The following is a 125,030-nucleotide window of genomic DNA, read 5'->3' as shown; positions in this document are numbered from 1 at the left end:
TTTTGTGGTTCGGGTTGAGGGGACCGACACCAGTTCCTGCCTCACACTCCATAGAAATAATCTAGTCTGCATTCCCATGCCTAATTTTTACACGCCAGTACAATGTATTCCTGTATTCCTCTATGTTCAGATAACAGCATGCAAACAAACCACTTTAAGACGTAGTGGCATAAAACAGCATTTTACTATCATCTCTCTCAGTTCTGGAGGGTGGTGAGTTCAGCTGAGTTGTCAGTGCTGTGGATCTTATAGGGTTGCAATCAGGTCGTGGCTGTTGCTGAAGTCACTGGCTTTATTCATAATGTCTGGCATCCAGGCTAGGAGGTCTGGAACATTTGGGAGCTGGTTGGGCATCTGTCTCTCCACGTGGCTTCTCCACATGGCTAGCTTGGGCTTTCTTAGGCTACAGTGGTCTTAAGGTGATTGGACTTCCTCTGAGGGAGCTGGCTTCATCCAGAGCAAGCTTCCCAAACACCGGCGGCGGAAACTGTAAAACTCCTTATGACAGTCTCCGAAGTCCTTCAGTGCACTTACACTGTCTCCATTGGTTAAAGCAGTCACAAATCAGCTCTGATTCGAGGAGGGGGAAGGACAGCCCCCACCCCGCGATGTGCCCTGCATGTGCACAGAGGGAAGAGTCGATGGCTTCACGAAGCAGGTTTCTACCATGTGAATTAGTTCACATGCGATTAAAAATGATGTCCGTGTAACCTAGAACTCAAGTTCGATCATACCAGATTTTTTTTCTGTGCAAGGGGAGCTGGCAGAGCAAGAGTAGAATTAGAACCTTCAGCAAGAAAGAAAAAAAAAAATCCCACAAACTAAGCAAAGCAGGATTTCTTTAGTTGTGTTTTATGAAAATTAAAAATGAGCACGTGCACCAGGCTCCCCGGGGATGCCCAGATTGGTGCATCCCGGTCTTGAGTCACTCTTGGCCGCTCTGCCTGGGAAGCCCCTGGCTCAGATTTCGTTCAGCCGGCATTGTCCCAGCACCCCCCAGCTCTAACTAAACTGTGGCCAGCATTTCCACTCAAGAGGCCCTGTGAATTTTTCACAACCACCATTGTTAGCCTCTAGCTGTGCCTCCCTGCCTGCCTGGGAAGTCCAAGGTGACTATCAGGTACCAATGACTGTTTTCCTTAGCACCCTAGTTACAAGGTTGCCTGACTTTTGAGTGGTCTCCCGAGTTTGATGTCTCAAAGTCCCATGGTTTTTAATGTGACTCTACAGAATGTGAGGTTTTTCAGATACACAAATTTCATATCATAGCAGAAAAACCTGAACTATTTATCCTCTGCTGAGAGAAAGCAGGAATCTTTGGAGAGAAGCTGATTCCATTCTTGGGGTAACGTTGTAGCCTGGTGTGGAACATTTATTGCCAGAAAGCAATGATGCTTTAGGAATTCTGGAGAAAGACACAGAAACCAGGTTAAGGGTGGAGCCATTGGCCAGGTTACCACAAATTGAGTATCAAAACAAAAAAAATTATGGTTGATTAAATATGTTGAGTCATGGGGCATCTGGGTGGCTTAGTTGGTTAAGTGTCTGACTCTTTTTTTTTTTTTTATTTAATTATTCCAAGAGAAAGAGAGAGAGAGAGGGAAAACAGAGGGTGGGTAGAGAGGGAGGGGGAGAGAGAATTGCAAGCAGGTTCCGTGCTGTCAGTGGAGAGCCTGATGTGGGGCTTGAACCCATGAACTGCAAGATCATGACCTGAGCTGAAACTAAGAGTCGGATGCTTAACCGACTGAGCCCCATGGGTGCCCTCGACTCTCGATTTAGGCTCGGTTCATCATCTCACAGTTCGTGAGATTGAGCCCCAAGCCTGCACATCAGTGTGGAGCCTGCTTGGGGTGCTCTCCCTCTCCCTCCGCCTCTCCCCTGCTCATTCTCTCTCTCCCTCCTTCTTTCCCTCTCTCTCTCAAGAATAAATAAATTTTCTTTAAAAAAGCAATTCACTTATGGCACTGGTTGCTCTTCAAGAAGAATAAGATATTTCCCCCCAATTGTATTGGGATTTAATTGATGTATAGCACTATGTAAGTTTAAGGTCTGTAACATAGTGATTTAAGAAGACTAAGATTTTAATGTTTCATGTTTTGGGTTTACAGTCACTGGTCCGAGTTTTATGTAATAGGTTTAGAAGCATGTAAAAGTAAATTATACAAGGGATTTTTCAAATGTTTCTTAGATGAAAACGTGCTATTATGGAATTGTTAGGCTGATAAAAATTTGAGCTACTCTGCTAGAAAAATGCAAAAACGTTTATGCTAATGAAAAGTAAGACAAGTTTTAAAGACCATTTATGTAATCATAGAACTGGAGACATCATAAAAATAAGTGAAACTAAAACAGAAGGAAAATGGAGGTAGGAAGACCTATGGGGGGTGCCTGGCTGGCTCATTTGTTGGAGCATGTGACTCTTGATCTCAGGCTTGTGAGTTCGAGGTGTAGAGATTGCTTAAAAATCAAATCTTAAAAAAAAAAAAAAAAAGATCTATGGAACTTAGGTGGTTTCAAGTTTGAGGCAGTTTGTGGGCAGAGCCCAAAGGTGAGCCATTTTGGAAATCTGGAATTCACAGGCCTCAGATCTCACTCACATCAAGTAATGTTAACCACGCTTACAGCAGGCACGTTGAGAGGGGTTTTAAAAATTTGTTTGTATAAGCACTTGCTGAGAAACAGAGCTACTTACATAGAATGCCTGTGATGTTAATGCCACATTACCAGAAGCCTTTTCTTTTTTTTTGGAAGCATGAAGAAAAACAAACAAAAAGAGTCAAAACCATGTCTACCTTTGCTCTATGCTGCTGGAATACAAAGTAATTTTTCACTTCATAAAAGAACTGTCCACCCTGAGATGATTTGCAGCTTCATAGACTTGAGTCAGAACTGAATGTCACCTAACAATTGGAAGTTGGCCCACAGATGTCTAGAACTCAATCACACCATGTGAAGCTTTGTTTCTTCCACAATACACAACCGTGCCGTGGGGGCCCCAGGGAAGAAGGCAGTGGTCCACTCTACTTGGGTGGAATTGGGTGAGACAGACTCATGGAGGAGGTGATCCTTAAACTGTATCATGAAAGAAGGGTAGATGAGGCTGAGTTTAGTGGAAAGCTCATAGGTGCAGCCTGGAAAGGGGGAACAGTGTGGACTAAGGTGTGGTGGGGCGATATAGCCCAGTGTGTTTGTAACTTTGAGGTCAGGAATGAGGTAGAGCACAATGAAATAAATACGGGATGGAAAACTGCCTGGAAAGCAGGGCCAGATCATGGACATCCCTGTACATTGTACTAAAGGGTTTGTTTCCACTCATTTATTTAATACATTGTTGTATGGAAAACCTAAATGACAGACCTGGGGAGGCAAGACACATTTTGTTATTGTTGTTCTCCTGGAGGTTATAATATACAAGGGGCAGACAGACGTTAAATCAATAATCACAGATATACCTATTTAATTTTGCTTGCAATAAGCTCTTGTCTGTGAAGGACGATGCTTATGTAATGAGAGTTTGTAATGGAAAAATCTAACCTGCTCAGGGGGTCCAAGAAGCCTTCCCTGAGGAAGTGAACATGAATGTGAGAACAGAATAGGGGTTACTGAGCCAGAGGAGGGCTGGTTTGGGTGTGGTTGTTGGGTGGGGTTGGGAAGTACATTGAGGACAGTTGTGACAGGGGCAAAGACCTGGGGACAGGGAGTTATCTGGGGCTGAAGTGAAGCAGAAAAGCCTATCGATGGACTCCAATCAGGGGAGCCTCATGCTCATATTTGCATTTTAGGGACTGCCCCCTGGCTGTACTGTGGGAAATAATAACAGCATATAGGACTGGAGGTAAAGAAACCTGTTGGTGTGCTATTATCTTAGATCCAGTGGGAAGGTCAATGTGAGAGCAAAAGCTGGCAGTGTGGACAGAGAGGAGGGGCTAGATTTGGTAGATGTTTAGGGGCTAGACTTGGCTGTTCCTGCTGACTAATGAATTAGATGTGGGAAGTGAGGAGGAAGTCAAAAGAATGACTCCTGGGTTTCTGGATGGAGCGACCGAGTAGATGGCGAAAAGGGGCACAGAGGATCAGATACGGTGGGTGGAGAGGATTAGGCGGAGCTAATGAGCTTCATTTTGGACACACTTGGTTGGAGGTGCCTATGGAAATATCCAAATGGCAGCTGGATGCAAGTGTGAAGTTCCAGGAAGATTTCAGAGCTGGAGTTACAGAAACAAAAAACATCAGCAGTTAAGGTGGTGGTGGAATGGACAGTTCACACAGGGAAAGTGGATTGAGTGAGAAGACAGAAGACAGGTCCTGGAAAGGACCACACCCTAGGAAACATAGGTATTTAACAGGAGAGTGTAGAAAGAAGAAGTAGAAAGGAGCCCAAGGAAGAATGACCAGAGAGGTAGAAGAACCAGAGGTAAGGACATGCTGGATATTCTCCATTTGCCCCTCCAGATCTACTTTCTTCTCTTCTTTATCCTGCTTTGTGGCCTGGAAGGCTGACCTCTGTGGACTGCAGCTACCAGCTCTCTTGCTCTCTGGCTTCCAGAGGTCAGCTGCTGGGAGGCACTGACAGGAGAAGGGAAGGCCAGAAGACAGGGAAGCTGGGTGATCTTTCCCGCCACATTGTGGATTGTCAGCGGGTGTGCTCCTCAACCAAAGTCCACACTCCCGTTGTGCACACACAGCTACAGTTCTTTCGCCTCAGCAGGCCTCGGGGTGGGAAAGGCGCCCTCTGTTGCTTGTCTGTAGGACCCTCACCTTCCTTTGCTAGTCGCTCTTAATCCCGTCTAGATCTTTTCAAGTGGTTCCTTCATTGGACTGTCTCCAGTCTCCCTGTTTCTTGCCATCTGTGTCTTGCTGGGATCCTTGCCCTTGAAGAGAGCTAGCACAGACCACAGGATGAGTTTCAAGGTGGGGGTGGTCTACAGTGTCCAATGCTGCAGAGACCTTGTTTGAGGAAGACTGAGGAGTCTCTGGTATGTAGCAGCTGGAGGTTGTCGTGACCTATACTGGCACAGGTCAAGAGCATGGTGAGCTGAAGCCTGATGGCAGTGCACTGAGGAGTCAATGGAGAGCCACTGAAAACTCCTCTGAGGAATCTAGCTATGGAAAGAGAAGAAGGTGGTATTTTGAGGGAGCCATAGGTAGGGTTTTTTTTTTTTGTTTTTTTTTTTTTTACTTTTACTTTACTTGGGCATGCTTTAGCCAATGGGAAGAAGCCATTAGATAAGGAAAGCTTGGAAGTGAAAGAATGGGAAGTATGAATGGATCCATGCCCAGGACTGTAGCAAGAGCTAAACCTTGACCACAGAATGCTCACTTCTTCGACGGGCCAAGGAGTGAGTGTGAATGTGGATAGTAAATGTGTACTGCTATGGGGTAAGGAATGAGGAAGTTTCTTCCTGACAGCCTAAATTTTCTCAGTGAAAGTTCAAGGACAGGGAAATTTCAAAATAGCAATTGTGAACAACAGGGGATAAATTGATCCAGGACCAATGAAGACCTCAAAAGTTTGCTAAGATAAATGAGTAAATGATTGGTCTAAATGATGTAAACCTGAATGCAGGATGAAGTTATAATGTCATCAGATAAAGTTGGAAAGTTAGGAGGTGTCTATGGAATTTGGTGTTTATATAGGCAGAAGGGAGCATGAGAAGTTCTTTGTTTTGTTTTAGTAATCTCTACACCTAACGTGGGGCTTGAACTCACAGCTCTGAGATCAAGAGTCTCATGCTGTACTGACTGAGCCAGCTAGGTGCCTTCATCAAAGATTTTTGAGTAATGGAGAGATGAAGAGAACATAAGACTTTTGGGGGAGTAAGTGGGGGCATGGAGAAGTACCAATGGTCACAAAAAGGCCTTAAAATAATCTACGTGATAGATAGGGATGTGCCTTATTTTGAGGGTAGAGATTACAAAATTAAGAGTCGCTGAGGAGCTAGATCCTCTAAGACTAGTGGTGATGCCAACAGGTGAATTAAGGGATGGTTAGTTCCTTTCCCCAAACTCACTCACTTCCCATCCTAATCACCCTAAATATACACTCTAAGTTAAAACAGGGTGCTTTCTATGCAAATACTGGTTTGACATAAACTGCCTTGCCCTATCCGGACTTAAAACGCCACACTTAAACGTCTCCTTGTATAGACATACGCTGCATACACTCCCACTGCATAGAGCTTAGAGGCTACTCAGATCTAGGAAATAAAAGACAGAGAGTCTGAGATAAGTCAGAAATTTTAACTGGCTCTACTGGGTGGATGTCGTGATGCTATTGAACAAGAAAGAGAATGTGAGAGACCATGTTTGTGAAGGAAAATGATGAATTTTAGGTCCCAGGATGATCTATGTGGATTTGGGCCATTGGGGTTGAGAATGTGAGTCTGAAGCTTGGGAGGTGGGGCTGGGCCTCATTGTACAGATGCAGGCGCCATCTGTATGGATCTGTTGTGAAACAGCGGGGTCCCAGGAGAGTGGTGTGTAAGAAAAACTGGGAAGAGATCCTTGAGGAACGCTCTTTGAGAGGGCATGCAGAGGTGGGAAGGAGTGTCGGAAAGGAAAAGGAGAAAATGCCAGAGAAGTGGAGAATGAACAGAAGACCACAGCTCCTGACAGCCCAGATTGGACAGTCACACTAAGGAAGAAATAGTTGAAGATAATGGCAGAGGATCTTTTCCTTGTGCAAAACATATCACGTCTCTTCTTGAAGACTGATTTTTAATTTACTGTTTAGTCTTCAAAATGGTCCCTCTTTTAACATAACTTATGGGAAAAAAAAACCAATTTAGAGTTACTCTGAATCCCCCCCAACTTTGTAGTTTCATGATCGACCTCTCAAAAGCTGTGATGTCTTTTGTGCAGAATTTGTTAAAATGGGTTCAGCCGTTCTGTCCGGTGCTTCGGTCTATACTAAAATGCTATTTGAGTTCCGTTTGACTTTCAAATGTCCTGGTCTCTGTCGTAGTAGAGCTGGTCCTCACACAGGGAGCCAACTCCCAACAGGTTGTTCTGGGTCTGCATTTGAGTAGAGACGTTACAGTGCTCCTTTTCTGACTGCGACACATTCTCCTGTGAATATGTACCCCAGTCTCTATCACCAAAGGGCTCCTGTGCTCCTACTGAACTGGTTTCATTTGGAGGCTCTTGTAACAACGGCCCCTGGCTCCTGGAAATGTTTTCAGTATAATCCCTCTCTTCTCTTTCACACTGAAGAGCTGGCTCGTCACCACAGGATTGTAACAATCGAGTTTGGCTTATAACCTTCCTGGAATCATAGTCCTCAAGAGGACGTATCAACCCCTCATTTGCATCAGTGTCTATCGAGTGGGAATTCATGTTGACCCCTTCAGGATTTTGTGGTGAGGGTCTTAAGTTTTCACCTGTAGTGACCTTGAGAGGAGTATCATTTTGAGCTGTGTTTCTCCCCTGAATGCAAGGTTCGTATTTGTAAATATCTGAGTCTCTTTCATGACAGTCACTCTTATCAGAATCTGAGGGAGCTTCAGGAGAACATGATGGTCTTTGTGGTAAGACATCTACACTGAAAAATTCTAAGTCTCTAAGTGAGCACTGCCACTCTACTGCCTCAGATTGGAGAGCTGTGGCATAATCATAAGTGACCTTGCCTGCGATCTCGTCCCTGAGGGGACTATTGCCTGGTGATCCAGGCAAGGTCAAGGCATCCTCAACTGTACGAGTGTTAGAGGCACTTTCCAGATGAGTCTCATATAAACCAGAGTCTGGTCCAAAAATGAGAGGTTTTTTAAAACGATCCTCCTGATTCTCACATTTCCCCAGAATCTTCTGGAAAGTGCTGTAGGCCTCAGGATCCTCTAATGATGTAACATTGTCCTTCCTCACCCCTGAGTCCTTGTCCTCTGGGGGCCCGCTGGCCCTGTGGCTCTCTTCGCCATGTGCCTCTTCTTCGGTCACATTTCTTTCATCATCTGAACTTGAACTGAGGGTAAATAAAGACCCTTCATCAGAATCGCAGTTGCTGTCCAGCTCGCACTGAGGGTCACAAGGAGCATGTTTCTGCTCTGGTTCCGTGTTAGTGGGCGTGACACGCAGGTCACGGCCCCATCCCGGAGGAAGGACTGGTGGGGATGGGTTCATCTCTCCTGGGTCACTGAGTGTGACCTCGCTGGAGCAGGCAGGAAGCCCCTCCTCAGCACTGGCCCTCGTGAGCCTCTGCTGCTGTGTGTCCAGCAGATTCGTGTAAATGCTCACTTGCATTTCCTCCGAAAACTCCGAAGGTAACCATTCGGTGTCCCCTCTTTTCTCGTTCTCTGCAGTCCTCTGTGCTTTCGTACATGCTTGCATTTTAGAGAGAGAAGCTGTCATTCCTTGTGAGAGTGGTGCGTTGAATTCATCCGAATCACTATGAATTGATCCAGAGACAGTTAGCAATCTGCCAGCTGCCGCAGGGACACCCACTGAGTGCTCGCTGAGAGAATCTTCCTGGGCCACCGTCGCATAATTTATTTCTCCAGAAACATCTTTCTGGTAGATGTGATCCTGTCCTGCAGGAGTTGGTTCCTTATGATCGGCATTTGTCTGTCCTCGGAGAGTGGAGCAGGCCTCGCTGTCACTCAGAAGTACGTCATCCTTTCCACTCCCAGGGCCACTGTGGTACCTGCACGGTCCCCTGCTCTGCCGGCTGCCAGAAAGAATTCCGTCGGGGAGGGCAGCAGCATCGGGGCCTGCAGGGGTCTGCTTCTCACGGAGGGGCAGGTCTGTCCTCAGGCCCTGGGTGTTGCCTGCAGCTTCGATGTCCATACAGAAGCTTTCGTTGGAGTACGCGTTATCCGAACTGGGCCTTTTGTGTCCGCACCTCTGTTGCCACAGTCTGTCCAGGAAAGGCCTGGCAAAAGCCCCCAGGCAGAAAGCCACGAAGAACGTGATGAACACCGCCAGGCACACCGCCAGGGTGAGGTCCTGGGAAGCCTCCTCCTTTACGGGGCTCCTGACCCATCTCGGCAGCCGGCTCCGCTTCTCACTGGGGTGGGTGCCGGCAGGGTCCTTGCTCCCCGGGGTGGAAAAGTGCTCGGATGGTTCCTCCTGGGGCCGCTCGGCTCTGCCTGCTATGAGGCTTTTCATATGATTCATAGTAACGAGAGGAAGGCGGGTGTCCCTGGAAATTCTTTGGGGAGTCCACCGGTAGGCCTCCTCGTTCCCTGCAAGTGGGGTGGGGGAAACGCACAGTGAGTGGACACTGAAGGAGGGCTCTGGTGGCTTCAGAAGCTTGCGTGAGTCCTCCTCAGTGCCCTAACTACATCTGAAGCGTATAAGCAGCCTTACTGATGGATCAGGCAACTGTCTAATGCCAATAGGATGTCTGCGGCTCCCTGCGCTTGTGCACGTGGCTGTCTGGCTTAGGTCTGCTACTCGTAGGCCCAGGAGGCTGGGTGTTTCTTAGACTTCTTGCCCGACTGCTGCCCAGGGGAGGAAAGAAGCCAGACTGGAGGGGACAGCTGCGTCGCTCCTCCTTCCTCCGCATCCTCCCCTGCCGCACATTTCCGAGAACGTTCCATCAGGGCCCTGCAAGGCCTGCCCTGGCTCTGCCCACGTGCACCATTATCTTTCCCACGGCTAACGTTAAGACTTCTCTGTGGTCTTCGTGGATTTCTTCTAAACCTGGTAAGCACGGCCTTGCTTGTCCTTTAGTGCAGCCGTGAACAGAACAGAGCCCAGGGCTCACTGAAAAACACTTCCCATCCCACAACCAGGAGGGGTTTGGGATCTTTAGCCAAGATAGTTAATGGCAAAAAAAGGTTTTCAGAATGCTCAACTCTAGTAATGTGGTCTAGCATTTGGGGAAAGTGTCAGGGAACAAATCAAAGAAAAGTATATTTTTGAAATAGGTATGTTTTGTTTATCTATAGGAATATCTTTTCAGAGGGTTAGGAAGTATTTTATTTTATTTTATTTTATTTTATTTTATTTTATTTTATTTTAATTCCGGTATAGTTAACATACAGTGTTATTTTCAGGGGCAAGCACTTTAAATAATCATGTTTCACATTTTAAAAGTTCGTTCTTTGATCAAATATTTGTTAAGAATTGGGATAAAAATGCGACATTTTGGGGCTTTCTCTTCTGGTGAAATTTCTGTTTTTGACCAAATCTAATTGTTTCTGAGCTATTTAAACTAGGTTTCTTTGACCCTGTGAAGAAAATTATTCATGAAGTGAGAGAAATAGGTAGCAGTGATGATTCTGTGACACAGTGTGTGGCTGACTTAATGCCATAATCAACATTTTTGCTTTAGGGAGACTGTCACCATTTCAAATGAGACTAAATTTTTCATGGACTTTTTTTTTTTTTTTTTTCAGTTCGGCTGGAACATTTCAGGAAAAAGAGGCACTACTGACTTACCTACAGACTGGCTGCAAATTATATTCCATGTTTTCCTCCAGGATTCAGAAATGAAATTTTGGAAGGCTGCCACACTATGGTCACACTGCCATCGATTATCAGCCAAGTCCACCTCCAGATGGGGAAATTCTAGAGCAATGAGCATCATTGGCAGGATGGTGGTGAGAACATTGTTGCTGAGGTCTACAACCTGCTTGAGAAGGAACAAATTTAGGACAGTCTGTGAATAAAAGACATTTGGAGACAAAATAAACAATACAGATATTGCGTACATTGGTATGGAGGCAATATGAATTTTGCACTGATGTGAGAGTTAGAGAATACTGGGTTTAAATTTCTGTTCTGCCCCTAGCAACTCTATCAGCCTCAGCAAACTGTTCACTTTTTAGGAACCTACCCCCTAGGGTTGTTGTCAGGATTAAATGAATGTGAAAGCTTTAAGTATTGTGCCTACCTATATTAGATGCCTAATCATATTCCCTTTCTTCTCTCCTATGATATGAACTATTAGATAAAACTTAGACTTCCTGTTGTTATCAAGGTCTAGAATTAGATACTAGGTCTAGAATTTCTAGAAGCACTGTGATCTTGAAAGTGACAGAAGATGCTGGATGATGAGTGCATAGAACATAGAACTGTGGTTGACCAGAAGTAGCAGAGAGATCTTTTGCATCAACTATTATCTCAAGGGTAGTAGTACATTTCCCTGCATCCATGGATACCTAGTATACACAAGATGACTAATTTTTCTAGTTTGATCAGAAATGAAGGGGAGAGACGCCGGGGTGGCTCAGTTGGTTAAGCGTCTGACTCTTGATTTTGGCTCAGGCCGTGATGTCACAGTTTGTGAGACGGAGCCCCACGTCGGGCTCTGCGCTGTGAGCACAGAGCCTGCTTGGGATCCTCTCTCCCAATCTCTCTGCCCCTCCCCTGCTCCCACGTGTTCTCTCTCCAAATAAATAAACATTAAAAAAAAAAAAAAAAAAAGAAAAGAAATGAAGGGGAACCTGGGAAACAAAAAGGATTCGGTGGCTCTAGAAACACAGAGCCAGATCTGCTGAAGTTGGATATGGCCGTGACACGATATGGCAGGAAGAGCAGTTGGGTGTAGCTCTAGCTACTATTGGCCGAGTGCTGCTGGGTACCAGGCCTTCCATCAGGCGCTTCACATGCATTATCTCCAATCCTCCCCAAAGCTTCCTCAGAGGAGGAAACTGGGCTAGGTCACACAGTACTTACCACCTAGCCCCTGCTACTAGGGCCTGGTACATGGCAGGTACTCAGTAATGGAGAAAGCAATGAATGAATGAAATGGCAGAGTTGAGAGCTGATCTAGCCCCACAGCCGTGCGCCTTCCACTCTGGAACATGCTCTCTCAGAGCCTGATCTCCCACTGCACTGGAGTGCAGGGCTGGGTGGGTGGGGGGAGGCAGCGGGAGGCAGAGGTGGGGCTTGAGGAGGGGCAGGTAGTCATTAGAAGAACAGAAAATCGTAAAAGAGAAAATGCAAACCTTGCTGGAAGGAAAAAAAAAAAAAAAAAGGAAAGTGGGCCATGGATGAAAGCCAGAGAGACTGAATGTTATCCAGGTCAATTGTTTTCTAAACATCAGGGGAAAAAAACAGCACTGATATCTTGGGCTATATAAATTCCTAAGACCACTACAGGTAGAATCGGAATTCTCCCTGAACTTAGGTAGTGAGGGCAACCTTTCCAGTGTTGAGTAACCAAGCAGTCTTGACTCCCAAGGGAAGGTTGCCAAGAATAGGAAGTAGGAGACCAGGAGGGGGATAGGGAGAAAATTAAACCACTTTGCTTGGCCCGGCCTGGCCTGGGACCAATAGCTTTCTTCTGTACCCCTCCTCAGCAACAGAGTGAAATCCTCTGATGGTTTTCAGCTGGTTACTTTCTTTTTAGTGCATTATCTACATTTTTGTCACCCTAGCATCTTATTATATTACAAATCATGGGACTGAAAACAAAACTGAAGCAAGGACAGAAAACGAATCAAACGATTCAGGAGGAGTAATTTCTGAGAAAAGATGAAAGCAGAACAGTCCAATTTGGCTAAAGAAAGAAGCCATCCACCAACATCTGAAAGGGGTGTACGTTACAGAAAGATTGGGAGGCACCTAATATAGCTCCACAAATCACTGCATCTAGGAAGAACGGGAAAGATACAGAATGCTAATCTGAAATGTCAGTTTACATAGATCTCATTCTATCTAAACACGATGATGACTGTATGCTTTGAAAAATCTAACTGGCTTCTGGAAAGATGCCCTCACGGGAAAACACATAGCATAGTGCAAGTATTAAATACATCTCCTGAAAAAGAAGAAAACATCTATTTTAATATTCAGCTTTCTGGTACCAAATATATCCATCGAGTTCCAAAACCAGTTTTTAGAGTTCTTGCCAAACACGGAGAAGGGATAATGGAGAAGGAGAAATTGTATGATTCTGGGCAGGTCAGGTGAAGCAAGAATTACAGAGGATTGAAAACATTCCTGGGGCTGGTTTTTAGTTGGCCTGTAGCATCTGTTGCATGCGAGCTACGGAACACTAATGAAGCACAGCAAAAATGCACAGGAGATAAAAACAGACATAGGGCAATTACATACACAAATACACTTATAATCAGTATCCAGTGTGTTAAACGAGGTTCCCAGGCAATCTGGCAACCTATTTGTGGTGAATCGGGGAGCACTTTCTCATCTGCTCTGATCAATACTGTGGCAAAGATGGTCCCCAGCGATCCTGCCTCCTGGTATTCACACCCTTGAGTGGTCTCCTCCCCTAGAGCGTGGGCAGGGCCTGTAACTTGGTTCTAAGCAACAGAATATGGCAAAAGCAATGTGATGTCACTCCCATAATCACATTGTATTAGATTGTAATGTTTTTCTTGCTGGCAGGCTCTGTCCTTCAGGCTCTAAAGCAAGTTGTCATGCTGTGAACTGCTCTATGGAGAGGCCCCCATGGCATGGAACTGAGGGCAGGCTTCGGCTGATAGCCGGTAAGGAATTGTTCAACAGCTCACAGGAACTGAGTCTTGTCGACAACCACATGAGCTTGGAAGTGAATTCATCTCCAGCTGGACCTTCAGGTGAGCTTCCAACCCTGGCCAACACCTTGACTGCAGCCTCTTGAAGTAGCCTTAGCAAAGGACAAGGGACCCTGCCTGGCTTCCTGACCCCGCAAGTTATGAGATAATGTGGGGTTTGGGACTGCTAAATTGGTAGTAATTGTTACACAGCAATAGGTAACTAATACACCTGTTCATGATCATCTACTTATTCATTGCTTTGCTCGACAAGTGTTTTAAAATATGTGTTGTGAATTAGACATATGCAAAGCACTAGAAAACAAAATAGATTATGGCATATGTCCTCAAGGAGCATAAGGATTATGGGGAGGTAGGCATTAACAACTAACCATCCCTAAAACTAAATGATGATTTCTGTTGTGATGAATGCAATAAGGAAAAAGCATAGCATATTATAAGTGTATATAAATGGGCAACTAATTCAATCTGGAGGCCCCGGGAAGGCTTCCTTGAGGAAGTGACATTGGAGGGATTCATAAGAGTTAGCTCTTCCAAAGGATCAGCAAGTGGGGAGGCCTTAGTGTGAAGACAGAAGGAGTGCAGTGAGCAAGGGGAGAGTGGTTTGCAATGAGGCTGGAGAGGCAGGCGGGGGCCAAGCTCTTGTTGCGAAAGCTTAGGAGGGGTTCTAACAAGAAGTGGCACAAGCAGATTTGTATGTTAAACTAGTGGGATACCGTGGCCACTTTAGAATTTCTATATGTAGTCTACGATTATAAAGAGCTTGGGGCGCCTGGATGGCTCAGTCGGCCAAGCATCTGACTCTTGATTTTGGCTCAGGTCGCTATCTCGTGGTTCGTGAGATCAAGCCCCGCATCAGGCTCTGCACTGACAGTGCAGAGCCTGCTTGGGGTTTTCCCTCTCTCTCTCTCAAAATAAATAAATAAACATTAAAAAAAAGAGCTTGCTATATTCCAAATACTGTTCAAAGCACTTTATGTGCATTCAAACATTTAATTCTCACAACATTCTATGAGAAAGGAATGAAGTCATCTCTGTTTTTTCAAATGAGAAAACTGAGGCACGGAGACATTGGGTCACTTGCCCAAGATTGTGGGGCTGCAAAGTGGCAGAGCTTCGGTTTCAACTCAGGCAGCTGACCCCAGGGTCCCCTCACCTCACCACCACTTTACTGGTCTCCCTTCAATAGCGGAGGGACTTGGGGGACCCTGGTTGAAAGGGGGCAGTTGGAAATTTGTCTTGCAGCAATATTTGAATAACACTTCTCATAAAATTGGGAAAAATCAGCTATGGTGCTGCTGTCTAATCTGACGGCCACTAACCATCCATGTGGCTTTAGAGCACTGACCTGTGACTAGTTAAATTGGGATATGGGTGTGAATAATATACACCAGGGTTTAACAATGTGAAATAGCTCATTAATAATTTTTATATTGATTACATAACTTTATATTTGTAAAAAATAATATTTGGGTATACCAGGTTAAAAAATATTTTACCAGGGGCACCTGGGTGGCTCAGTTGGTTGAGCATCCGGCTTCGGCTCAGGTCATGATCTCGCGGTTCGGGGGTTCAAGCCCCGTGTCGGGTGCTGTGCTGACAGCTCAGAGCCTGGAGCCTGTTTTGGATTTTGTGTCTCCCTCTCTCTGCTCCTCCCCCACTCACGCTCTGTCTCTCTCTCAAAAATAAACATTAAAAAATTTTTTTTAAATAATAAAAATATGTATTACTAAATGAAATTCACCTACTTATTTTTACTTTCTGAATCTAGTGACTAGAGCCCCTAAAACTGCATACCTGGCTCACAGTGTGTTTCTCTCGAACGATGCTGGCCTACATGAAGAGTGAGGGTGACAGAGGATACGGGGCACTAAGTCTCTTCCTGAGACATCGCTAGATGTCACACTGGAGGCCCCTCGGCCTCTCTAAAGGAGTACTGTGGGAGGATTTTACAATATCCCTCAGAGAAGAGGGAGGTGGAGGACAGTGCTTGGGGAAGGGATGGAAGCTGCCGGGCCCAGAGCAGGGCTTTGGGATGCTTCCCCCTCCCAGCTGTCAGTTCTTCAGTGAGATTCATTGCAAAGTGCCTGAGAGACAGGTGTTCTGGCTCCAAAATGTGACGTAGAGACTCCAGGATGGATGGGTCTAACGTGCAGAACAGTATGTGGCATGTGGTAAGTAATGTACAAGCATGAGCTGTTGTTACTATCATTTTTGTATTTAGTGCCCAGCTTGGGTTTGGAAGCAACAGTGTCACAGGCCTTCAGGGCCCCATGTCATCCTGGGTTGCTGACATCTCAGCATTGACCAGCGTGGCTCAGGGGAACCTCCCCAAGTGCTCCAGATTGCACAAGACCCCAGTGACCTTTGACCCACCTTGCAGCTCAGGGAGGGGGCCTCGATTATAACTCCAATTTAATTTCTTGCCAGCTGGTAAGTGGTAACTTGGAACTGGGTTTAGTTTGATTTAGAAAAATAATGTGCCAATTCTTGGTGCTGGGTAATATGTTTGAATAACACTCATGTCCATGACTGAGGCATTTGATTTTTAAAAAAAAATTTTTTTAATTATTTTTTTAATCTTTATTTTTGAGAGAGAGAGAGACAGAGTGAGAGCAGAGGAGGAACAGAGAGAGGGAGATGCAGAATCCGAAACAGGCTCCAGGCTCCGAGCTGTCAGCACAGAGCCCAACGTGGGGTTCGAACTCACAAACCGTGAGATCATGATCTGAGCCGAAGTCAGATGCTTAAATAGACTTATCCTTTTTGACTAACAGCCAGTACTCCTGGGTATGGGGAATATTTCAATAGAAATATTCTTCTAATGTAATTGCCCATATGGCTACATATTAGAATACTCTAAAAGTCATTTTATAACCTGTAACTTCTTGAGGTCCTTGAAGGCTCCTGGATGAATTCTGAATATTTTGTTGCTCTTTAAGTTGAGGTTCTCCAGCCGTAGGCAGTTACGAAAGTCAGACAAACCTATCTGTGATATCCCATTGAACGACAGGTCCAAACTCTGTAATGACTTCAGTTTCCACAGTCCTGTTAAAAATAAAAAGCAAATTAAAATATAAATGGGTGATATTTACTGTCGCATTGTTTATCATGGTGAAAAAGTGGAGTCACCCTACGTGGTTCTCAGTGGAGAGGTGGCTGGACAAAGCACGGTACAGCTGTACCCCAACATACTGTTCCGTCTGAAAGAGAAGGGGGGACCGAGGGAGCAGGAGGGGAAAGGTCAAGTTGCAGAGCAACAGAGAGTAGGATTCCAACGTTCTTGGGGAAAAAGCCACATGCAAACCAGATACATATGTTCTGAGCAAGCAGAGAAAAAGCCCAGGAAGGAGATGAACCAAACGATCAGTACTAGGAACACTCCAGAGGTATTGTTGATACTATGAACATTACTAGGCATTCATGTATGTTTCATAGGTAGTAAGTTGTAGCTAGATTTTGTTTTCTGACAAAATAATCTAACTGGGTTTTGGTCTCTGTCTTTGTATTTCACTTGACTCCAGAGAGTAACCAGGAGGCCCATTTGGTCCAGAAAATAAAGGCGGAGAAGGAGGTGCCTGTCCTCGCAGACTTCCAAATTCGATTACTCGTCTGAGTCTCATAAGGCAGCCCTTCATTTTCACGTTTCCTTCCACTCTGTTCTCACATGTACTTTGAGTCTTTAACCAACTACTACCTAATAGAGCAGGTTGGTTCAATTCCAGAAGGGTTTGTTCCTCTGTACTGTCTGCAAGGACCTCGTAATCAGACTGACCATGCAGAGAGAGGATGACTTACTTCAAATAGCTGTCCATCCATGTTATCGTATGTTCACATCAGCCATACAGGTGAAATAAGAGATCAGGAGGACAGCTCAATCAAAACATTAACAGCAAGGCACATAGTGCTGAGGACAAATAGAGCATAGAGCCCTTGTGTCTGACTGAGTGATAAGACATACAAGAAAAAGTTACCAGTTATACAGGCAGCTACATCCTCACCATCCTACTATAAAAGTAACTGTTATTTGTCCGTCAGCCTCTCCATTAGGTGACCAGTCCCTTCAGGGCAGAATTCACATCTTTGTGAACTCCTGCCATGCCTGGAATATAATATGTATTCAATAAGCCAGAGATTACGGTGTTTGACCTTCTCAGAGATTTAAAAATTATTGAACTAACAATAAAGATGCAATACAAAAATTTGCATTTCTAGCTTCTCTTGAAAAAGCTGAAGTTCCAACCGGCACAAGACAGTGTTTGGTGAGAGCCAAATGAGGGCTGCCTGCTTTAGATGGGGCAGACACTTACAGAAGATGATTTCTTTGTACTCACGCCTCTATTAAAACCGGGAAAACAAAGGATAGGCCAAGAAGCTGCCTGTTTAAAAAAAAAAAAACAAATGGGAGAGAACCAAGGCTGATATTCAGCTGGCAGATGCTACTAAGAAGTGCTTCCATATTGGTTTGTAAATAATGATTGCGGAGCTCTCCTGTGATGCCACATGACCCTAGGCACCTCAGTGAGTCCCCTCCCCCGCAATGTCCACCCCCCACCAAAGCAGGACTCTGCTCCATCACGATGGCCAGGAGGCATGCAACTGGAAAGCCCAGGCTACAGTCCAGTTGTTAAGTATTTTGAATATAACCCCTGGAAAAAAATATGTTTCTTCGTGAAGAATATTCCTACACATTTTCATTTACAAACATATGGGTCTGCGAGAAAAAAAAATGCAGCATAAGACACCAATATGAAAGCAACTATAGTTTCCTTAACATTGTCATGACGCCTACCTGGCCTATATATGGATGTGAGCCCATAGTTCCCTATAGTAACTCACTGCTTAACTGAATTGAACGTGTACCCTAGGAGTCCAGTGGAGGGAAGAAATCATTGTAAAACTCCTATGTAATTGTACACTCTCTTTATGCCCTAAGCATGTCACAAACATGTCCTTTTGAGCCTCATAAAGCCCTGGGAGCTGTTACCATCTTGTAAATGACAAAACCTAGGCACAGTGAAGTTAGGAACTTGCCTAATGTCATAGTAGGTGGAGCTGTGGAGCTCGGATTGAAACTCAGATCTCGTAACCATTACTGTTTAACCATGGACACTTCATAAAAAAAAAAAAAAAAAAAAAAAAAAAAAGACACGGGCAGGCCCATGTTTAAAGAAAAAATAGTATAACATATGTAGTGGCAAAATGAATGGCAATACTAGCACAAAGATCAGGGAAAATTAAATGAAAGAATACTGTTGTAAGTTTCTTGTGTTACAGGCAAGTGGTATAATACCACATAAAAAACAGACCGTGATGTTAGGATGTATATCAAAAGCCCCAAAGCAACCCCTAAAACAGCACAGCAACAGCAAAGAATTATGGCTAGAAAGCAGATAAAGAGGATTAATTTCAAAAATACACCATTAATGCAAAATAGGCAAAGGGAAAAGGGGGAACTAAGAATAGAAGGAACAAATGGAAAAAAATATAAATATGATAGGCATAAATAATAGTCTAAAAACACCAATTAAAAGGCGGAGATACTCCTTTTGGATAAAAATTCAAGGGTCAACTGTATGATTCCTACAAGAAACCCACTTTAACTATGAAAACATGAATAGGATACATGTTAAAGGATGGAAAAAATAGTCTTTCCTGCAAATGGCACTGGAATAATTGCATATCTTTAAAACTTCTATATGCTATTCATACTATGTACAAAAATTAACCCAGACTATTTTAAAACTATCATAAACCTAGCTGTGAAACCTATATTTAAACCTACATGTAAATAGATCATAAACTTAAAATGTAAAAAAGTAAAGTTATAAAACTTCTAGAAGAAAATATAGGGGAAATATCTTTGTGACTTTGGATTAGGCAAAGATATCTTAGATATGACACCAAAACACAATTTATATGCTAACAGATGAACTGTACTTCCCCCAAATTAAAAATTCTGCTCTTTGAAAGACATTGTTAAAATAATAAATACTCAAGCCACAGACTGGGAGAAAATATTTGCAAATCACGTATCTGTGAAAAGTCTTATATCCAGTATATATAAAGAACACTAAAAGCTTAATAGTTAATTAGTATGGCTTAATTAAAAAGATTGACCATACTTCGTGTGGGTAAGGATGTAGGACAACTGAAATTCTTACATAATGCTAGTGGGAATTTAAAATGACACTGTGACTTCATACAACACTGGCAATTTCTTCAAAAGTTAAACATCTACTTAACATACAAATCAGCCATTCTATGCCTAGGTTATTTTCCCAAGAGAAATGAAAGCATATATTGGCCACAAAGACTTTGTTTCATTATTCTTTTAACATCAATAGAAACAGTAGTGATGATCCCTCTTTTACGTCTGAGACTGGCCATTTGTGTCTTATTTTTTTTCTTGGTTAGCTTGGCTAGAGGATTATCAATTTTATTTATCTTTTCAAAGAAACACATTTTGGTTTTGTGGATTTTAACTGTTTTAAATTTCATTGATTTCTGCTGCAATTTCTATTATTTCTTTTCTTCTGCTTGCTTTAGGTTTACATTGATCTCATTTCTTTAATTTCCCTAGGTGGAAAGTTACATTATTGATTTTAGACTTTTCTTCCAATGGGTGGTTTTAATGCTATAAATTTCCCTCTAGCCACTGCTTTTGCCACATCCCACATATTTTGATAAGTGCATTTTCATTTCACTTAGCTTAAAATATTTTCAAATCCTTCTTGAGACTTCTTCTGTGATACATGTCTTATCTAGAAATGTGTTGTTTAGTTTCCAGAGATTTGAGGGTTTTGCAGCTTTCTGTTACTGATTTCTAGTTTAATTCCATTGTAATCTGAGAGTATATTTTGCAAAGTATACACATACACAAACACACTCTATATAGAGTAACACTATACACACACACACACACACACACACATACACAATGGACAATTATTCAGACATCAAAAAGAATGAAATCTTGCCATTTTCAATGACATGGATGGAACTAGAGTGTATTATGCTAAGCAAAATAAGTCAGTCAGAGAAAGACAAATACCATATGATTTCACTTATATGTGGAGTTTAGGAAGCATGATTTCTGTTTATTCAAGTTTGTTACGATGGGTTTTATGGACCAGAATATGGTCTGTCTTGGTAAATGTTTCGTAGAAGCTTGAAAAAAATGTGTATTCTACTGTTGTTGGAGGGAGTATTGTATACATGTCAATTAGATCAAGTTGATTGGTGGTGATATTCAAGTCAACTGCATCCTCATTGATTACTTGCCTGCTTAATCTATCAATTGACAGGCGAGTGTTGGAAGTCTCCAGCTACAGCAGATTTGTCTATTTTTCTTTTCAGTTGTCAGTTTTTTCCTCACATATTTGATTCTCTGTTAGGTGCATTCATGTTTAAAGTTATTATGTCTTCTTCAAAAATTGGCCCCTTTATCCCCTTTATGTAGTGCTTGATCCCTGATAATTTTCCTTATGCTCAAGTCTCCTTTGTCTAAAATTAATGTACCTCCTCTACTTTTCTTTTGACTAGTGTTTATCTAATGCTTTATCTTTCTCCAACCCTTTAGCTAGCATCTTTATTTATAATAGCTAACAAAGATAGCCTAACTGTCCACTGACCGGTAAACGCATATCCACACAATGGAATTCTGTCACTGAAAAGGAATGGACTTTTAATACATACAACACCATGGATGAATCTCAAAATAATTATGCTGAATGCAAGAAGCCATACCCAAAATAAAAGTACATATCATAGGATTGCATTAATATAAAATTCTAGAAAATGTAAACAAATCTATAGTGTGAGAAAGGGGATCAGTGGCTACTTGGGCAGAGGAGAGAGGATGAGTAGGAAAGATAGATTATGAAGAGACACGAGGAAACTTTTGGGTGTGATGGATAATTCCTTATCTTGATAGTGGTGATGGTCTCGCAGATCAGGGTGGTTCAGAAAGTCAGAGGACGGATCAAAAGAGTGCTCAGAACATGGAGAAGCAGGAGGCTCCAACAATGTCTAGACTTACAGAAGCCTGAGCAGCGGGGACAAGATTGTTGATGAGTGCTCTGAACTTCACATAAACTCTGAACTTTTGCAGAAAGAGAAGGGAAATCACCCTCAGTTACCCATTGTGCCTCAAATCACAGAAGTGACCATCATAGCAAAGACTGGGATGGGAAATAGAATTAGAGCCTCAAGGTGATCAAAAGGCACTAGAGGGGTACTGCCATTTTTGAGCACCTATTGTGTCCCAGGGACTGAGAAATATTTTACATACACCATCACTCTGTGTGTTCAAGTATTTACAAACACCATCTCTAACCCTCGCATCCTCCCTGTATATGCCATTATCTTCAGTTAAAAATAAGAACCAAGCAGTTTTTCATAGCTTAAGTGACTTGTTTAAGGTCAATTAACAGAAGTCTAATACTTATGTTAATTAATACAAGAAGTATAGAAGCATAGAAGAGTATAAGAGTAAATAAGAAGGGTGGGACCAGAACATCCTAAGCATAAGGGGGGGGGTGTGTGGGGATTTTGAAGGCAGAGAGTTACGAGGATACCCCCTTATTTGATTCCCTTCATAATATCAAGCTAAGATCCCCAAGAGGAAGGAAAACTTCTGTAGATGGGAATTAAGACTGTTGAGTTCAGTTATGCCTCCTACGTGGAGAATTTCCACCTACTTCCAATTTTAGAGAATTAAGGTTTAATTTTATGGAAAGAACTAGTGCGGGTCCTATAAATGACTTTGTTTGTTTAGGGTCTCCCAAGACAGAGTTGGGAAATTTGAGTAAACTCCAAGATACTTGGCTGTGAAATTATGGAAAGAGCCTAAAATGTCCATCAACTGATGAATGGATAAAGGTGTGGCTTATATATACAATGAAATACTACTTGGCAACAAGAAAGAATGAAATCATGCCATTTGCAGCAACATGGATGGAACTGGAGGGTATTATGCTGAGTGAAATAAGTCAGTCAGCAAAAGATAGATATCATATGTTTTCACTCATATATGGATCTTGAGAAACTTGACAAAAGACCATGGGGGAAGGGAAGGGGGAAAAATAGTTACAAACAGAGAGGGAGGCAAACCATAAGAGACTCTTAAATACAGAAAGCAAACTGAGGGTTGATGGGGGGTGGGGAAGAGGGGAAAGTAGGTGATGGGCATTGAGGAGGGCATTTGTTGGGATGAGCACTAGGTGTTGTATGTAAGCCAATTTGACAATAAATTATATTAAAAAAATAAGATACTTGTCTGTGTTTCTTGATGGGGGAAAATATGTTCTTTTAAAAATTTAGCATGTGAATCAATGTTGAGGGGATGCTCAGGTGAATGAAAGAGGCTGAGAAGTACATTCATGGCTGGGGCTTGGACATCAGAGGGTAGATTCCATGTTTCAGGAGGCTAGAGTCAAACACTGGGAAGAAAATATGGAGGCACTTTTGTGGGGATGGAATTATTTATTGAACTGCTTTCTGATGATCACATAAGCCATGGGAGCCAGGAATCTGATTAGCCTTTGCATTTTTTTTTTTTTCAACGTTTTTTATTTATTTTTGGGACAGAGAGAGACAGAGCATGAACGGGGGAGGGGCAGAGAGAGAGGGAGACACAGAATCGGAAACAGGCTCCAGGCTCCGAGCCATCAGCCCAGAGCCTGACGCGGGGCTCGAACTCACGGACCGCGAGATCGTGACCTGGCTGAAGTCGGACGCTTAACCGACTGCGCCACCCAGGCGCCCCAGCCTTTGCATTTAAGAAGCCAGAGGTGTTTTATTATTTCCAAGAAATTATTTCAGTGTCTATTAGAAGCAAGACCACAGAAGGTATGCCCAGACATTAAATTGCCTTAGAAACATTCCTTTGGACTATCAACTTCTTAAATGCTCTCCTAAGAGTGATAACTTGATAATGTAAAACAATGATATTCAGGGGTTATTGCTTTGAGTTCAAAGAGTATTAAGAATTGGAAGAGTCTGGAATGGTCCTAGACAGGTATTGATTTATAAGGTCAGCCCTCAATGTGGTCTATTTTATATACATGAGCCAAAGACCTTGCCCTCTTAGCTTAATGAGATACATTTCATTTTGTTATTTTAGAACCCGACTTGGTTTTGAGAATACAGCTTGTTGGTATTTCCATAATCCAATAACAATCAGCAGGCAATATTCAATTCCCTAAAAATTAAAAGAGTACTAGGGTTGCTTGGGTGGCTCAGTAGGTTAAGCATCTGACTTCAGCTCAGGTTACAATCTCACGATTCATGAGTTCGAGCCCCTTGTCAGGATCTGTGCTGACAGCTCAGAGTCTGGAGCCTGCTTCGGATTCTGTGTCTTCCTCTCTCTCTGCCCTTCTCCCAGTCAGGCTCTCTCTGTCTCTCAAAACTAAACAAACATTTAAAAAAATTTAAAAGAATACAACATACTTTTGTTTTTACCAAACAAAGTTTTAGTGTGTTAATGTCAGGCTGTCAAATCTGGTCAACCTAATTGGAATCCCAGTAAAATGTTGGCCCTTAGACATTTCCAGGCACTCCAGTCACGTGATGAAGGTGGGATAGTATAACTGGAGATTGATTCCACTGTTGTAAATGTTTTAAAACTGATTTTTCTGTTATTAATGCTGCATTCCAAAAATATAGGAGGAAGGCTGGCATCATTAGTAAGGTTAAAGTCACGGCTAGCTACCGTTTTGTAAATTGCATTGGCTGGCACCTCCTCTGGGTGTTTTTCCCAACATGAAGCTTGTGGGTGACATCACATGTGATTCTGAAGATAGGCGATCAGTTGACACTGGGTTAGTCAGTGTCCAAAGGTGGGCTTTCCTGAAAGCAACTTTTCATTGGTTCTATAAACTGTCACCATTTTAAGTCGTGAGGCATGATTTATAAAAGTACGCATGTGTTACAGGCCAGTTGCTTGATTGCTACTTTCTGAGAACCTCTAATTTATTATTCTTTTAGATGAGTGCAAGCACTTATATAAATAGTTAAACACAAATGATTCTCTGCTTGTGAATTATAGTGGGCTAGGGGTTCCATCTACTACAATAGTTATTTAACATTTCAAAAGATAGCTTGAGATTTAGACAAAACGGAATTTATAATTACAATTTGTTTCTAAATAGACTGCTATTCTCAACTTGTGCCAAGAGAGTAAAAATAACTAATATTTGCAAAGCACTTTACAAGTATACAAAGGACTTTTCACACACTTTAATAGCTACCATTTATTATGCCAAATACCATGTTAAGTTAGGTTCTGGAAATACATTTTTTCCTTTACTAATCCTCACAACAATTCTATGAGTAAATTACATTATCCAGATGTTACCTTTAAAAAAAATTTTTTTTTGTTTTTTTTTTTTAACGTAGGGCTCAAACTTACAACCCCAGGATCAAGAGCAGCATGCTCTACTGAGTCAGCCAGGCACCCCCAAATGTTACCTTTAAATAGGGTTAAACAAAGGAATAAAAAAAAGGGGAGGTCAGAAATAGAATGGTACTCTAGGAAGCACCTCTCATTTACCAGCTTTTTCTCCCCAAGATAGGATTTCAAAATCAGAGTCAGTAAACCACAGTTACAGAATCCCAGAACAGCAAAAGGATGTTACAGGGGACTCAACTGAAATGTATGATGATTATGGGAAAATAATTCAAATCACACAATGCTATGGATAAAAGAACTCTGAATTATATCCAGTTAGATTCAGGGCTTACATTGGTCTTCCATCATCTATTGGTTTCATTAATCTCTCTATGGTTGCATTTGCTAGACTTCTAATAGAAACTCAGACACAGGATTTGCTCATTTCACATTTTTCCCTCCTTTGCAAGTTTAATATTTTTCCTGGTATTTTGGGAGGCAGAAATTGAACTTGGAAAACAAAGATGGGCTGTATGTGCATCTTACAGGGGTGTTGGGTCCTAAATGGAATTGTATTCCCTCCAACCTCTAATTAGCTCTGGGGAATTTGTCCGCCTTAAGGAGATATGTTCAGTGGTGGGGTAATATTTTGAGATATTAATCTTTTATCTCTATTTCTCTCTTTCCATTTCTCCCCATTCAAGCAGAAGGTAGGTTCTGACCCCAGGGAGTCACAGTGGGGGGCAGAAAGTAGAGGAGTCTACAAGTCTTTCTGGTTTTTGTTTTCTAAAGGCCTAAACCTTTAGAGGAAAAGAATTTCTAGATCTAGATAGAGGTTGTTGAGTGTGTGTGTTTTTTTAAGTCTATTTATTTATTTATTTTGAGAGAGAGTGAGAGCGGGGGAGGGGCAGAGAGAGGGACAGAGAATCCCAAGCAGGCTCCGTGCTGTCAGTACAGAGCCTGATGCAGGGCTTGAACTCACAAACTGTGAGGTCATGACCTGAACTGAAATCAAGAGTTGGACGTTCAACCGACTGAGCCACCCAGGTGCCCCTAGACAGAGGGTTTAAAAAAAATAAAAAGTGGGAAGAATCTTCTCCAAACTGAAAAATTTTAATGTTCTCTGCCTGACAGGAGTAAGGGATACACACATACACACACACACACATACACACTCATGTACACACACACACACACATATGCACAAACACACACACAGATACTTTGATGCCTTGTCTGAGTAGAAGATTCTAGATAGAGCTGTGGTACAAATTTGGAGAAAGGCAGAGGAAAGCCCATGAAAGACTGATGTCAAGTGCAAGTATCTCTATATCCCACCCTCAACTGAATGGGGGCTCAGAATCAGAAATTATGTTGACTTATAGACAATAGAAGGTTAGTACAATTGAATTTGTGGGGTTGAAATTCACATATACCATACTAGCTAAAAAATATGCTATATCATATGGATATATGTAGCTATAATGATGATCAAAGAGTTATAGCAAGCAAAATGGAAATAGTCTAAATATTGTTTGATCGATCCAATTATAACATATGTACATATAAAAGCTATTCAGTTATTTAAAATATTATTTTTGAGATTCCTTAATTATATAAAGATGTTCAAAATATACTGTGATATGAAAATATGAATTATTAAATATTATGCAAAGTATGATCCAACTTTGAAAGCAAAATATCTATATACACATAAAGAAAGACCTTAATATATACAGTTGGCCCTTGAACTATACAGGATTTAGGGGTATTGACCCCCAGCACAGTAAAAAGTTTATATATAACTTTGACTCCCCCCAAACTACTAAAAGCCTGTCATTGACTGGAAGCCTTACCCATAAAAGAAAGTCAAATAGGGGTGCCTGGGTGGCTCGTCGGTTAAGCATCAGACTTCAGCTCAGGTCATGATCTCACAGTTCGTGGGTTCAAGCACCGCGTCGGGCTCTGTGTTGACAGCTCAGAGCCTGGAGCCTGCTTTGGATTCTGTGTCTCCCTCTCTCTCTGCCCCTCCCCACTCACACTCTGTCTCTCTCTCGGTCTCAAAAATAAAACATTAAAAAAATTTTTTTTTAAAGTCAAATAATATTTTGTATGTTATATGTATTATATACTATATTCCTACAATAAAGTAATATTGAGAAAACGTTATTAAGAAAGCCATAAAAAAGAAAAGATATACAGTACTCTACTGTATTTATATATTTAAAAAATCCATGTATAGGTGGGCCTGCATACTTCAAACTGCATTGTTCAAGGATCAACTGTGTTACACGAGGGTCTTCAGTTTAAAAAATTTTTAATTCCTAATGCTCTACAAATAATAGGTTTTTTAAAAATAATAATACAAAAAATTATAAAATAAGTTGCAATTAGTTTATACTTTACACTGAAAATCCTGCAAATTGCTTTTATGGAAAAGCTTAGGGAAAGGAGACTCCTCCCCCTTCTTACACAATTCTGTTGATATGGTGCCTGGGATAATCATTCCTTCACTTGCCAGGCTATTATTTTCAAAATGATGCTTAAAACAGACCAGAAGCTGGAGAAAGAGCAAATCAATGAAAATATGAAAGAATTGAAAATAAGAAAAATTAAATATGCATAATTTGGGATGGAGGAAAAAAATGACAATATCCTTACACTTTCTTTTTTAGTATAGTGTCTCATATAAAGTAAGTACTTAGCAAACAGTGACCAAGCCTAAAAACAAACAAGGAAAGGAAATTGTTTTAGCACTCTTGAATATAAAAAATGGCAAAGGAAGCTAGGGATTATGAATCTGACACATTTTCTTATTAAAACATTGGTGATTCCTTAAAGAGCTCCAACGTGTAGACTACTGAATGTCAGAATGGATGAAAATTTATTATAACAGCAGGATATGTGGAGTATCCTGTTAGAAACCAGGATGAAGAATTCTGATTTTGATCTGAATCAGAAACTGTACATATTGATTATATAACATCAGCATATTTCTAGTCTACATTTGGAGGGCAACTAGACAAGCAGAAAATGTATTCTAAGAAAAGAAAAATTATAAATATGGCAACATACTTAATTTGAATTGTGCTAAATATTGAAAGTATATGAACTAGTTATTCCTTAGTGCTTTTCTATATTAAGTAACATGTATATGATAAAGTAATTTAAAAACCTGATTATTTAGCACTTAAATAGTTCCTAGTATCTCTCGACAAATCTACATCACATTAATGTAAGTTATAATAATGGGAGATTAAATTGCATTGACTATGAATTCCACATATTATAACTTGAAATTCCACTAAGGAACTCATTTATTTGTTCTGATAAAATTGGTTTACTGTCAGCTATTTCCTCAAATCTGAAAACCACCATGGAATTCCAATGGGCATAAAACATGAACTCTCCACATACTCATTGTTTCTTGGGCTAGTCCATCTTTTAAAATTGTACTTACCCTTGGGAATGTCACGGAGTTTGTTTCTTCGAAGAATTAACAGCTGTAGAAATGCAAGCCCACGTCTCAAGCTGCGTCTGCAGCGTTTCTGCCGTGGTGACTTAGGACTGGGTAGATCCAACCAGACGGAGCAGAGGGAACTGTTGCTGAGGTTTAGTATTTCCAAAGCATGGAAGTGTGCAAGGGGGCTTACGGTTATTTTTGAAAAGAGATTGTTACTGAGGTCCAGATGTTTTATATTGCAGTCTCCTTTTTTCATGGGGGACTGTAAGAGAGCCCTAAAGAAATGGGCACTTGTATCCCCTGTGGCTGCTGTCTGTGGTCTGTCCACAGGTGTATCATGCACTCCAGTAAAAGAACAATTTGTCAGAATATATCCCTTCCGTTGGCACTCAGAATTGAATGAAATACTGCTTTTCCTTGATGGGTTTGCCATTGTTCCAGTAAAATAAAGACCTATTAGCATTGTTATGGCTCTGAAATGCAGGTTTTTCATAATGCCTAGAGAAGGGAAAATGAATTGACTTATTCAAAATAACGTATGTAAAAATTAACAGTGAATAAACAGAAAATTCAATTTTCAATTTAAGATTTAGGAAAATTATCTTGCCTTGATTGCCAATTTAAGTGAAGGATTTCTTAGAAATTGGGGCATTAAAAAGACAGCTAAAAACATGTTATAGTTATAGTCTACAATTACATTTATGTGACATCTTAAAGAACTCCCCTGATTTTTCAGAAAATACATATTCACTTGGGCCTCACCTCTGTGTCTGCTTTTCCAGGAACATTCAGCCTGTGGTTTTCTTCGGAGTGAGGGAAACCTACCAAGATTAAAGACTTCTGTTTTCTTGTTGGTCATTAGTACTGAGCAAAGTCTATTACGCTTATCTACAACCTGTAATCAGCTATGTGGTTTATTATGTGAGTAACAAGCCATCCGGTTACACTAAACTGTGAACTGTATGGATGGAAAGTTCAACTCACAAAGGAGACTCTTGATTTTTTATTTTTTTGATATGAAATTTATTGTCAAGCTGGTTTCCATACAACACCCAGTGTTCATCCCAACAGGTGCCTTCCTCAATACCCATCACCCACTTTCCCCTCCCTCCCATCAACCCTCAGTTTATTCTCAGTTTTTAAGAGTCTCTTATGGTTTGCTTCCCTCCCTTTTTTTCCCCCTTCCCCTCCCCATGGTCTTCTGTTAAGTTTCTCAGGATCCACATAGACTCTTGATTTTTTAGCATTAAATTTTTTATAACTTTTCAAATTCTTTTGAAATTATTTAGATGCAACATAAACAAAATGGGTTATAAAAAGGATGTTCTGCATCAGAACCACGAAGATGTAATAAGATATAGAAACATACGTATCTTTTTCACCAAAGATTGAGAAGAAACTGAAAATTTCAAAATAAGCCTCTACAAATTACAATGGCCAAATGTATGCACAAAAATATTTTAAAGAAAATGGGATAGTAAACTCCTCAAAAGACTGTATGCTCCCAGAAGGGCCATGTTTCTTTCTCTCTCTCTCCCTCTCTCAATTCACAAAAGAAACTCTTGATTTTTTTTAAGGACGAGAAGAACTACATATATAAATCTCTCCCTGCTGTCCCCCAAGTTTTATATTTTCAATAGTCTGTCATCTGTCACTATGTTGTTTGGATGAGTAAGTGCATGGAGTGAAATTTAACATGTAACTTTTAAACTTTAGTTTTATACAAGGTCAATTCTCCTACTTTTGAAGGGCACCTATATCCAGGTACACATGGCCACGAAGCGTAAAGGTGCCCTACAGCATGGAGGAGTGATTTATTTTTATAACGTGCCTCTCAGACAATACCAGAACTTGAATTAATCTGTACAGCCAGAAAGATATTTGTTTCTGTATTCAAAGCTGCAGTCATTGTAAATACAATTGTATACCAAGTTAATGTAACAATATGAACAATAAAAAAAATTTAGTCATTATTCACAGGCACATTACTTGAGAAACATGTGATTGAAAAATACTTATGGGGGCGTAAGTTAGATTTTCATTGACCTGGTTCCTTCAAAGTTGAAGAGATTTATATACTAATAGATTTGAATTCAAAAAAAAGATAAGGATAATTTTAGGTCTTAAAGTGAAAGATGCTAATTTATAAAGAAAAATTATATATACTACAAACTTCTGTGTATTAGGTAAGGAACCACAGTGAACTCCAGAAAAACTTTCCGACGAAACTGGACACAATTAGGTAAAATGTCAGTCTTTAAATGGACACATTCAAGGCTAAGTATGAGGAAGCAGTTAGAGATACTGGGTGTGTCAGAGGGTGAGAGAGGGAGAAGACAGTAGAAGAAACAAAGTACAACAGAAACCAAAGAGGCAATTCTTAAAGAAAGAAGTGAAAACAATTAAAAGACAAAAGCAGAAGGTAGTTGTAGGAGGAAGGTGTAGGAGGAAGGCAACAACGGTAACAGTTTCTAAGGCATACCTTGTGGTTCTTAGGTAGTGTGCCAACAGTCTTCTATCTGGATCTAGCCAGGTGGGGATTTAGACCTGAGCCTTTGAGGCTCCACCCATCTGCCTTTGGAGCCTGTCTGCCCACCCCGTGGCAAACCTTCGCCCTTTCATCCTTCAGGCTCTGGCCTCTTGCCACAGTGACAGGGCACATATTCCCCTGGAACACTGAGGGAGGAGCCACTCGAGAGACATTCTGCAATGCACAGAGGGTAGGACTGTCCAGACAGGAACTGGACAGCTTCGAACTGTAAGCTCCGGGATTCCAGAGAGATTATACAAATACCAATGTATTTAAGTATTATCAAGCTATAATTAAATCCATCATGTTTGAACGATTAAGTAGGAACCTTAATTTAAACCATTAAAAAAATCAACAGCAAACAATTTAGAGTCTTTATTGTAAACAGAGATCATTAATAGTTATTACAAACTGAATTGACTGAAACTCAGGTTAGCAATCCAAAACAGAGTTACAGGGTTATCTTTGTATGGCATAATTTGTAGTCTTTGCCCCCTCAACACTTCTTAAAAGACTACTAAAATTATCAGCATTTCAATGGTTTCTTTTCTGTCAAGTTTAGCACTGTAACATTCTCATCCTTTAAAAAAAAAATTCACTCAAAACTAGGCAGAACTTCCACCTTTCATCAAAACTATCGCACAAAATTTGTTTTCTCATAATGCAAAAACAATACAAATATTTTTAAATCTTGCAGCCCATAAATAGGCAGTCCCTCCTTGTGTTGTTTTACATTTTCCTAACTGCCCTTTGGACGGCTTCTGAAGTACTCTGCTTTCGTTTCATCTGTCCCTGTTGTCACTGTAACCTACCTCTGGTTAGGTTAAACAAGCATGTATCCACGCCCCTTCTCCTGGGGTCCTGTCTCCGTCTACCTTGCCGGAGTCTGCTGCTTGTCATGTCCGTGCTCAATGCAGGGGAGGTACAACCAGCAGAAATAGGCAAAGCTAACGTTTCAGTTTATAGGAAAATACCATCTGGTGGTGAGAATGCGTAGCTAAAGCTTTGCCATTGTGCAAAACAGATCACAGGTAAAATGGACGGTTTGTTCTTAATCTCCTTTCCGGTGAATTTTCCAGGACTACATCTCAAGGAAAAGGCAAGGGTTACCTGCAAAATGTCCTAAAAAATATGTTACCTGTTACCTTAACAATCACTTCTATAAAAACATCAAAATATCCTCTCATTAAAAGCACTTAATGGAGATGTATCAAAAACACAAGTATTTCTCAAAGAGGAATAAAAATAGATTGTTTCATGAATTATATTCAATAAATAATACTCTGTAACATAGTGTTTTGCAGTTTTTGTAAAAATATTTAAAGAAACCTTCAAAACCTAAATAAAGCAGACAAATAAAAAATGTAAAATTAAAAATATACTGAGCATCTGAATGAAAATTCCAATGGATTTTTCTGAGTATCACTCAAATATTAAATGACACTGAATATATTCAAATAGGATTTGAATATCGTAACACTCAGAGGTCATAAAGTTCAATTTTTTCCCCTTCCTTTAAAAACTGCACTCAGTATTACATAGTAAGTCAATCTATTTTAAATACTTTAATGACTGTTCATAATCTCTAAGGCATTTGGTTGTCCTATCAGAGGGAACTGTGATTGTAGTGAATGCAAATTGCTTTTTGTATTGATTTTCTTATCTGCATAGTTCAAAGACCATGACAGAATACTGTTGTACTTGAATGCAGAGTGGGGCTTACAATTCATCTCTACTGCTTATTTTACAGTAAACTGTTTTTGAAAACTCCATCCCTGGTGTTGTGTGTCTGATGAATACCAGAGAGTCCCTTTTAAGTCAAATATAAAATACCTTAAAAATCAACTGGCTTGAGGGTTGATCATTATGATGGGATTGTAATATGAGGAGCAGAGATCAAGTCTCATACTTACTCAAAAATTACTTAAAAATTATTTCCTGTATCAACACCCTTAACTCCAGCGCTTCCCAACTTTGTTCAAGGCATGGCGCACACTGCAAAGGGGACTATTTGTAGGGCTTGTGGCTGTGGCAACCTTCCCAGCCATCCCCAGCCACCAGGACTTGCCTGGGGCCACGTCCTCTCCCTTCTCACTGAGCTCCCCTGAGGGCTGAGTGTATAAGTTAGCAATCCTTTTAGCCAATTCAGGTTCTCCAAAGTGCCAAGGCCCATCAGTTAGGAAACTGGGGTAACCCACCCCTACACTAATTTGACTTCTCTAAATTATAATTTTGGAATTGGCTTAAGCTAGTTTAAAACCTGATAGCTGCTGGCCATTTTATTTATTTATTTTTAAACCTGAGTAAGCATAACTGTTTTGTTTGATTCTTATCTACTTAGGTAAGTTTGAGTTACTCTTCATTCATTTTTCTGGAGTTTTAAATAAGTAAGACTTCAGTGCAGATAGTGAACAGAACATGGGAGTTGGAAGCAGGTACATTTTCATTTGAATCCCATGTGAATTCCAATCTCAACCCTGCTCTTTTCCATGTGACATCAGGCAAGCTTCTTAACTGTTCTGATCCTCAGTTTCCTAATGGGTAAAACTGGAATAGTAACACCTACACGCAGAGCTGTGGTGAGAATTAGAGATTGCACACACAAGATGCCTGGGACAGTGCCTCGGGTGTGTAAGATGCACAGATGACCGCTATCATCGTTTGCTATTTAAAGCTGAGATGGTGTTTCAATTTCTACCACACTGTGAACACGACTTATCAGTATTTAACAAGTAAACATTCTATTACAGAGTATTTTCATCCTGGTGCAAAACTAAGGAACCATAGTTTCATGCCAGCTCACATATGTGAAGTTCTTTAATGACTTCACTTGCATTGAGAATATAGCTGAAAATTAATGCATCAAAAATCTGTCTTTTCTCTCGGAAGCCAAAAGACAGAGCATGTGACATTTATTAATGGTGGCCCTTTCAACCATCTTAAGTGGGTATATCCCCGTTAGTTACCAAAAGCTTTCTTATAGTGAGTGGCCTAAAGAGTTATCCTTTAGACCAGGAAGAGTGGAGTTTTAAAAACACTTCTTTAGAGATTAATTTTGCTTCTATTCACTTCTGGTAATTATTTTAGAGAATTGCCATTTGAAGATCAGTGCAACTTAATGAAATGTGCTAAAATTTAGGCTCTCTGAGAATCTTTTCAATATGGAGGTCATATAATAGATACAATAGTGCTCTGTGGATAAAATAAGAGTTATTGCAAACTCTCTAAAAACATGATTTGCATGCACACTCTTAAAAAAAGGTCAAGTCAAGATATGAACATATTGGTGGCCTCGCGGGTTCTTCTAATGAGTGTTTCCACAGGGATTGTCTGAGATCTGGCAGCCCATGTTCTGGCCTGTTACTTGTACTTTGAAGAGAGTTCCATCTGCACACATACAGAGCTTGTAGCGTACCCAGTCACCGGTACCAAACTGGTCCCCACTGGAGGAACTAGGTAGGCGAGTTGTGCTAACCATCACGGTTCCATTTAGGATGATGCTGTTCTCCTAGGAGAAGAATAGTAATACAATTTGTTTACCTCCACAAGTGGTGACAGAACAAAGCTAATAAACAAAACTTAGAATATTAACAAGAAAAATATGTAGTAAGAAACAGTAAAGTCATGACCAAATCAACAACAAAGAAAAAAAAACCAATGTCAAGATTCAACTAGTGACCTCTTAGTAATAGTTCACAATGTAGATCAAATACAGTTATAACACTCTTAAAATTATATCAAAACTCCTAAGTATATGGGACTGATACTGATAAAGTCTCAGATCATTTTCATTTGTTACTTCCTAAGAGAGTTTTTACAAAGTTACTAATGATTGGTAAGTTTCTGATGATAAGAAAAAAGGCTTGTTTTTCTCTCACAGAAAATTAATTTTGATTTCTAATATTTATGCAATGCCACAAATGAAGTTTCAAACCAAATAATTCTGAAGACCAGGCATTCAAAGAAAACTGCCTGGAGGTTCTCCAGGCTGTTTCAGGAACGTTTAGGTCTTTTCTTTTTGGGAACTCCTAAGCCTCTCCCTTCTTTCTTTCTTCTTTTCATTCATCCAGCACATAATTATTAAATGTCTACCATGTGTTAGACACCATTCTAGGTGCTGTCTACACCAGTCAAGAGACAGGTGAGCCCAAGTTCTCACACAGTTGACATTTTAATGGGGGAGGGGCAGACAATAAATACATGAACAGGTAAAACAAATAAAACACCAGTGGAGAAAAATAACTCAAGGTAAGCAGAGAGAGAGAGTGACCAGTCAGGAGCTGTGTTTACACAGGATGGTCAGGAAAGGCCTCTCTGATAAGGTCACAGTGCAGTGCAAACTGGGTGATATGAAGGAGAAAGCCATATGGGAAACTGGGGAAGGGCACTGCAGGCAGAGGAAACAATCCATGCAAAGGCCCCGGTGTGAAGATGTGCTTGGTGTTCTAGAGCAGGTGGAAGCCAGTGGGGCTAAAGTAGAGAGCAGGCGGGAGTCGACTGGTAGGAGATGAGTCAAAGAAATAACTAGGGGCCAGACATGTTAGGAAAGGGAATGGACTTTTGGGTTTTATCCTGAATTCTATGGGAAGCTGCTTGGAGGGATCTGAATACGGAAGTGACGTGATCTCTGAGAAAGGGTCATTCTGGCTGCCATACAGGGAACGGACTACAGGGGCGAAAGTGGAAGCAGCCAACAGTGCAGCAGGAAGCGGTGGGTTTATACCATGAGGGGTGTTGTTGCTGGTGGTGGTGGAGGCAGTGAGAAGCGGCCAGACTCTATCTTTCGAAGGCAGAGCCAGGAGGCTTTGCTGATGGGCTGACGGGCGCCATTTCACAAGAGGGGGACACTGAAAAAAGAAAGGCATGTTTGGGGAAGGAGGGAGGATACGAAGATTTTAGACTTGTTGAATCTGAGATGTGTATTATGTCCTGGAGTGGAGAGGTAAGAAGGCAGCTGGTGGGTGTGCGAGTCTTAGTTCAGAGGAGAGATTAGAGTAGGAGTTCCAAATGTGAGAGTTATCAGGTTACAGAAGGTATTTAAAGCAATAAGACAAAGTTGGTTATGAAGTCACGGAAGCGGCTATGGACTAGTGATAGTTATGCACAGGATATAAATACAATCCATATGTGATGAATTTTGAAATTTTGTTCCAATGTTGCCATCTTGTGGTCATTTAATTTTCCTTTCTTCTAACTGCTAAAGCAGTTACTTCTTTAAAAGCAGTTTGATATTTTTTTTTGATAAAATTTTTTCTTTTTTATAATTAGCTATACACTTAAAAACTAACCACTGATGTTAACTGAATTATAAAGCTAATTATCTTTTTAATACTGGATTTTTTTTTCTAACTGTGGAGAAACTGGTATGTGTTTATGTGCATTTCAAAGTATTTTAATATTTCTCATACTAACAACAGTTAGAATTTTCAGATAGGAAACAAGGAGTTAGGTGGCTTGCTAATGGTTATATACATATCTCTCACACCTCTTGCTTCTATGAGTTTCATAGCCCCCTGTGACCATTCTTCACCATTACTCTCTTAGAGGAATAGCTTCTTACTACAATATGTGCAAAAAATACTCAGTATTGCTATTGAGTTTCTAGCAAGAAACACATTTTATGTTCATCTTTCGTTTTTTTTTTTTTTTTTTTTAGAAATTGGAATATGTGCTTTCAGGGAAGAAAGCTATTTATGAAAATGGAAGAACTTAATTTTTCAAAGCTTATTTTTTCTAGAACTATGAAATTAAACTTAAATAAAAGGAAAGAATTATTTTATAAGTCCTGGGGTTCAAGCTCACTTTTGCCATATTTTATGCTTGGTAAAATAAATTTAATTAGTTTCAGTTAAGTTGCATATAGCAGGTGGCCAAAGACATTTTGAAGAAATACGCTTTGATCAGAACTATAAGCAGGTAAGCCATTTTTTTTTTTAACGTTTATTTATTTTTGAGACAGAGAGAGAGCATGAACAGGGGAGGGTCAGAGAGAGGGAGACACAGAATCCGAAACAGGCTCCAGGCTCTGAGCTGTCAGCACAGAGCCCGACGTGGGGCTCGAACTCACAGACTGTGAGATCACGACCTGAGCCGAAGTCAGCCGCTTAATTGACTGAGCCACCCAGGCGCCCCAGCAGGTAAGCCATTTTTGGACTTCTGGCTCCCTTATATGAGATATGTTACTTACTGAAGTTCAGATATAATCTGTGAAGTACAAAATTTCACTTTTCAATAGCTATAATAAAGGCAAAATCTTTTTCCTTTCTAGTTAATAATAGATGGGTGAATAAAATACATTTTGTACACTTGCTAATTGATTTTCACATCATTAGATACAAAACTCATGAAAGGATATGAACAACCGTTAACTAAAAAGTAAAACCCCAACAACTTCAGAGAACGGATACTTCAAGAATTCCCACTTGGAGAATTCTTTCAGAATTTTAAAAGATTACTTTTGCCTTTTAAAATAATAGAGGAATCATTATGTAAAATTTTTTTTTTTTTTAGAAAACAGCAGGCAGGCAGAAAGATAAATAAAATTAAAATTAGCTGTTAGCCTGCTACCCATAGCAAGCCACTGTTGACATTCTGGCATAGTTTTCCAGGTTTTTATAAATGCATATATGTTTTGCAAAATAAAATGAGGTATTTCACAAACTGTAACTTTCTTTCACTTCAAAGTCCATTTTGAACATCTTTCCATATCAAAAAATATACAACTACATTATTGTTTTTAATAATGGTATACTGTTCCACATATGGATTTATGTACCCAAGAATCTAATAATTCTCTAAAACTCTTAATACTCACTGCCTTTAACTCCATATTACCACCCATGTGAAATTCAATGGTTTTGCCCATAATGAATACACCTTCATTTCCACGCACAATAGCACGCCCGTCAACTTTTATGTTTAAATCACTAGTAGCATTGCTGGTAATCTGAAAATTAAAAAAAGAAAGCAATAAACAGCGTTTCTAAATTAAAGTGAGAATTATTATCAGAGACAGAGGAACAGGAGTTTCAACCATGGAATATGAAAGGCAAGTATTTTTGGTCACGTTTTATAGGTGTTGAGATAGACGTGACTTGATAATGATCAGGTGACAAATCTAGAACAAATCAACCCTTCCCATTGTTCCAGAATTTATCCTTTCACATCACTATAAAACAGCAAAACTCCCCTCCCGCTTTGTAAATTCAGACAGTAATGCTCTTCCATTAAGAAAGCAAACAAAATAAATCATACCCTTTCAGTAGATGCTTTTTGAACATTCAAACTTTTCACTCCACTTGGCAGATGAAACTCATGAGTTTCATAGTCTGTGCTGAATAAGATATTCTGAGTCCTCGGGTCAAAAAACTGCATACCAATGTCACTTGTAATAGAAGTTTTGTTCTTTTCTACACTGAGCTTTGTTGTCCCTTGCTGAAAAACAATCTTCAGAAAAACACTTTATCATAAATATGTTTTCAAAGGAGACTGCATCCAAAACTCATCAAGAACATTATCAAAAACACTTTATCATAACAGCCTAACTTCAAGTAATTTTAACTGCATCTGTCTGTCCCCTCTCTATCCACTTGGGAAAAGAGGGCTTTAGAATGAGGGCTTATGTGCTTGTTTGCTTACGCTGCTCTGCACAAATCCATGGGTCACAGGGCATATAGACCTAGGCCTAAGATGGGCGGGGGGTGGTAAGAATACCTCCTTGAGGTTCTATTCCATCAAAAACCTATGTTATAGCAGCCACTTGGCATGGGCTGCCACAGACTAGACTGGCATATTCTCTTCCAGCCTCCAGAAAGTAGAGGGTATTCCAACCTGGGAAGGTGCTTCGTGTGCTGGTTACCTCGTGTGGAGGAGAGAGAGTACATTCTGTATTCTCATAGTAATTAATCTACCACAAAAAAGGATACCACATTCAGATATTAAGAAAGCATGTTACATTAATAGATTGTAAGACCAACAATATTATTAAATAGGCTTATGGACAGTCTCTCAAGGAAAATACCCATTTCCAAAAATCAACACTGGGTTTTTACTAAGAATTTTTCTCTAATGTCCCTCAACCAATGTGGTAACTTACAGGCTGGTTGTTGCCCGTGATGACCAAGTTTTCATTCCGCCTTCCTCCTACTGTGCTCTTATAAAGAGGATGTATGACTCCCATGTCAGATACTTGCTTAAACCGAAGCAGGCCACTTTCGTGGAACTCCATGCTGTCACAGCCGTTTGGTCCGATGCGGATCACAGCCCAGATAACAAGTGTTATCTAAAAAAGGAAACAAGCCCCTTGTTGATAGGTCACGTACATTTAACATAACTGGAAAAAAACAGAAAAGATCATTGCCAAAATGTCTCATCAGTGATACGAACACATCAATTGGTTTTCCACCTATCAACGAAACCAACTTCATTTTTATCAAGGCAAATAGCCAAGAGTCAAAAAAAAAAATGTGCTAAAAGAACAGTTTCTTATTTCTTCTGCTCCCTCCACATCTCGTCCAGGGACAACCACTTTCAGCAATTTTAGGTATTTCATCTAGAATTTATTTCGTATTTTTAAGTAATATGAGTATATTATTTCTTCACTCATCATTTTTAGGTTTTATCTATTCATTTCCTACTTTACCAGATGAGAATTTATCTCATTTCTTCTCCCCCAATCTCAAGTCTTGGCTAGATCCATGTTCAGAATTGTCAGTATTAAGAACATGTAAGTATTTTTCAATCCTAAACCAAATACTGTAACTAAGAGAGCAGTTCGTTGCTTGTACTCTGTGTCTCCCGGAGTTTCATATTTCTCTTTCTTTAGCATCAGACCAAGGTTGGTGAGTTTCTTTGGAAGCCTGACTGAATCTTTTCAAAACCTCTGATGTTTCTGTAAAATGTCACTCAGTAAAATGTTCTGAAAGCCCAAACCTCTCAGACAGTTTATTCTACTGGCTCTAGTTTTCTGTCTCAGGAAATCTTGCCGGAACTCTTATATTCTTGGTCCAGTCTGTTAGCCCTGGGTCTGTTACACAACTGTAACCATGAATTTTTCCTTCACTTTCATGCTGGAACTTCCTTGTCTTTCTCCAGTGCTAGATACCCAGTTTGCTGTGTCCTTCCCTTCAGCTTTCTGGGAGTTAATGACTTCTTTTGGTGAGCACCTCCTCCAGTGGCCTCCTTAGAAAGAATCTATGTGAAGGAAATTTTGAGAGTGTGCATGGTTAAAAAATGTCTCTGTAAGCCCTCACATTTGGTGGATAGTCTAGCTTGATATATACATTCCTAGGTTTGGTGTTATTTTCTCTCTAAATTTTGAAGGCCCCTGCTTTCTGGTTTCCAGGGCTGCATTTGAGGGGTCCGATGCCTGTGATTTTGTATTCTTCATGCATAACCTGTTTTTATTTTTCCTGTGGAATACTTTAGGATCTTCTCTTTATCCCTGTTTTCTTAAATTTTACAGTAATAGCCTTGGTGTGCATCTTTTTTATGCAGGACACTGCACCCAGAATGGTAGTTTTCGATCTGTTTTAGGAAATTTTCTTGATTTGTTTGGTAACATTCTCCCCAGTGTTCTTTCTTCTCTCTTTCTGAAACTCCTATTAACAGAATGTTACACTTCCTCGATTGATTCTTTAATTTTGTTGAACTTTCTGGAAGGGTTCCTTTTATCTTCCAATCTTTCTCTCTCTCCATCCACCCATCCATCCATCCCTGTGTATTTCTACAAGTTCTTCCTTATTCTTTAATCACTCCTTTTTAATGGCATGCTATTCTTGTTCCATGGATGTAATATACTCTTATTTCTCTGAAGATACTGATTTTAATTTTTTGTTTTCTGCCATTCATCACATTTTCTCTCTCTGAATTCTATTTCCCTACGGCTTGGGTGTTTTTGGTCTCCATCATTTTCTCAGTTCTGGGAGCTTTCCAAAAAATCTATTGATCCCTGGTGGCTCAGTGTTCATATTTAACACTGAGGCTTAAAAAAGCGCATAGAAAGTTCTCTGTGTGGGGTGGGCTTGTGGTAGACAGCCTTCAGAGTATGAGATTAGGTGGCTTTTTCACTGCGACCTGCCAAGCGTCAATATCTACAGGTCTTTCCTCCACAGAAGGCTATTTCATGTCTTGCCTGGGGTACGTGTGCCTGGTGCCGGGTAGCTGGAGACAGAGGACAGAGACAGCAGACAGATGGAGCTGGAAACAGTCTCAGCGCTTCCAGGATTCAGACTTCCCTGCTTCCGGAATGGAAAACCATCCCTACCCTCTTCTGCACAACAGTATCCTCAGGCAGGAAGAATCCCCTCCCTTCTGTAACACACTGTGTGGGGTTAGGAGGCATAGTGGCCTCACTGCTGGCTGGAAGGGTGAGGAAGGCTAGGGATCTCATGGCTCCTCCTACAGGTTTTTCAAACAAGCTGTTTTCAGTTCCTGCCTCACTCCTGCTTTTCAAAATACTTGTATTTCCAATTCCTGAGGCAATCCTGATGATTCTTCAAGGCACTTTCATGAACACACCCTGCAGCCCCCTCCTCAACACACACAAGCAGTTTCTCTTCTCTGATAAGTTATTTGCCGTTTCTCACCCTGCTTTTTGGTCTTCATGTATTATGGTTTAGGATTTCAGTTGCCTCTTGCTCTCTTTCCAGATATTTCTGTTTGTTGACATTGTCATCTTAGGATGAGCTTTTTAAACGGGATGGGAATAAAAAAAGTCTTCATTCTGCCATCTTAACCAGGAGTTTCCAATAAAATAAATTTCTAAAATAAGATAATTTCAGAATATGTGCTCCCAGTATTTATAATACCAGCTCTTTTCAATGTAAGGGAAGAATTCGACACAAATGTTTTGGATGTATATAACGGGCTGGCTTGAAAGTACTGGAAGTCAAAAATAAAGTAAACGGAGTGACTTTAGAACTGCTGCAGCCCATGCTCACGACCAGTCTTAGTTATACCAAAAACTACCCTCTGAAAATGTCATCTACACACATGCCAGAGGGTTTCAAGTTTAACCCTCAGAGAGTTACAACCTTGGATTAAGTCTTTCTTTCAAAAAGCAAGTATCTTAGGAAAAGGCAACATAGTAGGTCCTCAGCACCTTAGTGTAAACTGGCCTGCCACATCCTTTCATTCTTTGACAACAGAGACTTAAGACTATAAAATATAACCCTTTGCTGTCAAACAAGGGTTTACAATTTTAAAACCTAGTTGAGGAGGTAAGACTTCATGTAGGAAAAGCTGAATGAAAACAGAAAGGATTATTATTTTTTAGGACAGATGAAGGCAGTAAAGTCATGGTGCAAAGGTCTCTTCTGCTGAGTTGACTTTACCCTTGCAAAATTTAAGCCATTTAAAATACTCCATGAACATTTTCTTCTACATAAAATTAATACATGGCAATATGAGCATACTAGGTAACATTTACGACAACTCAATAAGAGGTGCAAACTTACTGTTATAAAATAAGTCACAGAGATGAAAAGTACAGCACAAGGAATACAGTCGATAACACTGTAATAATGTTGTAATGTGACAGATGGTGACCACACGGTGAGCACTGAGTGCTATACAGAACTGTCGACTCCCCATGTTGTACATCTGATACTAATAAAATACTGTATGTTAACTACACTTCGATAATAAATAAAAAAAGAAAAGGCTAGTGGGTCTTTCCTAAAAGTATTTAAAAGATGGAATCTCCTGTTGTCTTTCAAAGTATATATCAGAAGAAGGAACATCTGATAAAACGCACTCTTGGTTGTGAAATTAGGAAGACAGGATTCTGTCATATAATATTTTGGAGAGTAAGCAAATCAGGGGCTCTTTATACAAACTGTAAAGGGTAACTGTGCATCTAAAAAAAAACCTTAAGAGATAAAACACGTATAGAAAAGCAGAAAGAGGGCTTCAACAAGAAATTATAGAAAGTCCATGATGTCACTGAAAAATTCCCCATGGTAATTAAAACAAGAAAATTCTGGGGCGCCTGGGTGGCTCAGTCAGTTAAGTGTCTGACCTCAGTTCAAGTCATGATCTCACGGTCAGTGAGTTCGAGCTCCACATTGGGCTCTGTGCTGACAGCTCAGAGCCTGACAGCTCAGAGCCTGTCTCCCTCTCTCTCTCTGCCCCTCCCCTGCTCATGCTCTGTCTCTGTCTCTCAAAAATGAATAAACATTAAAAAAAAATTAAAAAAAAAAACAAGAAAATTCTGTGGCAGATACTTACGATTAAATTGATGACAGCCAGGATAAACAAGAGGATAATCACACAGATGGCTAAATTGCCCTTTCTCCCTCTCAACCCCGTTTTATGGAGGCGATCTTCATCAATTGGAATATATCCGGCTTTAAAATTACTATTGTGCTCCTTATTGACATTCCTCCTCTCGACAGCCTTCTCACGCATGGACTTCTTTACGGGACCATTGGAACTTTGCTGAAAACAAAATACAGCACAATGGAACAGCCATACCCACTCCTTTCGATGCATTTATTTATGAAGTGCAAATTCCTACCTAAAGAAAGCTGAACTGGTTAGTGATATATTTGCCATAAATAAACTTTAAGGTGTTGAGTTGCAAGCTCCAACTCAAGACATTATTTTGCTTGGAGGGATAGTAGAGAAGAACCGTTACTGAGACTATTTGATAACATATCTCCACTCTCTGCTCTGAATAGTCCCATTGTCACTAAAGTGCACAGCTAGCTCATTTGGGGTAAGAGTTGACACAGACATTCCACAGTCGGTAATCTTTTTTTTTTTTTTAAGTTAATGACTTACAATGATTTGTTTCATTATATATATTTTTTCATTTATAGGAAAAGAATTTGGAAATTCTGACACACTTTGCTGTTTATGACCCCAATTGGCTAAAGATAATATTATCTTAGATCAGTAGTTTTCAAAGTATGGGCAGGGGGGCCCCGGAGGAGCCCTTTGAACTCTTTCAGGAGACTGGAGGGTAAAAACTATCTTCAAAACAACACCAAGATGTTATTTACTTTTTTTACTCTCCTTCTTTCATGAATGTTCAGTGATTTCCAGAGGCTAAATATGTGATGACATCACTGCTCTAACAACTAACGGAATGTGTGCTTGTGTATTCCTGTGTTTCAAATTTTCACAGGTTTAATTTCTAATATAATAGGCATCAATGGATATAGCCCACATAAACAAAAGTTCTTTGGGATCCTCAGTAACTTTTAAGGGCATAAAAGTAACCTGAGACCAGAAAGTTTGAGAGCCTCTAACTTAGACTATGGTTGAATGATATTTTTGGTAATACATCAGAAACACAAAATGGGTAGAAATGGATACTGCCCAACTTACATATATGTTAGAGCTCTGAGACAATTTATTTTTTGAATAGGCATTTATTAAACACTTTATGCTTAAACACTAGTAGGAATACAAAAATAATATAGGACAGGATCCTTATCTTCTAGATGTTACACGTTATTAAAACAGTTAGCGATGCAATAAATTATTCTGTATGTTCAGGTGCCAAAATCAATAGTCTGGGCAACACATGCTGTGGAGTCCAATGAGAGGAGAAACAGGATGGCTTGGAGTATTTTTTCAAGGAAACAGGAAGTAGGTGGTCAGAGCCGGCAATGTAGGGAGAAGAAAGCTGCAAAGTAGGGCTGGTTGGGAAAATTCCTGGCCTGCTGGGTACAAATTCCAGTCTTCCTCTCTGTTTAACTTGGAGTCACTGGAGGTTTATGAACATAAATGACTTATATTTCAGGATCCTAAACATGTGGGTGTTTGTAGGAGAGATCGGAACAGGAATACCAGTTAAGTAGGTTGTTGGGCGATGTTGTCATAATGGAGGTTAGAGGTAATGAGGTAATGAGGGCCTGAACTAAGGTGGGATGGAAAAAGACAGATTGAAAAGATATAAAAAAATAAAAATAAAATAAAAAATAAAAACATACTTCAAGAGAAGAGTTAACTGAATCTGCAGCCAGCTTCAAACAATCCCGTGTTTACTGAATGGTGACTAGTGAAGTATGGAGAATGAAGGAGGGAGAAGATTCTACATATGCTGCACTTAAACTGAATGAGAAATAACCTCGTGACTCAAAGGCAAGGGGAAGGCAGGGATGGGGTATTAGGTCAGAGCTAGAGACAGGGCTAGAGACAGAGATTTGAGATCCTTAGCCTTGAGGTAAATTAAATCCACGAGTGCATCTTCTTACTGTGCAAAACAGTATACAGGAAAGAGAACAAAGAGCCAAGGACATGGTCTGGGGAAAATTTAAATGTGCAGCTATAGTGGGAAATGAGGACTACAATGAATGGTAAGAGAACCAAGCATGTGCACTGCTGCTGAACTTGCTTTGTTAAGAAGTGCTTCTGTGACTTTCAAAGATGAACTCTAAGTAGCAAATGGGTAAGCAGGAAACAGCCTGAAAAGATGCCACATGTGTGTATCTATTTTTGAGTCCAGAAAGAGAAAAGAGGAAAGAGAGGACTGTAGCTAGAGAATTACGTACACTCAGAAGAAAACTGTGTTTTCAGTTTTGCTGTGTCTTCCTCTCCTCTCCATGCAATTTGGGGGAAGACTCGCCTATTTGACCGCAGAGGGAAAGATGCCAAGCGGGGCAAAGGCCAAAGGTCTCAGAGCGGGGCAGGATAATGGAGGAAATGAGATCCTTCAGGAGGCAGGAAAGAAGCTGACACAGAGTACATGAGAAAAGATAATTTTTAAGGATAGGCTTCGCTGAAACAGTTCACACCCAGAAGAGAAAACATCTTCTTCTGGGATGGAAAAGGCAAGGTCATCTGCCAAGGAAGAGTGGAGACGGCTACTGGAATCTTATCACGGCGGCCGAGGCAGCAGGCTGGTTAAGGGATTGTGGAAAATGGAAAAGGACAGGAATAATCATTGTGAGTAATGCAGCAGGTAAAAATTTTTTTTTAATTCCACAAAGTGGTAAGGAAGGCAATATAGAAGACGCCTCAATCTACTACCAGATTTTTTTTCACAAGACAGGTTGCTGAGTATCATGTAAGTTGTGTGTCTGCATGAGGTGCAACATCTAGGAGGGTACACTGACATTGCAGACCTCTTAGAGCTGAATGTTCATTTTGAAAGTATTTGGGCTGAGGTATTGAATACCTTAAGGAAGGTGTGCTTTCTTCTAATTTTCACAGACACAGTAGGGGCAACTTAAAAGTCAGGGCTTGAATACAGGTCTACATAGGAGAGGGGGCAAAACTGATCCCTCCTGGGAGGCATTCTTTACTCTTCTCTGCCAATTCATGTACATCATTATATTCAATTTGATGCATTTATAATTCACTGAAGAGTTACTATATGCCAGAGGCTCCAGATCACCAAGTCAAGCAAGCCATAGCACTGCTCTCAGTGAACTTCCTCACAGGCCAGGACGGTAGACAGACAGGTCACTAACAATGCCAGTTCAACATGGCAAGTGCAGGAGTAGCAAATACACTACTGACACGGTACAAAAGAGGAACGTAACTCTACTTAGCAAGCAGGGGCATCAGGTGAAGGTTTTTAAGAAAGGCTGAGATCTCACTCGAATTTTGGGAGGATAAATGGGAGTTAGCCAGGCAAAAGTGCAGAGAAAGGTATTCCAGGCAAAGGGAACAGCATAGAAACTGTGACTACAAGTCACATCAGTATGAATTGATTTTGGTAGTTTCTGTGGACCGTGAAAAGGAGGAGTACAGAAATGGGGCAAAGAATAAGGTGCGAGATGTGGGTAGGTGCCAGTAAATGAATGGACGTAAGTCACCATGTCAAGAACAACGGACTTTATCCTGAAGGTTATGGGGAACCACTGAAGATTTAAAATAGGTTAGTGATACAATCAGATCTGCGTCACAGCAAAATCAAATTCATGTGCCAAAAAGAGATCAAGTGCAACAGAAGAGTTCAGAGATGAAGATGTCAACAGCAGGTTTATCTAACAGTCCAAAGAAGAGCTTGACTGAGCTTTAGATGAAGAGATGACGGGGAGAGGCATTAAGAGGAAGATTCTCTCTCTCTCTCTCTCTCTCTCTCTCTGCCCTTCCCCACTCATGATCTTCGTCTGTCAAAATAAATAAGAAACATTAAAAAAAGATGATGAACTACAGAACCTGGTGATTGACTGGCTGTATGTGACACAGACAGATCTAAGGCGACTCCCAGGTAGGACCTGCTACGTAATGTGTGGAATCCAGGGACAGCAGAGCATTAAACCAAGTGTGGGTCCTTTCTGAGCTCCCTTAAACTGGCCCTGCTCTCAAGTTTCTAGCTCGGTTAACCAAGTGAATGGATGGTTGTAGCCCTTTTTTAAAATTATTATTTACTTTTTTTTGAAAGAGACACTATGAGCGGGGAAGAGACAGAGACAAAGCAGAAAATCCCAAGCAGGCTCTACACTGTCAGCACAGAGCCCGATGCAGGGGCTCAAACTCATGAACCGTGAGATCATGACCTGAGCTGAAACCAAGAGTTGGATGCTTAACCAACTGAGCCACCCAGGCGCCCCTGGAGCCCTTTTAATGGTAAATATGATGAGATCCAATTTTGTACATTTTTCAGTTTGGGGTGCATGTGGAAAATTCAGTTCACGGTGGAGACATAAATGCTTTACTCTGAAGTGACACTAAGGAATGGGCCACTCTGCCCAGTTTCTGTGTAAAGCGAGAATAGAACCTTGGTGGAAACTCCAGAGCATTCATAAGTGATGTGGATGAAAAAAAAGAACAGGCTGAAACAAGAGCTGATAAATCAGGAGGGAAATGTGGAAAGCCAAGGAACAATTTTAGTCTCAACAACTCCCAGAAGCTGTGTCTCTGTTCACTTTCACTCATTCCTTTAGGTTTTATACTGTTAGATCTGTAGCTTGCCCCTGTGGCTGACTTTTCTGCACTTAATCTGACTTGAAGCTCCTTGAAGGCAGATTTCATGTCTTCTGCTTTCTATGTCCCTTGGAATGACTGTTCCGGTTATATATCTCTATTAGGTCCCTAAAAGCAGTCAATTAGTTAAGAAGGTCTTTTCTGGGAACAGAATGCTGGCAACTTGACTCCAATTTATTCTTCCAACGATGTTGAAGAATGAGACTTTTTCAAAGGAAACTACCATATCATAGTTTTGTAAAGGGAATAACAGTTAAGGAGAAAGTGACTATGAAAACTATTTTTATTTTAACAAAGACCCTAGCAACGACAGGTATGTATATGTAACAGATGCATGCATATATGCGTATACATACGTAGAGCTCGCTTTGGGGAGGAATAACAGCCTTTTGAACTACTCTACGTTACAAGTTTACCATGCAGATCAGGAAATACTTGATAAAGATTTAGTAAATAATTTTAAACCAACTGGACAGGAGGCAGTTTTAAACTGGTGACTAAATCTCTAAAACCAAAACGGGAGGAGAAACCTGATGTCTGCATATCGGGGATGGCAGACACAAGAAGTGGCCGCAAGCTGGCACCCAGGCAACAGCTGACTGTTTCTTGGCGGGTGTCAGGGAAGCCTCCCCACTCACAGGCTGAGGCTATTTTTACCCGAATCTTCGCTGGCCACCGTGCCGGGCACGTCTCCGGCACGTCCTGGCGCAGGCTCCCGCCTGCCACGGCCGCCTCCCCGCCCCTCAGGCGGCGACCCCTCCTCAGCCCGGCCGGGGGGCAGCGGGCCTGGCCGAGGGCCGCGGCTTGCTCCCCCTCCTCGGCCCGGAGCCCCTGCCCGCGGTCCCAGGCGGCCCTCGCCAGCATCCCGGGCTGCGGACAGCTCCTCCCGCCCGCTCCGCCCCCCTGGAGCCCGGCCCCCGGCCCCGGCGCGCCCTCGCGTCCCGGCTGCCTCCCCCGGCAGCCAGCCCCGCGGAGGGCCCCACCGGCAGGACCCGGGCCTCCCCTGTCTCTCCTGCCCCCGGCCGCAGCGGGGCTCCCAGACCTGCTCGGCTGCCGCCGCCGCCGCCGCTGCCGCCATCTTCCCGCGCCTGGAGCCGCCGCTCTCAGCGCCGCGGCCGCACCCCGCGCGCCTGCGCCTGCGCCTTGGCGTGGGGTGGGGGTTGGGGGGAGCGCCGCTCGCCGGCTTCGAGCCCCGCCCCTCGGGGGGAGGTTTGGAGTCCCGGGCGCCCCTGCATCCAGGGCTGTGGCTTCGGGGCGCGTCTTCCGGGGCACAGGTATTCACGCCACCTCGGGCCGCTTCTGGGTTCTACCCAAGAGGCGCTTCAAAAGAGGAGGGCGCCGCTCCCTTCCCCCTACGTTGCCGTCACGGAGAGCTGGTGCCGTCCTCCTTGGTTGATGGGCCTGGGTCTCCCTGGCCAGGGTGGGAAGGGGCGTCTTGGAAAGGACCCGGGGACGGGCGGTAGTGACAATATACACGGACGTTGACAAGTTGCCAATTAGCTAGCTAAAATCTTGGAAACTGAGCGTCTTCAAGGAGGACAGAAAATCGCTTTAGGGATGCTTCTTAACTTCAGAGGGCCTATGAAGTCTGGCGCTTTCTTCTGTGGTACTGGGGGTGGATTTTCCATGTAGTAATGGAGACAGTGTTGTCCGGGGCGCTACGTCTGGGGAACCTAATTTAACAGATATTCTCTGCACACCCGGAACGTGCCATCCAAAATGCACAAGTACTTTGAGTTTACATTCCTTGTTCCTTGTCAGTGTAATCCAACACTCCTCTTAGTTTGCTGTTACTTGTTTTTTTGTTTGGTTGCCTTTTTAAAATGCAGTGAGGGCAGTAGCAACCAAGGTTGCTGTTCCTCAGGTAGCTGAAACAGACTTCTAGAAAGCATCTTTGGGCCCCAGGGCTGTCTAAGTCAGCAGGAAACACAAAGAGACCAGCTGGCAATAGCTTTCTTTCTCTAGGAACTAGGTCAGTTTTGCTTTTTGATGACTGGAGCTGTTATTTCGCTGCTCTGCTTGCTATACATCAGAAATTGCTGTGAAGTTTAAATTAGGTAATCTGTCGCATAATAAATCTCTCACAAACTTTTCCCGTCTCTCCTGATTTTGGCTGATGCCAGTAGCACACTGGTCATCAATCTCTGTGTATCTTCTTTCCTGATTGCTAGAACCACTGACTCACATCTCTCTGCTCAGTCCTGCTGGGATCTCTAGGATAAACCTGCATCTTAACCAGGACGACTGTAAATTACAGCCCAAAGCTCTTGGAGTCAGCAGTAAGTCTTCAACACTCTGGCTCTGGTCCCAGAGCTGAGTTATCAACTCAGATAACTGGGCTTTTGACTGATCCTCAGCTCCTGTCTCCAGCTCTGGTACCACAGTCCTTACATCCTATATGTTTTGCCCCTTTTTCCTCTGCTTGGAGAGAGCTTCTCTTTCTCTCTCTGGCAAGCGCACTCTTATTCATCCTCCAAGAATCCGTTCAAATGTCACATTCCCTCTAAAGCCTCCCCAGGCTTCCACAGGCAGTTTTTAGCTGGTCCATCCCCTAATTAACTGTGCTGTCTTTTGTAGCACTTTATGTGACATTGTATTTTATCTTGTTTACCTGTCTGATGTCACCTGAAAGATGGGGAGCTCTATCTGGAAGGCTCATGTCTTACATATCCTTTTACTTGCAATGCCCAGCATAGCGAAGAAACTTCGTAAATGTTTTAGAAATCTGCCTGACACCCCACTTTCTAAGACCAGAAGCCCTGCCTTTATTTTGCCAACTTCTCTTCCACTTAGGTGGTGAAATACCTGACAACTAATTTTCTTGATGCCAAATGCCCCCTGACTCTCTGAAAAATCACCTTTTCTTGGAGTCCTTATTGCTGATCTCCAGCTGACAGGACACTTCACAATTCTTCTTGATGTCAATTGCTGTAGTCTTTAAAGAGATTCAGTATACTCACATGACCCCATAGTTAATGTGGGTCATTCCCAAATGTGTTATCTTCAAGCTTTTTTGGATCTTGTTTTGTAAATAACATGTAGAGTCTACACATACCTGGGAATGTCTCTCTAATTACCCTGACAATCTCATGTTTAGGTCATGTTATCCCCATTTTACAAATGAAGAAATCAAGACTCATAGAGGTTAAAAGCCTACCAAGTTTTCAACCAATACAGAGCCTGGATTGAATTTAGGTCTATCTGAGCTACAGCCTTTGCTCTTTCTGCCACATAACACAGTCTTTAATTTTGCATTTCCTTTTGCCTGTGGGCATGCAAACCAAGGCTAGAGTTCTGGTCAGATTATGAAGACAGTTATCCCTTCATTCACTTTATAATGCGTTGAATAGTGTCCCCCTATGAAGATATCCAAGTCTTAATCCCCAGTACCTGCAATTGTGATGTTATTTGGAAATAGGATCTTTACAGATATAATTAATTTAAGGATCACCCTGGATTTAGGTTGGGTTTTAAGTCTCATGACCGGTGTCCTTAAAAGAAGAGGAGAGGACAAAGACACAGAGGAGAAGATGATGTGAAGACAGAGGCAGAAATTGGAGGGGTAATGTTTCTACAAAGCAGGTCATGCAAAGACTTGTCACCAGAAGCTAGGAGAGAGGCCATGGAACAGATTCTTTCAGAAGGAACCAACCCTGCTGATTTTCTGAATTCTAGCCTTCAGAATGGTGAGGAGATAAAGTTCTATTGTTTGAAGCCATCAAATTTGTGCTAATTTGTTACAGTAGCCCTTCAACACATCCAAAAACTGAACTGAAAATCTTTCCCCTCAATCTGCTCTTTGTGTATTCCTTAGTGAATGGCACTGGCATCTGGTCAGAAACCTTCAAAGTCATTCTACACTATTTGTAGTGTGATCTTCCTTCCTTCCTTCCTTCCTTCCTTCCTTCCTTCCTTCCTTCCTTCTTTCCTTCCTTCCTTCCTCCTTTCCTTTCCTTTCCTTTCCTTTCCTTTCCTTTCCTTTCCCCTTCCTTCCTTCCCTCCTTCCTTTTTCCTTCCTTCCTTCCTTTCCCCCTCCCTCCTTCCTTCCTTTCCCCTTCCTTCTTCCTTCCTTCCTTCCTTCCTTCCTTCCTTCCTTCCTTCCTTCCTTTTCATTCCTTCTTTCCTTTCTTCTTTCTTTCTTTCTTTCTTTCTTTCTTTCTTTCTTTCTCTTTCTAGAGTGTGCAAGTTGGGAAGAGGGGCAGGAGAGAGAGAGAGAAAGAGAGAGAATTTTAGGCAAGCTCATGCTCAGTGTGGAGCCAATGTGTGGCTTGATCCCATGACCCTGGGATCATGACCTGAGCCAAAATCAAGAGAAGGACACTGAACCGATTGAGCCACGAAGGTGCCCCTGATCTTTCTAAAATCATGACACTCTTCATCCCAAACTTTAAAATCCTCCAATAACTTTCACAATGAAAATTAAATTCCTTTTATTAGCACATAAGGTTTCGTACTTCCTGGTCCCCGTCTACCTTTTTTTAGCCTCATTTCCCGCCTCTTCCACAAACTCATCCTCACTCCAGCCTTGTGTGGTATTTGCAGTTCCCATCTATTTGCCTGAATGCATCAAGTTCTTAGTATCTCTATGCTTTTGCATATGTGGATATTTCCCTATTTTATCTAGCTATTCTCCTACTTGTCCACCAAAACTCAGCTTAAGAGATACCTCTTCTGGGAAGCCCTTCTTAATCTTTCTCCTCATCACAAAACTCTGATTTTTGTGGCCCTCTGTGTGATCCTCAGCAGGCCTCTGTGATCACATTTATCCTTGTACAAGGGAATTTCTTTAGTTGCCCATCTGTCTTATTTATGAATGCATACCTCCCTAAATTCTAACCCTCTTTAAAAGACCAGCCTCAGTCCCACTTCCTCCTGAAAATTACAGCTAATCATTATTGCTTTCTCTTTGTAATTGTTATGGCACCGATTTGCGATGATGCCCCCTTGATACTTAATAATACACTGTTTTGTGTTATTTTACTTTTCACGCATGTATGGTTCACTCCCAAGTAGATTATAAATTCATTACAAAGCAGGGGCAATGGGTTACCACTTTTGTGCTCCAAATCTTGAACACACTGGGAACCAAGTACGTGATATGTACTTAATAACTCTGATGAGTGAATATGAGATTAATTTGTCCTACTGGGTAAAAAATATTACTAGCATCTAAGTGTCTTTGACGTATGTTCATGCTGATGCTCACTGTGCATTACTCCAGAGAAGAACGTCATTAACCCTCAAATCTGTGTCTCCTAAGCATTTTTCTGGGTCCAGCACAGCCCCAAACTTCACTTCTAGGAGCTCCAACATGATATAAAAAAGAGACTCAAACATATCATTTTTCTGTTTACAGCTGTTTGCTGCTTCCCCATTGCCTACAAAATAATGATCAATTTCTTTAGCCTCATACACAGGACTTACCACAGCTGAATCCAGGACTGTCTTCCCAGTCTTGTCTCTGATTCCCTGAATACCCTACAGTCACGCTGGACGAGCATTCATCATTCCCTGCCTCTCCAGGGAATTTCATGCCTCTTTGCTACTGTCCATTCTGTTCCACCTTCTCTTCTCGGTGAACTTCTCTCCATCCTTCCAGAGCTGGCTCTAAATGTCACTCTCTTCCATAACTTCCTCTGAGCCTTTCTTTAGGGGCTGGAAGAGGAAGTAAGGGAAGAGTCAGTATTTCCACGGAGTATTTTATATATTATTGTAACGTGTCACATTGACCTATAGTTGCGTATCTGTCTTCTGAAAAGATTGTGAGATGCTCAGGAGCAGGAACCGAGTCTAATCCTACCTTATGATTAAGGCAGATGTTTGGTTGCACGAGAAATTCAGTAAATTCTGATCAAATGTGATGAAAAAAGCCTATTTCCACATTCTTCATTTTAGGGACTGCCTTTGTGCTGTCCCAGATCCTCTCTTGTGATGCTTAAGGACATCTTACAGTGTAGACCATACCCATAATGCACATTTGCAACAGCTTAACATATCCTAAGTACACCCCTTCAATGGCCATTTTCACAGAGCCAAGTATTTGCCATGGCATTTAGCTGGCAGAGCTGAAAAGGTTGAAAGCAAGGATGCCTCAATATTCCATTATAATAATGGAAACCTGGGTTAGATATGAGGGGTATAGTGTGGCTCTCGAAAATCACACCAAATCAGCTTTCTTTTTTTTTTAATTTTTAATGTTTATTTATTTTTGAGAGAGAGTATGTGTGCAGGACGGGCAGAGATGGAGACAGAGGATCCTAAGCGGGCTCTGCGCTAACAGCAGAGCGCTCGATGCGGGGCGCGAGCCCACGAACCCGAGAGGTCATGACCTGAGCCAAAATCAAGAGTCAGACGCTGAACCGAGGGAGCCACCCAGGTGCCCCTTTCCCCCGCTCCTAATCTGTATTTGCTACAAATGCTCTGAGTTATTTAGGTGCTAAGGTGATACAGTTGTGATATATTAAAATTCTCCTCTTGTTTTTTTGATTTAACCAATAATGGACATGAAATAATTTTACAGAAAATTCCTGAACTGTGGCTGTGAGCAGGGAATGCTTACTGGTACGACACAAGAAATATCCCTGCGTCTGTCCAGTGGTGGAAGCTGCCCTCAATTCGGATCCCAACCAATTAGTTCTTTCTCCAATGGGTGGTGGGTTTTCTTTTCCTTTTTAAATCCTTTTCCTTTTTTTTTTTTTTAAATTTATTTACTTATTTAGAGAGACCACATATGCATGCATGTGAGTGAGGGAGGGGGCAGAGAGAAGGAGAGAGAGAATCCCAATATCCCAAAGTCTGTGCTGACAGGGCAGAACCCAATGGTGGGCTCGATCCCATGAACCCCAAGATCATGACCTGAGCCGAAAGAAAGAGTCGGACACTCAACAGATGGAGCCACCCAGCCACCCCTGAATCTTTTTTCTTTTTAAATCTTTCCTGCTACGTAGCAGAGAGCAAAAAGGACCAAGTGAAGCTGATAAAATGAGTACGGGGAGCGCTCAGATTAGAGAGCAATGAGTAAACTGGCAAATGGGCGTCTTGCTACCTGTGAGTAGAGACAGTGCTTCGGCAATGCCACCAGTAAAAAAAACTGCAGTTAAAGGAAATTTCTTGCAAGTGGGTGAGAAAAGTTTAAAAGACTCTCTTCAGGTGGTAATAGGTCCCAACCTAAAGAAGCGAGGTCCTTGGGGCGCCCGGGTGGCTCAACTGGTTAAGAGTCCAACTTCGGTTCAGGTCATGACCTCACGTTTCGCGGGTTCCAGTCCCGCATTGGGCTCTGTGCTGACAGCTCAGAGCCTGGAGCCTGCTTCGGATTCTGTGTGTCCCTGGCTCTCTGCCCCTCCCCCACTTGTGCTCTGTCCCTTTCTCTCTCTCTCTCTCTCTCAAAAATAATAATAAACATTAAAAAAAAAAAGAGAAGCGAGGTCCTAATACAGACAGCTGTAGGGCAAGAAGAGCACAGAGCACAGAAGGGGAGCAGGGGCGCCTGTGAAAGCATCCAGGCCAGAGCAGTAAAGAGTATTCTTTTAGGCACACTAAGGGTGCACAACTGTCCTCAGTGAGGAAGAACTGGAAATTATGATGAGGATCCCACTGTATATCCTTGTAGTTTATTGCGTATATTTATATTTAGTGTAGCATGGAACCACATATACGCCCCTCACTATGCTGAATGGCTTCAGTTAACCTTGTTGGCTTCTTAAAATCCCAAATTTAAAATCTGCTCGGCTGATCGATGCAGGTAAAATTCAGAGTGGACAAAATGAAGGACTTTCAGAAAGTCTGTTCCATCCAGACATTTATTATTTGACACTTCTCTAGAACCAATGGCTCCTGGCTGGGTGGTAGAATTATGATGCCATAAAAACAACCAACTGGCTATTAAATTTGCTTTCTTTTGTCTCAACAGGATTATGACATCAGGTAAAAAGCAGCCAATCATCTCCTCCCTCCCTCTCTCTTTTTTTCTCTCTCTCCCTTTCTTTCTCCCTCTCTTTCTTTTTTCTCTTTTCTTTCTTTTTCTTTCTTTCACTTTTTATGAACAAGTCAGCTCAGCAGACTTTTACAGAGGGCCTAGAATGTGTCTGTTAATGTGCTGAGGAAAAGCTAAACAAGCCTCTGTCCCATTTCTTCAAGAAGCTCACAAACTTAATGGTTGAACATCCGACTTCGGTTCGGGTCATGATCTCGCGGCCCATGGGTTCGAGCCCCGCATCCGGCTCTGTGCATCAGCCAGCTCAGAGCCTGGAGTCTGCTTCAGATTCTGTGTGTGTCTCTCTCTCTGCCCCTGCCCCACTCATGCTCTCTCTCGCTCAAAAAAAAAAAAAAAAAAAAAAAAAAAAAGAAAGAAAAGAAAAGCTCACAAGCTTATTCACGAGGCAGACAAGCAAGTTTAGAACAGTGTGATAATTGCAACAATATTAACATGTCCACAAGTAAAAGAAAGAAAGCATGAAGAAGAGCTGGATGAGCTCTGAGAGACTGGGGGTCGTGGGGGGGGTTTGGAAGAATTTGTCAGTTTCAGTTGGGTTTAAATTTATTAAAAGTGCAACTATAGAGAACCCCCTTGTCTATTTCCTGGAGATTAGGTATATTAGTTATTCCAGCAAGCCTGCAGAATAAACTGTACTCAAGAAAAATGCTCCACTTTTGGTGACTGACTAAATGCTCTCTGAATCAAGGCCTGGCCCAAACTGAACTTGTGAACGAAAAATTGGAATAAAGGGTGAGATTTGCCCAGTCTGAACCTAACCAGTATGTTAAAAGAAACAAACAGAGAACAACCAGCGCTAAAGGATGTCAGAACTGCAACAGATCTTAAAGCTGATCTAGTCCACGTTTTTCAGTATGTAGATGGGGAAAAATGGGGTTCAGAGTGATTAAAGACTTATGTAAAGTCAATGGGGCGCCTAGGTGGCTCAGTCGGTTAAGCGTCTGACTTCGGCTCAGGTCATGACCTTGCGGTTGGTGGGTTCGAGTCCTGTGTCAGGCTCTGTGCTGACAGCTCGGATGGAGCCTGGAGCCTGCTTCGGATTCTGTGTCTCCCTCTCTCTCTGCCCCTCCCCTGGATGTCTGGATGGAAGAGCCTTTTTTTTTTTTTTTTTAAATTACATTAATACAGATTTTTTTTTTTTTTAATTTTTTTTTTCAACATTTTTTATTTATTTTTGCGACAGAGAGAGACAGAGCATGAACGGGGGAGGGGCAGAGAGAGAGGGAGACACAGAATCGGAAACAGGCTCCAGGCTCCGAGCCATCAGCCCAGAGCCTGACGCGGGGCTCGAACTCACGGACCGCGAGATCGTGACCTGGCTGAAGTCGGACGCTTAACCGACTGCGCCACCCAGGCGCCCCAAGAGCCTTTCTAAAAGTCCTTCATTTTGTCCACTCTGAATTTTACCTGCATCGATCAGCTGAGCAGATTTTAAGAGACAGTCATGCTCTGTCTCTCTCTGTCTCAAAAATAAATAAAAACATTTAAAAAAAAAAGACTTATGTAAAGTCACAAGAAACCTGACTACTTGGCAGAGGGTGACATAAAGCAAGAATGTCCATTATGATCCAAGTTTATTGTTCTTTCAACTTCTTCAAAGTACCGGATAGTGTACGACAAAAGAAAAACTTGTTTCCTTTTTCTTTCCAAATAATCGCCTCGTTGATAATATCCTAAAATAATCAAACTGAGACAAAAGTAGAGCATCAAAGTAGCGTCTAAATAGAGCTTTGACTAATCTGATAGTTCTTCCATGTATAAAAAAGTAGGTTTTAAAAATAGAATTTCTACATAATTGTCTGCATAGTTGTAATCTGAAGCATATGGATTCTTCTTTCATTAGCAACACAGACTGTTTGCACTCCAGGCTCTAGTTCTCTCTTAGATTGCTAGCCAGCACCCATCAAAAGCTCTCTGGAGGGGATCATTATTAAGGGCACTTATGAGGATGTCCACTTGTTCTTATTCTGGTATGGAAGTTCCAAGTTTGTATCCAGTAACATCACCGGAGAGCTAAGAAATGGGATGTCAATTGCTCGGCCCTCTCTTTGATGACAGGTGTTCTAGCATTACCTCCTTGGCATTGATCAAAGAGAGGTGACTGCAAGAGACAATCATATCAAGACTGCTTCTGTGTTTTCTAGAAAAAGTGGGGGAGGTATCAGAGACACCATCATCTGTATTGGTCTAGGCTCTTTGGAAAAGGGTAAGCATTATTGTGGAATCGGTACCAGCCACAGGTGTTTCCATTCAAAGAAGTGGTATGTGTGTGTACTTTTAAACTCAAATAATAATAATCATAAAAGTCATTTTCCTTTCCATGTTGGCTTCCACGAGGTACAGATTAAATGTTAAATGAAGCTCGATCTTAGTACACAGGTTTACATTGGGGGCATGTTTGCTTTTTCCACTAAAAAAATATTTCTATAAGTCTTTTACTGTAAGTTATCTCAGGTCCTCTTTTAGATGTAGTGGGGAGTAAATAATGAATAAATACATAACACATTTCCTCTGTTTTGGGTCATTGATGACTATGCAGCTTTGTTATCGATAAACATGAAGTTCCTACTACACATAAGCACATGCTCCAGAGTTCTGGGGAAACCAAGAGGTACACAAAATGACTGCAGGCCTTAAGGGTCTTGAATCCACCTGTAGGGCTAGAGCATATGGAGAGATAAATAATATCAGGTAGCAAATTCTAAACAGATTTCAAAGATCTATTCTATCTGAACACCCTATAAGACTACTAAATTAGTCATTTGGATATTTGGTCAAAAAGCATTCTGTTTTGAATCAGCTTAAACATTGATATTTTGGCTAACATTTTTCTGAAGGTGGCAAAATTCTCGGGTAACTTTGCTTCTGAATGAGTTTTCACAGAAGTAATTAGTGTTAATGGTAGAAGTTCAGAAAACCAGAAAAGTACAAAGGAGCAAGTTAAAATAATCTACAATAATGCTTTGGGTGCTTATTGTATAATATAACACATATATAATATATATAATTCCATGTCCTGCTTTTTTCACTTTATATAGTGAGAATTCCCAGGTACTAGATGTTCTTCATTAACAAGATTTCTTTTTCTTTTTAATGTTTATTTTGAGAGACAGAGAGCACAAGCAGGTGAGGGGCAGAGAGAGAATCCCAAGTAGGCTTCATGCTGTCAGTGCAGAGCCCAATGCAGGGCTTGAACTCATGAAACATGAGGTCATGGCCTGAGCTGAAACCAAAAGTCCCAGGCCTAACTGTTGGAGCCCCCAGGCACCCTTCTTCAGTAATAAGATTTCTATTGTGCAACGTTTCATTGAAGGATTTGCCCAACAATTACCCTATCGTTTCTAACCTAGTTTTCTTTATTAAATATAATACTGTGATCTACATTGTAGTAATAATGATCATGCTTTTATGAAGCACTTACTATTGTATATGCCAAGCACTATTAAACACTTCATACAAATCATTTTGGTCTCTTAATAATCCTGTGGATTAAGAACTATTATCCCTTGTTTGTAGATAATGTAACCAAGGAGTAGCAGTTAAAGAGCCCACAGCAAGGAAGAGAATTTAACCCCTAATCTGACATAAGTAAATATTCCAAATTGTTTTTTATGAATAAGTAAATAGGACTGTTCAAAGATTCCCACTGCCTACTGAAACATGCAGTTATTGGCTCCAAATTAAGAAATTTGTGGGATTTTTCTCCATTCTCTTCCTCCTTCTTTTTATTTTTTTAAAGGAAGAAAGTTTCTAATGAATATTTAGTGGGTTTTTCTTTTACTTTAGTAATTAATAATCTACTATGATAAAGTATGTTACGTACCCTTAGAGCCCTTATTTTTTCTTTTGTTTTTACTGAGAAATAAAGAACATATAACATTCTACTAGTTTCGGGGGTACAACATAATGATTCAATATTTGCATATATTCTGAAATGACCCACACAATAAATCTAGTTAAAATCCATCGCTATGCATAGTCACAATTTTTTCCTTGTGATGAGAACTTTTAAAGTTCTGATTTTGTTGGCTACAGAAAATAGTAGGAACACAGGCTCCGAAAACGAGCCTCTCAATTTTATTTATTTATTTATTTATTTATTTATTTATTTATTTATTTATTATGTATGTATTTATTTATTTATTTTACGAGCCTCTCATTTTTATTGGAGGACAGTAAAACTACTGTAATTAAGAGACATAAGAAAAAAATGAGGTGGTAAAATTCTGAGTATTACTGTCCTGGGACATGAGCAATGTTCATGTATTTTCAAGTACCTACAGAAAGAGAACTGAACCAAACTAGGTAGCTGAGGCCCGGCTCCACTCCTGCTGTTGTAACGACTAGAAAAGGATGGTTTACACTCAGCTCATCATTTGATGCATATAAAAGAAGGGTTTCTAAAGTGCTTTAAGGATGGTTGAAACGATTTCATTTCTGAAGTAGTTGAAACTATCTTGTGGCCAACACACCCTTTTGACCTAGTGCCAAATTGGTTTGATTTTTCAAAAAGTTTCAGTTAGAGAAGGAGAATTAAATGAAACTTTGGAGTGCTCGACGATTCTAAAAATATTACCAAATCTTTCCTAAACTCGAGGGATGAACTTTAGTTGGTGAACATCTTGGAGCTTAAGATCTACCGACTTGACCCACCGAATCCTAAGTGTTACAAAGGAACCACTGAAGGTCTGAGAAGTTAAATAAAGGAAGGGGTGAAACAGGTGCTTGCCTAACCACAATGTCAATGGACAAACAACCTTTGCCTTCCTAAGTAAGAGGCCTGCGGTTACCTCCAGCCCACCCTGCGGGTGCGTCTTAGTCCATCGAGGGACGGAGGACGCGGCCTCTGTAGTCTTAGCCTCTCCAGCCCCAGAGCCCACCCAGAGTCTCAGGGGCCTCGCGTGGCCTCGCCCTCGGCTAGCAGTAGTAGCAGCAGCAGCAGGAGCAGGAGCTGCGCCAGGGCGGGCGCCAGGACCCAGGAGCTGCCGGGAGGGCGGCTGGGTGGGCCCTGGGTGGGAGCTGTTGTCCCTGCAGCTCGCAGAGGCTGGCGTTGCCAAGGCGCTCCGGGCGCGCGTCCCTAGCAGCCGCCCGCCCACGTCAAAGTTTGTTTAATAATCGCCCAGGTATTTATGCCTGCGGCTCCGGGCACCCGCCCGGGAGCCAGGACACCTCAGGGCAGCGGATAAGGCGCGGCGGCTGTGGCCTAGGGCACCTCCCCCCCGGCTTCCCGAACCCTGCCCGGTCCGACCCGAGGGGGAGGATGGAAGAACCAGCCGCGCTCTGAGCCCCTCAGGAAAATAACACCCTTCCGGCCATATCACCCCCGGTCGTGCGGAGGCCACCGCCTCGTCCCCTCCACGTCTCCATCTCCCAAAACAGGGCCGAGTGAAAAAGGGAGCGATGGCAGAAAATCTGAGAAAACTGGTCTCGAGCGAAACTTTACAATCGATGCACGACAAGCTAGAGTCCTGGCTGAGGGACTACAACGTGAGTCGGGGTGGGAGAGCCCCGGGAGGCTTTGATTCCTTTGCAGAACCTTCGGCCGGGGTTTCTTAGGGCTGGCTGGGGGAGGCCGCTTAGCAATGGCCAGGAGGTTGTGATTCCTAACCGTGACCCAGTCTCGGACCCGGATCGCGGGAAGGAAGGAAGGGCACCGGTCTGCTGGTGCCCTTTTCTCCCGTCGGCGCCAGGCGGCGCAGGGCTGGCATGGCCTGCGGAGAGCAATCTGGAGTCCCCTCGCGGATCGCACTCTGGAGTCCCCTCCCGGAGCGCTCATTCCGCCCAGCGGTAACCAAGGACGCTGGCGGCCCTAGCAACGGGAAAGATCCGCGGTCCGCCAGAGATCTGCCCCAGCCTACCACTTTCCTTTCCATCCCCTCCGCCAGCAATCCACCTCCCTACCCCCAACTCGAATTAGTTTTTTACTACACCCCTTGTCCTGCCTTTCCGCAAGTCCCAGAGGATACTCAGGGGTTGTATCACAATGTATTTTTTTTATAAAAATACTCCCAGGAGTTGTTAGCCAGAAGTCAGTGAAATGGACACTTGTCAACGTTGCTGGTTTCGTTTGTGTACTGATCTGCATGGCAGGTAGGGCACAGTTTTGACACCAAGGCAGACGTCCGGAGGCCTGTTGCCAAGGCATTTGTAGGAAGCAAATATTCTGTCGTCGAACCCATAAGCGCTCTTCAAGTCTCATTAAGCCTTACCCCCACTGTGGTTCGCGTTAACCGTCCCTGCACATTAAGTACAACTCAGCGTTGCACTTGGTGGATTTGATCCGTCCGTCTTAAATAGGACAGTCCCACTCGTGTGGCGAGTGCAGCGGTCAGGAAGACAGAGCTGGGCACTCGTGGACCCGGAATCAGCCCCCACCCCCACCCCACTCGAGTTCTAGGTCTGGCTCTAGATAGAACTAGCTGAACGACCTGGGGCAATTTATTTCACCTCTCTGGGTCTCCGTATCTCATCTGTTAAATAGAAGGGACTCAACCAGATGATATGTAGAATTCTTTTTCAGATCTCAGTTTTTAAATTTATTTTTATTAAAAAATTTTTTAATGTTTATTCATTTTTGAGAGAGAGGGACAAAGCATGAGCGAGGGAGGGGGAGAGAGAGAGGGAAACACAGAATCCAAAGCAGCTCCAGGCTCTGAGCTGTCAGCACAGAGCCCGACGTGGGCCCGAACCCACGAATCTGGAAATCATGACCACAGATGAGGAAGGCTGCTCAACTGACTGAGCCACCCAGACGTCCCAATCTCAATTTTTAAACAATTTAAATTGGTTTGTTTCTGAAGTCCCACCAGGAAATTCAACTAGATGCTGTGTGAGTCTCTGGGCTATCCCATTCACCCTTTGACCAGGGCTCCTATGGTAGACGGGAGCTCAAAGAACACCAACAACTTCCCCCTTGCCCCCTTACTAGGGTTCAGGGTTTACCACCTTTACCCACTTCTAAAGAACGAGCTCTGTGACTATTTTCTCCCCATCAAGATTGCAGGAAAATTAAAATTTACTCTTATTACATCTTACAGCATTTTCTTTCTTTTTTTCTTTTTCTTTTTCTCTTGTTATTACCCTGTGGCTTAAATAAAGGTTTATGTTTAACATTCAATAAATGTTAAGTGTTTAACAAAGATAACACTAGCGTTTGCGTCAAATTAAGTGATTGTTTTAGAAACTGCTCAGAAGTACTGAGAAATGCCAACGTTTATCACACTTAACTTTCTCAGTAACAGTGGTCCATCCCACTTGTCTGTTGTCACCGAAAGCATTTCAGTTAGAATCTCTCCCCTGTGCCAAGTCCCTCCCTCCACCTTTATAAAGACTGCACTCTTCGAGACCAATGCCTTTCCAAAAATTCTACGGCCATTTCCCCAGGCGATCGTTTCTCTCTGGCTCTCTAGTGTCTCTGTTGCATTTGACTGAGGACACTGCCATTCTTCTAAGGCTCTAATAATTTCTCTCCTTGCCTTACCCGCTTCCCTCCTCTGGCAGTTCGTCAAGACTTTAGGAATCTTCTCTTGGGCCTCCATTATTGCTTCTCTCTTACACATATGGCCATGAACCTCATGTCTGTATTTTCAGTTGTGCTATTGTCATCTCAAAACCAAATCAATCTAAAACCTACCTTAGTCTTGCCCATGGCTGGAACAGCGGCCTCTTTCCTGACTTCACGGTCTTCATCATGTCATACCCCACAAACTTTTCACCAGCTTAATTGGTTGGCATCTACTTTGAAATTCTCACAGAACCCTTTTACCACCTCTGCTGTAACCACCTTTGTCTACCTTCCATCATCGTTCATCTAGATTATTACAAAACTATCTCAAGGTGATTCTTCTAAATGTCAAGTCAGATCAAGTTACTTCTCTGATAAAACCCCCAGACTTTCTGGCCTACTCAGAATAAGACCCAAAATTCCTGCAATGGCCATCGAAATCCTACACAACTGTGCTCCTTTAGACTCTGACCTCATCTGTTGCTCCCTTAATCTACTCCAACAATACTGGTCTTGTTGCTCTAGAGTAAAGCTGTCCAATACAACTTTCTATTATGGACACATTCTATACAGGCACTGTCCAATATGGTGGCCTATTTTCGTACTTGAATTGTGGCAAGTAGAAACCGAGGAACTGAATTTTAAATTTCATTTAAGTTTAGTTTAATTCCAAATAGTCACATATGGCTAGTGGCTACCCGATTGGACAGAAGAGTCTAGAGCCTGCCAGCCAGGCTCCTGCTTCAAGGCGTTTTGTACTCACTGTTCCCTTCTGCCTGGAAAGCTTTCACCTGTGCACATTTCAGTAGGAGAATAATGTCTTCACCTTATCTCCCCCTTCAAGTCTTTGCTTAAATGTCACCTCAGAAGAGACCACCCTCTTCACAATTGTAGTCTCCTAGCCCCGTCCCTGGCACTCGCTGTGTGCCTTCTCTGCTTTATTTCTTCTGTAATAGCTACATCTAATTTTTACTTGTTCTTTTATGTTACTGTCAATTTTTCTCCCTCCTCTTCCCACTAAAATGTAAGCTCCAGAGGGCAGAGATTTCTCCCTTTTCTGCTCATCACTGTATTCTCAGCACTTAGAATAATGCTTGGCTCCCAGCAGTTGCTTCATAAATAATGACTGACTGAATGCCACAACCATTCTCCCAGACACCTGGGTTCTTGGACTCATTTCTCTTCTTGAAACCTCATATCCAGTGTAGAGTTGAAAGTGATCCCCAGATATCTTTAATTCAGCCTTTATTAAAACTGAGTTGATGGGGCGCCTGGGTGGCTCAGTCGGTTAAGTGTCCGACTTCAGCTCAGGTCACGATCTCGCGATCTCACGGTCCATGAGTTCGAGCCCTTCGTCGGGCTCTGGGCTGATGGCTCAGAGCCTGGAGCCTGCTTCCGATTCTGTGTCTCCCTCTCTCTCTGCTCCTCCCCTGTTCATGGTCTGTCTCTCTCTCTGTCTCAAAAATAAATAAACGTTAAAAAAAAAATAAAAAAAAAATAAAAAAATATTAAAAAAAAACTGAGTTGAGGGCAAAAGACATGATTTCCAATTAGGGGCATAATTCAGAGGGTGCAAGTGTTTTTAACAGTTTTTCCTTGCATGTGTATCACTAAAGAGAGAGGGTAAGAAAATGTCTATATACTACTTTACTAAAATTTAGGTTACATCTAGACTTATTCCGTGTCTTGTCACCTACAGTGTGGGTTTGGGTCAACTGCTAAGAGCTTTCCTGTAAGGCTGCAAGTTTGTTTTACTAGTTCCAAGGACTTTTGCCTTGAAACCTTAAGGTGAAGAGTATTCATTGTAGCAAAGCTATATTTGTTAAAATGTTGGTGGTAGAGGTTTGTTCACTAAAAGTTTTAAGTTATGTTTGCTGTGGAAAGTTGATTTTGCTGACTGTGACCACATTGATTTAGTTCTAATTAACTCAAGCAAAATAAAAGGCCATAAATACTAGTCTAGAATTAGGGATGTGATCCAAGTTACCCCTTGGGAACCTGTTATTATTCAGTGAACAAGATCAATGATTTGAGCAGATGAGTTCTAAAACACACTGCAGATCGTTTTATTTTTCTTCAAACTAGCTAGTATTTGGATTAACAGTTGGATCCTGGCTAGGTTTTCTTCTAACTTTCCCTCATCTAATTTCCTTCATATGGATTCCTATCCCTTCTCCCTTAATCTGTCCATCACCGCTATCTTCTCACTCTGTCCTAAGTATATTGCCAGACACAGTAAATTCTTTAAAAATGTAATTTTCTGCCCCAAAGCCTTTGGTTTTTATTTGTTGGCTGGTTTTTTTTGTAATTGTTTTAATGTTTATTTATTTTTGAGAGAGAGAGAGAGAGAGAGAGAGCACAAGTGGGTCAAGGGCAGAGAGAGAGGGAGACACAGAACGTCAGGCTTGAACTCACGAACCCTGAGATCATGATCTGAGCCTAAGTCGGCAGCTTAACCTACTGAGCTACCCAGGCGCCCCTGTTGACTGGTTTTTAATCTTACAACATCCAGCAATCTTCTGGGGCCTTGGCAAAACCACTGTTTGCTTGATTTTTAAAAAAACTTTATTTATTTAAAATTTATTTATTGAAAAAAATTTCAAGAAGGAATAGTTTTCAAAACCCCACTAGAGAAATATAATAAAAACAACAGCAAACATTGCCAATTCACTTTCTTTCAGTTATCAAAGAGAAGCTGATTATTGTATTGCTTGGCCTTTAAAACTTGGGTTCCATCGGCTGTTCAGGGACAGCTTGGTGCAAACATGTAACTCTCAGGATTGTTTTTTCCTCCTTTGTGGCTATTGAGAATGTTGGTGAGAGCCATCGATAATCCCTTCTTGTTGAACCAAAACCTGAGCTAGTTATTAAGAGCTTAAGAATTCACTCAACAAATGGTTATTTAGTTTCTGCTACCTGTGAACCTTTGGCCTAGACACTCTGTATTTACAGCTTTGGCGGTGTACTTTTATTGATTAGTTTATTCAACAAAATATTTTTTCGGAGTTTATGATATGTCTATCTGTGCTGGATGCTAGGAATAGAAACGTCAGTTGCATCTTAATGATGAGGTTCCAGTTGGAGCGGAGGATGAGGGGTAGAGGACGCAGCTTGTGCAAAAAGCAGGGAGGCATGAAGAAGCCGGCCTATGTAGGGGGCCTGTGAATAGTTCACGGCAAGGAGTGGAAGTGAGATGAGGCTGGGGACGTGGGGTGGTTGCGGCCAGAAGGTAGAGGCCTTGGACAGTGTGTTAAGGAGTTTGGACTTTACCCTGGGGGCAATGGAGGGAAACTAAAAGCACCATGCGGTGAAGACACATGTTTGGATGTTTGGAAAGGTTGCTCTAGCTGCAGCCTGATGGGGAAATTGGAAATTCTAGGGAGGACGGACAGAGCTGGGCAATATTTTAGGCAAGAATCAGCCCCTTGTAAACTATGCTGGCACATTCAGTAAACAAGGTCCGACTCTGAGAATGGTTCTGCAGATTCAAGTAAGAGTATGTGGCCCCAAATGCCCACAATTGATCATGCAACATCTGTATGGTCTTCTTGGTCAACTTTGTGAAAGGGTCAAACACCCACCTATGCAGAACTGGGTTCTGATTATTAATGACTCTATAGAGATATTAAGATGAGAAATTAACCTCTGTCCAATGTCAGCAGTACCTGGAGAAGGTCAGCTCTGGGCTGAAACTCTCCTCCTCCTTAGGTGCTTTTCTTTCCACGCAGAGTCTTGTGAACTAGGGAGCTACCTTTGGTCAGATGCTCTGAGATTTATTACTTTTTAAAATGTACTGTATGTAATTATAGGGGGCAAATGGTAAGTTCTTACTACACCCTTGATAACCCCATCCTTATGATAGGACAAGATTCCATTTCTTGAAGTAAATTAATAGACACCAAGACATTACATTCTGGGAACTTTTGATTATTTGATATGTGAATGGGGATAATAGGGAGAGCTGATAATGCTTCCTCTTGAATTACTTTCTTGTTGTTATAGAAATCTGCCCTCTTAAGCAACAACAGCATATCAACTACCAGTACATAAAAAGGAGATTGCAGGGGTGCCTGGGTGGCTCAGTCAGTTGAGCATCCAACTCTTGATTTCTGGCTCAGGTCATGATCCCAGGGTCATGGGATTGAGCCCTGTGTCAAGCACCGTTGGGCTCTGTGCTGAGCGTGGAGCCTGCTTAAGATCCTTTCTCTCTCCCTCTGCCCCTCTCCACAGCTCTCTCTCTCTCTGTCTCTCTCTCTCTCAAATAAAAAACAAAAACAAAAAGGAGATCTCAAAGAGGCATCTCCTCGGTTTTCAGATAATCTTTGTGGTTGAAATAGATGTCTCCATGCCAAAATATCCCTGATTCTCAGTACAAAAGGTTGTTGTGGTTACTATGGTGTCACCAAACAGACTCCCTGGCTGCCTTTGCCCTTCCCCGTAGTGAACATACCTCTACATTCTTGGGGATTCTCTCTAATTAGTAAATTTATAGAAAACATTTCTTTCCCTTTATCTCTTTCCTCCTATGCTGCAGTGATTAATAAAACCCCAAATCTTAGTGTCTGAACTTCGGTAAAAGAGGTTTTTCATTCCTGCATAATATGATGGCAACTCTTCTCCACCATTGGCTCCGTGTCAGGTGCCCTCCATCTGGCGGAGCAGCCATCACATCACGGGACCTCAAAGATCTGTAGGGAGAAAGAGAGAGCGCACTGAAATTATACACACCTCTTTCACTCATCTTCCCTTGACCAGAAGAATTGTTATGTGGCTCCAGCCTCATTGTAAAGGAGCCTGACAAATGGAGAGCAGATGGAATATTTATTTGGGGCCACGGTTTCTGCCACAGCAACTCATGATGAATCCATGGTTGTGAAAGAACTTGACAAGCGATTGAGGCAGATTATTTCAACAGAGGGCCAGATTATTTTATTTTTAACAGGGGGCTGTTGACAGTCCTTTCTTTTTTTTTTTTTTCAACGTTTTTTATTTTATTTTTGGGACAGAGAGAGACAGAGCATGAACGGGGGAGGGGCAGAGAGAGAGGGAGACACAGAATCGGAAACAGGCTCCAGGCTCCGAGCCATCAGCCCAGAGCCTGACGCGGGGCTCGAACTCACGGACCGCGAGATCGTGACCTGGCTGAAGTCGGATGCTTAACCGACTGCGCCACCCAGGCGCCCCGACAGTCCTTTCTTATTTTCATCTTGGACAAACTTGTTAATGGCAACATCATCACTGTTTAATATTTAAGGATAATAATGAAAGAAATCCAATAGACATATTAACCGCAAGTCAAGACATTAAAATCCCAGTGGTGAGGTCTAAATAGAAGCTTTTGCTAAATTGTTGGGGTATAAATAAGCCTACTCCTCTTGTACCCGAAATTCAGTATTCTGGTTTTAAAACATTGTTGTGGAGCTGGTGCGTTCATGGCAAAGTCAGCCATGCTGTAACATTGAAGGATGATTTTGGAAACAGAGCTATTTGAAAGGCTGCCTGCGTACGGGACAGCCACTTCCCTGGAGGACTAGTTGTAGCCTGTTATAACCCGCATCATCAAGGCTTTCAAAGACTTGAAAGCTTTCAAAGCACTCTTCATGCATTATTGCCTTTAAACTTTATAAGAACTTATGAAATAGCATGTTTTATTTTCTACATTTTACAGATGAGGAAACCAAACCTCAGGAGGGCAGCTAACCTGCTTGAGGTCACTGCAGTAGAAAGGGTTGAACTTGGATTTGAAACTAGGTCTTTTGCTTGCCAAATTCATTCTCTTCTCTCCTCCAGGGGGAGGGAAGGTGTAATAAGGAAATTTCACTCACTTGCAGTGCCCATTTCCTGCCATCTTTCTGTGCCTCTCCCCTCTCGTACACATGTGCTGGACAGAAGGAAAAAAGGAGGTAGAGATTAAGGCTTTTGTTTCCCATGTGTGAATTTCCATGACTGGCTGCAAGCAGCTACATAATGCTATCCCTCAGGCTAGTCTCTACACGCTTACTGTCATCGTTTCTTTTCCTTGCTCATCTACTAATTCTCTAACTGGCAAGTTTGGAATGGCATTCTTGTATGTAAAATTAGTTTTCTTAACGTTTATTTATTTTTGAGAGAGAGAGAGAGAGCAAGTGGGGGAGGAGCAGAGAGAGAGGGAGACACAGAATCCGAAGCAGGCTCCAGGCTCTGAGCTGTCAGCACAGAGCCTGATGTGGGGCTCGAACTCATGAACGGTGAGATCATGACCTGAGCCAACACTTAACCAACTGAGCCAGCCAGGCTCCCCTTAAAATTCTTTTTTCTTTTTTTTTAAATAAAAGTTTAAAAAATAAAGTCAGGTAAATAATGTAATGTTGCAATAGGATTCATGTTTTTTTTTTAAATATGAAATTTATTGTCAAATTGGTTTCCATACAACACCCAGTGCTCATCCCAACAGGTGCCCTCCTCGAAGCCCATCACCCACTTTCCCCTCCCTCCCACCCCCCATCAACCCTCAGTTTGTTCTCAGTTTTTAAGAGTCTCTTATGTTTTGGCTTCCCCTCCACCAACCTTTTTTTTTTTTTTTTTCCCTTCCTCTCCCCCATGGTCTTCTGTTAAGTTTCTCAGGATCCACATAAGAGTGAAAACATATGGTATCTGTCTTTCTCTGTATGACTTATTTCACTTAGCATAACACTCTCCAGTTCCAACCACGTTGCTACAAAAGGCCATATGTCATTCTTTCTCATTGCCACGTAGTATTCCATTGTATATATAAACCACAACTTCTTTATCCATTCATCAATTGATGGACATTTAGGCTCTTTGCATAATTTGGCTACTGTTGAAAGTGCTGCTATAAACATTGGGGTACAAGTGCCCCTATTCATGTTTTAAAGGAATGTTGGGATGAATCCTTTGTACTGTTAATTCTTACCTAATATATATGAAGTGTATTTTGTGTGTGTGAGACTGAGGTTTATTTTTTCTTTTTAAAGTTTATTTTGAGAGAGAAAGTGAGCGCGATTAGGGGAGGGGCAGAGGAAGAGGAAGACAGAATCCCAAGCAGGCCCTGCACTGTCAGCACAGACTCCGATGTGGGGTTTGAACTCATGAACCACCAGATCATGACCTGAGCCGACGTCGGATGCTTAACCAACTGAGCCGCGCAGGCGCCCTGAGACTGAGGTTTCTTAGAAGGGAAATCAGTGTATTTTGTGCTCTTCGAACTTCAGTTTGAAAGTTGATTAAAGATATGCAGCGATATATTTTATTAACTCAGTGATGGAAAGCTTTTTCTTTTTCATGTTGTGGAGGTGCTTCAGGGTCAGGAGTAGAACCAAAGGCGGGAGAGAACCACTGGTAAAGGCATGGGTGATCAGGCTGAAATGTTAACAAGTCAAGGCTGCTCGGTAAAAGGCGTGTAAGGACGGGAAAGGGTGGGTGGTGGTTCTGCAACATGCGTCACGTGTGCAAAGGCAAGGCTGGGGCGGAGAGAGTTGCTGGAGGGAAGCGCAGGGGAGTACGGCCCGACAAGTCACGCGGAGGCATGTTATGAAGGATTTGGGAAATCAGGCAATATTTAGGCTTGATATTATCAGGAGCTTCTGTTTGGGCAAGAGAGCAAGGACCTCGAAGGGATCGGAGCAAAGCCACTGTCCTGCTGCTCTCCTTCTTGCACCTGGGAACTTCTTGAAAGAGTCACGTGTCCTCATTGTCTTTGCTTCTTCTCTGCTCCCATTTGTCCCTCAACCCTGTGCAATCTGGAAATGCAGCAAATATCCCCACGCCATTCTGCTGTCACTACTCTCATCGTGGTCACCAGAGGCCACTGGATGGCCAAGTCCTACTTCTTTTTCCCAGTCCTTATCTCCTTGATTTCTCTGCAGCAATTGATGCACTGAGTTCTATGGCTTTAGCTACTTCCCAGATGCCGGTGACCCCCAAATCTATCTCTAGCTTGAGGCTTTCTTCAGAGCTCCCGACCTGAGTAACCACCAGCTTTCCAACCAGGACCCTGTGGACACTCTACATCCTCCAACCCGACACGAACCCAGCAGGACTAGTTTTCCCCTCTCCAGCCTTGCTGCTTCTCCCACTTGGGTCCTCTGGTTAGGCAATGGCACCGCATTCTCCGCTGTGGTCCAAGTCAGAAACTTGGGGCCCCTTTCTACATCATGCCTCCCAAACGGGTTCATCACACTCCCAGGATTCTACCTTTAAATACCCACCGAATATGTCCCATATTTTCCCCTCTTGCTACCACTGTCCTTATTCAAGGGCCCGTCATTTCTTACACGGGCGGGAAAATCTAGGGTAAGTTAGGGCACGCCGCAAGCAAACTTCGTTGCGGAAATATCTGTGCCTGCAGGGAGTAGACTCACAGACCCAGGAGATGCATGCTGTCCAGAGAACTCTGCCCTTGACCGAACTCACGGTATGTGAGTTCCACTCTCACATACCTTCTCCTTCCACTCTCTCTGTCTGCTGAAGGCTTCCAGAGCAGCACCTCCAACCCCCACCACTCGGATGAGATCCAGATGCCTTTCCTGCTGCTCTTGATACAGTGCCATGGATGCGAGCTTGGCTCTGTGTCAAAGGCTGCAGGAACGGGCTTAATTTCCAGCTCGACCACATTTTCTCCAAATTACTTAAGATCTCGTTTTGTTTTGTTTTTTTTCTCCTTGGTGGATTTGGGATCACAGATGGTACCCATTTTGTAGGGTTGCTTTGAGGATTAAATGAAACTGTATTTAGAGCACTTTGCACAGGGCTTGGCTGGCACGAAGTAAGCGCTCAATAATTGTTGGGTACAATTACTAGACAGCTCTCTCTGAAGGTCCTGCGGGTCCCCTACACTGTCTGAAAATCCCTCTGACACCTATCTGTTTCCCACCCATCTGTTCCCACCTATCTGTTTCCCATCAGAGCTGTCTGCTTCTGCCAGAGTGATTTTCGTAAAACGCAGAATAAATGGGACCATGTCACCACCCTCCTCTACCCACCCCTTCAATCTTTCAGTGATGGGCTGGAGCCCCCAGCCCTTCGTGGGGCATATAAAGTTTATCATTATCTGGTCTCCAGACCCTGTACTCCACTTTGCTACCTTGCTGCTCCTTGTCTTGGTACCTGCTGTTCCTCCTTTTGAAATATCTTGATTTCTTACCCCTCACTGCTCACTAGGGTGCGCTTTGCTCCTTCTACAGCTCACCATCCCCCTAGAGCACTTGGCACACTCTAAGGTGACCATTAGTCCTCTCTGGGCGTCTCCCATTTTCCATCTCGTGTCCCCAGCTGGTGCTGTCATTGACAGCAGGCAACTTTTAATTTTTTCAAGGTAGCTTTGTTTCCTGAGCTAGCAGCCCAACGCCTTATGAATGATAGGAACTCAATGATTTATGAAGGGATGAGCTTTGGAATTAGGAGACAGCACAATTAGTTCATATCTTTGCTCTATTCATTTTGCAGGAGTGATTGTTAGAATAACGTGACTCTATTGTGTCTGGCGTGGTGCTTTGTGTTAGAAGCATGTTGTGAGAGGTCTTGGGATCAGAAGCTCTCTCCCACTGTGTATTCTCTTCTGTTATTTAAGTTGTGTGAACAAGCCCCCTTAAGAAACATTCCTGTGGGCACCTCCTTTGTACCGGGCACTGGGCAAGGGATAGGAGCATATGGTAATAATACTACAGCAATACTTTGAATTATTATGCACCTAAGTTAGCTCGGGAGATCGGCCACCTCCTAAGTATGAGTAAACAGGGGTTCCTATTTAAAATATCTTTTCTAAGAGAATATAGTGAATAAGTGTAAAACTATATTTGAATCGAGGCTTACCTTATCCTCTACCATTGCCCCCTTCAGTACCACACTCTACCTCATCGGTACAGATTGTTGAGTGCCTTCTGTCTCTGAGACGCTAGAGAGGCATTGTTGGGATTTAATTCTCCTAACACACTCTGCAAGGTGTCATCCCCATTTTCCTGGAGAGGAAACGGACTCAGACAGATTAACTAACCTGTGCAGGATCGCACAGCATGGTGGCAGGTGATAGAGGAGAGAAAATCGCTCAGGTCTGCTGGACCCCCGGGCCCCATTCTCTGTCCACTTAGCAAATGGCATGACCCAGCCAGAGGGCGAAAGGCTGTTCAAAAGCAACAGGTTCACTGTGATGAGTGCAGGAATGAAACAGCAAGGTCAAGGAGCAGCTGGTTCAACAAGGGAGGGACAGACACAGCTGTTCAGCTGTAGGTTCCAAGTGTTCTGATTATGTCAATATTTACGCCATTAAGTTATTCATTCCTTCATTCATTCATTTGTCAAATATTTTGGGGCCCTTCCATTTGTTATGCATGCTAGCGGCAACTGATACAAACAGGCAAAAGACCAAGTAATTTTTTAAAAGAGCTCCTAGTCTCTTTAGGAGAGGGGGATAGAAGGATGAGACAGAAACAAATGGCTGCGTCTGAAATAGGCGCCACAACAGAGCTTGTCCCCGGGTGCTATCCACCGGGCATGGACGTAAACCAGAGGCGGCACCCAGGTTGCTGTGAGTCCGTGCCATCCAAACTCCTCCCTGGCCCTCTAGGGTCTGTCCTGCCAACCCCTCTCACCTTCGGTGTTTCTGTCACACGCGCTTACTTTTGGTTCCCAAGGTGGCTTAAGTTGTTCCTGCCTCTGCCGCGGGGCCTTTGCCCCTGCCGTTTCCACAGCGTGGCACAGCCTTCCTTCAGGAATCCGCGGCCAGACTTGGCTCTGTGTCTCCCCCTCAGGGAGGCCTTTCCTGCTGGCCCTCCCCATTCACTCGTGTCACATCAGCCTGTCCTCCCTCTGCTCCCGGCACTTCTCATGATCTTAAGAGCATGGGCTTTGCAACAGGCTGCCTGGGCTCCAGTCTCAGGTCTGCCATTTTCCTGGCTAGGTAACCTCAGACAAGTTATTTAGCCCCTCTGCACGTCAGTTTTCTCATCTGAAAATGGGGATGCTAACAGTGGTACTCCTACCTCACGGTGTAGTGTTGAGGGGGGTAACCGAGCTTATGTATGCAAAGCATTGACCCTGCCCGGTGTGTGGGAGGTATGCAATAAACACAGAGGGCGTGAGTCTTCTTGTCATTTTTCCGTCCAGTACTTACTGGGTTTGACCACAGAGACCATAGAATACAGGGCTGGAGTGCCATAAGTGACCAGGCCAGCACAGCCTCTGTCCACAAGGAGCTTACTGCCCGTCTGAACCACTTCTCTTGTTGACACACGTATGCATTTGACCTGTAGCCTTTTGCCTGCAGGTTATCTAAACTTTTCCTCTTTGTTCTAGTTTTTTTTTTTTTTAATATGTATTCATTTTTAGAGACAGAGAGAGAGAGAGAGAGAGAGAGAGCGCATGAGCAGGGGAGGGGCAGAGAGGGAGGGAGACACAGAATCCAAAGCAGGCTCTAGGTTCCGAGCTGTCAGCACAGAGCCCGACGCGGGGCTCGAACCCACCAACTGTGAGATCATGACCTGAGCCGAAGAGGGCCGCTTAACTGACTGAGCCACCCAGGCGCCCCTTTGTTCTGGTTTCTAATCGTCTTCACACCCTGCTTCCCGTCTTGGGATTTGTGGCGCCCAGGAGGGACCCACTGCTCGTGCCTTACCGTGGCTAGAGATAACACATAAATCTATGCCTCTTTACACCCACGTGATTTGTTTGCTCCTTGTAGCTGTGTTCCTTCCTTTAGTGTTAGAATCAATGAGAGGTTTGTCTCGTGAGGAAATGGTAAAAACCCACCAAGGAGATGAAAACAGCAGAATAATAGTTAAAGGCCCACCTCTTGGCTTCTTCATGTTCTGTTGTTTCACAACCATTGGAACTGCCCTTTTTCCCATGTCTGCCCACCGTCTCCTGGGCTAGATTTCACTTCCTCTCAGAAGTCTTCCCCGATCTTCTGAGACCATGGGCTCTGGAGTAGACCTGGGGCTCACCGGTCTGGTGAGACTTACTATTCCACTGTGTGTAACTGTCTACACTCTTCCCTCCCCTACTAGTCTGCATGTGCCATATGGCCTGGGCCATCTCTTTCGCCATCTCTTCTGGGTCACACCTTGAAGTGGCACAAATCACTTCCTGTCCCCTTGACCGGAACTCAGTTACATGGCTGCACAGACTGCTAGGGAAGCTGGGGAAAGCCATCTATCTGTGCGCCCAGGAGGAAAGGGAAACAGGTTTTGCTCAACACATGGCGGTCTCTGCACGTGGGAGCCCACCAGAGTGAGGCAGCCCCTGCGTAAAGTCAGGGTAGCCCCTGTCTACCTGTGGTGGGTCCCGGAAGGGGAAGGAATTGCACTGATCTTCTGTTTTGGCTTTGTAGACAAACACATGTGATCAAAATCTCAATCGTTGCCTTGAGTTCATTGAACAAATTTCCAAAGTGCAAGGACAACTCTTCAGGATCCTCACCACGGCTGCCCAAGAAGGTGAGAATGGCCCGTGCTTCCTCGTCTCCCTTCTTTTGTTTCTCTTCTCTGTACTCTCTCCCTGTGTGGCTAAACTTCTCTCGCTGACCTGATTTGTGCACTCTTTTAGGAGGACACAATGATGGTGTGGAAATAATCAAATCGCGCCTTTTGCCTTGGCTGGAGGCTTCCTTTACTGCTGCTTCCCTGGGAAACACTGTTGACAGCAAGGTCCCCTCTCTACAGGTAGGCACGCTAAAGGATCACCCTTGACTTTCAGCACCCAGATCAGGCTCTGGGAACTCAGACATGTAGAAGATACAACTTTTACCCAGTGGGGGACTCAGCTCTGGTTAGGGGATTAGGACACAGGTACCAAAGGTGAGTTTCTGTTTATAGTCGTGTGTGGCATAACGGGTTGAGGTGTCTCTTCAAACAGACCTGCATTCAAATCTCAGCGTTGCCTACTTACCGGTGGGGTGACCGCAGACAAATGAATGAGCCTCTGCTTCCTCAGCTGTAAAAAGGGACTGGTGATGTCCTACATGTAGGACATTGCCCACACTTGGCATTAAATAGGAACTTTTGGATGACAAAGTAGTCACACCGACAGTTGGGGTACCATGGGGCCTCAGAAGAGAAAGAGACCACCAGAGGGGGAAAGCTCCCTGTTCTGAAAGAGTGAAATAACACTGATGGAAAACTTCCAACATGAAAAGAAAACTTAGTTCTCAGAGGCTGACAAAGGGCATCGTAATTTGCGATCGATGCTGGTGATTTCTGTGGGAAAAGTGTCAGCTTTGGAACAGTTGAAGCCCCACACTGGAAAGAGAATACATAACTCGTTTAAGGCATTGGCATCATTAAATATTAGTCAACTTGATTTTATTTATTTATTTATTTTATTTTTATTTTTTTAAAAATTTTTTAACATTTATTTATTTTTGAGACAGAGAGAGACAGAGCATGAACGGGGGAGGGTCAGAGAGAGGGAGACACAGAATTGGAAACAAGCTCCAGGCTCTGAGCTGTCAGCACAGAGCCCGACGCAGGGCTCGAACTCACAGACTGTGAGATCATGACCTGAGCCGAAGTCGGCCGCTTAACCGACTGAGCCACCCAGGCGCCCCGTGATTTTAAATATTTATATGCATTTACATAAGTTCTTTTCTAAAATGAAAGCATTTAGAGCAGGTTTTTCTTGGCAGCCTTAAGAGGCCGTGGTGGAAAGTTTCCTGCCTGGAGGTCACTGGGTAGAATTCTGGTTGCTCTTCTATGGTCGTGGGTGGGTTATCTAACCTTCCATGTCTTAGTTTCCTCATTTGTTGAATGGGGACAATGCTTTTGCTGACCCGCTAGGGCCATTTTGAAAATTCAATGCGATAAACATGCAGCAACCACTGACCTAGGGTAAGTACTCCATAGACGTCAGTTGTTATTAAGCAAGTTTTTCACCCCTGAGGATTTTCCTGTGCCGCTTAGATTTTTACCCCATGGGTGTTATTCTGAGTATAAAGACATGGGTTGATATTTCAATGTCTTTTTAAAAAATTGAAGTGTAATAAAATATGGTGGTATAGTTTATCTGCAATGAAATCCATAGCTTGCTAAGTGCATATATCCATGTAACCCACACCCTATTAATTTATAAAACATTTCCATCTCTCCGGAGCATTCCCTGTGTCACTTCCCAGTCATCTCCCTCCTCCCCCACGGCAACCACTCTTCTGATTTTTATCATTCTAAAATTTTTTTTTAACATTTATTTATTTTTGAGAGACAGAGCACAAGCAGGGGAGGGGCAGAGAGAGAGAGAGGGAGACACAGAATCCAAAGCAGGCTCCAGGCTCTGAGCTGTCAGCACAGAGCCCGACGTGGGGCTCGGACCCACAAACTGTGAGATCATGACCTGAGCTGAAGCCGGACACCCAACCGACTGAGCCGCCCAGGCGCCCCATGATTTTTATCATTCTAAATTAATTTTGCCTGCAGTAGAACTGCATATAAATGGACCTATCCACACATGTTCTTTGCTGCTTGATTTCTTTGGCTCAGCATAATGTGTTGCAACCCATCATGCTGTTTCCTGTATTCAAGCCTATTTTGATTTGTGTATCATTCCAGGACACGTTTGATAAGGAGAGACATAAAGATCGAGATCGGGACATGCAGCAATTAGACTCTGAGTTGAATTCAACTCGTAATCAACTCAACCAGGTTCAAGACGAGTAAGAGGAATGCAAGTTATCTTTTTTCCAAGAAGAATTGTTCTTAATTTTTAAGTTTAAAGGGAAAATAATGGCTCTTGTAAAATGTAGACATGTGCAAATAACTAGTGTGTGTATGTGTGTGTGTGTGTGTGTGTGTGAGAGAGAGAGAGAGAGAGAAGGAGAAAGAAAGAGAGAGAGGAGGGGGCCCTACCTCTCTCTCCACCCTCAACTCTTGCCAAGGTCTCCTCCCCTAGTCTGTTGTCTACTCCTCACCCTGAAGCCTTTGTCTGCGCTCCTTCATGAACATGGAAGCCTTCCTTTGGTTCTTTGCATAGCTCGTTCTTTATCTTTCAGGTCTCAGCTGAAAGGAGATTTTTCTCAGAGTCTGTCTGTGACCATGTATATCGAAAGGTCTTCGTTTCCCCCTCTGTAGTTCTCTTTCACAATGATCTGAGATTAGCACTTACCACCATTTGGAACGTTAAAACATTTCTTTGCACGTTTATGATCCACTTGGCTGGAAGGTCCAAAGGGGTGCTGTCTTGTATTTGCTCTTCTAATATTTGCTATCCGCTATTCTTGTATCTTCATCACTCAACATCATGCCTGCCACGTGGTACATTCTCAATGAATGAATAAATCCCTAATTAAAAAAAAAATATGTTAACTTGCTTAAAGTAATGCTTGGCTCATGGATGTATCTCCCTTTCTTCTCTCTGTATATCATTCAAGCTGACAAATTACCATGTATACTTTCTTGTATGTACACGTACAGGTGTTCACACCCGTGTGCCGTGTCTTAAGAGAAAAAAAATCACTACTTTATTCCTTTTTCATATTCTCCTTCCTTTCTTGGTATTTTTGCTTCTTTTAATTTTCTGCCATCTTCTTTGGACAAAAATGTTCACTTTTCTCTCCACGTATACTTTAAAAAAACCTGTAACATATTCACCTGTGAATGAAATCACAGCAATTTCCTTTCAATCTCCAGTAGCCTTATTGTGAAGTTACTGCTACTTTGGCTTTTTTTTTTTTTTTAAAGATTTTAGACATTTTGCTCATTCATTCATTTTTCATCTTGAAAAATATCTACTCTGTTACAGGCATTGTTTTAGGTGCTGGGGATAAAAAGGTGAATAAAAAAAAGTTCTTGCCCTTATGTAGTTCATGGTATGTTTGTAATGAGACTGTGTAAACCAAGTGTTGGAGGTCTCAGGAGAAAAGGAGACACACTTTGGTCGAGAGAGTCAAGGGTGGCATTTGCATGGGCATTCATAGGATGAGTGGGTTCTTGTTAGGAGAGGAGTAGGAGGAGGAGACCCAAAGGAATGTTGGGTAATCACACTACCTCCTGTTATTGCCTGATTGGCTGGGATCTGTGGGGACTTGGTAGCAATCCCACTAGCTCATTATTTCTCAATCTGCTTCACTGTCTAGGGGAGAATCCCAGTGTTGGACCCTTCTTCTTCCATCTAAAGGGAAGGAAGAAGACAGGTGTGAGTGTAGATAGCAATTGCACTCTCTTAGCCCCAGGACGACTATGAAGAAAGAGCCTGGATATTACAGGGAAGTAGGGTCAGAGAAGTCAAGAGACCTTTGCCAACCTATGATCTCTCGCTGGACTAGGGCAACTTAATTGAGAACCACTGGTCTCCATCCAATGTCATCCGCACACTCCCATTTCTTTTTTAATTTTAGATAGACCTAAAGACATAATATGATTTATTATGATTTGCCTACAATGGAGAGAGTCCTTGAAACTAACAGTGACCTAGCTATGTTGAAAACTCAGGAGACTCGTGCTCAATATGTGGCGCGAGTCAGAGGCAGATGACATGGAATGCTCGGTAGTTAAGTGTGATTGTGGAAGACTTTCTTTGTAGGTGGGCAAATAATGTTTTCTTCATATTTAGGAAGTCAGGGACAATTAAGTCAAACGCAACTCTACGGTGCAAAGTAATGAGCACACTGCAGAAAATGGTATTCGTATATTGCAAATTAGCATGAGTCTATTGCAGGAAATGGAGATCTTATGGGGAGACACAGCCTGAGGATTTGGTGTAATTAGAGCAGATGAATCAGGAGGGTGAGAAGGAGGAGGTGAACAACTTTCTTTGTCCTTTACAGTCTAATGTTAATAATTATTACCTAGTCTTTTAGTGGTAGTAGCTCTGTAATGTCTTTGTGTCTGACATTCAAAAGAAGACTAGCATGTTTGTGCATACACGTACATCATAATATTTGCAATAGCATCTGATTGAATGCAGATGTCTCACAATTTGATCTTGTTTATGTTCAATTTATATCATATGCCAAAAGTTCCCGGGAGAACCTGTATCTTGATTCAGAAAGTCTGCCGATTTTGGAAAATCTGTCTTTAGTTATACTGATTTCTCTTACAGTCTGGCTGAAACTGAAAAGACTCTTGAAGAAACCAAGAACAGATCGGCCATATCCCTTCTGGCTGCAGAGGAGGAAATAAATCAGCTAAGAAAGCAGTAAGGGAAAAAAAAAGACAGGATTATGGCAGCCTCTGATTGATCATTGAGTTTAGCTTTTTGGTGCTTCGTTACAATATGAAAGAAGCTATTCACAAAGAAAAGGCAGCAATATTTTTATTAATGTTTTACATACTTTCGCTTACCACAAAAACATTCCCTATCTACTATAGAACATTTTCTTTCTTTTTTAAATTTAGTTTTTCAAATTTACATCCCAGTTAATTAGCACATAGTGCAATAATGATTTCAGGAGTCCAACCCAGTGATTCATCCCCTACGTATAATACCCAGTGCTCATCCCAACAAGTGTCTTCCTTAAAGCCCCTTGCCCATTTAGCCCACGTCCCCCACCCTCAACTCCTCCAGCAACCCTCAGTTTGCTCTCTGTATTTAAGAGTTTCTTCTGTTTTGTCCCCCTCCCTGTTTTTATATTATTTTTGCTTCCCTTCCCTTATGTTCATCTGTTTTGTCTCTTAAATTCCACATGAGTGAAGTGATATGATACTTGTCTTTCTCTGACTGATTTTACTTAGCATAACATACTCTAGTTCCATCCACGTAGCTGCAAATGGCAAGATTTAATTCTTTTTGATTGCTGAGTAATACTCCATTGTATGTATATACCACATCTTCTTTATCCATTCATCCATTGATGGACATTTGGGCTCTTTCCATACTTTGGCCTTTGCTGATAGTGCTGCTATAAACATGGGGGTGCATGTGCCCCTTCCAAACAGCACACTTCTATCCCTTGGATACATACCTAGTAGTGCAATTGCTGGGTCGGAGGGTCGTTCTATTTTGCCCTTTGCTCATTGCCCCACCCTTCTCGCCTTTGACAACCACCAGTGTGTTCTCTGTATTTATGGTCTGTTACTGTTTTTTGTTTGTTACTCATTTGTTTGTTTTAAAATTCCACATATAAGTTAAATCTTCTGGTATTTGTCTTTCTCTGTCTTATTTCACTTAGAATGATACTCTCTAGGCCCATCCATGTTGTCACAAATGGCAAGATCTAGTTCTTTTTTTGTGGCTGAGTAGTAATATTCCATTATATATATATATATATATATATGTGTGTGTGTGTGTGTGTGTGTGTATATACATACATATGTATATATATACACACATATATAAATATAAATATATATGTGTATATACATAATATATATATGTGTATATATATACATATATATAATATATATGTGTGTGTATATATATACATATATATAAAAATATATATAAATATATATGTGTATATACATATATATGTATATATATACACACACATATATATACATATATATGTGTATGTATATATATACATATATATACACATATATATGTGTGTGTGTGTGTGTGTGTGTATATATATGCCACATCTTTATCCATTCATCTATCAGTGGACACTCTGGTTGCTTCCATATCTTGGCTATTGTACATAATGCTGCAATAAACATAGGGTTACATGTATCTTTTCAAATTAATGTTTAGTTTTCTTTGGGTAAATACCCCCTAGTGGAATTTACTAGATCATAAGTTATTGCAAGTTTTAATTTTTTGAGGAATCCTCATATTGTTTTCCACACTGGCTGCACCAGTTTACATTCTCACCAATAATGCACAAGGCTTCCTTTTTCCACACATCGTTGTCAACACTTGTTCGTTCTTGTCTTTTTGATTCTAGCCATTCTGACAGGTGTAAGGTGATATAGCTTCCTTGATATTATTTTTGATTTTTCCCCCCCAGAAAGGAAGTGGGAGTTGTATTAAAACACACACACACACACACACACACACACACACACACACACACACACACAATACCTTTCTGTTGCCTTCAAACATGTTCCATTGTTCTGATTTCTTCAGGAACACCTCCACACTATAGCTGGGAGTAGTGGTCAGTTTTCCACTTCTATCTCCCCTCTTGCCTTGGTTTTCATCTCTTATTTCCTATTTGAAAGACCTTCTCAAATTCTGTGATCATATAACTCAGTGATTTCCAGTAGCAGCGATTCTGTTCTTTACTGTTGCCAGTGCAGCTTTTAATTCTGCTATTACATTTCTAGCTTCTCTGTGTACTTCTCTCGTTTTTCTGGCATTATTTTTTATTTTTTCAATTATTTGTTTACAGCGTAGTCTTGGCTTCGGGAGTAGAACCCAGTGATTGATCTCTTATATATGACGCCCAGTGCTCTTCCTGAAAAGTTCCCTCCTTAATGCCCACCACCCATTTAGCCCATCCCCCTACTCCCCTGCCCTCCAGTAACCCTCAGCTTGTTCTCTGTATTTAAGAGTCTCTTATGGTTTGCCTCCCTCTTAATCTTAGCCCTTGTCTTTTGACCTTCTATCACTGTCCTTTTCATCACAGCACATACTCTTTGTGTGGCTTTGCTACTGTTTTAGTCACACCTGTTTTTATCTTTATAAGAATGCCAATTGTATTTCTGAAGCTTTGTTTCTAGAATACATTATTTTTACAAGTTCACTGTTCCACCTAGTATTGTGGGTCTTGTTCAATCTCTATTGTTATTTCCACCCCCCCCCCCCCCCCATATTCCATCTGTTCAGAGAGTCAAAGAGCTAATGAAGATAAGACCAGCTCCTGGCCCTAGGTTTGGAAGGTCAAGTGCTTCCAGAGTTCTGTGTGGGACCAGCCAAATGTAGAACAGGAGGACTATAGGCACACTCTGCTTTTGTTGGAGGATCTGTGTGCATATTCTTTTTTCAGCAATCTCTTTTCATGCAAGTGGCAGAGGGGGGTGGCATTCTGACCCTGGCAATTCTGCTCTTTTCTGATTTGTGTTTGTGCCTGTGTATTTCCATCGGAGTTGTGCAATGCGGTAACGGGCATACTAAGCAGAGCAGCCTCGTCATTAGGTATGCCAGTTGTTACTACCTTTCCTCATCCCTGCCTCCCTCTCTTTTCTTTCCTCCTTTATTTTTTTTATTTAAAAAAATTTTTTTTAACATTTATTTATTTTTGAGAGACACAGTGCGAGCAGGGAAGCAGTAGACAGGGAGAGAGACACAGAATCTGAAGCAGGTTCCAGACTCTGAGCTGTCAGCAAAGAGCCTATTGTGGGGGCTCGAACCTGCGAACTGTGAGAATTGTGAGATCATGACCTGAGCTGAAGTGGGATGCTTAACCGACCGAGCCACCCAGGCGCCCCTCCACCTTGATTTTTGTTTGCAGGCTTAAATCTCTTCAGGCCCAGGAGGAAAGCCGCCACAAAAACTTAGAACACAGAAGCCCAGAGCACTGGAGTGTGGACTCCAGAAGCTCGGAGCCCAGGACCTCAGAGCAGAGGAAGTTGGAGCAGCGGGTCCTGGACAAGAGGAGCACAGAACACCGGCCCGAAGTGATATCCGATTATGAGAAACAGCTCCAGACGCTGAAGGACGAGATAGCGGTTTTGTCCGCTGAAAAAGCTGTACTCCAAGGAAGGTCGGACAAATTCTTATAGATCTTTTCATTTAAGCTCCTTTCGGTAGTGGTCCAAGGGTGGCTGGGAAAAAACGTGAAATGACAGCCTGAACCCAAACCCCTCCAATCCGGGAAACTTTGAATTGTGAAGGATTGTGTGCTCGAACTGCACCCTTCCAGAGAGAGGAAATGCCTCCTGGATTGCCAGAGCTCGAGCACCAGTTAATTTGGGGCTGACATTGAAGCCCGAGGAATGAAACTGAGACATATGTGAGGGGAAAGTTCTTTGGCTTGAAAGCCGATTTGGGTGGGGCTGTAATGTGTGGGTGGTGCCCTGGCTGAAAGAATGTTCCCTGATATGAGGGTCCTGTTCTCTGAGACCTGGGAGTCCTCTCTCTGGGATGACGACCTGTCACTTTACTTGCTGTATCTCACTCTGTTTCATGGAGCGTGTAGGTAAGTGTTCTTGTGACATCCCTTTCTACTGACAGAATGCTAAGACCCGTCATTCAGAGTTAACTGAGGACAAAGCAGGATGTTTGTCTTGGAGCGTTTTTCCTTGTTCTTTTTTTTTTTTTTTTAAGTTTATTAATTTATTTTGGGGGGGGGGTAGAGAGAGAGAGAGAGAGAGAGAGAGAATCCCAAGCAGGCTCTGCACTGAGAGCAGAAAGTCCAATGTAGGGCTCGAACTCATAAACCATGAGATTATGACCTGAACCGAAGTCAGATGCTTGACCCACTGAGCCACCCAGGTGCCCCTGGTTGTTCTTTTTAACACCTGCGACCTCCCTCAGCCCCACGGAGTGGCCTGACTCAGGCTAGCAAACCACTCCCACACCTGGTCCCCATTCCCCTAAATGCCACCTTAGTTCTCCAGTTTTGAGAGTCACTCTGTTATGTTGTGGTGGCACCAGCTTGTACTGGCCCCCAGGAACTGATTCTGTGCATTTCTGCCTAATAACTCCCAGTTCGGGGTGATGTCACATTAACAGCTTGAAACTGGCCACCATGGGAATATTTCTTGCACCATGGAAATCGTCAGACAGACTGCCATTGACAGAAGGAAGCAACAGCTTCCTTCTCCACCTTCAGAGAGGGCTTTGTATTACCGTTCGCTTCACAGTTTCTTCTGTAACACTTCTCTCTCTGGGGCCCCCTTTCCTTTGACAATTTATACTTGATAGCAATACGTTTCACTGATAACAGGGCTCTACCATTCACCAAGTACGTCCCCCTGTTTTAGCTCACCGCCTCTTTCAGCCCCCCACTCCCGCCCAGAAATAGGGCGAACATGCTGTAGGTGAAAACTTTAGGCTTTGGAGAGACGAGATGAGTGCAAACGGTCCCACTGCTATGGAAAGAGAACTCAGATCTTTCTCTCTGTTCAGTGTTCATCCCGTTTTATACCATAAGGCCTCTGCGGATATGCTAGTGCCCCAAGATTGGGGTAAGAAACACTGACAAGCTGATCTCTTTAACTCCGGCTCTCACTAGCGGTGTTACTTTACTTTGGGACCCTATTAACTTTTCGGAGCCTCGAGTTCCTCAGCTGCAAAATGGCCCACAATCAATGTTGACCTCCCGGGGCTGCTTAAAGGATAACATGAGGTGCGAGCTCACCACGCAGATACAGAGCGTCCGAGCGCGTATTTGACGCCTTGCGGAGAGGTCGCCGAGACAGCGGCTCTCCCGGGCCCGCAGCCGGGCGCCGGCCTCCCAGTATCTTGCAGCGCCTGCGGCAGGACCGAGGGAGGCGTGCGTCAGACTGCTTCTCTGGCTGCTTCTTGCTTGTGCACAGGTCGGTCCGGAGCCGCACTCCCAGCCCTGCCCCGCGCAGCCGCAGCCGCAGCCGCAGCCGCAGCCGCTCCGCCAGCCCCTCCACCGCAGTGGCCAAGGTCAGGAGCCCGTCGCCGAACCGCGCCAAAGCGTCCAGCGTGGCGCGCAAGGCTGCCCTCCTGTCCCGGTTCAGCGACGCCTACTCCCAGGCCCGCCTGGATGCACAGTGCTTGCTTCGACGCTGCATCGACAAAGCTGAGACGGTGCAGCGGATCATCTATGTCGCCACCGTGGTAGGTGACGCTGCGGCGGCTGCGCGCAGAGGCCCTGGGGCGCAGCGGGGAGACAGCTGTGAACAGGACGGCCTAGGAGGGCTGGTTGAACCTGGGGTCGCGGGAGGAGGGCGGCATGTCCATCTGCTGGCTGGCTGGGTTCCTGCCTTCCTTTCTTCCTTGGCAGATATTGGGGATGCATAGGTTTTCACAATCACGAACTATTCAGATATACTGATATTTCTATCGACCAGATACTTGTTGAAGAAATATCCATAAGTACAGGATTATCTCAAATGAGTATATGCTGCGCTGATTTGCACTGAAATTTCCAATGTGTGCCTACGTGCACCAGTGGGGAGATGTTACTGCTGATGGCTATCACGTGGTTGATCTTTTGTTCTCAGAACAATCAGAAGGCTGTGCTTGTGCTAACTCTTCTGTTTACTTAACTGAGAGTAGTTACTGAACCTGCTGGAGTATCAGCTACTTGAATACGGCGGATTAAGAGTGCTCGTATATAATCCTTAATTCCCAAAGCAAACATATTCGTTCTAAGAGCCCGTTAGGAGAAATGAGTCCAGTAGGAGTCCATTCTGACAAATGAGAACAGTCAATATTTAAAAACAAAACAAAACGCTGGTGGGACAGCAGCATTATCAGGGTCCACTGAACTTTATTCTATGTTAATTTATTTCAGAGGTCAGCAAACTATGACTTGTGGCCCAGATCTTGTCCAGGCCCATATTTCTAAGAAAAATCCCACTAGACAGCTAAGAATACAAGAATGGTTTTACATTTTTTAACAGTTGCCAAAAAAAAAAAAAAAAAAAAAAAGTGACAAGACATCGTATGTATTTCAGGGAGAGTCTGAAATATTTACTCTCTGGCTTTTTACAGAAAAACGTTTGCCAGCCCTGGCTTATTTCATTAAGAAGTTAGGGTTCTAGGGCGTTTCACGAATAACTGAATTTTCCCAGTGCCTACTACATAACATGCATTTAATAAATATTTGTTGAATTAACGTATGCCAGGAAACATACCACAGACACTTGATATGTAAACACTAGATTGGTAATTTCATTTCTTGACCAGTAATATGATACTGCTGTGGGATCATAGACTCCATTGGCACTTTTTAAGTGTTTATGCAACCCCAGGCCATCTCTTTCCTTAAACCTCTGCACTGTCCTGCCTCCTGCACTCAGGATTCCCGGAACGGTGATCACCTGTCTGGGAATTAGTGAAGGTGCATAGTCATATATGTATTTGTGTACTTTTCAAAATTGAGGTCTGTGTTTTCTCCCAGATTAAAATTAGTTTTGATCAACTGTGTTTAGTTATCGGAGGACCCATTTGCTGTTGAATCTTTGGTGGGTATTCTTTATTCCTTACCTTGGCCCTCCTTACTTCCCTTCTTCAATCTAATAATCTGCTGCATTTTTTATGTGCAGGAGGCATTCCACGTGGCTAAAATGGCATTCAGACACTTCAAGATCCGTGTGAGGAAATCGCTGACACCATCTTATGCAGGGTGCAGTAACTTTGAGGATGCCGTCTCGGATTATATCATTTGTCATCTTGATCTCTATGATTCCCAAAGCAGTGTTAACGTAAGTGGTGGGTCTCTTAGTGGGACTGGTTTTCTGTTGCTGCTCTTTACATGGAATACTAATAACTCAGAAATCCATCCAGTGCTTAGTACTGCTTTTATGTAACAGAATAGCGTCCGATTTACTTTGTAGAACCCGGCATGCTTGGCGGTGTCTTAGACATTTTACGGGGGAAAAATAGTCCGACCTTTATAGTTCTCTTCTTTAGACAAGCCCTTAAGATTGGGGATAGAATACCATGGTGCTTAAGAGCCATGACCTTGGGGAAGACAGGTGTAGATTTGCACTCCTAGTTCTGCCACTTGCTGGCTGTGTGACCTTGCACGTTTACTTAAAAACCTCTTTGTGCTTCAGTTTTCCAGTCTCTATAGCAACAATGGTCATCACCCTCATAGAGTTCTTGAGAGGATTAAATGAAAAAAAGCAAGTAATTTGCTTAGCACAAGACTTGACACATGGTAAACGCTCAATAAGGGCAAGCTTATTGTTATTGCTGTTATTATAGATTATGAGCAAGTTGGCACATCTTCTACCTACCCAGAATAGAAACATAAGGAAATAATAAATAAAAGCCTCAAAGGGTGTTTTCTTTTGTTTTTGTTTTTGTTTTTTTTTGGGAGGGAGGGGATTCTCTTGGCCCTTTTGTAGGTCCTCTGCATCATCTTTCCTCCTTCTCTAGCAGTGAGCCTTTCTCCTTTAACACATGTACAGCTTTTGTAGTTTACGAGCTCTTTCCCACCCCCCACCAGTCATAACCTCTTTCGGATGATGGAGCTTCTTGTCACAGGTTGGTAACAAGGCAATGCCATCTCTTTGTTTTTCAGGACGTGATCCGAGCCATGAATGTCAATCCCAAGATTTCATTTCCTCCTGAAGTTGACTTTTGCCTCCTCAGTGACTTCATCCAGGAGATATGTTGCATTGCTTTTGCAATGCAGACTTTAGACCCACCCCTAGATATTGCATTTGGGGCTGATGGAGAAATTTTTAATGATTGCAAGTAAGAGACATAAGAAACAGAAGCTAAGGGATTAAAAAAAAAAAAAATCAATCTGTATTTCCTGGAAACAATTTAGGGCAAAGAACTCTGGGTGGGGAACTCAACAGATGTGACCTGACTTCCAGGTCCTGCCGTATACTTCTCTGTACTACAGGGCAGAGCCTTCTCCTGGGGTTTATTTTCTTTCTCAGTCAAACATGATTCAAAGGTGATATTATGATTTCCATTGAAGGTATTGGTCTTGGGCAGAACTAATGAGAACCCGAAGCCTGTCTGGAACACTTTTAAAAAGGGTGCTATATAAATACAAGTGTGTATTACTTTTTATTTGTTTCTACTGAATTATTTAGGCCAGGTTTCTCAAAGTATGGCCTATGGATCACTCGTGTCAGAATTACTCAGATCTTGTTAAAAAGGCAGATTCCTGGATTATACTTCGTGGTATTTTATGCAGTACGTCTGGGATGGGGCTCAGGAATCTGACATTTAACAAACACCTATATGTGCTCCTTATGCACACTAGCATTTGAGAATGACTACTGTAGACTTTCTGGGACCATTAGATTTCTTTTTTTTTTTAATGTTTATTTATTTTTGAGAGAGAGACAAAGTGTGAGTAGGGGAGAAGCAGAGAGATCCAAAGCAGACTCCGGGCTCTGAGCTGTCAGCAGAGAGCCCGACGTGGGGCTTGAACTCATGAACTGTGAGATCATGACCTGAGCCGAAGTCGGATGCTTAACCGACAGAGCCACCCAGGCGCCCCAGGACCATTAGGTTTCTATCAACTTTCACATGATAAGTATTTTTTATAAATCAGAAGAAATTAAATGAACTTAACACATTTTACTGAAATTTTCTGGGATCCAGTGATATGGCTGGGGACTATTGGGAGGAGGCCAAGCTTGTGGTTAAGAACACTCTGAGGCTTGAGGTCTGAGGCTCTGACATCAAGCTGCCTGGGTTCAAATCCCATTTCTGCCACCAATTAGCTATATATCCGGGGCATGGTACTTAATTTTTCTGTTCCTTAGTGCCTTCTCTGTCAAATGGGAGAAGTAATAATACCTGTTTCCTAGGGCTGGAGAAGGTTAGTTGAGCTCATTCAGATAAAGTACTTAGGACACTGCTTTGTCTGTAGTCAGCACACAGGAAATGTTAGCTCTTGGGTCTTTGTTCAGCCCGTAGAGTCATAGGGTGGTGGTGGCCCAATATCCCTACGAGCTTGTTAACGACAGAGACTGCATACCTTTCCGTCATCCCTCTTTCGTCATCCCTCTTTCTTTCTTCTTTTCTCCTTTGGAGAATGTGTTGAACCACGCAGAAATATTCATCCACTTTACCTTGTGCAATCTGCACACTTCACAGACCTTGGGGGCCTTCGGCTTCTATGCTTTTCATCAGCGGGAACATGTTGCCCCTTGGGGCACTCTGTAGCTGATACCTCTGGAAAGCTCTAAAGCTAGAACTGGAGTTCCTAACAATGCCTGAGGATTTGGTTCTACTTCACGTACTTCAGAGAACAAGTGTAATCTTTTTTTTTTTTTTTCTTTTTTAAACACTGGCAGCCTTTCACATATTCGAAAGCAATTGCTCAAGTCTTCCTTCTTCTGGTCTCATGGCTTTGGGTTTTTCCATATAAAGGGGGTTTGAGACTTCTTGACAAATAGATGGGTGTCTTTGGCCTATGCTCCATGCTCTTCTGAATATTCCTTGTCACGTGTCCACACTGAAAGTAGTCCCCTGTTTTGAGCTGAGCAGCCTGGAGGGACCAGTACCCTTATTCTCTATTAATTCCGCTAATTTGTACTTGTTTTTTTCTTTTCTGTTTTTTTTTTAAGTTTATTTATTTTGAGAGAGACAGAGATAGTACGAGTGGGGGAAGGGCAGAGAGAGGGAGAGAGAGAAATCCCAAGAGACTTTGTGCTGCCAGCGCAGAACATTGGTGTAAATTTTTATTTTTTATTACGCTTAGTCGAGGTAAATATGGATACCGATTCTGTTATTGAAGAGATGGTTGCGGGCTTTCAGAATAGGAACCGGTGATAACAAGCACCCGACCATGGACTCACATTGAACAAGTCATGTCAGACTGAACTTATTCCTTCCCTTCTCAGGATTGTAAGAGTTACAGTACAGGAAAATTCTAGAGATGGAGAGCCTACAACATTGAGCTGAGCACAGGTGGGGCTCGAACTCATGAAACTGCGAGATCGTGAGCTGAGCTGAAACCAAGAGCCAGACGCTTAACTGACTGAGCCACCCAGGCGCCCCCCCAGAAACATGTTATTTTTACTTATACTGTGGTTAAGTCTTTCGTTTCTCCTATCTGTGCAATGATACACTTCTTAGACTCAATTCAAGACCTCATATGTATCCACATTACATGGTATCTTATGAGATTCAGCTTATTGTTCCTGCCTGTTGAGCTAATTTTTTATACTGTCATTTGTTTCTTCTTTCCTACCCATCCTTAACCTTTGAGTGATTTTTCTATACTTCGTGCAATCATTGATGGAACATGTTATTTATCAAGGGATTGAGAGAGAGCACCTTCATTCAAGTTCTCATTGATTCATTAAGTATCTTACTTTGGATATGGGCCACTTTGTAATTCACCTAATTAAGTCAGTCATCCACCTATATTTCTCTTATTTTGCCCACGAAGACACCATGAGAAATGTTGTAGGATGCCTACCGGATTTCAGATGGTCTCCATCTCTAGCGTTTTCCTGTACTGTAACTCTTATAATCCTGAGAAGGGAAGGAATAAGTTCAGTCTGACATGGCTTGTTCTATGTGAGTCCATGTCGGGTGCTTGTTATCACCGGTTCCTATTCTGAAAGCCCGCAACCATCTCTTCAATAACAGAATCATATTTATCCATATTTACCTCGACTAAGCGTGATAAAAAATAAAAATTTACACCAATGTTCATTTCTCCAGTGATGCTACATCATTGCTTAACTTCTCTTTCTTGTTCTTTTGTGTGTTTAAAATAGGTACCGTCGCAGCTATGACTCCGATTTCACTGCTCCCTTGGTCTTCTATCACGTGTGGCCTGCTCTCATGGAGAATGACTGTGTCATTATGAAGGGAGAAGCTGTCACCAAGAGAGGGGCCTTTGTACGGTGGCCTTGCATAGTGACAATTCATCCCAAGTGTTTGATTCACAAGTTCGAGAACATTTATAAACCCAGAGATTCTATAGAAGCAGTTCATAAAGAGTTGCTTGATAAGGTTTCATACAAAGGAGAGGAAAGGGACTGGCTAGGAAAGAAGAGATACTTCTCTTTGTTTCTTCCGTGATTCCTCATAATTTTCTGGCAGCAATTTCTTTGTTGCTTTCTTTATAAGATGCAACTCATCATATTTGCCTCCTCCTTAGAAATATTATGCTGTTATAAGGGCAAAGCTCTTTGAGCTCATCTTATTGGAGGCCCTCTCTCATTCTAAGCATTTGGAAGTGATCAATGAACTTTCAGGAAACAGTTGGCCAAAGTTTCACTGACAGAGAACCATTTTGGGAAATGACGAATGTACTCTGTTTTCTCTCCTTGGTATGATGTGTAAGGAAGGGGGAGGGATGGAAAAAAGAAGGCAGAGGAGATGGGGAGAGAGCAGGCAATCAGTTTTGGAGGGTTGCTTCCTATATACATTGGTTGTAAAATGTTTTTAACATGGTAAATAATTGGGCAGCCCTCAAAATGGAGTAGTAGGTGTGCAAGTGTGTGAGTGTGTGTTGTGGTGAGTGTTGGGTGGCCACAGGGGCTTGGGTATTCTGTATAGTTCCCATGTGGAGTTTTAACCCTGCCCTTCCTAGAGAGAGTTAAGTGGATTGTGAAGAGAAGCTCCTTAGTCCAGTGCAAAGCCACCGTCTGGGTGGTCTCAGTTCCTGTTCTCTTTGAACAAGAGAATAGGGAAGGGCTTCATAGCAGCTTTTCACACATACACTGGTGAACAAGAGTGGAGTATTTTAAGAGAACTTAAGGGTGTTTGCAGCTTAAACATTCTACTATAGTGAATGGTATCTCAACAAAATATTTTGTGCTATGAAATGGGGGGGTGTTGATCTGACAACAACCACACGGGGTCTGTGACGAACGACCTCACAGAACGTGCTCCTTGCTCCTACAACAATCACCGTTTGTTAATAAATTCCAACTGGAGATTCTCTCCAGTGATTCCAACTGGAGATTCCTCCTTAGAAAAGGAGGGAGAGGAAATAGCCGCTATTCATGTATTCTACATCAAACAGGCATTTCAACTTCCTTCCTTTCCCAGCTTAAACTCCTAAAACAAAATATGAAGATCCTAAAAGGAAGGACTTGGATTAAAGGAAAAGGATTTAGTTAATAGATGGGCAGCAGTGGTGGTTCATTCCTTCCATACCTTCCTCCCTCATTCATGAATTCATCTCATTCAACAATATTTATTTTTTCAATAGTTATTTATGACCCAAGCACGGTGTTCAGGTACTGGGGATTCAGCAGTGAACAAAAGAGGCCCAAATCCTTGCCCACGTGGGGTTTACATTCTCCCAACACTTGCAAGCTTGAATGTAGGTCTAACAATTTACTCATCAAAACAAAGTTCTAGCACCAAGAATTTGAATATTGCAAAGTTCATTGTAATGGAATTTATCTGAGAAATACTCTTAAGTTATTGTCAAATATTGGGTAGCTGTAAGAAATGAAGAGTGTATCCCATGCTGATTGGTGCCCAGTAATGGGCAAGTGTAATCATAACAGCAGAACCTCTCATTCTGTGGGGTAGACATTCGTTTTAGGCCATGTAAGTTTTCACAAACTATTGACTATTTCCCTCTTTTTTTAGTGGAATTCAGTGCGACCTGTAAGTCGATGTCGAAGCAGGAGTTTAAGTCCCATCTGCCCCCGTAGCCATATTGGTTTAAGCACGGTGCGTATCTAACCATTTTTACACAAAGCATCTTAATGGTTGACACTTTTTTTTCCTCAAAAGTCACCAATGCCAGAGGTGATTGTATGTCTATAGGTAGAAAGAGAACTCATTGCGATAATCCCAAACTAATTTTTATGCTACCTTGGGCTAAGGCGTTTATCATTCTAGAAAGAAGGAAGTAGAGGCAGTTTTTTTCTTAATTACTTCAAAGAATAATAGTCTTCACTTATTTCATAGTTTTATTTTTGCTTTGGAATGAAAGTGAGCTAATAGATAAAGTCTTCTGAACAGAAGATGGGAGTGATCTGGGCACAGGTCCTTGATTTCTCTTAAACAGATTGCATGAGTTTGGAGAAATTGCTCAAATGGTCTAGATTTCAAAACTGTATGAAGGGCACTGCAGGTATTAATTTTCCACCAAACTTCAAAGTAGGAAGAATAACATTAGTCTCCTTGAGTATTAGTTCTTGGGGGGGATTACTAGTACCTCTTTTTAAGAAAAACAACAGCAGGGGTGCCTGGGTGGCTCAGTCGGTTAAGCGTCTGACTTCGGCTCAGGTCTGATCTCACTGTTTGTGAGTTCAAGCCCCGCATCGAGCTCTGTACTGATAGCTTAGAGCCTGGAGCCCACTACAGATTCTGTGTCTCCCTCTCTCTCTGACACTCTCCTGCTCACACTTTGTGTCTCTCTCTCTTAAAAATAAATAAACATTAAAAAATATTTAAAAAAATAACAGCGAAAACATTTCTGAAAACCAAAAACATTGTTGTGATGTATCACTGTTAATTTATTCAACAAATAATATTTAGTCAATGCCTTTTGAATATAGGGCTGGACCACGTCATATGAACACCAGATAGGCTAACAATTTGCTGTTTCTTCAAATAGAAATTCTTTAAGTATTTGTTCAGTCTTGTTTTAGGGAGAGTGGTGGAGAAGGAGAACCAGATCTGTCAGGACTCCACTTCTCCGAAATCTCTGGCAATGCATCTCTAGCTATAAACTTCTACAACTCCCTCCGTAAAACAAAACCCAAAATAACTGCCATCCCGCTCCATTAATAAGATCTACTTTTCTGAGTTTAGTGAGCATCTGTTACTTCAGCATGCTCTTTATCAAATACTCCTCTGTTTCTGATGGATGCTAGATTTGGAGCGGGACAGAAAAATGATGAAAACATGGTCTCTTCCCTGAATGGGTTTCAATATAGGAAGATTGATATGATTTAAACAGAGTGACTGAGTGTGGTTTATGCCACAGGCCATGCAAGAGGCACGAAGAACTAGAGCTATGAGAGGAGGTAGGAAGTCTTTCTGTCCTTGATAGTGAGGAAGGGGATCATGGGGATCTGACTGGTTAAAATGGTTGGAATTTTAATGTGCTGGGACATTGAGGAGAGATATCCAGAAAAGGGAAATGGCCTGAGAATGGAAAAGGCATGTATCTGATACAGATCTTCTGCTTTTGGAGATTTTATTTTATTTTTTTTTTTACTCTTTTTTTTTCTTTTTCAACGTTTTTTATTTATTTTTGGGACAGAGAGAGACAGAGCATGAACGGGGGAGGCAGAGAGAGAGGGAGACACAGAATCGGAAACAGTCTCCAGGCTCCGAGCCATCAGCCCAGAGCCTGACGCGGGGCTCGAACTCACGGACCGCGAGATCGTGACCTGGCTGAAGTCGGCCGCTTAACCGACTGCGCCACCCAGGCGCCCCTGCTTTTGGAGATTTTAATATCACTTACTTATCCATATTCATGAATAAGTATTTATAGTAGGTAAAAGCAAAAGGATAGTGCATTTAGTGGACTGATAAATGAAAAGGAAATCTTGAGAGTTTTATCCTGGAAGAATCACAATCCCCTTATTCTAAGAGGGCATGGCTTATCCAAAAAAAGCAATATTAGACACCTATAGTGCTTATAGCCATGGCAGATTTTTCCTCTGGATTCTCACTAGAAGACTTATTGGTGGGCAATGTCCCTCTAATAAAGCCCTTTTACATGTTTCACACACGTTCTTTCTCTTTCCTGCTTTGTGCCCAAGGAGAACCAAGTAATTTAAACTTTAGATGAGAATAAAATATATTCTTCTTCTTTTATTTTTTTTAAATAGGCTCCATGCCCAATGTGGTGCTTGAACTCATGACCCTGAGATCAAGAGTTGCATGCTCTACTGACTACGCCAGCCAGGCATCCCTAAAATATATTCTTTTCTTTTTTAATTTTTAAAAATGCTTCTATTATTTTTGAGAGAGAGAGAGAGAGAGACAGAGCATGACCTGGGGAGGGCCAGAGAGAGAGGGAGACACAGAATCCAAAGCAGGCTCCAGGCTCCGAGCTGTCAGCACAGAGCCCGACGCGGGGTTTGAACCCACAAACTGTGAGATCATGACCTGAGCTGAAGTCAGAGGCTTAACCGACTGAGCCACTCAGAAGCCCCTAAAATATATTCTTAATGGTGGAACTGCTGCCCCCTTTCTGTCTCTGCACCCTCCTCTTCTTACAATGACTGGATACACCTGCAAAATATAATACAAATGTTTAGAGTGGTCTAGTTTTTGGCTTATTCGAGGTCTTGATGCATCCAGAACAGCTGTCATCTTTGTTAGTGTTTATTTATCTAAAGTTTGTGAAAGTTCAGAGCAAGAATGTTGCCTGTAGTCTGTTATCTCTGAGCCATAACAGGTTTGTAGGTAGAGGTGTTGGCTTTTGCTTAGTGAAAGCAAAGGTGAGTTTTGGAGAAATGATTCTTTTCTGGCTCCCCAGGGATCTTCCTTAATGGGGCAGGGTTTTGGACACATGACACGATTCATATAAAGATCTGTCAGAGAGTATTCTGTCATTTTAATTTTAATTAATTATAATGCCATTAATTATTATTTTCTGGAAAGCGCTGAATTCAGCATGGCCATTCAGTGGCCACTGAGCATCCAATCTCCCAGTCTTCCACAGCCATTAAAACAACAAACAAACAGACTAGGCAACTGAGTCCAGATTTCAATCAGTGACACAGTTTAAGCCAAATCGAGCGCCCGTTACTTCAGGAAATATAAGAGGAATCGTATTGCTCAACCTTAGGGGTGACATCATCGTTCTAAAGTACCTCAGAACAACTACCTAGCTGGTTTTAGGAAGAAAATGTGAAAAAGATTCATTCTTTGAGCTCTGTCTACCGTGTAATTAACATTACTCTTTTGTATTTTCCAGGTATCTCGAAGCCGGAGTCCTTCTCCAATAAGATGTGGATTGCCGAGTAAGTGGGATGGTTTAGACGGCACAAGTTTTGTGCTTTTCAATGCTCTTTTTGGTACTCAGCGTTGTGCTGCAAAATGAATGTTTTGCCTCCTAGGGAACATCTTTGAACCCCCCCACCTCGTCCTTTTCATTTCTGGGCCCTCTCGTTGATGGTGCCCGAGCAGGTCCCACGGGTGACACAGAAGGAACTCCCAATCGAGAGGTTTTATTGATGTAAACCCAGATTGACCACCCCAGTTTCATTTAGATCCTTCCAAGAGATATTCTGAGAAAGTGTCCATAATCACAAACTGTTTGTTTTTCTCCCTAGGGTTTTAAAACCACCAGACATGTTACCTTGCCACAGGACGTCTGCAACAGCCAACTTCCCCCGTGCCTCTGTCTCCTGTGTCTGCCTCAGAACTCACTTAAGATAATGTGAAAAGGCAATTCTGTGTATCACTCCACACAGAGAGTTAAATGTTTTGGCTTAGCGTGTTTGTAACTTTCCGATATATTGCATAATTATTTTATAGACACAAATTCCATTAATTTGATAAAAACCATTGCATAGGTGTTTAGGATCATATTCATTTGAAGCAAAGGCCATTGCAGAGGTTTAGAGATTGCCTCCTGAAATGCTAGGATCTTTTGCAGCAACTATACAAACGCTGAGCCTGACCTGAGCTGACAGAGTCAGTTTAGCTTATAAACAGATCGTAAATATTATAGTGGCTGGTATAGCTTTGAATCGAAAACACTACTGGGTGTTCTAATGACCTTTTGTTTGGAAGATAGCCCTCATCTAGGCTGGGGAACTTGGAGTAGGTAGCAGGGGCTCCAGGCTACATGTAGATGGTGATGATTTCGGAGAATAGAGTTCCCCGGCTTGCTTCTCTATGCTATCCGACTTCCTGCTATGAGGATGCCTGGTTTGGGTTAGCTGGGTGCCAGCATCAAAGCTACTTACCTGAGAGAATGTTCTTGCTTCATAAATGTGGAGCAATGATTGGGCCAGAAGCCAGTTTTGAGATAAGTGGCAATGACCTCATGTTTATTTCGCGGGAATGCTTTATACAGTTTAATGTACATGTTAAGTACAGAAGCTCGCTGGGACGTGTGTTCTACCTAATTCACCTGGTTGGGTGCAAATTCAGACCCCCTAGGAACTGCAGCTGACTAAACATACCTAAACTCAAGGCTTAAAACTAGGGGTACCATTTATTGATTTTGAATGGAGCAAACATACCTCGCTTTCCTCCCTGTGAAGGACTGTTGAAAAATTCGAGTTCAATGTACTACTGGAATGTAGCTTTCCCAAGATAAGTGATGTTCTTTCTGCTTCTCCCTGCTGCCCCACTTGCCTGTGGCCTTAAACACGGGCTTCACAAATGACTGCTTTTACTCTGTGCCTTTTAGAGAGAAACTATGAATTGGCCACAGCTCAGTCTCTGCATAAACCCAGTGCCTAAACCGGCACCCAATGCTTTTTAGGCGAAAAAACCTAAAACAAAACAAAACAAAACAAAAACCAAAAACCAAAACCAACAAAAACAAAGCAAAAAAACCTTCTCTGAAGCATCTTGTCCCTTTTGCTGGTAGCTAGAGATGATGGGAGAGACCTTCTCTACCTCTGTCTCTTGAGTCCAAAGATCACCCACTCATTCAGAACTGTGAGGTTAATTTTTCTCCCTCTGTGTATTTTTATGTAGTCACCACGTTGAGGCAAGGCAGCATGCTGCAAGGAGAAGTTGGTATCCAGGTAGTTCCAGTTCTGACTTGGTTATCAGTTTGCCTTTGTGACCTTGAGCAAGTTACTTCACCTCTCTGAGCCTCAGTTTGATTGTAGAGCGAGGAGGTTGAACGAGATCAATGGTTCTCAACCCTCCTAGATTCAGTGCCCCTTTACGACAAATATTCTGATTATTCTGAGATAAAATTCAAAGTTGTTATGATCCAAATGCATACAGACTTTTAAACAATGAGTACAGTGTCCTAACTAATACAAAGCAAAACAAAGGGAAAGCAGTTTTTAATGATAAGTATTTCAGTAAACAGGCATTGCCATTGCCATTCTAGAAGATAAGTCATCAGATGCCTACACCTGTGTAGAGTCATGAGCTACAAATTCTAGGTCAGTGTGTGCTCACACCACAGCAGTGTTGGATATGATATTCTAAGATGGTGGACAACTCTTGGTAAAGTTTTAGACGAGAAACTTAGTTATACCTTGATCCACATCGTAAGTGCATTCCTGGAAAAGTTGGTTACATTGAAACCACGCAACTATTACTTTGTGTTGTATGTTAAAGATCATTTCTAAAATCTCACTGAGTAATGAGAATGCATTTTTAGGTGTTGAATGGGGGAGCGCATACGCTGATTTGCAAAATGTTCACATGTGGCTTAGTTGATTTGCTCTGTACCCTGTCTGGCCACTTGTCATCTCTCAAGCCTCTGATGTGAACTGTAACCACACAGGGAGTAGTGATGAGTCAGGAATAACTTTTGGGAAGGATCTACAAAGCCAGAGGAGGCCGACCTATACTCATCTCATCTGGGCATTCACCTTAACCTTAGTAACTTTGAAATGTGAAAAGCTCTTACTTTGTAACCGGTAAATGTCCATGTCTATACTATTGGTTTAGCATCTAAATAATAAAATCGAGAAAAAGAGTGCTTCTGTATCTGTAAATGCTTTCTTTCCAGATCCCCATGTTCAGCGATATCCTTTGCCCATCTCCATTCTGTAAGGTCGGAACCAGGGTCACAGATTCATTTAGTAGATAATGGACTCCGCTCCTGCTCTGGGGTTGACCCTGTGAAAGCTGCAATTTTACGTTGTAGCTTAATTGCCAGTTTTAGTTAATACGATTCACAATCCCGTGTCATCATAGTCAAGATTCTGTCTCTGAGTAGTGCTTGACCATTTTAATGGAGCTTGCACTTGTTTGATTTGCCCCTGCAGCAAATTCAGTCATGTGTTCAACTTACAGGTAAGGAAGCTGTGCCCCGATACGCCATGCTGCCTTCTTCCAATGCCTTTTCTTTCAGAATAACATTCTATCCTGTCTTGTTTTGTTCTGCCATGGCTATTACATCAGTTCTTTCGTTTATTGGTTCGTTCACTCACACACTCATGAATATTCAGTACCTATTACTAGGGACATAGAGGTGGACAGGGTTCTGGCCCTTGTGGAGTTCAATGTCGTGTGCAGTTGCACTCTTTGGTGATTTTCTTGTCACAGAGAGCAGATACTGATGGAAGACAGAGAAGAAAATGGGATCAGTACAACGTATCCATTGAAGAATTCAAATACGTCAATTGCAAATGCCCATATATAAGAAAGTTATGCAAGGAAGTAGGAGAAAAGTGGTGAACTGCGTAAGAGGATATAACTTGGCGTAATTCAGTTATGTCATTCACAGGTAAAGTACTCAATCTTTCAACAAATATCTACTAAGCCTATGACCCCCAGGATCATTAATAATAAAATGAGTATGGGGGGGAGTAACTCACTTATGAGTTAATTCTAACACTTCCCATGACCACAGCCGTGTGTTCCACCTGCTATATTCCTAAGCAACAGGGCAGTTTGCAGACCATTCTAATTCATTTCTAGGCACCTCACGTCCTTCATGAGCTAGATTGAGGCCAACAGTGTTCTATAAAGTTTGAGTTGAGTAAGAGATTTCTTAGTGGTATGACTTTGGATAATATCACACCTATAATTAAGGGCAAAGCGTTATGGAGCTTTTAAGAAAACTAGTATTACAAACTGCATTAGGTCACTGAAATGTGAGCCCAGGAACCATATGGGTAAGTGACATTCGGGGTTTGCCATTGAAATACCAAAGCAGTGAAGTGTGTTGGCTTTAATACAGTGAGTGAACAGGGGCCTTGAAAATAAAGCAGGAACTAATTTTCTGACTTCAAAATGAAATGTAACGGGACATTTTATGCTTGAAACATTGCCCGCTGGGTGCCAGCATGAATATTATACTTTCCATAGTATCACTGGCAATTAGTATATCAAAATTGGGCAGCTAACTTAATTTTCTATTGGGTGGGCAACAAAAGAATATGACACATAGGTGTGTTATAGCTTTATTTCAGTAGAGTTTAAGCCAAACTTGTAGTGATGCAAACAAAATAATGTATTGAAATGTGATGTGAAATATATTTTAGAAGAGATCTTTAGTAATTGGACAGTTATCAGAAGATCTTGAGTGTCATTTGATGAATCAGAACCTTTAGCAATTGATATCTGCCCTTGGAATACTGGGGCTGGAGCATTACATTTCCCTTCTACTGAGTTCCATCTTCTTAGACAAGGGAACAAGTTTCGGAGCTATGTCCTCAGAATAACACAGTGTAGGATTGGCTCAGCTGGGTGAGTCACAAGTTGAAGCAAGCAAGAATGGAAACGTCATTCATTTAAGAAGACTTTGCTGATGTTGGTTAAATGATGTTCCAGGCACTGTGTTAGGCCCTGCGAATACAATGGTGAACAAGACGTTTGGTTGTGAAGAGAATGTGCTCAGCCCTCGTTGGCAGCGTGTACCTATGGGATGGGTCTGTGGTCCCTCTCAAAGATGGGCAGTGGCTGGTAATGATCTTTTGCTTGGGAGATAATCTTAAGTGCATGATGGTGATGGTGGGTTGCATCAGTTTTCTTTGGGAGGTCATCTTGAGTCCATTGTGGTGATGGTGGGTTGCATCAGTCTTCTTTGGGAGGTCATCTTGAGTCCACTGTGGTGATGGTGGGTTGCATCAGTCTTCTTTGGGAGGTCATCTTGAGTCCATTGTGGTGATGGTGGGTTGCATCAGTCTTCCATGTCACTGTCACCTAGAAGCCTAGACTTGGTACCCACTGATAGTTCATTAAGGGAGGTTTCCCCAGCATAATGTAACATATGAGGAGAATGCTCTGAGAAAATACATGTGCAGCTTACATCATGTGGCAAGTAGGGCACAAAGGACTTTTTACTCATGTTTAGAAAGGAAGCATGAATGAGAACCAGACAAGATACATTGTCAAGATTGAAGAATCTATTTTCCACAGAAGTCATTTCCAGAACCCTCTCAGGAAGGCCTCCCTACTCACTTGCACTTTCTTGGCACATTCTTGACATTTACATTTTAGAGCTTTCCTCAGACTTAGGTCTTTGAAGGAGGCTAGAACGCCAATGACTGGGAGCAGTAACCCAAGAGCACAAATGAGGTGCTTGATTCTTTCTTGACAGTCATATGGATAGAGGGAGAGACAAGGGATGATGAGGGCACTGAGTCTGTGACTGGTTTTGGGAGGTTATGGAATGAGAGGGGTTTTCCCTTTGTATGGGGTGGTCGAAGGCATGGAAACCAGGTTTCACCTACTCTACTACTGTATTTGGTGTGAGTCTTACTGGCCAGTGAGGGTTCTGTCTTTCCAAAGGCAGCTTCATCTTAGAAATGGTTGCTACAGACTGGATATTTGTATCCCCCCAAGTTCATATGTTGAAACCTAATCCCCAAAATGATGGTATTTGGAGGTGGGGCCTTTGGGAGGTGATAGGTCATTTGGATGAAGCCCTCATGAATAGGATTGGTGCCCTTATAAAAGAGATCCCAGAGAGTTCCCTCACCCCTTCTGCCATGTAAGGACACAGCAAGAAGATGGCTATCGATGAAGGATGAAGTGGGTCCTCACCGGGGACCAAATCTGCTGGCACCTTAATCATGGATTTGCCAGCCTCCAGAACTGCAAGAGATACGTGTTTGTTGTCTAAGGTACCCACCGTGTGGTATTTTTGTTATTGCATCATAAATGGACTAAGACAATGGTTACCTTTGATCTAAGACCCATTTGCATCCATACACTAGCCTTCTGCTGCAAATCACTTGCCTTGATGTGATATCACTGACCTCTGATTTTTTCTTGGTTTGATTTGAAATCGCCTAACTGAAAATAAAAAGAGGGGAGGGGAGGAAAAATAAAAAAAAAACAAACTTTCTGGTTTTCTTTGAATGGAAAAATAAATTTTTTCTGGATGTTTTAAGAGTGATGGTGTAATTTAATATTTATACTTTATATCAATAATTCGACAGAGAGCTAAAGGAGGCCTTTGTTTTCCCAGAAAATCCTCTGGAATACTAATAACAATACTTCATCTGACATTTACTATTAGCCAGACGTTGTGCTAAGCACTTGGTGTTATTAAGCCTATTTTACAGATGGAGAAGCTAAGGTCCTAGGTCATTAAGTAACCTAATCCCAGTGAATGTTGGAGAAGAGTTCAAACCCAGGTTTTCTCAAGTGGAACCCACCCTCTTTGCACTGAGTCTGTGGGATACTAATAAGATGTGGGGTGGAAAAAAGTATCCTGTGGCCCTATCAGTTTGGAAAAATGAGTTAAAAGGTGAGTTGAACAAATCTTTTCTGCCAGACCCTGAAGAGCCCTTCGTTGTCTGCTGCTTGTGGGACACTTCAGGGAGAATGTCACGTGCAGCACTCTCCACATTTATTTCACCATGGGACCTTTCTTTCATGGAGCTCTTGTAATTTTTTCTTTTTAGTGTTTATTATTGACAGAGAGAGACAGAGCATGAGTGGGGGAGGGTCAGAGAGAGAGGGAGACACAGAATCTGAAACTGGCTCCAGGCTCTGTGCTGTCAGCACAGAGCCTGATGAGGCTCTTGAACTCACGGACAGCAAGATCATGACCTGAGCCGAAGTCGGCTGCTTAACCGACTGAGCCACCCAGGCGCCCCTCATGGAGCTCTTATAAAGGTATTGTTCTACAAGACCCATTTCAGGAAATGCCTCCTTAGGACCTATTTATTCTTTTTGAATTACAGATGCCACTGACCATTGGAGGTTAGGCTTTATCAACTTTTACAATAAGAGGAAGAATCTTGGTTTTATCACCTGTTATGACTTTCCCCCCAATAAATTAGTTCCCAAATAAGAGGCCTGAAATGAAAATCTCTATCCATTATACCTCTGTTTATCCTTTCTCTTAGTCTTATTTTCTTCACCCTTCTATGAATTGTATCCTAAAATAGAATTCCCTTGAACCCAACATCTATATCAGGGTGGTTTTTCTAGCATTCGTGATTTTCCTTAAACCCTGACCACATTAGACCTTTGCTTCTTCATTTGTGTTTTGTCTCTTATTCTCTCCTACTTTCACTCTTTTTCAGGGTTTCAGTTTTCCTAGCTAACATCCCTAATGCACATTCATTTACGCTTCTTAAAAACAGGCAGTTAAACTTTAATGCCATTATGAATCAGTGAAAGAGACAAATGAATATTCTTCAAAATTAAAACACTGAACAGCATTCCAAATAAAGATGCATATAATGCATTCATATAATGCATTAATTCTATGAAAATGTCAAGTAATTATTTTCTAAAATTTTGAATATTTGGGATGACAGTTCTTAAAATTATACTTAAACTTCCCATAAGCCTGAGCTGTGGACATACTTGTGTCTTAGGTCACTTCAATAAAAATGTTGACTAGTATTTACCAAATTTGTCCGATGAAGAAAACCACTGGGCATGTTCACCAGGAGACAGATTATTGGGCTCCACTCCAATCGTACTGAATCAGAATATCAGGTGCATCTGTATTTCTAATATCAGCAGACAAGTAGTCTATATCTGGCTTTAATGATCCATAAGCAAAATATTGCAGAAATAATTTATTGCATATATTATGCTGCCCGTAACTTTTTAAATGGAAAATAATGTATTAATTTAAAAGCCTCTGAGAATTTTAAGTTATTTGTTATATTCTAGTAATAGGTAATTATGGAAATTTAGCATAGTCATTCTTTAAAAAATTTTTTTTAATGTTTATTTTTGAGACACAGAGAGAGAGACAGAGTGGGAGCAGGGGAGGAGCAAGGGGTGGGGGGACACAGAATCTGAAGCAGGCTCCAGGCTCTGAGCTGTCAGCACAGAGCCCTGATGCAGAGCTCGAACCCACGAACTGTGAGATCATGACCTGAGCCGAAGTCGGACACTTAAATGACTGAGCCAACCAGCCGCCCCTAGCATATTCATTCTTTATCTGCATATATACATATAAAATATGGTCAATTGTGGGCTATACAATTAGATTTTCAATAAAAGAAAAGAATGCAAAACAATAGAAATTTTATTTTTCTTCCCTAGAGGTTAAATCATTCTCCCTTGTGTTTCCTGTTTGGATAGCTTCTTTGTTGACCTGTCAGAATATGTATTTCTTCCTAAACTCATAAGTTACTCCCTTCAACCCCGCAGATCCATGTTCTCTGTGTTTAACTGAGAGAGTCATGGTTAGAATAATGAGTCCCCACCGGCCATAGTTTGCCTAGTCATGGTTGTCTGCCAAATGGAGCTAGTCACCTGGATGATTCAGACTTAGGAACATCTTTATGATTGTTCATATGAGTCTCTAGTGAAAAATCTAAAACGGAGTGAAACTGACATCCAAGTGTTAGACCTCACAGGTGGCCTACCTCCTCTAGGATTTTCCCAAACATTGACTAGAGGAGAGAAATTTGGCTCTTTCTGTTTACTTTGCAAGGTACCAAATGACCCCAGAAGAAGATTGGGAGTAAACCTGTTTCAACTTCCATTCATGGAAACTAAAGCATGTTTTCTTCTTTTCTTTTTAGAGCCCGGTGGAATCTCTCATCGAGGCAGGGTCTAAGTTGAAAAGCAAGTTCTAAATTAGCTCCAGAAAAGATATATTGATACAGAAGGGCCAAATGTAACCCCAGGTTGAATGTGCCAGGATTTGAAACGCGTGGGCTAATAGTTCTAATAGCGATGCTTTGGTGGAAACGATAGATTTTTTTCTTAATGTTTTTATTGTCTGATTTCAGCTTTTCTTCGTTGAGTAGCCAAAGGTGGTAATGTAAGACAAAACAACATTGATTATTGGACACTAAAGTTGTAGAATTTCTTGAGATGATTTCTCCCTTCCTAACCAAGTTGATCCACTGTTGGAGGAAATTCTGGGGACATAAATCAATTCTAGGCTTTGGTGCTTTCTGGGTCTCTTTGGTTTATTTAGGCTTGGTGTTTTTCCCTGGGAAATGTTCTGGATTTCGCCACGAGATGGCAATGTTGCTTAAGAAGTGAGATGAGACCTGACCTGGCAAATTCCTTAGATAAAATATATAACTTAATTACTAGTTTTACTGCTCTCCACAAATTTGGAGAATAACTTAAATTAATGGAGGATGGCCAGGCATTAAATACAGGGTGTGATAGAAAATGTGAGTGTTAAATAACTATATCATTATACCTAATAAAGGATTTTGCATTTAATACCCAAGTCTTGGGAAGCAATTCCTCTGACAGAACAAAATTTTTGTGTGTATTAATTTTAAAATCCTCTTACGCAATCTAACACCATCATCTTGTCAACTTAGAGTTCTTACTGAGACATAATTCAGTTTGTTAATAAATGTTTTGAACAAAGGTCTTTGCCCTTAAACTGGGAAGAGGAGAACTTGATGGCTTTTTTAATGATCTTCTAAGATTTCCAAGATTTTTCAAATTATTAGCATTTCCCATGGTTCCAAATCCCCAGGTCTTGGGTATGGAGCTCAGTTTCAGAAACCCTTAGGGTTATTCCAAGAAAATATTTTAGTTTTCACCTGGAAGATGGAATAATATGGCTAAGAAACCCTTTTAAGAAATGTCAGGGATAATATTGCCAGGATGTTTGAGAAAGCCACAATTCTGTACAAAAGCAAGAAAAATTTATAACATTAATAACTATTTTCTTTTCTTTAAAATCACCTCTCAGAAGCAGAAATGTTTCCTGTCAAAAATGAAGATTTCCAGGCACCAGGGTGGCTCAGTTGGTTAAGTGTCCCAACTTCAGCTCAGGTCGTGATCTCACGGTTCGTGGGTTTGAGCCCCACATTGGGCTCTGTGCTGACAGCTCAAAGCCTGGAGCCTGCTTCCATTCTGTGCTTCCCTCTCTCTCTGTACCTCCCCTGCTCATGCTCCCTGTCTCTCAAAAATAAATAAACATTAAAATAAAAAATGTAAAAAAAAATGAAGATTTCCATTTTGGCTCCTCTAAGCCTGATTGAACTATATTTTTTCTATGTTACTTTTTAACAAGATAATTTTTCAGAAACATCAATCTTTAAATTTATGTCTTTATAGTCAGTGAATTGATAGTTAAATGTCCCTCCTGCCAAGGACCACACACCTAAGTTTAAGTTAAAATATTAGTCTCCAAGCAAAAATTTACAAAACACTTCCTACTGCCCCCTTCGCACTGAGGCTTTAAACCCACCTCTTAAGGGGATTGAGACTTTTGGGAAAGGGCCTCAGTCCCCAGTTTTTCTGGCATCCTCAGAGATATAACAGTCATAAGATAGTGTCACTGGGTGGCTGAGGGAGAAAGGAAACTCTTCCTGGGTGTGGTAGAGCATCCACATTATTTGTATTTAATTTTAACAAATAGATATTGTGTGGGACTATCAGGATTGCAGAAGTCCTCCTGGGGAAGGTACCTTTCTCTCTTAAAAAAAAATTTTTTTTTAATGTTTTTATTTATTTTTGAGGCAGAGAGAGACAGAGCATGAGCAGAGAAGGGGCAGAGAGACCACGGGAGACACAGAATCTGAAGCAGGCTCCAGGCTCTGAGCGGTCAGCCCGACGTGGGGCTCGAACTCACACACTACGAGAACATGACCTGAGCCGAAGTCGGATGCTCAACCGACTGAGCCACCCAGGCGCCCCAACCTTTCTCTCTTAACACGAACAGTGTCATAGAGCCTTTATCTCATGGCCAATCCAGAAAAGGGAAAGGAAATCTTTCAGGTGTTGAAGATGTAAGGAAAAGGGGGTGAGGATTAAAGGGGAGGTTGAAGAGATCTTTCTGCTAGTTTTGCTGGTGGAGACACGTCTCTCAGGAAGGCAGGAGAGGTGAAGACAGACGGTCCATATTCGGTGCTACAGATTCTGCTTCTCACAATCCGAAGGAGCCCCTCATTAGGATCGCTGCTACTTCAAGTGTCCCTCTTCAAAGAACTTGGACCAGAATGTAAATCAACGCGCTGATTCCTTCATTGACAAAGTCTTGCGATTAAAAAAAAAAAAAAATTGCCTTAACTAGTGTGCTTAGGGACACAGCTGATTAAATTCTGATGCAAGCTCTGTATTTCATGGTGGACCTATGATCAACAGCTTATGGACTGGCAGTCGCACTGAGGGGCCCTGATTAGACTATAGTGAGAACAGCGTTCCCTGGAATTGTGCATTAAACGAAACAGATCATTTCTTTTGAGAGGGACAGAGCATGTGCGTGCACGGGAGGAGGGGCAGAGAGAGAAGATGAGAGAGAGAATCCCAAGCAGGCTCCTCACTGTCGGCGCAGAGCCCGGGGCGGGGCTCGAACTCCCAAACCGTGAGGTCACGACCTGAGCCCAAATCAAGAGCTGGATGCTTACCCCACTGAGCTACAGGCACCCCGAGACTCTTTTTTGATGGGTAAAATGGGATGCTTATATGAGAACTAAATTTGAAGCAATGTAGAGCAGGGTGCTAAGTAAGTGTGTGGAGAACCCAAATTTCCATAGAACATCAGACGTGCAGCTGTAAAAGTTAAGCTTTCTCTTGCTGAAGATGCTGGGCATCTCACCTCTCTGCATGTCTCACTCCAGCCCTATTCCTTCCTCCCAGAGGGATGGGGCTCCTTTCCCTGGTTCCCAGGCTTTCAGTTTTCTGGCCTTCGGTCCCCAGGCATGTGTCATTGTGGACACTTCTAGGAATCCTGGGATTTTACTCGTGAAAAGCCGCCAGTGAGGGTAGGACACTGTTAGCCAAGGAAAACCCGCTGTAGAGCATACGGGTTACCAGGTCAAACATGGTTCTCCTCTGGGCTGTGGCGAAAACACATCACTGCTGTTTCTTTAGAAAGAATTAACATTTTTGAAAAGTAGTGGTTATAAATTATGCATAGGAAAGAGGACTGAATAGCACGTTGTTTTAACAGGAAAGGAAGCAGACATCTTAAAAACAGGAGTTCCCTGCTGCAATACTATCCTTCTAGTTTGAAATATTCTACACTATTATAATAAAAAAGCGAAACATTTATGATGCAGAGGAACTTTACCTCGAAATCTTTTTCCCTACCCCCTAAAGAGCTCCTCAACATTAAGGACAAAACCCATGGACCTATTCCTTCTGTAATGAGATCTCTCTGCAAAAATTCACCCCATGCTATGTCTATAGAAGTGATCAGTGTGTGGGGCGCCTGGCTGGCTCAGTCGGTTAAGCGTCCCACTTTGGCTCAGGTCATGATCTCGCGGTTCGTGGATTCAAGTCCCGCGTCGGGCTCTGTGCTGACAGCTCAGAGCCTGGAGCCTGCTTCGGATTTTGTGTCTCCCTCACTCTCTGCCCCTCTCCTGCTCATGCTCTCTCTCTCTCTCTCTCTCTCTCTCAAAAATAAACATTAAAAAAAATAAAAAATAAATTAAAAAAAGAAGTGACCAGTGTAATTTCTGGTCTGGTCTGATCTGGCCTGGAGCTTTGATGATGGGAAGAGAAACTCCATTTTCCTCTCTGTATAGCCGGTTCTTGCAGCAAATGGAAGTGTTTGCGAGAAGTGTTTTGTCTGGTCCTAACAGAATTCAAAAGCTAAAGGCATTATCCCTTCCACTCTGCAGATGCAAAAGCTTAGTGAAATTCGAATGGTCTCAGCTCCACCCCTCCTTTCCTGTTAAAATATATGACAGCAAAGAGTCTCCAAACTTACTGTGTTAGGGGAACCTTGGAGAACATTTGCCTCAATGATGTGTTATTTTAATACCTGGTTCACGAAATCCCTTGCCTGGCTGGAATCACTTTTAATAATTAAGAACTCAATTAACTCAAATATATAAACACAGGGAATGTGCAAGCTCGTGTTTCATTGGAAGCCCAACCTCAGTGCACGGCGGACGGTTTATGGGCTCTTACCTTCTCCAGCATGAACCTGCAGGGGCTTATTACGCAGCCTCTGCATGTCTGACGGCCATATGCTTTCCTCGCTGCAACTTTAATCAAGACCAGACTTAGCTTGATGTGAAATAAAATCCGAAGGCCCTGAGAAGTCATCCTCATGAAACTTGAGCAGCTGGAACCCACAGAGTGAGAGAATGTGATTTAGAAACATCATTTCAATGCTAGATTTCCAGTGCCTCTTAAAGGAAACACAGCTCAAATCTTTGGGCCCTGGAAAAGTTGCATGGATCTTGGAGCTTCCTGTGAACCTGAACCTGGCTATATAACTAGGGTAGGAAGTGAGAGATGGATTTTTGGATGATCGTATGGTTGAGTCTTCAGTCAGTGGGTTCAGTGGGGCTTATGGATGGTTTTCCAGTAAATTAGCATGAACGTTATTATAAGTCAAACCCGTTATAGAACAATGAACGTTATTATAAGTCAAGCCCTGTGTGTGAGCTTTTTCAAGATTTGATTTTAATTAGATCAGATCAACAGAGGTACAGTGAGGTCTCACGAGAGCTGGGGAAGCTGCAAATAATTGTTCTTGGCACAACATGAAGTGAGGAACAGGGTCTGGAGCTTTAACAGAGTTTGTGGATGCCTGGGGAGAATAGAACACTGAGACAGAGGGCAGCTGGTTGTTTCTCCCAGGCCTTGGTGTGTGCGACCTTCTCTGTCCAAATTCGTACTCCTCATCTGGAGTGAGGAACTTCAGTATATCTAGAGAGCAGTGCCCATGATTTGTCCATTGTCCCTGAAAAAATGTTGTTGTTTTTTTCCCTTTCTGTCTTTGGTGGCAAAGCTGGAGCCTCACATTCATTTGCCCAGTGGAAAGAGAAGCAGCTGGAGACATTGGGTCCTTTCCTCAGTCCTGCTACTTCCTATTTGATGACCCATATCCTTTGTCTTTCATTATTTGTCAATGGAGGTAACATTGTCTCCAGACCTACCTCAAGTGAGACTCACACGAGCCAACAGATATGGAAGGAAGCAGAGCATGTTGACCCTCAGATTATGAAAGAATTTTAAAGTTATGGTGAAGTCATCCATGGCCTCTCCTTAATCTGACATGCAGAGAAAGTTTATGTTGTTGAATATAACTGGTAAGTTCTGACTCAGGAACTCCTCTTATCTCTAATTCCTTTGGGGAATGGGAGTTGATCTGGCCCAATCCAATTTAAAACTTGGTCTGATTCCACGATTTAAAGTGATTCATGTTCAATCCGGTGTCTCAGGGAATAGCCTCCTGGTATTTCAGATCTCTCCCTTCTTTCCTCTACTGTTCTCCAAGATGGCACCCAAGTGTATGGAAGATAAGCTTCCACAAACATATGGTCTTGTAGGAAAGGAATCTTGTGATCTTGTGCTAGACTTTTGGCATGTGTGGCTTATGTCTAACCCTGAGGTATGGCCTAGCCCTGTCCTTTAATGTTCTGCTGGCATCTCTGCTGATGTTTGTGGGTTCTACATATGTAGCCTAGTCTTTCTCAGATAGGTCAGGGTCTAGAGGATCTTCCCTGTCTTCCCTCATCCCTATCATCTTTTGAGGAGTCCTTCCTATGGGTCCATCTCGTTCTTGGCCCAGGTTGTCTAGCCTGTAGTAGGGGCAGTGGGTGTATCTGTTTCCCCCAAGAAGGTGGGCATGATGGCAGACCAGCTGGTCAACCTAGCATTCATGAAACACAGAAAACAAGGGTAGCTCAGAATGGCAAAGCGAATGCCCCCTCTGCCTGAGCATTCTACATGTTGTCTCTGGGGCCATCAGAGGTGTAGGGTTGCCTTACAGAGCAGTCTCTAGTTAGGTCTAAATGGCCTGAAAAACAAGAGGTCCTCCTGACTTACCTACTATGCCTTCTCTCCCATTGGAAGGAGGGGGATGGGCACATTTCTGACCTTCTGTCTCCCCAACCACTGTCTCACCTGCCTCACCTTGTAATCCTTCTGGGCTGACGGAGCACGCTTTTCTTTTCCTCACTCTTCCTGTCTGCTTGGGCTTCCTTGTGTCAAACTCCTTCTGCGGGTCTCTCCTGCAGTCTTCTCTTCACTTTGCTCATGTTCTCTTTTACCAAATTAGTCTCTATTTTCTCCCAGATTACCTAAGAAATAAATATCATATCCATTTAGCTTTTTGTGGAAGGATGCACAAGAAGTGTTTAATAGTGGTTACCTTTGAGGAAAATGATAGGGGTGAAAATTAAATAAAATTAAATAATTTTAGTAAAATGAAAAATGGAAAAAAAATAGAAGTTTTGAATTGCGCAGAATAGAAAGTGAATCAAAAAATTAAACTGCTGTGGTTATATTAAATGTGGCCTTCCATACCCGTTTACCCCACTTTCTCAGGGGAAGTCTGAGTGAGGTACTCTGCTGAAAAACTACATTTCCCAGTTTTCCTTGCTGCTAGTGTAGCCCTATGTCTGTGATCTGCCCAATGATGTGTAAGCAGAGCTGGTGGGTGGGATTTCTGAAAAGACTCATTAAGAGGAGGTAACTAGACCTTCCTCTTCCTTTTTTCTTCCTGTCACTGTAGGATTTCCAGCAGCCTTCTCTGGAATGGGTCCTTAAAGATGGAAGTCACAGGCTGAGGATGGGGGCGTAGGACAGTGGGAGAGGCAGGGATCTTGATGACTTCATGGAGTCACAATATTGTGCTGGAGAACCTATCTCCAGACTTCTTTTACATGGGAGAATAAAGTCTCATGTGATCAATATACTTTTTTTTTTTTCAGGTCTCAGTTTACTCACAACTGAACATAATTCCTAACTAACATGGTGGCTTAATTGTATTTGCTCTGAAAAATGATTTATGAAAATTCATCGATATTGCCATCATTCTAATTAAAATGTTTCTTGACATAGTGTCAAGAGCTTGAGATAAAAATTTCCACCAGGTCTGGGGTGCTTGGGTGGCTCAGTCAGTTAAGCATCTGAATTCGGCTCAGGTTATTATCTCACAGTTTGTGGGTTCGAACCCCACGTTGGGCTCTGTGCTAACAGCCCAGAGCTTGGAGCCTGCTTTGAATTCTGTGTCTCCCTCTCACTCTGCCCCTCCCCTGCTCACTGCCACACACACACACACTCTCTCTCTCAAAAATAAATAAACATTAAAAAAAAAAAACTAAAAAAATTTCCACCAGGTCAAGATGACACAATGTCTTGTACTCCAAAGATATAATTTTAAAAGTAAAGCTCAGTAAAAGTTCAATGCAAGTTAAAGATTGTTGTTATTTATACCTCATTGGGAAACCTCAGACAGATTCCTTTTTCTGTCATAAAACTACTTATGCAAATCTTGAATCATGAAGTTCTCTAATTGCAGAGACTGCTGGGAAAATACACACATCATGGCTTACACATTCATGCTGTCTGGACACCCTGTCCCTCATTTAGGGTCAAATACCTGTGGTTTGCATTTGCCTGGGGCAGGCAAATGGAACCAGATGGGAGATTTCAGTGGGAAATTCTTGATTAAACACAAAGGTTTGGATATCATCTGGGGTCTCCTGGACCCTTATAATCTTGGTGACAGTGGCCTAGGCCTCCAAAGAAAGACCTCAAATAAAGTTCAATATCTACCCAAGATTCTGCAATTCACTGTCATCTCTGGCTCTGATTTCCTGTATCTTCCCCATTATCAACATCAGTCACCAGAATTATAGCTTCAAGGATGAAGCTATAATGAAACACCACAATCACCTGAAGTCCATACTTTTCCTTAGGGTTCATTCTTGGTTGTACATTCTGTAGGTTTGGACAAATGTGTAATGACCTATATCCATCATTATGTCATACAGCGTATTTTCATTGCCCTAAAACTCTTCTGTGCTCTGCCCATTCATCTCTCCATCTCCTACCCTTGGCCAATATTGGTCTTTTTATTGTCTCCACTGTGTTGTCTTTTCCAGAATGTCATACGGTTGGAATCCCATGGCAGGTGAAGCCTTTTCATATTGGCTTCTTTCACTTAGTAATATGCATTTATTTTAAAAGTAAAGCTCAGTAAAAGTTCAATGGCTTCCAAAAGGCCAATGGCTTCCATGGCTTTTCATGGCTTGATGGCTCATTTCTTTTTAGCACTGAATAACATTCCATGCCTGTATGTACTATAGTTTATCCATTCACCTTGAGGACTGGACTTTGGCTGATAGGTGGTATCCCATTGTTGTTTTAATTTGCGTTTTCTCTGATGATGTGATGAGGAACATCTTTTTGTGTGCTTATTTGCCACCTATATGTTTTCTTTGGTGAGGTGTCTGTTAAGATCTTTGCCCCATTTTAAAAATCAGGTGTTTTGTTTTCTTCTTGTTGAGTGGTAAGAGGTTAGTTGTATATTTTGGATAGTAGTCCTTTATCAGATGTGTCTTTTGCAAATGTTTTCTCTTAGTCTGTGGCTGGCTTGTCTTCTCATTCTCTTGATGGGTCTTTTGCAGAGCAGAAATTTTAAATTTTGTTTTTTATTTTTCTTAAGATTTTTTTTTATTTTAAAGAGAGAGAGCGTGAGCAGGGGAGGGGGCAGAGGGGGAGAGAGAGAGAGAGAGAGAGAATCTCAAGTGGACTTCATGCTCAGTGTGGAGACTCATGTGGGGCTCAATCACACGACCCTGGAATCATGACCTGAGGTGAAATCAAGTCGGACGGATGCTCAACCAAGTGAACCATTCAGGCACCCCTAGTTTTTTATTTTAACGAAGTCCAACATATCTGCTTAAAATTCTTCATACTCTACCTCAGGACTTCCCAGGTGTTCAGCACTGTCCTGACGCAGCAAGATATGTTACTTACCATTTTATTCCAAGGCCCAAGACCCTGCAAGATTCCCAGCCAGAGTCAATACTATCTCTTGGGGAGAGTAGAGTGAAAACTTAAATAGTAGTGGGGTCAGACCGGTAATGTAAATAAGCGAATACGACAAGGTCCAATACAATAGGGAGAGGTGAATACTCTAGAGAAGTACAATTTCATGCCCTAACGAGGCAGCTGCTATTCAGTTTTAGCCAATTATTGCTGTTATTGACTAACTGTGCCCCACCCCCCTCATTCATATGTTGAAGCTTTAACCTCCAATGTGACGATATTTGGAGTTGGGGCTTTTAGAAGGTGATGAGGATTAGGTAAGGACAGGACAGTGACGTCCCCACGGTGTGCTCAGTGGTGTCCTTATAAGAGGTGGAAGGAGATCAAAGGTCCCTTGTTCTCCCATGTGAGGACACTGGGAGAAGGTGGCTGCCATCTGCAAGCCGGGAAGAGAGTTCTCACTAAGAACTAAGCCCGCTGGCACCTTGATCTCAGACTTCCAGCCTTTAGAATGTGAGAAGTAGTCTGTTGTTTAAACCACCCAGTCGATGGTACATCATTACAGCAGCCCAGTTGCTCTGTGACTAACACAACTGTCTAACACACTTGCTGTGTGAGAAGGCAGGCCTACAATTGCCACACCCTACAATTTTTAAAAGAAAAGCTAAAATTTTCTGGTACCCCAGTGGCTCAGCTGGTTAAGTATCTGGCTCTTGATTTCCACCCAAGGCCATGATCTCATAGTTCGTGAGATGGAGACCTGAGTGGCGCTCAAGAACCCACTTGGGATTCTCTCTCCCTCTCTCTCTGCCTCTTCCCCTTGCTCTCTTTTCCTGTCTCAAAATAAATAAACATTAAAAAAAAATAAAACAAAAATACAACAGTAGGTGAGCCCCAAATGAAGCAAAGCTGTAGACTGAATGCGTCCTCTGGGTCGCGACTTGCAACTTTTCCTGTGGTAGTTCAGCATTCTTCCTCTTCACGCCTGAGTTTCCCAGACTCTAGCGCTTATTAGCTGTGTGTCCTTGGACCAATTAACTTAGTGTGTATGAGTGCAGTTCTTTCAGCTATACAATCAGCAAAAAACAGCACCCTGCAGTGTTAAATGAGTTAATTTAGAAAAAGTAGCACGGTACGAGACACACAGAAAATGTTAAAATAAGCCAATTGGAAAAGGATGCATGCTTACGACTCCAACTACATGACATGCTGGAAAAGACAAAACTATGGAGATGGCAAAAAGGTGAGTAGTTTCCGGGGGTTCAGGAGGAGGGAAGGAGGGACAAATAGGTAGAGTCAAAGGGATTGTTAGGGCAGTGAAACCATTCAGTATGACACTGTGTTGGTAGACGCCTAACATCATACATTTGTCAAACAGGTAGAATGTGCACCACAGTGAACCGTCATGTAACAATGGACTTTAGCGGATGACAATCTGCCTATATTAGCTCATTGATTGTAACAAGATAGCACACTAATGCAATATGTTAATAATGGCAGAGACTGGGGGTAGGATGTGAGATCATGTGGAAGAAAATGTTAAGATGGTTTATGATTTCTGACCATGAAGAGACTATGCTAATTACGCTTGCACCAGTGAATTCCTGCCGCGTACCAAGTCACTCCAAACCTTAGTGGTTGAAGTCCGTAACTAACTCGACTGCTCACGAGTTGATGGGGTAGCCGGGAGGTTCTGATGATTTGGGCCAGGGCTGGCTGATCTCAGCGGGGCTCGCTCATGCATGTACAGTCAGCCCCAGATGAATAAGCTCCTCTTGGCTAGACTTGGTCACAAGGGGCCCTTGAACCAAGTACCACAGGTACCAGCTGGGTCACAGCCGGTACAACTGGGCTGACTGACCACAGGCCACGTGTTTTCTCATCCTCCAGCAGGCCAACTCAGGCTTGTACACATGGTGAAGTCAGGGTCAAAGTGAAGGGAAGTATGCAAGGACTTGCACACCGACGTTTCTTCTACGTGCTACTGGCCGGAGCAAGTTACGAGGCCAAGCCCAGATCCAAGGCCTGGGGAAACGGACTGCACCCCTTGATGGCAGGTGCTGCAATCTGGCAATGCAATCCCATCGCAAAGGGCATGGATACAGGGAGAAGAATAATTGGAACCATTTCCTGCCCCCCCCCCCCCGACAATCTATCAAACTCAAGATAATGGACGTTTTCTTCTTACCCACCCCTTTGTGGTCGCTCCTCATCCATGCCCCTTAGGATCTTTTCCCAGATTTCATTGACCAGATCACTGGCACATTTTCTTTCGTTTCCTTGGAGGTTTGAATCGGAAAGTTAACTTGACCAGAGCCCATGCTTTTCATCCAGAGGGACCAAGGAATGCAAGAGGCACTCAGGTTGGCAACCAAATCTGCGCTGGAGAAACACGGGCCCGAAAATATGGAAGATCTTGGGAAAGGGACCCATAAACCTGTCACATGCCCTGTGAGCATGTCAACAGGCTCTAATTTTTTGTTATCAGGAGCAGTGATTTTTGTTGCTCAATTACATCGGAAAAAGAAAATTTGACTCAATTTACCACAATTTACGAAGCCCCAAGACACCCACACATGACTCATAACCTTTGCAGGCGGAAGTAAGAGTGGCGGCTGCCCTGGGAGTAAATACGGGACACACGGCGTGCTGCACTGGGCTGCAGACATGCAGGGACATTTGAGGAGAAATGTTCATACAAGTCATGCGCCGAGGGCTTCGGGCTACTGTTTACTTTTGTGGATAAGCAGTGCATAATTTACCGGGAAAGCATTTTTAACAATCCCAAACACCCACACTGTGGAGAAATAGGTTTGAAGAGTTTCCAGTTTTGTAGCTGAATTTACAGTCTTAGCCCTATGAAAATATTTAGAATCCTCTTCATTGACTCAGTATTTCAAATATTCCAAGGGAAGAACCCCCAAACACCATTAGCTGTTGAAGGCAAGTATGGAGTCCGCCCCTGCCCCAGGGTGTAACTGACATCCAAATGTCTGTCTTCTCTTGACCCCAGGTGTGGGAGACTCCTCTGGGTGAGGTGGACCTCTTTTTATCTTCTGGGGTTGGGGGTGCTGCATAATCCAGCCTTTCTCCCCTTATCCCACTTCTTAAGTTCTGCCAGGGAGGTGTGAACTCTCAACGAAGTTCCATTTCTCCAGTACTGCTTCAGGATGTTGCCAGAATAATACTGTCCAAAGTGTATTCCATGGAACACAAGCCCCATGACATGATTCTCAGCGAGGTGTTCCATGGTCAGGTAATTATTGAGAAACGGTGTAAACCATATCCCTCTCTCAGAAAGCTGTAATGCGTATTAGTGAGTAAAAGCTCTGAGGAGTTTCCCAGTAAAGAAATCTATTTATTTTTTTTTAGTAATCCAGTGTTTCCCACTTGTTTACCCAGGGAATCATTTTAAGAATAATTATAATGTGGGGCGCCTGGCTGGCTCTGTTGGCTAAGCATCCGACTTCGACTCGGGTCGTGATCTCGTGGTTCGTGGGTTCGAGCCCTGCGTCGGGCTCTATGTGGACAGCTCAGAGCCTGGAGCCTGCTTCGGATTCTGTGTCTCTCTCTCTGCCCCTTCCCTGCTTGCACTCTGAATGTCTCTCTCTCTCTCAAAAATAAATAAACATTAAAAAAAATTTTTTTAAAGAATAATTATAATGATATAATAGGTGTTATCACTTAAATAACAAACATTCATTTCTCACAGATGTCCAAGATCAAGATGCCAGAAGATTCCGTGTTTGGTGGGGCCACTTTCCTGGTTCATGGATGGCCATGTTTTTCTCACTGTAACCTCACATAGATGGGTGAGGGAGCTCTCTGGGTCTCTTTTAACATACTTACTATTACTACTATTATTATTTTAATTTATTTTTTTTAATGTTCATTTTTGAGACAGAGAGAGAAAGTGTGAGCAGGGGAGGGGCAGAGAGAGAGAGAGAGAGAGAGAGAGAATCTGAAGCAGGCTCCAGGCTCTGTGCTGTCAGCACAGAGCCCAATGTGGGGCTCGAACCCATAAACCGTGATGTCATGACCTGAGCCGAAGTCGGGACACTTAACCAACTGAGCCACCCAGGTGCTCCTAACGTAATTTTTAAAGTTTTAATTTATGTATTTTGAGAAAGACAGAGAGAGCACAAGTGGGGGAGGGGCAGAGAGAGAGAGAGAGAGAGAGAGAGAGAGAGAGAATCCTAAGCAGCCTCCACACTGTTCAGCTCGGATCCCAATGCGAGGCTCAAACTCATGAAACTGGGAGATCACCTCCCCAGTCAAAATCAAGAGTCCGATGCTTAAAGGACTGAGCCACCCAGGTGCCCCTGTGGTCTCTTTTATAAGGACGCTAATTCCATTCATAGGACCCATTCATCTCCCAGAGGCCCTACCTCCTAATACCTTCCTATTTGGGGTTATGGTTTCAATATATGAATTTGGGCTGGACACAAGCATTCAGTCCATAACAACCACTTACGTCCTCGACTCATGGAGGTTTGGCCTTTCCCTTTCTTCACAAAAGTGCTTTCAGGGCGTGCCGTCCCTTCTCATTTCAGACAGGAGTCTCCACTGCCAATGTCTCTTTGCTGTGAGTAATGGTAACGTGCCTGGGTCAAAACCAAACAAAAACCCTGAATGACAACACATCCACAGCATTGAAATTGGTTCTCCTAAAGGCACATGTTTTCATTGAGCAATCAAATGGGGACAAAGAAACTCTTTTAGGCACCTGGACCTTCGTATCATTTATAGCACCTTAGCAGAAAAAAACACACTGGCCGTAGCATCTCACTAAATTTTGTACACCTAACCCCTGCACGCTGCCTTCAGAGAACAAGCGACTCTTCAGTGACTCTGCTGATGGACCGAACTCGATCCGTGTTTTCCAAAACATGTCCCATGAGATGATTTGGCCCTGAAAATTGACAAAGCTTATTTATTTTAAGGTGTAATAGTAAAAAGGCACATTCTTTTTTTCATGATTTGATGGATATTATTGCTTAGGACATGGCTAACATTAAGACATACACTGATTTAAAGAAAACTTTATGTCAGTGAAAGAGCAATGGAGATGTAGATATAATGAAAATCATAAAAATGTTACATGAATGTTTGGAGTTTAGGAAAACACTCAGTTTATCATATCCATTGTGAGTCGAGGCTCTGAAGCGGGGCGGAGCCTGGGAGAGAACAGAAGGGTGATGGCTGTTCCCTAAAGGAAGGAAGTGCCTACTTTTTCCCGATGATGGAAAATCATACACTAATCGAAACAAATGAACTGGAAACAACACTCTCTTAAATTCATTCAGTTTGCCAATTGGCCATAATGCTTTGTCAAAGAATCCTGGTGATAGCAATATAAATGAAACTGAAGATTCTTGCCTCGCCCTGAAACAGGATGCTTACTGCCTTCAGGTTGGGATGGGCAGGACTGAGTTGGGCATAATGTGGCTTTAGTAATATTAAAAAATAAACAAAATTTAGGAACAGATCAGCTACTTTTAACTCAGTTTTTCTTAGAAGCTTTCCCTTAAGTAAAATCTTATTAGTAAAAAAATCTTATTAGTAAAATAAAATTCTAGACAAAAATCAGATCAAAGTGGAGTCTGTCGATGTGATTGATGGAGGAAAGGGGCACTGGCAGAAGGGTTGAGCTGGGGGAGGATGAGCTGTTCCCTCTTGGTCTCATCTCATCCCCTGCTGTGGCCCCTAAGTACAGTTAGAAGAACCCCTAGATGAGATAGTTTCTAAGGTTTCCTGTAAGTGGAAAATTCTAGTTTTTAACTTCTTTGGTGTTGTGGGAATCAAGAATACCCACAGTGCATAAGGATAACCCAAATGAGTGTTTTTCTCATATTTTTCATGGAAACATCTAGTAACATAAGAAAGAATTAACATGCAATCCTATGATATCATGCCTGCCAAGTCTGAAAAGGTAGCCGAAAGCATCTTTTATAAACATGAAACTTACAGAGCTCCAAATTTATCTTTGGAGCCCCTAACCAATTCCTAATTGTCCTGCTGGTCAGTGGATGAGTGAGATATCATATTAAGTCTATAAATTCGCGGAACTGGATTGAGAGGATGAGAATCAACTCTGCATGTCAGGGCAGCATTTGGTGGTTTCTCTACACTCTTGATGTAATATTTTGGTAATTTGGTTATATATATGTATATATACATATATATATTCATATATATATGTATATATACATGTATATATACATATATATATGAATATATATATGTATATATATATGAATATGAATATATATGAATATATTTATATATATGAATATAAAAATGCCAAATGTAGTTTCCCTCCTAGATCTTCGAGTGGATTGATGCTTCAGGCAGATAGCTTCCTGAGGCTTCATGTGTTCACAGAACACCTTAAATTTCTTGGAAATATGAGTCTGCCTGGTAGTGAATATCAAATATAAGGAGCAGTGTGTATATCTGGGGGGGATGTTTGCTGACATTAGCCGGAAGTGATGCATGTTTTCACAAGGCAACATTGTTTTCAGCTTAGACTTCTAGTGAAAAGTGACTCTTGTCAACAAAAGTGTTAACTACACCTTCCCATTTCTACAGGTGGCTGAATTGCTCCCTGCACAGTGAGCCCAGACACAATAACGTTCAGGTTAGAGGCACAATGAGGTCCAACATTGTAAAGCCATAGTAAAGATCTCCCAGAGCATATTGGAAAGAAACAAAGACTCCCTTCCTGAGAAGTGCCCAAGGGAAGAGTGAGCTCTCTCTGTCATTGGGAGTAAGGTCTCAGAAACCAGAATGGACATCCCAGTGCAGACCACTGTGTGGTTAGAGCCAGGATTTAAAGCCAGGTCCTTGGGCTACAGAGCTCATAGCCGCCAGGCTAAACTCTTCTCACTGTCTTCCCTGGGTATACGTTGGCAATCCTTTCTATCATCTTCAGTCATGTTCCTTCCAGTGAGGTATTTATGCCACACTTTTTTTCCTTTGTTTAAAAATACTTCAGAATAAATCACCTATCGCACAGACATCTTGGTTGTGAATTATTACCATGTCTCACAAAATGGGAATTCCTTTCTGCTTTCTTTGTTTTTATTCATAGATGCTGACTGCCAGATTTTATGACCTTCTCTGCCTGAAAAATATTAGTGTCCAGAAGCTGGTTTCCCCATTGCTGACAGAAGGCAAACTAATTAGAAGTCTGTTGAGGCAAGTTTAATGGGGCAAAATGCATTTTTTTTAGTTCAGCCAAGGAACTGAGCCCATCTTAAGTAAAAAGTAAGAGTGTCTCCTGGGATAACAAATACATGAATTAGGAAATCAACCTTAAACCTCCCAGATGCATTGAAGGATGCATCAATGCATCTGGATGCATCATGGATGCTCCCAGAAGAATTAAAATGTGATCCTTTGGTGCATGGCTATACCACAGATGGAATACTTCATGGGTCAAAGAAATGGGGGCATCCTATAAATTCTGCTAAATAAAATGTCCACATTATACCCAGATAAAGTCTGAAACTGGTTGGGGAGCAAGGGTAATAGAAGCACAAAATAAGATTGGATTTACAAGTTTCTGGGGTAGAGGCTGTGTTATGGAAGCCAGGTGATTCTGAAATTTTCTTTAACGACTCTCGCTCCTTTTAATATAGCAGACTCTGGAGTCAGGCTGTCTGGGGTCTGATTCTGGTCCCTCAATTAACTGAGTGACTAATTTCATTAACCTGTGTTTCAATTTCCCCATCTGCAAAATGAGGCCAATGATAATATTTACCTTGTAGTGGTTTTCTCAAGGCTCAAATGAGTTAATATCCATAAAGTTCTTAGAACAGCAGATAATCTTCAAATTATAGAAACTAGAAAGTTTGAGGAAGAACCCGCATACGGATAATATTCTCTATTATTTTTTTAAGTTTATTTACTTATATTGAGAGAGAGAGAGAGAGAGAGAGAGAGAGAAAGAAAATGCATGGGAAGAGCAGAAAGAGAGAGGGAGAGAGAATCCCAAGCAGGTTGTGTGCTGCCACTGCAGATCCCAATGTGGGGCTCGTTCTCACGAACCATGAGATCATGTCCTGAGCCAAAATCAAGAGTTGGACACTTAACCAAATGTGCCACCCAGGCACCCCTCTATTATTATTATTATACTCTATAACCCCCACTTTTCAATACTTTTCCACTTGAAATGAGCAGGACCCTGTTACATAATTTGGAGGTCCAGTACAAATTGAAAATGTGGGTTCCCTTGATCAGTAATTATTAAAAATTTCAAGATGCTGACAGTAGAGTATTAAGCCAAGCAGTAGGCTCCTTAGAGTTGGGGGTAGGGCTGTGCCATTGCTGAGATCACACACCCATGAAGTATGTGATCTCTGGAACCAAATTATAGAAACTAGAATGTTTGAGGAAGAACCCACATACAAAACAAATTCATATAGTTTCTTACCTCTGGAAAAGTCAGTGACATTTGTTTTCTTAAAAAGGGGATTATTTATGAAGAATAAATCCATTTGGGAACCTCAGAATTGTCCCTTCACAAAGCTGTGTACGGGCATCTCAGCTGAAATGTTGCAGCCTCCACTAGATTCACAGAGAAAGTGAAACATAAGTGTCATAGGAGATGATGCTTCCAGGCTCCATTTTTAAATTTTTTGCCAATGAAATAAGACAAAGAAATGCTCTTTTCCCCAAATGCTCTTTAAGCATCAACAATCTTTGTTGGTGTTCACTTTTGGTTGTTGATTGCCAGAAGATAATCCTGGCTTAAATTTCTCCACATCATACGTGTGTTTCCAATAAAACATTTTGAGCCACATGAAGAAAGAAACAAACAAATAGCAAATAATAACCTTGATGAGTGGATGAATAGCAAATCAAAGTTCTATTTATTTCATGCCAAATTTGTTCAGTTTGGGGCTATGGTGAAGGTCACAATTACTTAAAACTTATTAGACAAGGGGCGCCTGGGTGGCTCAGTCGGTTAAGCATCTGACTTCGGCTCAGGTCATGATCTCGCAGTTCATGAGGTTGAGCCCTGCATCAGACTCTGTGCTGATGGCTCAGAGCCTGGAGCCTCCTTCGGATTCTGTGTCTCCCTCTCTCTCTCTGCCCCTCCCCCGCTCACACTCTGTCTCTCTCTCTCAAAAATAAATAAACGTTTAAAAAAATTTAAAACTTATTAGACAGATCGAGGCAATCAAGAGGAAATTGAATCCCAGAAAAAAAAATGGATCTATGTCACTGGACCATTGGGTAACATATAAATAGAAATATAAAGCAAATATATATATATATATATATATATATATATATATATATATATAAATTATATTTAGAAAGCTCTTTACCCATTGTTGTTGAAAATTCTTTGAAGGCAACATCTGCTCACAATGCGGCAGCCATCCATGGACAAATATTTTTCAGCTGGATTGTGTAGATTTCATCATATTATAAATGAGATTTAATCATTCCTTTATTTTCTTCAAATTTTTAATGTTTATTTATTTTTGACAGAGAGTGAGAGAGACAGAGCATGAACGAGGGAGGGGCAGAGAGAGAGTGAGACACAGAATCTGAAGCAGGCTCCGGGCTCTGAGCTGTCAGCACAGAGCCCGATAAGGGGCCGGAACTCACGAACCGTGAGATCATGACCTGAGCTGAAGTCAGACGCTCAACCGACTGAGCCACCCAGGTGCCCCAGCAATTCCTTTATTTCTGTGTGTGTAACACTTTCAATATCCTTTCTTTTTTCGCTTAATAACATCAAGCACAGTTAACCACTTATCTTTATATGGATCCTAGCACTAAACAATTGTTTGAAAGAATAACAATTATTTTGCTTCCTTGTTTACCCACCAGTAACTTTTGACATTCACTACTTAATATTTGACCCAAAAGAAAAGAAGATGGGGCTGGGAAGAAGGAGAAAAGCAGAGAAAGAGAAGAACAAATAAATGGCCTGCAAATGTCTTGAATAGTTGATTATTATCTGTTAAAAATATACCCATAAAAAATTTTAATACACATTATGAAATTATTAACAGTTTTAATCCATATTATGAAGGTATTAGAAGACTAAACATTCACCAAGACACATTACAAAATTGGAACTGAAATAAGCTTTGCGAAATTCAGCAAGAGGTCTAAGAAACTAGGGAAAAAGTTCTTAAAAGAGAGTCTATATCTTTTTTTTTTTTGAGAGAGAGAGAGCACAAGTGAGGGGGGGGGTGGAGGAGAGGAGAGGAGAAGGAGAGAGAGAGAAGCAGGGCTCACCCAGAGTGGGGATTGATCTCACCTGATGCCAGTCTTGAACTCAGGAACCCCGAGATCATGACCTAAATGAAGTCAGATGCTTACTCAGCCACGCAAGCACCCCAAGATAGTCTATATCTTTGAAATTTAGTTACTTTACCTACTTTTTTGTTCTTGGTGGAGGAAGATGTGAAGTCCTTATTCTGGGTTCCTGAATAAATAAGCCTTCTCAGAGTTATGAGCAGAAATTCTCCTTTTCTTCAGCCCCTAGATTTTTCAATTAAAGAATAGTAATAATGATTTTGATATAGACTTTCAAATTAATTTTTAAAAGGTCCCTGCTGTACTGGTTCCCTCATCTGCCCATTCTCTTCGACAGTTTTCCATGTTTTGTATCCCCCAGGCATGTCTTTATGCATACGTGAGAATGTAC

The 125,030-nt window shown here is 42.2% G+C and overlaps 3 protein-coding genes and 1 long non-coding RNA gene across 11 annotated transcripts; 1 reads left to right on the top strand and 3 right to left on the bottom strand.

Annotated features, from left to right (window-relative positions):
- Positions 1 to 6,703: 6,703 nt before the first annotated feature.
- On the bottom strand, positions 6,704 to 31,077 carry LRRC66 (leucine rich repeat containing 66). 3 transcript variants are annotated; one of them, XM_019470160.2, is made up of 6 exons: positions 30,780 to 31,077; positions 29,060 to 29,118; positions 28,295 to 28,795; positions 16,321 to 16,490; positions 10,381 to 10,573; positions 6,704 to 9,179 (listed from the first exon to the last, which is right to left on the bottom strand). In XM_019470160.2, exons 3-6 carry the CDS (start codon positions 28,788 to 28,790, stop codon positions 6,943 to 6,945), a joined length of 3,096 nt encoding a protein of 1,031 aa, XP_019325705.2. In that variant the 5' UTR covers positions 28,791 to 28,795; positions 29,060 to 29,118; positions 30,780 to 31,077; the 3' UTR covers positions 6,704 to 6,942. The 3 variants fall into 3 exon arrangements, with proteins under 3 accessions (XP_019325705.2, XP_019325722.2, XP_019325714.2); XM_019470177.2 differs by having other exon boundaries at positions 10,381 to 10,570; XM_019470169.2 differs by lacking the exon at positions 29,060 to 29,118.
- A 110-nt stretch (positions 31,078 to 31,187) lies between these two features.
- SGCB (sarcoglycan beta) lies at positions 31,188 to 48,854 on the bottom strand. Its single transcript, XM_019470185.2, has 6 exons — positions 48,754 to 48,854; positions 43,056 to 43,265; positions 38,923 to 39,108; positions 38,082 to 38,273; positions 37,642 to 37,773; positions 31,188 to 34,335 (listed from the first exon to the last, which is right to left on the bottom strand). Exons 1-6 carry the CDS (start codon positions 48,787 to 48,789, stop codon positions 34,132 to 34,134), a joined length of 960 nt encoding a protein of 319 aa, XP_019325730.1. The 5' UTR covers positions 48,790 to 48,854; the 3' UTR covers positions 31,188 to 34,131.
- Positions 48,855 to 57,261: 8,407 nt separating this feature from the next.
- On the bottom strand, positions 57,262 to 60,726 carry LOC109279198 (uncharacterized). The gene is made up of 2 exons (XR_002086073.2): positions 60,462 to 60,726; positions 57,262 to 57,377 (listed from the first exon to the last, which is right to left on the bottom strand). It is a non-coding gene; the product is annotated as an uncharacterized LOC109279198 (long non-coding RNA).
- Positions 60,727 to 60,841: 115 nt separating this feature from the next.
- SPATA18 (spermatogenesis associated 18) lies at positions 60,842 to 97,066 on the top strand. 6 transcript variants are annotated; one of them, XM_019470110.2, is made up of 13 exons: positions 60,843 to 61,191; positions 75,531 to 75,636; positions 75,746 to 75,861; positions 77,740 to 77,843; positions 80,228 to 80,323; positions 83,526 to 83,777; positions 85,555 to 85,825; positions 87,259 to 87,417; positions 88,242 to 88,417; positions 91,417 to 91,540; positions 93,251 to 93,334; positions 96,546 to 96,591; positions 96,904 to 97,066. In XM_019470110.2, the coding sequence occupies exons 1-13, from the start codon at positions 61,105 to 61,107 to the stop codon at positions 96,909 to 96,911; spliced, it is 1,629 nt and encodes a 542-aa protein (XP_019325655.1). In that variant the 5' UTR covers positions 60,843 to 61,104; the 3' UTR covers positions 96,912 to 97,066. The 6 variants fall into 6 exon arrangements, 4 of the variants coding, with proteins under 4 accessions (XP_019325655.1, XP_019325665.1, XP_019325676.1 ...); XR_002086072.2 differs by lacking the exon at positions 96,904 to 97,066 and having other exon boundaries at positions 60,842 to 61,191; positions 91,417 to 91,545; positions 96,546 to 96,595; XR_002086061.2 differs by lacking the exon at positions 96,904 to 97,066 and having other exon boundaries at positions 60,842 to 61,191; positions 91,417 to 91,590; positions 96,546 to 96,595.
- The last annotated feature ends 27,964 nt before the right edge of the window (positions 97,067 to 125,030 follow it).

This window comes from Panthera pardus, unplaced genomic scaffold (genome assembly GCF_024362965.1).
Source record: "Panthera pardus isolate Hobbes unplaced genomic scaffold, ASM2436296v1 HiC_scaffold_13, whole genome shotgun sequence".
NCBI classification, from domain to species: Eukaryota; Metazoa; Chordata; class Mammalia; order Carnivora; family Felidae; genus Panthera; species Panthera pardus.
This window is presented reverse-complemented; position numbering and strand designations above follow the sequence as displayed.

Bases quoted from the DNA above. Each gene is read 5' to 3' on its own strand.
- LRRC66 (XM_019470160.2), bottom strand. From the start codon at position 28,790: ATGAAAAACCTGCATTTCAGAGCCATAACAATGCTAATAGGTCTTTAT. The intron at 16,491-28,294 runs GTAAGTACAATT...TATTTTTAACAG, and splicing joins ACTCCGTGACATTCCCAAGG to GACTGTGGAAACTGAAGTCA. The intron at 9,180-10,380 runs GTAAGTCAGTAG...CCCCACTTGCAG, and splicing joins AATTTGCAGCCAGTCTGTAG to GGAACGAGGAGGCCTACCGG.
- SGCB (XM_019470185.2), bottom strand. From the start codon at position 48,789: ATGGCGGCAGCGGCGGCGGCGGCGGCAGCCGAGCAG. The intron at 39,109-43,055 runs GTAAGTATCTGC...TTCCTTTTTTAG, and splicing joins TGGCTGTCATCAATTTAATC to ATAACACTTGTTATCTGGGC. The intron at 37,774-38,081 runs GTATGATTTATT...TTTAATTTTCAG, and splicing joins AAAAAGCATCTACTGAAAGG to ATTACCAGCAATGCTACTAG.
- SPATA18 (XM_019470110.2), top strand. From the start codon at position 61,105: ATGGCAGAAAATCTGAGAAAACTGGTCTCGAGCGAAACTTTACAATCG. The intron at 87,418-88,241 runs GTAAGTGGTGGG...TTTGTTTTTCAG, and splicing joins ATTCCCAAAGCAGTGTTAAC to GACGTGATCCGAGCCATGAA. The intron at 91,541-93,250 runs GTACGGTGGCCT...CTCTTTTTTTAG, and splicing joins TCACCAAGAGAGGGGCCTTT to TGGAATTCAGTGCGACCTGT.